At 31.7% G+C, this 144,179-nt stretch overlaps 9 protein-coding genes and 1 pseudogene across 24 annotated transcripts; 3 read left to right on the top strand and 7 right to left on the bottom strand.

Annotated features, from left to right (window-relative positions):
* The first annotated feature begins 7,957 nt into the window (after positions 1-7,957).
* Positions 7,958-13,183, top strand: LOC133670504 (alkaline ceramidase-like). Of its 3 annotated transcripts, none has more exons than XR_009834101.1 (4): positions 7,958-8,114; positions 9,880-10,206; positions 11,642-12,225; positions 12,744-13,183. XR_009834101.1 is itself a non-coding variant. In XM_062091006.1 (3 exons), the coding sequence occupies exons 2-3, from the start codon at positions 9,956-9,958 to the stop codon at positions 12,153-12,155; spliced, it is 765 nt and encodes a 254-aa protein (XP_061946990.1). In that variant the 5' UTR covers positions 7,958-8,114; positions 9,880-9,955; the 3' UTR covers positions 12,156-12,497. The 3 variants fall into 3 exon arrangements, 1 of the variants encoding a protein (XP_061946990.1); XR_009834100.1 differs by having other exon boundaries at positions 12,692-13,183; XM_062091006.1 differs by lacking the exon at positions 12,744-13,183 and having other exon boundaries at positions 11,642-12,497.
* Positions 13,184-16,988: 3,805 nt separating this feature from the next.
* On the bottom strand, positions 16,989-20,884 carry LOC133670384 (actin-related protein 2/3 complex subunit 4). 2 transcript variants are annotated; one of them, XM_062090871.1, is made up of 8 exons: positions 20,692-20,881; positions 20,552-20,617; positions 20,412-20,464; positions 20,257-20,284; positions 20,070-20,144; positions 19,162-19,266; positions 18,264-18,353; positions 16,989-17,315 (listed from the first exon to the last, which is right to left on the bottom strand). In XM_062090871.1, exons 1-8 carry the CDS (start codon positions 20,692-20,694, stop codon positions 17,226-17,228), a joined length of 510 nt encoding a protein of 169 aa, XP_061946855.1. In that variant the 5' UTR covers positions 20,695-20,881; the 3' UTR covers positions 16,989-17,225. The 2 variants fall into 2 exon arrangements, with proteins under 2 accessions (XP_061946855.1, XP_061946856.1); XM_062090872.1 differs by lacking the exon at positions 18,264-18,353 and having other exon boundaries at positions 20,692-20,884.
* A 16,913-nt stretch (positions 20,885-37,797) lies between these two features.
* LOC133671542 (O-fucosyltransferase 1-like) lies at positions 37,798-42,384 on the top strand. 4 transcript variants are annotated; one of them, XM_062092315.1, is made up of 10 exons: positions 37,798-38,030; positions 38,121-38,277; positions 38,379-38,457; positions 38,554-38,624; positions 38,981-39,069; positions 39,537-39,660; positions 39,782-40,065; positions 40,841-40,970; positions 41,092-41,688; positions 42,008-42,384. In XM_062092315.1, the coding sequence occupies exons 1-10, from the start codon at positions 38,023-38,025 to the stop codon at positions 42,017-42,019; spliced, it is 1,551 nt and encodes a 516-aa protein (XP_061948299.1). In that variant the 5' UTR covers positions 37,798-38,022; the 3' UTR covers positions 42,020-42,384. The 4 variants fall into 4 exon arrangements, with proteins under 4 accessions (XP_061948299.1, XP_061948296.1, XP_061948297.1 ...); XM_062092312.1 differs by having other exon boundaries at positions 37,800-38,030; positions 41,092-41,806; XM_062092314.1 differs by having other exon boundaries at positions 37,801-38,030; positions 38,124-38,277; positions 41,092-41,806.
* Positions 42,385-42,993: 609 nt separating this feature from the next.
* On the bottom strand, positions 42,994-47,796 carry LOC133670424 (uncharacterized). Of its 5 annotated transcripts, none has more exons than XM_062090913.1 (9): positions 47,198-47,791; positions 47,020-47,112; positions 46,559-46,663; positions 45,981-46,133; positions 45,317-45,415; positions 45,090-45,251; positions 44,535-44,714; positions 44,081-44,146; positions 42,994-43,378 (listed from the first exon to the last, which is right to left on the bottom strand). In XM_062090913.1, the coding sequence occupies exons 1-9, from the start codon at positions 47,579-47,581 to the stop codon at positions 43,214-43,216; spliced, it is 1,407 nt and encodes a 468-aa protein (XP_061946897.1). In that variant the 5' UTR covers positions 47,582-47,791; the 3' UTR covers positions 42,994-43,213. The 5 variants fall into 5 exon arrangements, with proteins under 5 accessions (XP_061946897.1, XP_061946895.1, XP_061946896.1 ...); XM_062090911.1 differs by having other exon boundaries at positions 44,081-44,197; positions 47,198-47,785; XM_062090912.1 differs by having other exon boundaries at positions 44,081-44,197; positions 45,090-45,218; positions 47,198-47,784.
* A 7,704-nt stretch (positions 47,797-55,500) lies between these two features.
* LOC133671519 (pentatricopeptide repeat-containing protein At1g04840-like) lies at positions 55,501-61,718 on the bottom strand (annotated as a pseudogene).
* A 10,244-nt stretch (positions 61,719-71,962) lies between these two features.
* Positions 71,963-77,657, bottom strand: LOC133671708 (vicilin-like seed storage protein At2g18540). The gene is made up of 12 exons (XM_062092551.1): positions 77,283-77,657; positions 77,020-77,173; positions 76,655-76,750; positions 76,405-76,481; positions 76,186-76,265; positions 75,260-75,320; positions 74,591-74,658; positions 74,272-74,353; positions 73,854-73,937; positions 73,701-73,778; positions 72,627-72,746; positions 71,963-72,368 (listed from the first exon to the last, which is right to left on the bottom strand). The coding sequence occupies exons 1-12, from the start codon at positions 77,448-77,450 to the stop codon at positions 72,192-72,194; spliced, it is 1,245 nt and encodes a 414-aa protein (XP_061948535.1). The 5' UTR covers positions 77,451-77,657; the 3' UTR covers positions 71,963-72,191.
* A 4,038-nt stretch (positions 77,658-81,695) lies between these two features.
* On the top strand, positions 81,696-86,433 carry LOC133671666 (vacuolar protein sorting 38). Of its 5 annotated transcripts, none has more exons than XM_062092482.1 (6): positions 81,696-82,111; positions 82,353-82,559; positions 83,892-84,072; positions 84,779-84,927; positions 85,249-85,470; positions 85,863-86,078. In XM_062092482.1, exons 1-6 carry the CDS (start codon positions 81,917-81,919, stop codon positions 85,971-85,973), a joined length of 1,065 nt encoding a protein of 354 aa, XP_061948466.1. In that variant the 5' UTR covers positions 81,696-81,916; the 3' UTR covers positions 85,974-86,078. The 5 variants fall into 5 exon arrangements, with proteins under 5 accessions (XP_061948466.1, XP_061948467.1, XP_061948465.1 ...); XM_062092483.1 differs by lacking the exon at positions 85,863-86,078 and adding an exon at positions 86,153-86,433 and having other exon boundaries at positions 81,699-82,111; positions 84,830-84,927; XM_062092481.1 differs by lacking the exon at positions 85,863-86,078 and adding an exon at positions 86,153-86,433 and having other exon boundaries at positions 81,701-82,111.
* Positions 86,434-89,276: 2,843 nt separating this feature from the next.
* On the bottom strand, positions 89,277-109,793 carry LOC133671243 (probable helicase MAGATAMA 3). The gene is made up of 21 exons (XM_062091945.1): positions 109,641-109,793; positions 109,391-109,506; positions 109,147-109,300; positions 108,875-109,008; positions 108,520-108,732; positions 107,141-107,332; positions 106,424-106,459; positions 105,652-105,737; positions 102,593-102,643; positions 102,277-102,388; positions 102,094-102,199; positions 100,044-100,141; positions 94,184-94,288; positions 94,015-94,107; positions 93,273-93,326; positions 92,999-93,057; positions 92,816-92,900; positions 90,896-91,264; positions 90,375-90,497; positions 90,184-90,270; positions 89,277-89,963 (listed from the first exon to the last, which is right to left on the bottom strand). Exons 2-21 carry the CDS (start codon positions 109,496-109,498, stop codon positions 89,757-89,759), a joined length of 2,472 nt encoding a protein of 823 aa, XP_061947929.1. The 5' UTR covers positions 109,499-109,506; positions 109,641-109,793; the 3' UTR covers positions 89,277-89,756.
* Positions 109,794-111,970: 2,177 nt separating this feature from the next.
* Positions 111,971-113,459, bottom strand: LOC133670551 (paired amphipathic helix protein Sin3-like 2). The gene has a single exon (XM_062091063.1). It carries the CDS (start codon positions 113,421-113,423, stop codon positions 112,152-112,154), a length of 1,272 nt encoding a protein of 423 aa, XP_061947047.1. The 5' UTR covers positions 113,424-113,459; the 3' UTR covers positions 111,971-112,151.
* A 6,536-nt stretch (positions 113,460-119,995) lies between these two features.
* On the bottom strand, positions 119,996-122,891 carry LOC133671614 (F-box/LRR-repeat protein 12). Of its 2 annotated transcripts, XM_062092417.1 has the most exons (4): positions 122,735-122,891; positions 122,454-122,569; positions 121,926-122,001; positions 119,996-121,712 (listed from the first exon to the last, which is right to left on the bottom strand). In XM_062092417.1, exon 4 carries the CDS (start codon positions 121,581-121,583, stop codon positions 120,423-120,425), a length of 1,161 nt encoding a protein of 386 aa, XP_061948401.1. In that variant the 5' UTR covers positions 121,584-121,712; positions 121,926-122,001; positions 122,454-122,569; positions 122,735-122,891; the 3' UTR covers positions 119,996-120,422. The 2 variants fall into 2 exon arrangements, with proteins under 2 accessions (XP_061948401.1, XP_061948402.1); XM_062092418.1 differs by lacking the exons at positions 121,926-122,001; positions 122,454-122,569; positions 122,735-122,891 and adding an exon at positions 121,796-121,894.
* Positions 122,892-144,179: the final 21,288 nt, after the last annotated feature.

The raw sequence follows: 144,179 nt of genomic DNA, 5'->3' as shown, positions 1-144,179 counted from the left end.
CTATCTAAATTTTTACATTTCTAAATTACATAATTTATATAATTGAATAAGAAACCTCAAGTTATATTCAAGGGGAATTAGATGAAAAAAGAATTTTATAACCTAGAAAAAATAGAAAAAGACAAGACACACATGTCATATTTAATATTATTTAACTATAAAAACACATTCATAGTGGTATTTAATTTAATGTTCATAATCATCAATAATGCATAATAACACATTAATATGCATAAATAAATACATTGCATGCTTCAATTCTAATTATTGGCTTTGTGTAATTTTTAAAATAATATTTCTAAAACTTAGAAATATTAAATCAAATCAAATTAGATAATTTCCCAAACATAATAATTTTATTTAATAGATATTTAAAATTTAATAAGAAAATTAATCATATTAAAATTTTTCTTAAAATCATAAACTATTTTAGTATCAATTAAATATGATCTTTCGACTTAAAAACTCTATTTAGAAAAAATTATTATTCCAAAATATTTTAATTAAATTTTTTTATTAAATCCTAATTCAATTAGTATAACACAAAAATAAAATAAAAATGGATTAAACACTTCATTCAATCCTAATCTAATTAAAAAAAAATCAATTATGCAATTAATTTAATTTAGGGTTTTGATTTTAATATAATCAATATTTTATATGTGTAGGGATATAATCGTAATTATTCTCAAAATATCCTATTATAATAAGGTTTAATTTGTAAGGGTAAATTTATAATTTAATCCTCAAAAACCCTAAAATTAAATAAGGGTAGAATTATAATTTTGTTTCTCTTCTCCTTTCTTTTCTACTTATTGCTGATAATAAGCTCACTGCCCACAATTAGTGACAACAAAACAACAACGACATGCTATTGTTGTGTCACTTGTAGCGTAGAGCAACAACTCTATGCTACATCTGCCATTAGCACGAGGTTGTGCTGGTCTAACAGTGTATATGACATGGTCTAGCCAACAGTGAATGCTAGCAAAGGTTGTCAAAAATCTTTTTTTTACATTATATATATAATATAAATTCTGATTGTAAACTCAAATAGTAAAATTACAAATAAAATATTTTAATTAATTATATATTGATAATTTTAATCAAGTAGAAATAATAATATAACACAATAAAAATAAAAATAAAATAAATAATATAAATATCCAAACATCTTAAAATACATATTTCAAATAAAAATTTATATATAATTTAAATAACTTAAAAATACAATTATATCCATATAATTTTATTAACTAAAAATTAATTCTTACCAAATCTTCTCGGAGACCAAAGTCATGTGAAATTCAGATATAATAATAAGGTGAAAAAACCAATCATGACCAAATTCTTTAGACTATAATTAAAGAGGAAAAGTGAGAGGGGTAGAGATGGTAGTAACCCAGCACTATACAAGCGACTTGTCAAGAGGACGGTTACGAAGCCTCACAAGGGCTCCATGACCTTTTTCGAAGTTTTCCTCTCATACAAGACCAATATTTGGCAATCTCACTTGCATCTTTCCTACAGTTATTTTACAAGCACACTACACACCAAATACGATAAAGCATGGCCATAACTAAGCTACAGTCTTCTCTTAATCCCCTACGCACGCATATAGATCTACGATCTCTTTGATGCAATTATTTGTTATGATTAAACATGAACATATAGATCTATGATCTCTACTGCAGTTGTAGACATCAGTAGTCGAAAACAAAAGAGAAAATCACATGACATGCCTTTTCAACTGATCTGAAGCAAGAAGGCCAAGACAATGTGTCTGAATCTCAAACAATGGGAGTTATTGCTCTCCTCTTTGACTCCATCTCTTTCTCGCGATCTCTCAGTTTTTAGCAGCGGCAATAGCTTTGAAATGCGTGTAAGGCAATGGGGTTGAGAATTTGAGATTTGAGTAAAGGGAAAAGGGGAGATTGGAGGGTGGAGATTGTGGGTTGATTGCCAGGGAACTTAGGGACAATGACTCATGGAGTGACTCAGTCAGCAAAATTTTTAAGTTTGGTTAAACTCGTGAAATCATTCCGATTTTACCGAGTTTAACTGATTTTGATTGAGTTTGACTGAGTTTGATCAATTTCGGGTTTTTAACCTGATTTCACACGTTATATACATGTTGACTCATAAAATCATATAATTTTACAAGTCAACTCGTAATTTTAACAACATTGGTGCTAGCAAATCTAGCATCATTGTTGGTGGTGCAATAGCACCCCAAGTGGTGTACTTGGTAAGGTAGCTTTGATTGCTGCCTCTCACATAGCAACGAGCACCAGAAGACCTAGCGTTGCTACTGGTGGTGGTGCCACTTTTTTTTTCCATAAATCCTGTCAGATTTAGAAAATCTAGGCTAGTTCTGATAACCAGAATAGTAACCAAATTTTAAAACAAAAATCATAAGAGAAATATTTTTTGGGAAAATAATTTTTCACACAAATTTAATTCGCAATTAATATTAATAATAATTAGAACATGTAATTAACAATTCTAATTGTCTAATGATGGCTCCGTTATCATTGTTAAGTTTATTGAAACACTTAAATACAGTAAAAATGATAAATCTTAATTTGTTATGGCCTTATGGGAGTCATAAGATCCTTTTAGATAATCTAGGGTTGTTTAGGGTTTATATAAAAATTACCAAAAGATAAAATATCATTTTCAACTTCGAATAATTACTTCAAGGTTAAGTTGTCATAAACTATAAGTCGTTAAAATGTCCAACTTTTAAAATATCATAAACCCTTTTTAGAAGAGAGAGATTACTATTTCTTTGATTGCTAGGTTTTTTTTTTGTGTTTTTCAGATTTTTTATACTATATGTGTACTGTATAAAAAATAAAATGCATATTATTTTATTTATAGGAAAACCTGAAAACCCTATAAATAATAAAATAACAATTTATCCCTTAAATACTATTACATGTATTATTTCAGGATAATTTTAAAAATTTATTCAATTAAGTCCTTACTTAATTTTTTTTAGGTATAGAATTGTAATTCCTTATATAAATTACATTCTAGTTCTTAGTTTCTAAAACTTATTAGTCACACTTGATTAAGATTTGAAACTTTTTTGAAATCAATACTGTTTGAGAACAAATAAGACTTTTTTCCTAATTCATCTAGGATGATGAATTCTCTTTTGATTACTCAAATACCTTTACATATTTCATGTTATACTCAATATATGCATGTTTATTACCATTGACTAGGATAACATGATTAAAACGTAATATTTTCTATATAAGATAACTTATTAATTTCAACTCTAAGGATAACTTACACAACTATCACGTATGTTTTTTCATCGACGTATATGATCTCTCCACATAAAACTCTCATGTGGGTCAATTCAGTGTATATATCACCTGACAAACACTTACATATTAGTTCTAAGTATCCCTTATAACTCAACTTATGAGAATAACTACTTCATTTCATAAAGAAAAGAATATAATATGTATTAAACTCAACGACTCTAAGTAATGTATAGTCTTAATAGAGCATTGATTATGAACATTTATGAACAATACTTTGATGCAATATATATAAATCCTATAATTATAGTAACTTTATAATTTTATTTACAAAACATTTTTGTTATAAGAACTTTATCTTTACTTTATATTTATTAATCAAATATTTAATGAATATTAAAAATAAATAAATTTTTTTTAAAAATAAATATATTTATATGAATAAAATCAAAATAATAATCACATGTAATTAATCTTTTAACTCCCTGGCATATTCAATATCACCGACGCATGAACAAAATTTATGTTTTCTCTTTTGATAATTAGACATAAAATTTATGTTCGGGGCTAGAAGAAGTTTTGGAAAGATGCAATGATCCTTGGCAAACAAGGAGGGCAGCTACGCATGAAAAATGAAAAAAAAAAGATAATAATAATAATAATAATAATAATAATAATAATAATAATAATAATAAAAAAAAGATGCAATGATCCTTCAGCTTCTGCCCTGCTTCCAAAAAAATCACCCGAAAGCACTCACCACAGCCATTAACAAATAGTCTGGCTTTCTCCCTTCAAACTCCACATGTCCTCCCCATCGTTGATTCAGAATTTGCTTACATAATAATAATAATAATAATAATAATAATAATAATAATGTGTATGGCAATCTAAGGATGAAAATAAATGAAATGAAAATTTCTTTATTTGGTTGAAAAAAAGTGAAGGAAAATTAGGTATTCATTATTAGGATGTATAAATGGAAAAGTAAAGAAACACAAGTAATATTATACTTTCTTTTAATACATTATCTTTACACAATAATAATAATAATAATAAAAGTGTATTTTCAGTTTAATCTATTATCAATTTTATCAATTAAAAAAATGTGTATTTTCCCATTCATAAAAAGTCATCTATTATCAATTTTATCTATTAAAAAAATATGTATTTTCAGTTTAATCTAATTAATTATAATTTTAAAAAATTAAAAATTTATATAAACTTCCCTATATAAACTTTCTCTCATTACTTCTAATATCATCAGTTTTTGGATAATGATGAATTTGACCCTCTTTCTTTTTTTTTTGTCTGATGGAGGAAAGAAAAGCAAATTGAGCTAGATCTTCTTTATTGAAAATTTCAATTTAGTCCTTGTATTTCTAAATCTATTCATAATTAGGTCTATGATTTTGAATTTTGCTTTTTATCTTTTCGATTAAAGCGTGTTTGAGATTCTAGTTACGGTTGTTTTTTAAAGTGTTTTTCATTCCAAAACATATTAAAATAATATTTTTTTATTTTTAAAAAATTATTTTTGATATAAACACATTAAAATGATTTGAAAATATAAAAAACATATTAATTTAAAACAAAATAAAAAATATTTTTCAAAAACGTTTTAGACTCATAATTTTTACAGTTTTTCTAAAAAAACAGGAAATAAATGAAAAGTACTAGTTTAAGATTTTTATAAAAACAAAAATTTAATATGCATCTACTTCACACAAAAAGTCTGAACCATCTACGTTTACCTTTAAAATATCATTCTAGCTACCAAAAAAATAACTTTTATATTAATAAAATTCATAAGATTGTGTAATTAATTAAATTTAATTATCAAATAACATTAAAATAATATTGTAATATTTACATAATTATACTACATTCATCATGTATATCATACAACCTTATTTATTTCATCTCTTTATTTTATCAATTGAATCGCATTTATAAAAACATTTCTTCAATATTTATATAGATATCTATTATATTGGGGATGTAAAAAAAAGTGATTTTATAAAAACACAATTAAGACAAACTTCGAATATATGCCGGTAATCTTAATTTTTGCACACAGTATCATTTTTTTTTTGTACTATTTTAATTTCTTAATAAGGATTTTTTTTAAAATTACTTAACAAAAACATTGAGTTTTTTTATATATATAATCATTTTTTTATAAAACAAAAGATGCAAGTGAAAATATGGATATTATTTAAAAAAAATGAATAAAAGTTTTTAATTGAGAAGTTTTGAAAGCTTAAAGGTAAACATGTATAAAATATTATTTAATAATAAAATTAAAACTATATTTTATAGTTTGTTTGTATTTTTAAGATTTGTGGAAAAAGGTAATAATGATCGAATCAATCATAATCATAGACAAGGTTGTAGATTTTGTTCCGTTTTGATCGATATATATCATACCATTTTGAAAAACAGAATAAAATGTAAAAATTTTCATATCACTTAGAATATCAAGTATTATAGATTTCTCGTCTAAATTCTAATTGAGATGTTATGAGCTTACTTTATTTATTTCATTTTGGATAAAAATTTGATAAAACTAAAATGTGATTTTATTATCTAAAGAATAAAGTAAAAATACCATTGAATAATAATTAACTAGAGCTAGCACATCTTTAATTGTTGTAATTTTAGGATTCAACAAAGGTAAAATATTAATATTATCATATTAATAATAATATTGAAATTGATTATTATTATTATTATTATTTTTATTATTATTATTATTTTAAAATTAAATTTGTTGCTAATATATATGATTTATATTCATGTTTGTACTTTACAGAAATTAAAACACAACAAAAAATACTTTAAATTCTATTAGCATTTATAACATTGATTTTTATTGAATAAATAGATACGCAAAGAACATAAAATTCTTGATGGAAAGAATTTAAATTGGAAGACTATTGAGACATTATGATATACTTTGATTTTAGAGAGTGAAGAGATTTATTTTGATAATGATGATGAAATTAATAGAAATAATTATTTATTGAAATGTTTAATTGACGACTTTTTTTATATACCATCACAAAATCAAGATTTTTATTTATATGTTAATGATGTAGATGCTATTTGATTTATGCTTCTTTGTATTAAAACCTTTTATATTTTAAATATTTTTATATTTTATTTGTGTTGAATTACTTCAATTTATAGTTATTTTATTTTTATATTTGAATTAAAATTAAAATTATTAAATTCCTATTTTAAATCATATATATCACCAAATGAACAACAAATTAGTTCAAAATCAAAATTTATTGTTACATTCAAGGTTGTTAAAATTACGAGTTGACTCTTAAAATCTTACGATTTTACAAGTCAATATGTATCTAACGTGCCAAATCAGACTAAAAACTTGAAATTAGTAAAATCAGACTTAACTCGTGTAAAATCAATAAAATCAGTAAAATTGGTAAACTCGGTCCGATTTTACGAGTTTACTAAATTTGTGATATAAACCAATTCAGGTCCAAATTTAGCCTTAAAATATCTGCTAACTAATTTTACGAGATTAAACATATCTTTCAAACCATATATTGGATAAAGCTGGAATTTTACAAGAAAATATTATATACATGAAAATATATTGTGGAAAAGTTTTAGGTCAAATGGAGTTAGGGAACATAACTCCATTTCAGAGGGTCAAAGTTAGTAAACTAATATTGTCAAACAAGACCTTCTTATACTATTTGAGACATATCTAGAGCTATAAGTGAAATTTTACTTCGATTAAAGTTGGGATATAAACTAGACATTTAAAACTTTCCAACTATATATCATACGCCCAATTATTCATCCAAACAAGAGAGAACGGCATATTTGAAATCAAGACTCAGATCTGCCAATAATATACAAAAATTGAAGATTCGGGCTACATGAAAGAATTTTAACATAAAGACTTTATTTATTTATTTATTTATTTATTTTTAAATAATTATTTTTAATTTGAATTTTTTCTAGCGCATTAGACATTGTTAAAGAGTTATTTTATTATTGAATTTATGTTAGTTAATTACTAATTTAAACTCATTACCTTACAGCAAAAAAAAGGATTTATCAAGACTTATTGTGATACAACCAAGTTATCACTAGGTTTATATGTGCTTCCTAATTCCTATCTTTCAGTGATTTTTCTGTATTGAGAAATTTTATTCCGAGACTTTTTATTTCTCCATATAATTAATTTATTGATTCATACTATCTATTTTTCTTATTTGATTTAGATCACTTATTAATTATAATATTGTTGACTTATTTTATCAAATTTAAAGTTATTTAATTTCTATAATTATCAATATATAATTAGTTAAAAAAATTATTTATAAGTTTATAATTTTATGATTTGAGTTTACAATCCAAGTTTATATTATATTTTTCATATTATATTAAAAAAATTTTGTAATCTTGATTACATTAAAAAAAAAAAAAAACACCAAAGCAAGCTAAAATATTGTTTAGAAGTTTAATAGAAAATAAAATAGGGCAGCACGTATCCAACACGCGACGTCCAATGAGTCCAATTATTAGCGATCAATGAAAGGTGATAAAGTTCCTAGACCAAAGCAATCCGAACCGCTCACAAATCTAATCCAACGAATCCATTATCTTACACGTGTCCTTAAACACTCCCTTCAAAAAAAAAAAACCCTTCTCTCCACGCGCCCAGTCACTTTGTAAAGCCCTAAACCATTCCCGTACCGTTCCCGAATTGGCTTCTGCTCCGTTTTGCTGTTGCCCTTCCAATTATTCGAACAAGGAAGAGTCGTTGCAATATAGAACAGATCTGATTGCTACAAGGTTTGTTTTTCACTCAATTATTATTCTCACTTTCTCTTTTGCTTTAGCTATGTAATGTAGGCAAATTTTGATACTGATTATGCGACGTAGTATTTTCATTTTATGTTTTTTCTAATGTTTAGGGTTAGATGAGTGAGAATTATTTGAGAAATAACCAAATTTCGTGCATCGAGTCCCTAGTACATTGATTTTGGCAGAATGTATTGGACCATGCATTATTACCTAGTCTTGTTGATAAGTGAAACTAAATATAATCAAGTTAAAATTAAATAGATGAATGCTATGAAGATTAGTTTTTAGTAGTTCCATTTTTGTTATTATTATTATGTGCGTGTCAATGCCGTTCGATGCGTTTCTCAACTCAGGTGAATCTGCCCTTGTGTGTTGCAACTGTTTTGTTTTTGTTAAGTTTGCAATTTGTATGCAAATTTATTTTCTTGATAATCGATAGTTGTATTGCTCGCTATCATGTTTTGGAGCAATAAATGTACCGTTGAGAAGCCCGGTGGTAGTAAGTATGGTTATGCTTAAAAGGGATGGATACTGTTTAATGCTTTACTGAATTGATATTTGGACTTAGTTTAGATGGATTTATATTTCTTTTGTTTAATTCTAATTTAAGTAGACTTACCATGTAATCTGAGATCACACTTGGATGTTGATGTATTGGAAACCTTTAAATGTAGGAAACAGGAGTCCTGTCTACTAAACAGTGACCTGAAATTTTTCTTTCTTTTTCATGAACGCAAAAATTGTCCTGAGTTGCTAATTTCCACCATGGTAAATTGCTAAATAGCTCATTTGGTGACCAGTGCTTTATGAGTTATCTTACCTTTAGGACTTCAACGTGGTTATGAATGCTTTGAAGCTGCCTCTATACTTTGCAAGTTCTTGTTAGATGTTAGATATTTGATTCATTTCCATGTATTTGAATTGCTGTTGTCGTGAATGTCGATTTTGCCAAGAATTTAGAAAGCAAACTACCTTAGCGTTTCTGTCGTTGTATATTGATTAAATATCCACGTAATTATTCAAAATATGTCTGGTTATGGTGTATGAAGTCAGTATCAGCATCACTAAATAGGATGCTTTCTAGTTCTAGTACTATTACTTGGAGTGGCTTTGGATGCAGATCCCTATTAATGCAGGCTATTAAAAAGAGAAGTAGTAGTTTGCATGCAGTCAGAGAAGCTTCTAGATATAGAGAAAAAAAACATTGTTTTTTTCATCCCCTATAATGATTAATAATTGTTTCCCTAAACCGTGTTTTGATTATTTTAATAGCATCTGCCCCTGAAGATATTGTACTTAGTATTTCAGCTATGTATATTAATTAGAAAGAGGATCCACTATGCATACAGAGTGTCTGAACATGCGAGAGAAGCTCTATTTATGCTCTGATTCTACTTATATGCATACATATGCAAGTCGTTAAGGAAAATTCACTTTCTCCTCTTTCCCTTGTTGTGAATATAATTCCCTACATGCTTTTGTTTATTCTTAAATGTGCCAACTGCTTACATCTTAGTGGTAAATTTGCAACTGCGCTGCTACCTGCTACACTGTTCGGGCCTCAAAGTGAAACAAATGTATTTTTGCATTAGAGTAAACTGGTCAGATTGGGCACGCAATGAACAATTAGTTATGGGGGACAGGATCTATTACCTCCCTTTTCTTCTCTTTTCTCTCTGTCTTTCTCTCTCTCTTATTATTTATTTATTTTTCTAAGGTTCATTGTCTCATCTCTTATATCACAATAATGCAGGTTATGATCCCTTCAATATTCTAGCTGAAAGTGTATGAGTTGAATTATCATACACTTTGTGCATATACATTGAACAATGGCAGAAGGAATATCGAGCTTTTGGGGCCCTGTAACATCTGCAGAATGGTGTGAAAAAAATTATGTGTATTCATCTTATATTGCCGAGTTTTTTAACACCATATCAAATATCCCAGGCATTCTTTTGGCACTCGTTGGCCTTATAAATGCTTTCAGACAACGGTTCGAGAAGAGGTTTAGTATACTTCACATGTCTAATATGATACTTGCCATTGGAAGTATGTTATACCATGCCACTTTGCAACACATGTGAGTACTCTTCTCTATTCTCCTATCTTGTTCATCATCTTCTTCTCAACTGCTTCTCTAAAATGTGGACGGTTAGCAGCTCCTATATTTTGCCCATGGAACCTGTTATTGTGTAGGTAGAAGTGTGTGTGTATTTTCCTTTAGATGGATAAAATTCTTAAAAAGTTCTTGGTTTTGAATTTATGGCATACAATGCTGTAGGGGAGTGAGGGAAGGAAAGGAACACATACTTTGTTGATTTTTTTTATGGACTTTGTAGATTGACCAATCATTCATGCTTCTTGGTTTTGTATTGGGTTTCATCCCCTTAATTCCTTTAACTGATTTCTCAGACACAAACACACACAACCAAGGAAATTTCCATTCAAGAATATTCATATTAATGTAAAAGAGCCCTTGAGCTTTCCTAGCTTAAGCAAAAGAATAAGGAGGATCAATCAACCATTGACTTTTACCCTTGAAGTTCCTTTTGAAGTTCTCACTATATTGTTTCCATCAAGACTGTTTGTTTTATCAACAAACCCCCCCCCCCCCTCACTTTTCATTTTCCTTACCCATGCTTTGAGGCTTCTTTATTTGTTGAATGAAATTCAGATAAAAATCTTGTTCTTTAAGTACTTTGTATAATTAGAACTCCAACTTAGTGCTTCCCAATCCTGTCTTTTTTTCTCTTGTGAATGCCCTATTAGTTGATTGTTAAAAAAAAAAGAGAAGAAAAATACATCTCCAGCCTACCTCTTATTCAATCCCTATACTTACTAAGGGTATAATAGTGCTTGACCAGCAAACAACATGCTTTGGGCACAACAAGGAGCAAGTTGTGAACTCGGTATTGGAAATGGTTTTTAGATTGAGAAACATGGAAGTTGTAGATTCAGTATTCCAATGAGTGGATAGGACATTGTATTGTATGTGTGATGTGATTGGCTAGAATTCAATAGGGTGGTTCTTCAGATTGCAGCTAGATTTGATGAGGTGCTGGTGCTGATGATTTAAAGAAGTGTTCAATTCCATATCTTATTGCGGGATGATAGGGTTTATCGTCTGGAATGCATTGCCTCATCTTATTTTATTACCTTAATTGCCAATGAATGCCCCAGAATTGCAAAAACATTGAACTTCCTAATTTGTCCTGCATCTGCTTAAAAACAAATTTTATGTTATAAGAAAATTAGTTTATTGCATCTAGTCCCCTCAATTTCCACTGTCTCCGTCTCTTCTATTCATCTCTTCTATCCCGAGATAGTAACCAAGCGCTACCTTAGCAGGTTCAGTAATATGGTTTTTTAGTATTTATTCTCCTGTGGAAAAAGTTGGGACTCGAGACCTGTATTTTGATTTTTTGGATTTCATTTCCAAATCATGTGAACTTGTTTTGTTTGCTCGTTTATTCATTATGCTGATTAAGGTATTTGGTTCTTTTGATTATCTTCAGGCAGCAGCAAGGTGATGAAACACCGATGGTTTGGGAAATGCTGTTGTATATCTACATCCTTTACTCTCCAGATTGGCACTACCGAAGTACGATGCCCACCTTCTTGTTCTTTTATGGAGCTGCATTTGCAATTGTCCATGCATTGGTTCGTTTAAGAATTGGTTTCAAGGTACATTATGCGATACTTTGCCTTCTCTGTGTTCCCCGGATGTACAAGTACTACATCTACACAAAAGATGCATCTGCAAAGCGGCTTGCAAAATTATATTTGGCTACCATTTTCATGGGAAGTCTTTGTTGGCTTTTTGATCGCCTATTCTGCAACAACATTTCTCGGTGGCACTTCAACCCCGAGGGACATGCTTTATGGCATGTCTTGATGGGGTTCAATTCATATTTTGCAAACACTTTCCTGATGTTTTGTCGTGCTCAGCAGTTGGGTTGGAATCCAAAAGTTGCCCACTTCATGGGATTTTTCCCGTATGTGAAAATTGAAAAACCAAAAACCCAGTGACAGGCGCTGCAAAGCAAATGGCATCTTTCCCTTTTCACCTCGTTTGGAGGCAGATATATGGTTTTGGCAGGTTAACAAACAATAGCAAACACAATTCTTTTCTCCTGCATTTTCTAAATGGTTGTAAATGATAGCTGAACATTTTGACATCATTAGTTGGATTGTTCCATTTTGGTTGATTTAAGTTGTATAATTAGTGCTTTTGCCCTGAAGAAAATGTGCGTGGAGGGTACCCTATTATTTTCCTGCATGACAAAGGTTTTCATTCTGTTTAGCCAAAAAAATGTAAATTGCCATATTTATTATCCTCCCTTTAATCCTAGTCTGCGAACATTCTGATTATGAGAAGTTTCTGGAAAGATCAGTTGCCAAATTCATTAATGTGCTGCATTTTTTTGCATGCGCACTGTAAACACCAGACGTTCTTTCAATTGAATTAAAATTCCTCATGTTCTTCACGTTTCTTGGAAATAGTTTTCATTTTTTATTAGACTATATATATTTTTATCTTTCACGTATTTTGGAAGTGTTTTCAGTTTTTATTAGAAGATGCTTCCGTGGATGAACGTCACATATAATATAATGCAGCATGAAAGTTTACGCCATAAGCCAACTGTTAGGGGGTCAAACATGCCAAAGATGCACCGAGGGACGCAATGGGCAGCGGCAGCCTACCTGACGGTGGCAAATTTGATTGGCAGCGTGTAACGGCTGTGAGTAGTGGGTTAGCGTCAGTTTGGACTTGGGAACAATCCGAGACATGCAGCATGGCAGGGTAGTGGGTGGAAGACCGACAGAAGTTGCAACCATTGGGCAGTTATCAACAATTAATTGTTTTGGAAAAAAAATTTTCTGGACTTGTCTTGATCTTTTTGAGGTAGTTTTTATTGTAACTTCTGTATAGATTATCTATAAATACGCCATAAAGGTTGTGTAGCAAGCAGATTCTATTGCATTGCACACGCAAGAGAAACTTTTGTTTTTTTCCCTTGTTAAAGAGTTAATAGAGGTTGGGTTTTTGCTAGTAATTCTTGTGTAGTATTTTGATTTATTTACTTGTGTAATTCCGCTTGAATGAAACAAAGAAGAGGATAAAACCTATTTTGGTGAATGAAACATCTAATTGGAAGCAAACACAAGTAAAATCTACTGCACTGTAGATTTTAAAGGATTTTTTTATTAATAGTTCATGTAAATTACTGTTAAAGATTGGATATTTAGATAACTTGTAATTTACAATAACTCAGTCTTAAAAATATTAATCAAACCTTCAAAATAAAATTTGATTTTTAAGCAATCTTTATCCAAATTCTAAATGACCCTTTATCGTTTTAATTGCATTTAAAAGTTTTGAGAAACCTAACAGTTTTATTATATTAATTAATTAACATCAACATCGGAATTAATCTTCCAAAATAATTGTCACTTAATAGATATTCCACTTTGATTAGTACTAATTTTTTTTTAATTTTGTTCTTTTTTTTTAATTTGATCTTTTTAAAGTCTATTTTCATGAGATAAAGTTTTCAATTAAATTAGAAAGACAAGATTTAAAGTGAGAGGATCACAATGTAAAATGCAAAGAAAAACATGCCCAATCTCAAAGTGCTTAAAATTTTTATTTTGATTCAAAAATTTATTTTATTTATTTTTTAATTTATAAGTTAAAAAGAGGTGAGATAAACTCGAAAGTTGTCATTTAATCACAATCCAACTATAGAAAAGAATGATTTTTCTATTAATGAGTTTTTTTTTTCTCGAGAGGAGTTCAATGAATATAATTTCTTCCTCTAAACATGACAATAAAAGTAAATTAGGTTCAGTTTTTATTTTAATGATTTGTTTGATTTTTATTTTTGTGTAATTTTAGGGTTGTTGAGTGGTTTATATAGGTTTTTATGGTGTTTTTTTCAGAAGTTTCTAGGTGGAAATTGAAAAAAAAAAAATTAGAGCAAAATCCTCCTTGATTTTTCAACTACCACTATGGTGCCCCGATTCTACATAGTAGCCCAATAGGTGATAAGTCACTTGCAATATAATAATAATAATAATAATAATAATAATAATAAAAAGTTAAGATGATTGAGGGAAAAAAAGCTTAGGTGTTCTAGGGTTTTATTTATTAAGACCAAGCACGTGGACTTAACATATTTTGTTTTTTTTATTATTTCTTAAATTAATTAAGAATATATTTTAACTATTATTTTATTATATACCATTCATTTTTTGCTTTGTTTTTTAATTAGAGTATAATAAACTTTTTATAATGTTAGCAAAAACAATTTTATATCCCATCAATATTCTTAAAAAACATTATTTGGTTGCTTTTCTAATGGTGTATATTTTTAGTGTAATACAATCAAATATAAATTATTTTAGAAAAATAATTTTATTGGACGTAGTCAAGTCTATGACTAAAGTTACGGGTTTAATAATTTAACTCAGATTGGTTTAAGTCAATTGAAAATATCATTATCTTAATACTTAAAAAGAAATTACTTCATGTATATTAAATTTTAAGTTTATAATCAAAATTTTATTTGCAAATAAAAAATACATTAACAATGTTTGTACTTTTTTATATGTTAAAAAATATAGATGTTGTTAATATATTTTTTAATTTTTATCTCACTCGTAACCAAACGCAAACTAATTGCTTTATATATATATAAACATCCATTTATATATTTTTTTATTAATTATTAAATCCTTAATATAATGCTAACATTATAACATGTATTAATAGTAATATGTAAATCTCACTCTACATCTAATTAAGAAAGGGATGTTCTAAAACATTATTATAGTCCTAAAAATTAGATCACAGATTATTTTTCCATCTATACATCACTCTGTAAAACTTTAAAAGCCATTAACTAAAGTTCCCCTGGATACACTGCACTCTGTAAACGAGAATAATATTTTTATCATCTTGGTAGAACTCACTTTGCAGTAAGATTTTTTGGTATTTTTGAATTGACAGAGGATAAGAATTATATTTTATTTTAAATTAAATAGTAAAGTGGTATAAATATCCTTAAGAGTCATAAATTATTGGATATTGAGGGGTAAATTCATATTTTTCATTAAAAAATACATAGTAAAATAACATGTTGCTTTTAGGACAAAAACAATTGTCTGCTGAGGGTCTTTTAGTTTTTTTCTTATATATAAATATGGTAAAAATACCTCCTTATCCTTAAAGTTCGACTTTTTATACATTGGCTCAGAAGGTGTTTTTATCATTGTGCTATTAGTTTTTTTTGTTGTTATTGGATAAAATGGATAAAGTGAAGAGCAGTTCTATTTTTTAATAAAATAAAAGTATTTTAAAAAATCATAAGCGTGTATTAGGCACACGTCAACTGTTATATTGTCTTTAAACAGCGCGTGTAGCTAATTCCGGTAACCAAAACCATCATTTTGGGGCGACTTTTAGATTTATCTTGGCATCTCCTCCATGTAGAGGTGGCGCATGCATCGAACGGACCTTCAGTTTAGCTCCAATAGCCATTTTGTTTTTTTTCCTCTCTCTCTCCCTCAATGTTTGTGCCCTGCCTTGTAATTTTTCAAATCAACCCCTCAACTTTCTTTTCAAGTTATTCCCTAATCGTTTGGTTAATATTTGTTTTATTTAACTAATTTATGGAATTACAAATTTATTTCAATATCATCTTATTTTTTTTTAAATTTGATTTTCATTCTTTTAGTTGCTATATATGTCATTTGAGAAAAAAATTATAATTTTTTGTTTACATTTTACCCTTCATCATTTTTTTTAATCAAATTTTATCCTTATTTTTTTTCTTCACCATATTATTTAGGTTGGTATTGTTTTTACTCAATCTCATCCTTCAATATTTAGTTAGTTTAGATTTGAGCTTCTTAATTAAATTCATATTTGAGATTTCATGGGTTGTAGTTTGAAAAATTAATCCAACTTTAGGAAGTTTATCCGAGGTGCTGTGATTATTTTTATCATTCTTTTAAGCTATTTTTTTAATTTTATTGGAGATTAAGCTTTTTTTATTTACTTGCTTTGTTTTATCCTTTTTTGGTTAATATTTATTTTATTTAAACTAATTTATGGAATTAGAAATTTATTTCAATTTCATCTTCATTTGATTTTTTTTTTCATTTCTTAAAATTGGTTCTTATTCTTTTAGTTGTTATATATGTCATTTGAGGAAAAAAATTTAATTTTTTGTTTGCATTCCACCCTTCATCATTTTTTTTCCTATCAGATTTTATTCCTATTTTTTTTCTTTGCCAAATTGTTTAGATTGATATTTTTTTTTTACTTAATCTCATCCTTCAATATTTAGTTAGTTTAGATTTGAGCTTCTTGTTTGGAATTTCATAGGTTGTAATTTGAAAAATTAATTAGCTTTAAGAGGTTCATCTAAGGGGCTCTGATTGTTTTTATCATTCTTTTAAGCTATTTTTTTAAAATTGATTGGAGATTATGTTTTGTTTATTTATTTGTTTTGTTTTATCATTCTTGAATTAAATAAAATTAATTAAATGAATGAATATAGACTAATTCTCCATCATGTTTTGTTCAATTTTCTTTTCTGAGCATTGCTCTAACAAATACAACTTGTTTCAATAGAGTCATGCATCCTTTTACGATGAAATTTGAACCATTTCAGCGAACTCTTTTAGTCACGAGTAATATTCATAATAGAGTGACGATAGATCTTCAACAATCTTTTCTTCATTTCCTTATAAGTATGATATTGTTAACTTATTTTTCTTTTAGTTAATTATTGTCATGTGCTTTTTTACTGTTCATCTTCTATAGTTGCTAATCTATACAGGAACAAGAACACATGAATTGTGACTTTCGATCATTGATTGATTGGCCTGTCTTTCAAACTAGGGGGAAAGATGGTTTATCAATATGACTCAAGTTGAGGATGGAAAATTACATCTCACACCACGACAATTTTACAAGACATTAAAACGAATGACTGGAGGAAGCAGGCATGCTAAATACACTAACCCAAAAACAGTCTCAGGCTGTGTCACGGGCATTCAATGTTTGGATAAATAGCACTGGCATCATAATTAAATAAATTGCTTCAGAAACTCTGTAGCAACCAGCCTCCCTCGTGTGTTCACAGACATTTTCAATTCACTTATCTCCTTCTCAATATCCTGCAATTGGAGAACAAAGTGTGTGATCGAGAAAGCTTCCAATTTTAAAATACTGTTGAACCATTTGTGCAACAAGAATAGATAGGAAGCAAAAATAAACAGGTAAGAAGTTATATGCTCAGAACCCCACATAAACAAAATAAATTAAAACTGAAAATAAAGACCTAAACTGGGGCGGATGCATGAAAGGTAAATCATGTAACCGCGCAAGGAGTAAAGTTTAAGCCAACTTTCCTTTCATAATAAAACTAGATAATCACATCTTCCCATCCAGGTGCTGTTAATCTTGACAACATGTAAAACCATCACAAAGTACACCATGGAATGGCCATATGCATGTGACCAGCCATAATTTTCACCTTCATTTTCCCCCATATGGAGAATCCATTAAATCAGTTCAAAGTTGAGAGAGCAAACCATATACAGTCTTTATCATGAACAAGTTTCTAGAGCTATAGAATTATTTCATAATTAAAAACGTCGAAGTTCTCCTAATGACTTGTTCATCTGAAACTGAACAACGATGAAGCACATAACTAAAACTAATGGGTTGATGAGGAAAGGATGGTCTGCTAAGGAAACTTAATCCCAATTTAGCATATTTGAAGTAGTGGATGAAGGAACACCTGATTTAAAACACTGTGTACCAAATTTGAAATACTTAAAATCAATTTAGTATGTCAATAAAAGCATTGTTCACAATGACAACGTAATGTAAAGGTTGAAACAATCTTTCTTTCCTGTTCAATTCTCCTCCCTTCAGAGAGTTAAAAAAACTCAGGACATGGACGAGTAGTCTAAATATAACACTTAGCCTTATGGTTGAGTTTCACAATGTGTATAATCAAATAGCAGGTGATACCTGGGAGAACAACATCAAAACCATATTCTAGAAGGAAATCTAATTAGAAAAGATCAAGCAAGTGGCAAGGAATGGTTAAATCTTACTTCCATGAATTGCACAATAAAATCGATGAGTTTGTGTTTCTGCATCTCCTCACAGTGGAAGTTTGTGATTAGAAAGCTAATGTCATAACCCTGATAAGTAAGGCATCATTATAACATATCATCATAAGAATGCTATCAACATGATATAGCAAATGTCTGTCAGCAATTTGTAAATTAATTCAGAGATATAAGCTGAAACTTTATATGACAGGCGCATGATCAGATTACTATTTACTGAATTAAAAATAATATTAAACAGAATATGTTTGAAAATTCAATTCAGCCAGTAAACAGGGTTCATTGATATGATTAAAAGTAATTAGACCAGGATATAAATTGCATTTTGAAAATAAAAATAATCAATAAATCCACATGTGCATCCAAAATTCATTGTAAATGCTTAATATAAAAGAATCTTTCACCAACACTTGACCACATAGACTTCATAATCCATTACAATAAAAAACATTTAAAATTCTATTCATAGAGAGAACTGAAGAGACAAACTTTTTTGTATAATATTGCATTGAGATCAAATTATGTTATCATATCCCTTATTTGCAAATTCTCTGTTACTTATTGAAACAGAGGACCCAACTTGCTGAGCAGCAAAGTGCTTGTGTATTATGGAGAAAGACTTGAACCAGTATTCCAATTTGGCTTGACCAGCTTAATGTTCTTCTAAGAAAAGGAAAAACTACGCTAATCTGAATCCGGACAATGTTATTTTTCATCCAAGAAAAGGCACAAGTTTTCCTGCAACTCAAGGTATGCCAACCTTGTGACTATATAAAGTCCTAGCAACTCCAAAAACAAAAATTCACATAAACAATCAACAGTTGATTTTGTTAAGCAAAATGAAGCACTTTTCAGCTCATTCATATGAGACAACACATACCTGTACAGGCTTTCGTCTCAACACTTGAAATGCTTCTGCCCTCATTGATAAAAATCTAAGAAATTTTTTAGTTAGTATGTTTTCAAGCTCATCTGCCTGCTTTACCTGTACAAGAGGAAATAAATATGCATATAAGGAAAAAATTTGAGAATAGGAACTGGATGCAATTTATGCTGTGTCATGTTAATAAATAAACACAAGAAATCCAAATGAAAAAAGAGAAACAACACCAAAGGAAAAAGAAGAAGAGAACATAGTATCTTTGGTCTCAAAAAGCTAACATGAACAGAATGAGTATGACTAAGTTTAGCAGCAAAATCAACTTATCTTTGAAGTTTTGCCGCTATTCATATACTGTATAACTATGCGCCTGACTGTTATTCTAGGATGAGTACTTCAATGATTCTGCTTTAGCAGCTTAGACTATTAGAACCCACACCAAATTATTAAGCCTACATGCCTGACACTTCTTCAATAATCTTCATGGGATCCCTGAACCATGCTGCATATGTAATTTATAAACTAGATTTGACGAACACAGGGAAAGAAATAGGAGGACAGAAGTTTCTAAAACACAATCTTTTATAGGTGAATTGGAAAACTCTCTGCAGCAGCAAAATGGAATGTTTCCCTTTGATCAAACCATGACATATTCAACACCAAACAATATCCATTAAAACTTATAGATGTGCAATCCCGAAAATGACACAACATACCAACTAGCCTATTAGAAAGAATTAAAAGATTAAAAAGTAGCCCACAAGCAACCATTTTCATATGTTACGAGTAACCAAAATGAGCGGAAAAACATTGTTCACAATGACACATACTGTTCTATAAGAAAGTCCTATTTTCACTATGCAGCTCTGCCAGGCACATTAATCTAAAAGTTGAGATGAACACTTCACCTTGAGGCTAATACGCAATGAATTAATAGATGTTTCTATTAAGCACTTTTCAGCCTCATTTCTACATATCAAAATCTGCAATAGCATCATCATCACATGCAATCAAGTTAGATATCCATCAGCACAACAACTACAACAAAACATTTCTTCATAATTAAAATTTAGCATCAACCAAAATGATCCTTACAGAATTTAGCAAAAGTTCCGGGCTCGTCCTGCAAGACATAAACAAAAGATCACAACATTCCTCAAGATACTGCACAAGCAAGCTCAAAATGCAGGAAACAATTATGAATAATATTATAACTTATTTTCCTTTTTAATATAAAATGGAAAACATACTTCATTTCGACCTCTGGTTTGTTATGCCTTTCAACTTCTTGACAAGGGAAGTTCTGCAAAGCAGTTTCGAAAATCAATAAATTTAAAAAGTTGAAAAAAAAAATTAAGGAAGGGATTAAATTTTATAATGCAAGCATTACCTGCAGGCACAAGGATGCCTCTAAAGTATTCCGTATACATGTTAAATACAAGCGCAATGAAGTTGCCTGCAAAATAATAACGAAATTAGAATCAAATTAATGAGTAAGATCACAGAGGAAAGAAAGAGATTAGGGCTTACCATTTAGCCAGAGCTCTGGATTTGAGATTGATTGTGTCGAAACTGCAACGTTTTATACGATTTCGATTTTTTGGATTGCGAAGAATTGTTGCTGTTGGTGCTGTGGGTTTGGAGGTGGAGTGGGAGGTGGGTGTGATTTGACTTGGTGGAAGTTTTGATGGGTTTTGTTTGTTGCTTCTGGTGGCAGATTACGCCTTGCACTTACGTGGAAAAAAATAAGAGAGAGTCGAACTACACGTCGTTTAACTTTACTTATGGCATGACTGTGGTTTTATTTTTATTTTTCTTCCTTTTTTAATGGGCTAAATTGACCCAATTTCTCTTAAACTTAGAGTGGAATTATAATAGTAATGATGGTTTAAAGTATATTTTATTTATAAATATATTAAAATAAAAAAATTATTTTTAACATCAGCATATTAAAATAATCTGAAAATATAAAAAAATTATTTTAAACAAAAAAAATAAAATTCAAAATTTGAGGGAATGCGGTTTGCACCGTGTTCCCAAACACACTCTTAGTCCTTGCACTCTCAATCCTACATTATCTGACGAGCAACAAATTAGAGATACCAAGAAAGATAATATTATCTCAAAAGAAATGATGTTTGGGAAAATAGTTTTTGCATGGTGTTGGTGTAGACGAAGAGAAAGAGATGATGGTGCTTTGTGATGGTTTTGCTTAGGAGTGAGGAGAGGGATTTCACCGAGGAAAGAAAAAAGGGTTAATGATATTGTTGTGGGTTCTATGGTGGGCTGGTTGAGTTTCAGTTGGTGGTCATTCGTCAGGAAAGATAAAGAACAAGAATAAGAAAAGGGAAGGGTCGTTGATGATGAGTTGAGGGAGAGAGGTTCAATGGTGGTAGCCAATGAGGTTAGAGATATGGTCCATGGATGATGAAAGGGAGAAAATAGAAAGAAAGGAAAATTGAGATTTTTTTTTCAAATTTTAAAAATATTATATTTAAAAATAAACTTTATTTTTCATATTTTTTTTGTTTTTTTCTAGAAAAAAATGAAATAATACTTCATCACTGAATAACCTTAAGGATTTTATATTTTTTTCATTAAAATGCATGGAAATACTCGAATTTCAAATTATCCAAAATTGACACAACGTATAACATAGATAAAAGCTAGGGTTCTCAATCCTTAAGGTTACAACCCTAAACATTATAGAAAAATAGAAAAAATATTTGATATTTTATTAAAAGTCTAAATAATTTGAATCTCTTCAAAATAAACTATACTTCTCTATTTATATTAGTTTTAGGTCTAAAATTTTTTATAGAAAGTTTCCTAATTAAAACTAAAATTCTTTATAGAAAATGATTCCTAATTAAAACTTATATAATTAATAAAATCCGTCTAGCATTAGGATTCCTAACTAATAAAATATTAATTAAATTAATAGTCATAAGCTAAATAAAAAACAAATAATTCAAATTCAGAATTAACTAAGATAACAACAACTTTAGGCTTAATATCAAATACTTTTGACTTTCTTTATGAACTTCTTTTCAAGCTTGATCTTGTCTATCTAATTCATAAATGTAGCTGTAACACATTTCACACTAGTCCCCTTTACTTGTAAAAGACTCAACCTCAAGCCACCTCTAAGCTTTGATATAAAGGATTACCATCATAGAAATGAGAAATTTTTGACATATTAAAAGTTCTACAAATCTCATATTATCAAGTAAATAACATAAGCATTGTCACTGATTTTTTTTCAAAATGGTGTAAAGACCATATTTCTTTTGTTATAGCTTGTTATATGACCCTGCCAGAAATCACTCTTTGCGAATGAGCACCATCACCTTATCTCCTTCCTTATACACTTTAGAAAGGTGGTGTATGCCGATAGCTTTCTTGTATCTAGTATTGGTCTTCATCAACTTCTACTTCTCATCCTCCATAATAGCTTGTGCATCCATAGTCATCTTTTTGGCAACCATATTAAACCCAACACCCTTCTAACCTGGCACAAGATCTAACACATGCTTAGGACACTATAGATATATAATCTCATATAGTGATTTATCCATAGCACTATTGTATGCAAAATTATACTTATGAAAAGGCACAATCCTATTGTTTTGGCTTGTAACCACAAATGCTCCTTATCAAGTTTTCAAGTGTCCGACTCAACAACTTTGTTTACCTAACTATCTATGAATGAGCTATACTACTAAACTGTAATGAAAAATCATAAAATTTTCAAAACTTATATAAAAATGACTAGGAAACTTATTGTTCTGGTAAGAAGTTATGGTTTTTAGCACTCCATATAAATGAACCACTTTTCAACAAAAAAAAAAGCTGAGCAATAACAGACATATCATTCATCTTTTTTTAAGAAATAAAATGTCTCATCTTTGAGAACTTGTCAACTATAACAAATATAGAATCTATTTCCTTTTGTGTACATAATAATCCAAGTACAAAGTCTATAAAAAAGTATTCACGAGTATTTTTAGAAATAGATAAAGACATTTATAGACATGTATTATGTGATTTCTCATTAGCAGTTTGACATGTAATATTTTTGCACAATCTTACCATTATCTTGTTTTAAGTGAGGCCAATAATACATGTCAACAATAACATTAATAGTCCTTTTCTCTCCAAGTGACTAACAAAACCTCCTCCATACAAATCATGAATAACCTTCTCTTGTAATGAAGACCGGGGAAAACAAAATTGATTTCCCATCATAAAAAATCCATCGTGAATGTAAAAATCATCAATGGGTAGATTCTGACATTTCTTCCAAACCTCATTGAAATCTTCATCTTACTCATACAACTTTTTCAAGCAATCAAACCCAATGATATCACCTTTTAAGGTAATCAACAAGGTTGCTCTCCTACTTAAAGCATCAATAACTTTATTTTGAATTCTAGCCTTATATGCAATTGTGATTGGGAACCACTATAAGTCAGTGACCTATCGAGCATGCATTTTATTACGAATTCTTCTCTGATTATGTAAAAATCTTAGCACTTCATAATCATAATACAACACAAACTCCTTACAAATCAGATAATGCTCCTACTTCTTAATAGTCTAAAAAACTACATAGAAATTTTTATCATATGTGGACCATTATAACTTCACATCACTCAACTTCCCACTAAAAGAATTCCACGGGCCTCTTTAATTATAAAAGAACTCCATCAATCCTAATACTACAAGCATTACATTCTATGATGCAACCATATTATTTGATAGTTTTACCCATATTTACTTAGTGTTTTGCCTATGTTTTATACACAAAATGCCTTGATATTCTTTGTTTTATGTTTTGAAGGTACTTTTGGATGAAAGATTCAAAAAGAAGTAAATTGGAGATAATTGATAGATTTGACCTCCAGTCAATGTTTTGTGCAGAACTTGAGCTCTAGAGGTTGAAACGAAGTGATTCCAATGGAATTAGAAAGCTAACATCCATACCTTTCTATACATAGAAGGCAAGAAAAATAAAAAGAGAAAGAGCATGGAAATCATAACCTTCAAAGTCAAATATCATATTCTGTCAGTGTTAACCTTCGGCCATTTCGACTTGAATATTTTGAGCTACAAAAGTCCATTTGATGCAAACTTAATTTTTTTGGATTTCTGACTTAAAAAGACCTCTCAACCTACCAAATTTCAGCAGAAAAAGAGCTCATTTAAGAGACATGATTTTTCTAATATGATATATGAATTCTGTCAGCAGACAAGTTTTGTGAAGAAACAAGCCTAAAGTACTTCTCAAAGCATCAAAATCGTCATCCAAGTCTTTATTTCGGCAATTTAGCTCCTCTAAGTCAAAATTAAAAGCTTGAAGATTTTATGTAAGGCTATTTCTCTTTTTTTAGGTAAAATAGTTATTTAAAGGCTTAAATGTAAATTGCCTACTTAGAAAAAGATTATTTTGTAGAAAAGGGATTAGAGTTTCCTTGGATATAAAAAGAAAGAGAGGAAGGCCAGCTAAGAGAAAAAAACACCCCTTTCCTTTGAAAAACCCAAAATCATGTTTTCTTCCTTCTTTTTGATTAATTGTTCAGTCTTTTTCTTGATTGCAAGAACACGGAAACTTTCGGATTTCAAGAACTGTGAAATTTATTTTACCTTTTCTTTTCAGTTTATATGATGAATATATTTGTTTTCCTATACTTATTTTTCCTATGATTGTTTATTTTAAATAGCTAAAGCAGTTATTATTGTAGGCAATTAGTTGCTAAGTTTGATATCAAAACTGGAGTTGTAGTGTATGAACTTGTGAAGCAATTGAGTTTAATAATTGTGGCGAATCTATGTTATTAACCTTAGGGAGAACATTCAAACAAATAAAACATGAACTGCAGACAATCATGTTGTCAAGATTAATCAATTTATTCAGCTCTTAATGTTGTCATTCAATTAAATTACTAGTGCAGAAACTATGGTCATTTGATGGTTATGTTTAGTTATATGGTGGATCCGTTAATTAACTAATGTTAAGAAAGGATAAATATTCAGAATATAAAATTGATGTATCATTTCAGTGATCAATTCTGATTTCCGTAGGTGGATCTTTACTTAAAACCAAGGTTTGTTCTCTTGATAATTTTCTGATTTTATTTAATTTTGCTTGATAGTTTTATGTTTATTTTTGCTTTAGCCTAGATAATCTCTAACCCCATCTCCCAAATTGCATATCATATAGCATAAAAATCTAAACCAGACTTTTCTCGTGGAATCGATTCCTTGCTTGCTTTATATTATCTTGTGTGTTGTGTTTTAAACTAGAGTAATTAATTTGTGCAACCACGACATCGCAACAAATTTTGGCTCAAAAAGTTTATTAAAATCTAGAAATGCCTAGATTGAAGCATTACTTGATTTTTCTTTGATTGAAATAAAGCTTTTTTCTGCCTTTTCTCCCCCAATCAAACTTTCCATTTCTTTATGCATTGAATAATGGGTGCAATAATATTATTGAAATTACATATGAATCTTTAATAAAAAGTAGCAATCCATGAAAACTATGCACTTCACTAACTATTTTAGAGGTTGGCCAATGTCTAATGGCTCGAACTTTCTCCTCATCAACATGCATATCATCTACACTAATAACAAAGCTTAAAAATAGTAGCTTATCAGTCATAAAACTATAATTCTTTAGAATCATATACAACTTATTTTTCAATAACACCTCAAACACCTCTCTCAAGTGCCTTAAGTGATTAACCTTATATCTACTATAAATCAGAATATTATCAAAATAAATAACCATAAATTTATATATAAAAGGACATAAAACTTGATTCATCACCTTCATAAAAGTATTTGGTGTGTTAGACAACCTAGAAGTCATAAACAACCACTTGTTTAACCCATCATTTTTCTTGAAAATTGTCTTCCATTTATCACTTAGTTAAATTCAAATCTAATGATAACCACTCCTCAAGTTAATATTCGTAAAGATTGATATCCTATGTAACTGATCAAACATGTCATCTAACTGAGATATCAAAAACTTATATCCTAAGGCTATCTTATTAATGGCACGACCGTCTACACATATGTGCCATCTACCATCCTTATTTGAAGTCAATAATAATGGAACTGTATAAAAACTTAAGCTTTCCTGAATTTATCCCTTTCTCAAAAGCTCTTCTACCTATTTCTTCAATATTTTACCTTTGTTATGACTCATTTGATAATATAACAGGTTTGAAAGGCTAGCTCCCTATACTAAATCAATCTGATATTGAATATCTCTCACTAATGACAATTCATTAGGTAGAATCTCCTCAAACTTGGTAAGGCTTAATTGCTTTAGGAATATATGCTCTTCAATATTATGCTTGTTCATCTACTAATACCTTCATAACCAATGCATGAATCTACTTAATTTCTTATATCTTTGCTTGCATCTCAAGTTTTGAACTGGTTATTGTAAGAAAAATCATCTCAAGCTTTAAGGTTTGATTCTCCTTTCGAAGGCACAATATTATAATTCACACCATTTTTCCAATCAAAGGCACAATAGTATAATTCACACCAAATTATCTATACCCAGGTGTTTAGCATCCACATCATATTACATAGGCCTATTAAAGATCAAATTATATGCATTTATATCTACCACATCACAACACATCTCATCCATATACTTTCCAATGAAAAAAGATATCTTACAACGTTGGTTTATCCTTATCTCTCTTACTGATTTAGTCAACCCAATCTTGTAAGGTTCAGGTTAAGGTTTTAATAGTAATTTCATTTTATCAACAATATATTTACCATTTATATTTTCACATCTTGCACTATTAATAATTAAGTCAAACAAATTTTTATTTATGGTACAATATGTATTAAATAACTTGTTTTGTTGTGAATCATTAGCAATATTTGGTGTTAATAGAATCTTCATAACTACATAGTCTTGTCTTTCATCAACATTATCCTTATACAAATCTTTTTTATTGCCCCCATTAGGTTCACATAACTTGCCCTCATCATTGGAAGGTTCTAGACCATATTACCCTTCAATTAGATTGAGCAATTTTTATCTCTTATAATCACTAAAATGGTGTCCTGGTTCTTTATATTTAAAACAATTGGCTATAATTAACTTGACATAGGAGTTATTCACTTTGTTCATTTCACTTTATTTTCGTGAGAAAGCCTTGTCAGGTCTAGTAATATCTGGCATTACCATAGTTGACCTTGATTGTTGTACTGTTTCCTTCTTATCAGTAAGATTGAATCTGCTTATCTCTTTATACAGCTTCCTAGAAGGATCAAATTTATCAAACTATTACAATTACCAACCCTTTTTTTATTTGTAAAATTATAATTGAAATGGATTCTCCTCGTCTACTTAGGTTCGACCAAACGATTAACAATCACGTGTCAATACATAACCACTACTATTAGTATGTCACTTCACTAGTAATACAACCATAAATCACACTTCACATTAGCGTATTATTGCTTCTTATTACATTACAAACATGTTATTTAAAACATATTTTATACCACTCTACATGTAAATTTTATCAAAATAATTTAATGCATATTTTTTTACACATATTATTAAAAATCTTCAAATGTATAATACATCTGTTGTCAAGTAGCTTCTATTCATCTTTAATTTCATATCCACTACTTCCTCTAACAAACCTAACAAGACATCAAGCAAGACCATTCCCAAGCTAGTCCTTTACTTATTGATCGCCCATAATAGTCCCTTACTACGTTACACTCAACTATCCCAAAACAACCTTATATTATACTACTCTTAGTTATCCAAAAACAGCTTTGCACTTAATCCCTTATTTCTTATAAATTGGCCATTATATTATAACATCATTTTTCTCATTATAGAGGTCATCTTCCTCATTATAGAGGATATCTTTTTTTTTTTTAATCTCTATTTGAATTTTGCTTGGTCATCTACCCTCCCAAGCATTCTTCTTAGGTGATATAATCTTTATTTTTATCATTTACAATGATTAGACATTTATCAGTTCAATTTCATTAATTTAGCAATCATTACCATAAACTCAATTTCATAACCTTTATTTTTATATCAACAATTTGATTTCACCTAAATATTTTCATTCATAATCTGATAAGTTAGTCATATAGATATTATCAACTCCACTCAGGGCAACTAGTCAAATCACATATCCCAGTCATTAATTATGGTAATACATCTAACTCCACTCAGAGCAGTTAGTCAAATCACATATCCTGATCATCAGTCACACTAATACCTCTAGCTCCACTCATGACAGCTAGTTAAATCTAATTTCTTGGTCATTAGACAAACTAACACGTTTAGCATAACTCTGAGTATTTGATCAAATAAAATCTCGATCATCTGACAATCTAATACCTCTAGCTCCACTTAAAGCAACAAGTCAAATCACATATCCTGATCATCAGATGAATATACATCTCTAGCTCCACTCAGGCAGCTAGGCAAACATTTATCTTGGTCATCAGATAATCAGATGCCACTAGCTCTTTTCAGGCAACTAGTCAAACTAATATTTTTTTGACATTATCATATATATATGCATGCATTCACATTTAAAAGAATCTGCAGTTATGGAAACTTAAGAACTCTAAACAGAAAAAGATGCAAGGCACCTACCTTAAGCTTACGCACAAACTACTACTTGTTGTTGTTGTCCTGTCCTAACAGCCTTTTCTGTACTAACAAAAATAAAATCATCATAAACACTTCAATCATTGTTAGAATTTCATTCCAAAATTTTAATTAATCCATGTTTTCTAATTAATAACAAGGAAATCTTAAATTTTCCCACATACTCATATTTTTATGACCATATTTTTCCTTAAAGATTCACATGCTTAAATCCTCAATTTAATAACAATTTTGAAAGAATTATAAAACAAGTTTCTTGATCCTTCCACCTATATATGAATTTTTTTTTCTAAATGGACTTTCTTGAACAACCTTGTGTTGTCTTTTGTTTCCCCCTTTGACATCTCTTTTATTATTATTATTATTATTATTATTATTATTATTATTATTATTACATTTAGACACAATTCAACACAAGTTTACATGCTTACTGCATCATTCAACAAGTCCACTCCTTTCTTCTTATTTTAGCTGAACCTCAAAGGTAGTCTTTCCTTGAGTTTTCATTTGAATTCCTTACTAAATTAACCATACTACACATCACATAACCTTATCTTAACTTAATTACCTTATCAAATTAAGATAACCATTTTGTTTCATATATTATTAGTTAAAGTCGAATCTATTTTTAAAAAGAACATAGGCTCTTTTCATAGTTAGTCATTAAACATACAAAAACAACTCATTTTAATCCAAATGACTCAACCATTAAACCAACCAGTCTATTCCCAATTCATTAGTGTAGGCAAAATCATTCAATCAAAGAACATGAGTTTTCTTTTAAGTGTTTGTATGATTAATTTTCTTGCCTAACCATTAAACACATTTTTATAACACATTCAAACACAATTTTCATATGAAGTTAAACTAGTGATTTCAATTCCTTACACATTAGCTTGGCCGAAACTTTTATTTATAAAAGGTACGTATTTTCTTTAATTTCTTTGTGTTAATTTCACATTGCTACTTGTTATACATTTTAATTAACACATTTAATTTCAATTTATCATACCATTAAACAACATAATCTCATTTTTCTTTCCTTAGCCTAAGTCGAAAGTCCCATATAATGGAACTATGGTTCTCCTTCAAATTTTCTTTTCAATTTTTGAATATCCATTCATTTTGTACCTAGCCCAACACAATTTAGTCCAAATTTCATAACTATTCAATCAAGCACATCCTTTATCCTTTATCCCCTGTTAGCCCGAACACAATCATATATTAAGATGTAAGGTTTCTTCAATCTCTCATGTAATTAACTACATACCCATACTTTAAATGCTTCCAATAACAACAATTAAACATGAATTTCATATCAATTTAAATAATCCAATTCATTCTTTCCTCCTGATCCCAAACCGATATATTAAATAATAAAGCCATGAATTTTTCTTCATTTTTCATGCAAAACAACTCTTACTTATACTTCACATATCTCAATTAAACATAATTGAACACAATTTTCATGTCAATTAAATCAACAATTTCAATATTTTTTTTCCTAGTAATGGTCAAACTATACTTATAAAAGGAAGGGATGAATTTTCTCTAGATTTCTATAAATGGAATATTGCCTATTCATTTTTCACATAAAAGAATATAATTCTACCCAAATTACATGAAAATTAAATCAAACAAACCCATTACTCCCACTTAAGCCTAGGCTTAAACTCACATAAATAGTAGGGGTAAGTTTTTCTTTAAATTTTGTGTAATTAATTCATTACTCAATCATTCTTCATATTTATATACACCATTCCATTACAAAAACATCAAATTAAACAACCTAACATCATAAACCAAATTCTACATAACACTAACACATTCATTATTTCACACAACACAAAACTATCTCAATTAATCATTTTGTAGGAGATCCTTACCTTCAAAAGATGATGAATCAAAGGGAAAATGCAAAAGAAAACCAAATTCTCTCCACTCTTTTCTTTCACCCTTCTATCCTCTTTAAAACCCTAACTTCCAAGCTTTTAATCCCCTTCCCAACACTTGAAATCCTTTGATAAATCCCTAAAAACTCCATTTGATCACTTTAATCTACTCTTTTATGGTGTTTTTAAGTGGAAGAATTAAGAAAACTCAAGCAAATTTCATCTCCTCTCTTATTTATGGCATACAACCATTTTAGCTTTTAAAGGAAGTTAATTGGCCTAATTTCATGGCTAATTACCATAATGCCTTTATGTTTAGTTTAGGTGTTTTTCGGTTAATCCAAATATCCTATCTTGGCCCATTTTTAAAACATATCATATATAAAAGTCTTAAATTCATAAAACTTTATTTTCTCATTATTTAACATCATTTTATTTTATTTCTTAATTAGCTCATTTTCACTATCGGGGTAATTTTTTCTAGCGTTTCACTCACACTGTAAAATTTTAATCGGGGACTTACAACCTAAAAACCTTATCTCATTTCATTTTTAATGTCAAAAGTAAATATTTAATATTTGGAATTCCCATTCCAATTATTCACCTCCCTTCCTATTTTACTTTTCATTATTCAGTTAACATGGTGAGATTCCCTGTCAGGGTTTACTAACAATGATGGCCTTACAGACCCTAAAAAGCATATACAAAATGTTAGAAACATCCTGAATCTAATGACAACAAATAATGACACCATGTGCAAGACTTTCCCTATAACTTTTCATGGATTTGCTACAATGTGCTATCATAGCCTTAAACCTGACTTCATTTTAGATCTTCATGATCTCCATATGAAGTTCATCTCTTATTTTAGCCCCAATATTCCTACCAAAAAGAGCATCATAAAGCTCTTTTCCATCACACAATAAGATTATAAAAGCATAAGGGCATATCTTTAGAGGTTCAATGAGGAAATGTTAAGCATGGAGAATCTGTTTGAACCTATCACCACTTAAGCCCTGATCAATGAAGTCTATAACTATTCCTTATAGGCTCCTTGAAAAAACATCTTTAACATCAAACACATGATGAAAAATAATATTAGGATGGAAGAATCTAGCATGACTAGACAAAGTTATTTATGCTTTCACACACAATAAGAGTCTTCACCATGTCATCAATCTCCAATAGAAGCATTCAAAAAAGGCACAAAAGATCACATTTATGATTGCCTGACATTCCCTAAACTTATGACCACACCTCTTATAACGACATGTGTTGAGGTATTGGTTGCCATAAAGAGAAAAGACTTCCTACAATACCTACCTCTAATAAAAAGTGGTTTAAACATAAAAAATCCTAACAAATTTTATATTTTTTACCATGATCATAGACATGACACAAAAAAGTGTCATCCACTCACAAAAGAGATAAAAAGATTGATCTTTAAAGGATACCTTCAAGAATTTATAAAGGATGAAATACTATATGATCAAATTAGAAAAACTTCTTATAATACACACCTCAAATAAGATAAATCCCAAAGATTATATATTTATCATATTTTGATTTTTTTTAAATAGTGCATCTTCATATCTCCAAACATGAATTGTTTCCATGAAATTTCCATGGAAAAATATCCATTGAATCTTCATTGTATCCTCAGGTCCATGTGACCAACCATCTTCAGGCCCCGTGACCAACTGTCTTTAGGTCCCTATCATTATTTGTCTTCAAGTACTATGAAAAATCTTCTCTAAAAGACAAAAATCTTTCACTAATTTTTTAAAAAATAACAAATATTTAAAGGCATGCCTATAAAGGCAATGTTTTTGTTCATGGATAAATGTAAACTTTTATGATGTAAATACTTTCTCCCTCTCTTTAGTTGGTTAAAGTCTTTTAACCATATATGTTTATAAGAATTTGGGTGGCAAATGGTGATACAAAAAAAAAAAAGGTGCAACCTTGATCTCAAATGTATGTAGCTCGTATAAAAGTTGCATATATAACCCACATCGAAGCTTGTGCTACCTTGGTTTGGGCTATCATGTATAACCTTGGCGGACTGAGCTACCATATAGCTTGGTTAGACTGATTTCTTTAGCCCAACCAAGCCATCATATAACTCAATTGGGTCGATTTGCAGAGCCTAACAAGCTTATCACCCTTTCTCTCTCCCTTTCATTTCAAAGGCATGTTCTAGAAATTTTTTTAAGGAGACTATATATTCTCAGGTTTAACTAAAAAGAAGGAGGAATTTTTTTCATTTGAACAATACTAAAAAACACTTTAGCTATCTCTCGATCTATTTTTTTACAATATATTTTCCTAATAAAACCCTAAATTAACTTACACATCATAGGGTTATTTTGAAGGTAACATCCATTGTCCAACCTTTATTTTATATGTGAAGAAAGCCCAGGTCTAATGAAGTTTTCTCAACTTTATCATACATATATTGATTTACACTATTAAAATGAGGAAACTTTTTTTTTTTTATCTTAGCTACGATTTTGAAGTCATGTGAGGAACTGCTAGAAAATTTATTAAAGAACATGATTAATGGGCATAATTGAAGTCAAATTAAAAATGGGATCTACTCATTTTTCAAGTTAAAAATTATTGAAATTTAATCTTCAGTATAAGCTCTTTAACATAGAACATTAACATGATTTAAATAAATTATGGGTAATTGAGAAACTTATCTTAAATAACTCTTAGTTGTTATGTTTTTGTGAAACTTAAAACTCTCTAAAAGAACTATTTCCTACATAGAAAAAGTAACAAAACTTTCTTAGTGTTTATAAAATAGAACGTTAAAATTAAGCTCAAATGACACTCAAGCTTTTTAAGGGGAGAGGTTTTAAGTAAAGTAAGTTTTGAGCTTAAATTCACACATATACATGTATGTAGGCTCGACCTAGCCTCTAGGTTTAAGTTTATTATAAAATAATATTTTAGGCCATAAAAGATTATTTTTACCAATTAAAATTTAGAATTAGGCGTGGTTTATGAAGAATTATTTCTTCTAGCCTATGGGTTTGTCTGGTCTATGAATGGAAAAATCTTATTAGTTTTTGCAAAACTTTGTCAAGGTTACATGAACATATGTTTTAGCTCAAAAGTCACATGATTTAAATTAAAAAATGTTCATGTTTAATTATGGTTTATTATGGTCAATCAAAGCTATTAGTGGGGGATGTCCATAATCTTTTGGCCTCTAAAGTTCTCTTCAAAAGAAGCTAACGAAGAGTTTCTAAGGTTGGTTAGTTTTGCAGAATTTGACATTCTTTTTTACCTTATTTTCCAACATTGTTTTTTGGTTTTAAACCTTTTTTTCTCTTAAAATTTATAATAATCTAGAGCTTAGGTTTAATCCTTGTAAATGGATCATTAAGCAATATTTCATTGGTTTATTGGACCTTGTTTAAGAGTGAACTTAAACAAGGTGGTATTGTTTGAATTATAGGAGACTTATTGAAAAAATCCCCATTACACTAAGTAAATAGCAATAAAAACTTAAGAATAAAAAGATTGATATTTGATAACAACAACGCTTGAATCAATTTTAAAGTACTTCAATAAATAAGTACTCTTTTAGTTCTTATTTAATTTAATATATTAGAATGCATGTTAGGATTGTGATTATACTATTCATGCAAGATTATATATATGTTTAGTAGCATGCTAGTCCTTTTGTCATGATAACAAATTTACCATGACAGAATAAATTGCATGATTATAAACTAAATAATCAAGTTTGGTGCTTCTGATAAAATGACCCAGATCATGAGTTTTATAATCTAACACGAGTTGACATCTTTTTTCACTTATTTTATTTTTTTGATCTCATTACTTAACAATGATTTTTTTTTTTACAAAATAGGCTTCATGTTTTTTTTTATGTTTTCATTTCTATCAGGTTATCTCGATCTTATTATCTAACCCATGAGTTTGGCGGGTTAACTTAGGTGGGCTTGCGTCTTTTTTTGGCTTTTAATTACTCTTTCTTCTTTTAAATCCTTTTATATAGTTGATTTTTTTTATTTCATCATTCAATATTTGGTTTGATAAGAATTGGGCTTTGAGATTTTGCCATATTTAGCATTTTTAGTCAAATAGCTCAAGTCATGAGTTTTATGAGCTAATGATGGTTTTTTAAAAAACTAGGTTTCGTTATTTTCTTCATTTTCCTTTCTATCAAGTTACTCAATCTCATAACTTGACTTGTGGGTGTGATGGATTTACTCGAGTGAGTTTGAGCTTCTTTTTTTTGCGTATAATTGTTAATTTTTCTTTTTCTTTTGTATAATTATTTTTTTATTTGATCCTTCAATATTTGATTAGCTGAAAATTATTTTTTAAGGTTTTTCAAATTTAGCACTTTTGGTCAAATGTCACTACTTTAATAGGTTAACACGAGTTGACATCATTTTTTTTGTTGCAAATTGAACTTTTTGATTGAATCTGGGTTTAAAATTTCATGGGTTACGATCTTGAAAGATTAAATTAGAGTTGCCTTTTTAATGTTTATAAAATTAATTGAACTTATTAAACCCAGCCGACTTAATGACCTGAATCTCGAATTTCTTTAACTTGTTTAGAAATCCTAACGTTGCCTTAACTTTATTCTTCTTACATCTAAAAACATTTGGCCTAGCTCATGACGTTGCTCCAATCATTGATAACATTTACTCGAGCCATTTTTTTTGTACTTTTTTTTAAATATTTTTTGCTTTCAGCCTTCGATATTTTTTTCATTATAATTGAGTTTTTTTTTTATGTAGGTTCCATGATTTTATCATAATCTCACACTCCAAATCATGAGTTTCATAAATTAACCATTGTTGGCCCATATTGATCTAATGTGTTGCCTTCTCAATATATTTTTTTGAAAAAAAATATCATTCATTATGTCACCATTTAAGTATTTTAAAAGTGTTTTCGATTATTATGCATCAAGATTTGGACTTTCTAATGTCTTAATATCATTTTAGTCTAAAAAAATGAATCGACCCAAGACATAGTACGAACTAAAAAGCTAGTTCAATGTAATATTATTCACAATCACCATTAAGCATCCAAAACATCAAAACAACACAATTTAACCAAACAATCAAGATGAACTTACAAAATTTACTAAATTAACAATTTGATTAATTCTAACAAAATTCATAAGTATGTTAAACTCCCTTAATTTATTTTTCAAGCATGTCACTTTCATATAAAAAAACACAACACATGATTCATTTCAACAATTTTGCATAGACTTTGAACATTTTTCAACTGCTATACATTGATGGCCACTAAGCTAAGAACCCATGTTTTTCTTTTAATCTTACTTCCTCACATCTCTTGTTTTTATTAATTACATTGATTAACCCTTGACTTTATTTTTATTAACGTTTTCACATTAATATTTTCTAAATCTCATAACCACACTTTCCAATAACATATATACACAACATGTATTTCATAAATCCAACTAAAAACCTTACCTTAAATACAATCACTTAAACCCTCACATTACATTAACATTCAATATCATATAATTTACACAAAGTATTCATTTCTCTCTCAACCCTATGGTCGGCCATTTGACAAGCATTATGCCCAAGTTTTATTTCAATTTTTTTTCTTTGAATTCACCTTTAATATCACTCCATTCATGCCAATTTAATCACATTTAAAACTATCAACATTTTCCCCATTTTTTTTTATAAACCCTAGATGTTGAAATTAGGGATTTCTTTCCTCACCCACAACCAAACTAAAAAAAAATGAATTTAATTGGAAGAAAATCCTATACCTTAGCTAAAATGACTCAAATGAATGAGTTTTTGCAATCAATTCTAAGTATCATCACCTTCTCTTAAAAAATTCAATCTTTCTCTCACTAAAAGGCACCCTCCCAACCTCTTTAAAATATCTAATTTAGAGAGAAATATGAGAGAATTAAGAAAAGAGAGAAGGATTTTAGTGTTCTCTCCTTTCTTATATAGTTGACATGTTTTTCTTATAAAGAGGGAGGACGACTTTATAGTTGGCAGGTTAACATAAGATTTACATCGACAATCAGTATTTTCACACACAAATTTATACTTCATTTCATCTAGGATCTTTAGCTAAATAACCAAGGACTTTCATTACCTGTCAAAAAAATTTTCTTTTAAATTTTTTATTATTTCTCAATAAGGGATTTACATGATTTATCATGGGATAGACATTTCATGTATTAATTTATTGCTTTATTTTGTTTGAGATTTAAGCTAATTTATTGGGGATTTCACCCTTAAACATAAAAGGTTTCCTTTTAATTTATTGTTTTTCAGTTGAGGACTACTATATTTAACAATGGTTTACGATTCTGGACCGAGGGTATATGTTTTTTATTTCACCTTTCATTGAAATGTTATTTTTTTTTATTTTGTTTGTATTTCATATTTGATCTTTGTTTTTTTGATTTTTTTTGTTTTAATTTTTTTTGTAAAATGTAAGATTTATTTGAATTTTACCCTTAAATTAAACAATGTTATTTTTCCTCTTATTTTATTTTTGTTTAACATTTGGTCTTTATTTTTTTAGAATAATATTTTTTGTTTTGGGATGTTTTGTCAAATTGATATATTTGTTTTTCAATTTTGTCCTCCAATTAGGAATTGAGAGGAGTTGTTTTTTTTTTGTTAGATTACATTGTGTTCATAACCCAAATCATGTATTTAAAAGGTTAACCCGGGTCATATCAACTTCTTTTTTTATACTATTTATTTTTTTAATTTTATTTTTTAACACTTTAGATTTGTGAAGTTGTTATTCATGTTTTTTTTTTAATTTTATTTTTACGGAGTTATTCTAATTTCTTAACTTTGATTGTAAGTTTATTCTAATTTTATTTTATTTTTGGTATTTGTTCGTTTTAATTTTTTTTTGTTCTATTTTTCTTCCTGCAACGCTCGATTGGATTGAAATGTAACATTCTTTACTAATAAAAAAAAAAACCAAGAGAGGCATTATGATATATATATTTTAAATCAGTCCCTCCATCGGGAAATTACTAGATCTTTTCGAACAAGGAAAGTGATTAATTGAGAAATTACTTGTAAATAAAGGATTTAAATTCAAACCAAGCTCACACGTATATCAAAGAAACACTACAATCTACATCTGCTCTGCTCTCTTAAGCCATCACTGGACTACGTCCTTTTTCTTCTTCCGCATTTCTCTTATAATAATTATAAATAATTAAAAAAAACCATCTGATCTGCAATTATTCTTTCAATCCAATCGATGAGGAGGTAAATTACATGCACATCAAACAGACCTCAATCACTCAATCAATCTATTTTTTTTTAATTTTAATTTAATTCTGAATTTAAATATGCAAGAAGATTAGGTCACCAAAGGCAGCACGGGAAGCAAGGAGGAGGAGGAGGATTATTAGCCAAACTATCGATTGCAGTCCTTTTTCTCTTGATCTGCTCTCTTTCTTTACTCTCCGCTCCATTTACTCCTAACACTAACGGATCCACCGCACCATCTCAGGTTCCTTCCTTACCTCATTTTTCTATTTATTTTGGATACTTAATTCTGAGCTTGATATGTTTATTTATTTTTTGGTATTTGATTTTTTTTTTGAGGAGCAGATAAATGTAGAAGAGCTATGGAAAAGTGCGAATTCGGGTGGGTGGAAGCCGTCATCGGCTCCACGATCTAAGTGGCCACGTATGTGTTCTTCATTTTATCAAAATACCATTTTCTATAGTAATGATGTGAGTTTGTGTTGAAGAAATGTTTTTCTCTTTTATTTTGTGGCTGCAGCTCCTCCAAAGGAGACCAATGGGTATCTCCGTGTTCGTTGTAATGGCGGTTTGAATCAGCAAAGAAGCGCGGTTTGTAATCCGTTCTTGCATAACTCTCTTAACTTGTAGTAGTAATGTTATATTTTCATACATATCTTCCAAGCATTTTTATTTTATTTTTATTGAAAATGTAAATTGGGTGCGTAAGCTTGACGGAATCTACTTCCATGGTTGTTCAGTGTATTGGGAAATGGAAGGAAAATATATTTTCTTTGATTACAAGAGGGAGAGTGTGTGTGTTTTTTTGTATATATATAACTATGATAGATTTTTAAAAAATATACACGAGTAGAATGTAGCCAAGTTAGGTATTATATGATGGTGATACCTGGTGTAATGGATTTATTTTAAATGAATTAATATATACTACCTTGGATGTTATATAGATTTGTAATGCTGTTCTTGCTGCAAGAATCATGAACGCTACACTTGTTTTGCCTGAGTTGGATGCAAACTCCTTCTGGCATGATGACAGGTATGTGTTTTTAGTGCATCCATTCTTGAATTCATTTATATTGGGTAACTATTTGTTGCTTATTTCTAGCATTTTGGAAACATTTTGTGTTGAATCTGTTAAATGTGATCATTAAAGAAAGAATATTGAAGGGACCTGTTAGTGTTATTTTTTCGCTAGTTAATCTTGATTACTTTTTTCCCCCCTACTCTGGCATCGCCTTTGTAAGTTGTATAGTCCTCTGCAGGGTTGACATTTCTTCCTTACTTTGTAGTGTTGTAGTAATGACCTCTATGATGTTGAACATTTAAGATGCTGCGGCTTGAGCTTCTTCTAAAATGCCATCATTCTTATACCTTTTAACAGGACTCACAAAGTGATTTTTCTGCTGATTCAATTTATCAACTTTTTGAGACATATTACGTTGTTGAGTGTATAATTTTCGGAATTGTGATTGAATTGTTACATGTTATCTTTACCATGTACAGTGGATTTCATGGCCTCTATGATGTTGAGCATTTTATCCAATCACTGAGATTTGATGTACAAATTGTGGAAAGAATTCCAGAAATTCATAAAAATGGGAAAACCAAGAAGATTAAAGCTTTTCAGGTAAATGTAGTAACATGTCATTCCGTTTCATCTGTGAAATTTTGTGCTTAGGCCATTTTAAGTCATTGGGTCCTGAAAATATTAACATTTTTGTCATCCTTAATTTTCTCCCTTGCCTCAGCTGCGCCCCCCTAGAGATGCTCCTATTAGTTGGTATACAACTGATGCTCTGAAGAAAATGAAGGAACATGGAGCCATTTATCTAAGTCCATTTTCACATCGTTTAGCTGAAGAAATTGACAACCCTGAGTATCAACGGTTAAGGTGCAGGGTTAACTATCATGCTCTAAGATTTAAACCGCATATTATGAAGTTAAGCGAGTCAATAGTTGATAAGCTACGCTCACAAGGTCACTTCATGGCAATACACCTCCGTTTTGAGATGGACATGCTGTCATTTGCTGGGTAAGCACTTAGCTATTTACTTTACAGTAGCTGTTGACATAATCAGTGCTGGCATGTATTTTTAGAAGGGACTGGCCTACATACACAAATTTCACTATCCTGTAATTTAAAGAGTATTTTCTCTTAGCAGTTATAGGGAAGATTTATAGGGGCATTAGTATTATTTTCTCCTAGTAAACAAGTGCATCTAGACATGCTTGTGCTGTATTTTTAGTGAATTGTGGAGTGCACTCTGAAGATGATTTTTTTCTGCTTACCAGATAACTGAACTTGGATACATGGATGAAAAAATTGAAGTGTGCAGATACCTGACAATTTTCCTGGAATTCTGTAACTGCTAATAGAAAGGACCTTCTGTAGTTTTCCTTTCAATTTGTGATTGTTTTCCATCGAAGTGGGCTTTTTGGTGTTTCTTGCGTTGACATATTTGTTTAGTCTGTGCCCGTGGATTTTTATGTGGCGATTCTAATCTTTCTTCATGAACTATTCTTACAACCCAGTCATGGTTTTGATCAACCAGCATCTACTCCCATGGTGTTTGTAGAGTTTTATACCTTTTGTGAGCCATTCTACTGATTTAGATATAGTTCTGTGTTCATCTACATGGAAACTCTACTTTTGTATATCTTAAAGATCTTTCCTTTTCACATTTTCAAGACTTTAACTGTCTGCTTTGGGTTGGGATTCATAGAATTAATTGGAAGACATTCCAAATATGAAAAACATAATGATGTCATTCTGAATTCTGATTACCCTGGATATGAATGACGTGCAGGTGCTTTGATATATTTACCCCTGCAGAACAAAAAATATTGAAAAAGTATCGGAAGGAAAATTTTGCTGATAAAACACTCATTTATAAAGAAAGAAGGGCCATTGGAAAATGTCCACTAACTCCAGAAGAGGTGATCTTTTGTTTGAATGCCCATGCATTTGTCTGTCAGTTGGTTATCAACTCTACCAGCATTGAACTTACTACCACATATGAAGAATTAATACTATTGTTATGCCTCTTACTTGCTGTAGGTTGGTCTTATCTTACGTGCTATGGGGTTCAACAATTCCACCAGGATATACCTAGCAGCTGGCGAACTGTTTGGTGGAGAGCGGTTTATGACACCATTTAGGGCCCTATTCCCTCGCCTTGAGAATCACAGTTCTGTTGATGCCAGTGAGGAGCTGGCTACGAACTCTCAGGGATTGATAGGATCTGCTGTGGATTACATGGTTTGTCTTCTTGCTGACATATTTATGCCAACTTATGATGGACCAAGCAACTTTGCCAACAATCTCCTGGGTCACCGTCTGTATTATGGCTTTCGAACAAATATTAGACCTGACAGGAAAGGCCTTGCCCCAGTTTTTATTGCTCGAGAGAACGGAAGGACAGCTGGTTTTGAAGAAGCTGTTAGGCATGTTATGCTCAAAACAAACTTTGGTGGCCCCCACAAACGGATCTCACCAGAGTCATTTTATACAAATTCTTGGCCGGAATGTTTTTGTCAAATGGAAACACAGAATCCTGCTCATAAATGCCCATCAGAGAATGTCATGCAAAATTTGCACAGCCAATTAGTGACTGAAAACATCGACATGGAACAATACAACCGATCAGATTCAACAGTATCCTTGGCAGAAAGATAGGAGTTGTCTTGTATATTTTTAGTAGTTATTTACTCTTTCCCTAGTACTGTACTACAAATTGGAGCTAGGGGTCCAGCAACTATATTGAGTCTTTCAGGTAATTTTATATCTTAGATTATTATCTATCTGTTACCTTGAAGTGTCGCAATTAATTGTTGTGCTTCATCTCATATCTTCTATCTATGAGATTACTTCTTGCATGAGAAAAGTGGATGCTGATTCGTTTCATTTGAGTTTTTCATTCTTATTATCTTGTATATAGATGTCTCCCCTTTCATCCTATATTTCATGATCTCAGGATATCAGATGATAGCTGATTCTTGGCTCCACTCTTCCCAGAGATCAGCATACCAATCCATGTAAAATCTATTGGATGCTGCAGGTTCATGCTACTCAGGTTTAAATGACAATGATTCATTACAGGGAGGAAGAAGGCACATTATCTACAAATATACTAGTCAAGTACATGAATCTGATTGATTTTTGCAGCTTGTATTCATTTACACTTGCTAATACACTGGAAGACGTCGGATTCAATGGACAACATTTTCCTTGCTGTGAGTAATTACGGGCGATCTAGCCATAGCGAAATAAGTTTTCCTTGGATTTGCATATTTATTGTGTGAAAAACGATCTAGAGTTTCAAGTCCATGCAAGATAATCTCTTTTTTTTTTCGTACTTGTTAATTTAGTTTCCTTCCTAAACTAGAAATCAGATCTGATAACTCTTTGATCTACAAGAATTGAGCTTTTCTTGGACTTGGATTAGATGAGTTAGATGCTATTCTTTATGCTTCTTAAACATTCCAAGCTTTTCTAGATCCATCTTACTCTATATACTCGGTACAAGTCTATTTAATACCTCTTTTAAGTTTTTTTATTCTAGCTCCATTTGATACCTCCAATGAGTTCTTAGCATGACTAAGCTTGGCAAGTCCTCAATATCCATGCTCTTGTGAACAAAAAGGTAATGAATGCTCAGTGCAAAGCGAGACGTAGTGAATTCAAGCTTAACATATCCGAAGCAATCTCTCTTACAAAAAGCATATTTTTTTAATATATAAAAAAGATTGCGTTACTAAGGTTTTGTTCATGTGATTATTTGCCTACAAAAAAGGGTGATGGGTAAATATTGAGGCTTGCCTAGACGGTGAAAAATGGATGCCCAGTTACAGGTTAGTTCAAGCCACGCTCTTCAGTTTCCTTAATTAGCACAGTAAAAACAATAAACAGCATGCAGCTAGCCAACAGCATATTTACCATCCTGTAAACGACAGCATCTCGATCATCCTGTAACTGACATTTCTGTATTTAATCGAAAGAATACATGACCTACAGAAAACCGAATTCAGAAACATAGCTCTCTACCACCACCATGACAAATCTAAGAGACAAAGGAGCATCTCCTTATCAGTTACCTGTTACCTTCAACCAACATTTATTTACAAACACTAAATTCTCAAACAAAAACGAGGAAGGGCAAAAATTAAGTGTCTAAAAATAATTAGTGTGGCGGTTGACCACGCAACTTGTTTGCGACATAGAGCAAATGACTAATGTTTGTTGGGGGGTAGTTCTGAAGCAGCTTGAGAATAGAAGTGAAATCCCCAGCTAGTAGACGCCTCCGAACAAGAATCAGCATTGCACAACATACCCTAAGCAAAGTTTCCTGCAAATGTAAAAGTGTTAATTAGCTGCAGTGCACAACATACCCTAAGCAAAGTTTCCTGCAAATGTAAAAGTGTTAATTAGCTGTTTTGACCAAGTAACGGGACAGGGGAAATGATGCACATTGTGTTCCACTACATAATTGGTCAAAATAAACATTCAAGCAAGTTGTTCCACTAACGTACATTCGACATCTAACATATGCAAGACCACTGCTTCTAATTAACCATCTCAGTCGGACTTCATCGTATAAACTGATCATGACACCATAGTTTTAGTCAAGGCTCTGCAATCAATGATGAATTTCCACATCTCTCGCTTATGTCTTGTAATAACTAACCTCTTCAACATTAAGTCTTTAGAATCATTAAAGTCCAATATTGGAGTCTAGGCTTGTAGCCAATAGGTGGAGCCATAATGGTACCATTGTTCTAGAAGTATGTCATCCTACAGCATTTTCAGTCTTTCATCACCACAAAAATTTCAGCAAAATTTGAATGTACCACAGAAGGCCCTGAGCTATCCCAGCCATGGATATAAAAATGTTCCTCAAAGTACTCGACTGGATTAACCCTACAGGAAGATAGAGGTCTAGAGAGCTTGCTTCTTCAAACCTACAATTTGGTCCTTAGGAGGTGGCACCCTTGTTCTATTTATTAAAAACCACATTTAAAGAAAAGAATAGAGAGGAAATGAATTTTACCTGAGGACCCTCAGGGTCACTTAGAAGCGTGTCCCAAATGTGAATACTATCTGCGAAATCGAACTCCTGAGTCAAGAGGAGAGTAATCCACCGAAATGAATAAAACTGGGGGTTGACCTGTTATGTATTTTTTTAAAGAAAAAAGCAAGCAAATTTCAGAAGAATGACTTGCCCAAAAAATAGACCCTGCAGTGAAATGCCTCATAACTAATCTATAGTAAAAAAAAAATGTTGCTTAATGTTTAAATTTATGAAACCTGATGCGAGTTATAAGCACAAACCCAACTTCTACCATTTCAAAAGGCTGCCTGGAACCCATGTCACTTGTTTTCATTCTTATATATCAAACTATTGTTTCATATTTCTAGTAGAATACAAAATCCATATGTGACAAACCATGCCTTGATACATTGCAACTGAAATATAAATACGTAACTTTGTGATAGTGTCTTACTTTGGTCGTGACCTCAAGATGACGCCAAAGTTCTTCATCATGCTCCTTCAAAAGATGCGACAATCTTGTAATAGTTGAACGAATTCCCACAACACTGTTGTCAAGTTGCTGACAGAAATGATCCCGGAATCCACTCAATAACTCGACAAAGCAGAAAAATGTGTCTGCTTCTGCACAGGCCTGCATAACTTAAATAAAAGAAATGATAAATAAAATGAAACCCGAAAAGGATAATTGAAACAAGACATTAACACCAAATCACAGGATCAATGATGACAGTGGATGAGATGCATGCTCCCACAATTATTGCAATGCAACTGTCTTCTAAAAATTCATTGGTGGATCAAGATTATGCCACTGCATAGAGATGAAAGTGTACATAGAATTGATGAAAGTGTTGTTGATGTATTATATTATGCATCTCCAAATAACACTGGCATTTCATGTATTAAATCATGGAGACTTTCTATCATTCACCATTTCCACTGAAGTGTACATAGAATTGGATAATGAAATATTATTCTAACAAAAAAGAAAGCAATAGCACGCACTTACCTCCATTTCCTCATCAGGGTCATTTTTGAATACGTAAAATAGAGGTGCCAAAATTTCGTTCATCCCTTGAACATATCGTATTCCCGGATTTAACTTTGCAAATACAATCAGTATGTTTCTCAAAGCCTCCTGAACATTATAGGCATGAATAGGTTGGCACAACTGCATTTAAGTTAATACCAAATATCAGGAAGAAAAGCGAAGAAAAAAAAAAAACAAGAGCACACCTGATTGGATTTTGCAAATGATGAGTCTCCAGAAAAGAAGTGCATGTCCGGGTGAGTGCGTTTCACATCTCGATCAATCTGCTCTATAATCTCTGAGTCCTACAAAATGCCAAGGTTGGAGATGCATATGTTAGACATATGGTGCAAATATTAGTATATTGTTTCGCAAAAGCACATGGTGTTGAAATATCACTTCAAGCAGACAAAAATATCATGGAAATGGGCAACGAGCTATTATCCTGATGCATATCAGGTCGTACGCACACACTTCATACTTGCAAAACCAAACCGTATCAACAAGGGGCATTCTCTATATGTGAACACTAGCTGTCATGATGTGGAACGGTACTAAATCATATTCCCAGGACATCTCAAAGAATAACAGGCAAGGCATCATTTACTTTACTTTCGTATTTGTTTTAACATTTTTTTTGTTCAAAGTTCAAAACAAAGACCTTTCGAGTACAAACCCAATACTTCCACTTATTTCATTTTCCCTTCTCAAAGTTCCTGAAAAAGGCTCCATACTGATGCAGATTCTTTAACAGAACTGCACCAGCTAATCCATGAGAAAAGTTACAATAACTAATCCAATAAAGGCACGATAGAACAGAAAATATCCAATGTCTAAAGCATTTGTGCCATGAAGCAGTTGGTTTCATACCTGAAAGAATTTATTCCAAATGCTGCTCTTCCCAAGGCTCAAAGGATGCTCCCCATGAGTTATCTTTGATCTTGAGAGCACATAACGGCTTTCAGATTTTGCATCATCATTGTCAAAACCCATCGTTTTCTCCAACCTCCTTGTTATTTCTGACTAACTAGCCACAAAAAAATTCAGAATACCAGAACCTTTGACAAGAATTAGAACATTAAACTGAAGGCAGCAGCACATCCTTATTCTGAAAAAAGACTTCACCGGTCCATTAGCTCACAATCTTACTTATAACAACCCAAGTTAATCTAGCTCAATTCATGAAAACATACATCTAGGATGGAATTTAACTTATTTTTGCAACCTCTTCACAATGTTAACAATTTCCAATGCTGTCAAAGTTGTGAGAACTTTCCAAAAATCCATTATATAAGAATGCTAACACCATAAAAAATCATGAATAAAAAACCAGCAACAGATTGGATAACAAACACACCACACTATGTTTTATAACCTTTATGATCGTTTTATTTCCCCAATAAATTATTGACCAAATAAGGCATTAAAATTTCTGCTATTTGACTTACAGGATTCATCAAAAGCTCCTCTTTAAATCGCTTGTACTGAGATCTCTTCTTAGCCAATTCAGACGACCAAAGCGAACGATCAGGTGGTAAATACCCCAACAAGAGCTGCCATACACAATCAGTAAGCTTAAATTCAGACTTAGCCCACTAACCCAAATCAGCATGCAAGACACTCGCTCCATTCAACAAGAGGAACGAGAGTACGTTACTTCAACAGCTCCTCAGCATAAAAAAATCACTTCTCTTGAAACCCAAAATCTCTAAATTTCTAAATTTACAAACCCAAGTAATCATAAGCTTGAAATACCAAAATTTCAAGATTGACCCATTACTCAAGACACTGCATTTATCTCATAACTACTCGAAGAGAATTAAAATCCAGTTTTCTTGAAAACGAAAAATCTCTAATTTCTTTCAATTCTCTCAACAACCAAATTTTTTTTTAATTTAATTTAACTCACCTTCCAAACCGTGGAACGAATACCAGCACTATCAGGTATCCCTTGAGAAGCTATCCTCCTTAATTCCCCCATATTTATCACCTTCCTTGATAACTACATCAGCAAAACAACGCAGCTTTAAATAGAAACTCAAAAATTTAAAAGGGGAGGGGAGGAAGGAAGAAAAACTTGAACTAACCTCGGTCAAAAGAAGAGCCTGATTTGAAATATCCTCCGCAGAGCTCTCAGTATTATCAGCTTTTCGATTATCTATTTTATTATTACTAATAGAATTATTACTATTATTATTACTGATGTTGTCGTTAACGATGCTGCTTTTTGAGTGCTTATCTTCTTTAATGTCAGGTTTTCGCGGATGATAATTATGATGATGACGAGGCGGATGCTGTTGTTCGTCTCTGGTGGCGGCAGGAGGTAGCGGTGGATCGATTGGGGGTGAGGCGGAGGTGGATGAGTGGTGGTCGAAGTGATTGGTGTCGGAGTAGGAGAAGGAGGTGGTGGTGGTGGAGGAGGAGGACCAGAGAGAGCTGTTGAGCCAATCTGGTACCTTTTTCTTCACCATTTTAATTCCAAAGGGGGAGTTTTTTTAGAATTCTTTCTAATTTTTAATCTTTAGATCGATTGTAGTTTCTTCGTTTCCATTCGAGGAAGGAAGGAAGGAAGGAAGAGGGTGAAACGGGTGGTTCTTGAGTGACAGAGGGCTTAGGGGAAGACTCGTGAAGGAGCAATCGGACAAGACCAGTTAGCTTCATGCTATTTTTTCTTTAGGAAGATAAAATGAAGGGATAAATAACTACAAATCAGACCCCAATCTATAATGGATTTCACACTTCAGTTATGGAACTTTTTGGAAAAAGCCTTGCCCTATTATAAGCTGGGGTCTGCTATATAGTCTTCTAAGAAAAGACAATGGAATCAATTTTGATTTATATCATTATATTATATTTATATAAAACACTATGGCACACTGTATTTTTTTAATAATTCATTTTGTGTTCAAAGTTTTTTTTTTGGGTGATTTAATTCTAATTGAAATTCAATTGTTTTTAATTTCTTAGGCAAGGTTGGAATTGGAAAAAGAAGGACCAAAATAAAAGGATATCAAACATGGGTGGCATGCCAAAGATTTTATTAAAAAACACTTAGATCCTTAAACTTTAAAAATAACACAAATTATACATTTAGGTTCTTTTATTTAAAAAAAAAAACAATTTTGGTGCAAAAGCTTATTTATATTATTTTTCAATTCCTGGTTAGAGAGGAGTCATTGGATTTCAGCAATGAGAGAGAAAGTCATCGTTCAAGTCATTTTTAACCATCAAAATGAGTTTTTTTTTGTTTCATAGGTTCCATGAGATAAGAGAAGCTTGATGGTGGTTGCTTAAAGTCTCAATATTGCTTGAAAAAATTATATTTGTGTTTGTTTTTAATAAAAAGGCTTAAAATGACATAGTTTCGGACTTTTTAAATAAAAATAATAATCAAATATGGGTTAACACATGTTAAACCCAAATATCTAAAAAACAAAAGTTAAATATTTTGTTCAATTGTGTATTTTTTTTAAATAAACAAATTATTGCATTTTATGTCACAACTGTGAAATGCTAGATGTTACTAGATTTGTAGGCTCGATACACCGCTTGCGACAACAATTTTTTTTTATTGATAAAACAAAGATGCTCAAGAAACGAAAAGGTGTTTAAAAGAAATAAAAAAGCAGGACTCAGGGGGTAAACCCCCACATAAACATCAGACCGAACGTAGTAAGATCCTAGTAAGTAATGAAAGCTTGAAATGAAAATAAATGGATACATGATGGAAATAATAAGAGTGATGTGTAATGAAGGGGATGATCTCCATGAATAAATTTAAAGGTATTAATAAAGTTAAAAGCAGAATTATGAGTTTCGGGTTCAAAAGTAAATAGTGTATTACTTATCATTTTAAGTAGTTACATGGATAATGAGTTGAATGAATACTTTTATTTAAAATTAACTAAGTTAATATGTGCATGTTTTATATCCATCTCGTCTACCAATGCAATAACAGTAAAGCAATTGAGTCTTTGTAGTTAAACTACTTAAGTAAAGTTTAGTTATATGATTTATTCTGTAATGAATTGAAATATAAGTGTAATTACATCTTTTGGAATTTTATCTATTAGTAAGTTATATTTTGTTTGTGTGTGTATATTACAACAATATAAGGGTACTATATATACAATATTGTATATAAATGAAGTATAAAATGGTGAGGTTGACAATGAATGATTATGGATTTAGAGTAGTCCCCAAGGTTACTTATATGGTGATCAATGGATTGCATATGTAATATCCCACATCGACGGGTAAGGAAGTGATAGCTGGCCTTATCAAGAGTGCTGGTGCTAACTTGTTATATGCATTTTGAGGCGTCAAGCTCAGAAGTAGGCTCGTGTCATCAGGAACAAAACCATGAGGATGGTAAGGCCCAAAGCGGACAATATATGGCAAGTTGGGTCGGGCTGTTACATTTGGTATCAGAGCCGACCTCATTGGTTGTCCGGTTGTGTCGACAGGGTCGTCGGGCTCCTTAAAGGGGTGGATTGTAATATCTCATATCGGCTGGTGAGGGAGTAGTAGCTGACCTTATTAAGAGTGTTGATACTAACTTGTCATACGTGTTTTGGAGCATCAGGCTCAAAAGTGAGCTCGCGTCACCAGGAACAAAATCGTAAGGGCGGTAAGGCACATAACGGACATTACATGGAAAGTTGGGTCGGGCTATTACAGCTTAAAAGTATGAGGATGAGTGATTTTCTAGTAGGATTATGGATAAGAACATGTTTGCGATATGTTTATAGAAATGATGAGTTGTTTGTGTGACTTAAAACCCTAGTCATGAGTCTTGAATTAACCCTATGGAAAGAAAAATCTAAAAAATAACGAAGCAAAATTATAAATCAATAAAATATCGAATGATGAAATTGATAAAAAAAAATTAAAGAGGAAAAAAATGGGGGCCATATTTGACATAAAAAAAAAACTAAAACAAAATGCTTAAGGATGAAATTAAAAAAAGTTATAAAAATTAAAAAAAAAAAGCCAATAACAATTAAAAGAATGAGGATCAAATTTGATATAAAAATCCAATTAAACCAAATAATGAGGGATGAAATTGAATTAAAAAAAACAATAAAACAAATAGAAATCCAAAAAATGAGGATCAAATTGCATATAAAAAAACAAATGGCAGGACACCCTTGAATTTTTTCAATGAGAAGAGAGAAAAAAGGGGAATGAGAAGGAGAAGGAGAAGAAAAAAAGTACATTGGAGCCCAATCGCTCCTCCTTTGTAAACACATGTCTAACAATCAAAAAGAGAATATCGAGACACTTCTAATGTCGTCGTGAAACACAGTGTTTGAACACCGATTTAAGTCATATGTGCTGCTTAAAAGGCATAGACGTTGCCCATATGCAAGCTTGTGTGGCAACACGCTAGCCACCTTGTCTAAAATATGGCAATAGTAAAAAAAAGAAACCAAGACAAAAGGACCAAAACACCCCTAGCCATCAATTCAAAAAAAAATAATCTAAGGAATAAATGTGTCATTTTACTATTTTAAATAATGGGAAAAGTTAAAAAAAAACACCTACATTACAATTCAATTAATTATGCTTTAAAGGATAGTTAAGATATTTTACCATGATAAATGCTAAATGCTTTGCGTATATTTTTTCCAATTACTAATTATTTAGAATTTGGTGTGTGTGTGTGTGTGTGTGTGTGTGAACAATATGTATTAATTAACTATGTTAAGTAAACAATTAATCTATTTTTATATTTTTTAATTCATTATCAATTATCTATGTACATACAAATTTGTATACATTAATTTATAGAAATTACAACTCGGCAATAAAATTGATAAAATATAAAACAAACCCGTTAAACAAACCATTATTTATATCATCACAACACACCTAAGTCAGTAATTCGACTTAAGTTTCAACAATTTATAAAAAAATATAATTTTATAAAATCTCAAATAAACCATAACATGTACAAAATCATGTATCTATACAACAAGTTTGTTTGAGAAAAAATAATAAAACAAGTAAACACCCACACAAAATACATCTACTATAAAAATATGCAATAAAAAAATTAACATTTTAAAATTGTGTTTAAATAAATAAAATGGTAGATCTGCTTGCTAAAAATGGAAAATCCATAATAAAGTGTTGTTGTGACTGGAAAGGTCGAGGAAGGATGAGTTGTGTTGAGATGGGGGGATGTTTGCTAGTTGCAGATTGGTGGGGGGGTTGTTTAGTTGTAGAAGGGAAGAAGGAGAAATAGGGGAGGAGAGGGTTAACGACCAAGTTATATATTAACTCTTACCGATGGAATTACCAACATAATGTTTCTGTTTGTCAATTCATTGGCAATTCTGTTGGTATAAGTGACATGTCACTACATGGTTTTCCCTGTTTGAATGCAACTGCAATTCCTTCGGTAAAAATGTCCACAAAAAACTACACCTCATTTTACTTTTTAGTTGTAGAAGGGAAGAAGGAGAAATAGGGGAGGAGAGGGTTAACGACCAAGTTATATATTAACTCTTACCGATGGAATTGCCAACATAATGTTTCTGTTTGTCAATTCATTGGCAATTCTGTTGGTATAAGTGACATGTCACTACATGGTTTTCCCTGTTTGAATGCAACTGCAATTCCTTCGGTAAAAATGTCCACAAAAAACTACACCTCATTTTACTTTTTGGTTTTTTTTTAAATTCTTTTTATTTCATCTGGGATTCTGTCGGTATTTACCAACAGAAATACCGATGGTAAATACCGATAGAGTTAGCAATGTAATCAATTTGGTCGATAAATATCACTCCAAAATACCGATGAATTTTTTTCGTTGGTGATTTTGTTTGTATTCATAGATTTTTTTTTGGGTTTTGTTTAGTTGTAGAAGGGAGGAAGGAGAAATAGAGGAGGAGAGGGTCGATGACCAAGTCATATATTAACTCTTACCGATGGAATTACCAACAGAATGTTTCTGTCTGTCAATCTGTTGGCAATTCTATCAGTATAAATGACACATCACTGCATGGTTTTCCTTGTTTGAATGCAATTGTAATTTTGTCGGTAAAAGCGTCTGTAAAAAATTACACGCCATTTTACTTTTTGGTTTTTTTTTTAATTTCTTTTATTTCATCTGGGATTCTGTCGGTATTTACCAACAGAAATACCGATGGAGTTAGCAATGGATCAATTTGGTTGGTAAATATCACCTTAAAATACCGATGAATTTTTTTTATCGGTGATTTCGTTTGTATTCGTAGATTTTTTGGGGGGGTTTTGTTTAGTTGTAGAGGGGAAAAAGGAGAAATAGAGGAGGAGAGGGTGACGACCAAGTCATATATTAACTCTTACCGATGGAATTATCAACAAAATGTTTGTCTATCAATCCGTTAGCAATTTTGTCGGTATAAATGACATGTCACTGCATGGTTTTCCCTGCTTGAATGCAACTATAATTCCATCGGTAAAAGCGTCCACAAAAAAATACATATCATTGTACTTTTTGATTTTTTAAAATTTCTTTTATTCCATCTGGGATTCTCTCGGTATTTACCAGTAGAAATATTCTGTTGGTAAATATCAATGGAGTTAGTGATGGAATCAATTTGGTCGGTAAATATCACCCTAAAATACAGATGGATTTTTTCGACAATGATTTTTTTTGTATTTGTAGATTTTTTGGTGGTGTTAGTCATTATCAAATTGACTAGTGATAAATAAGTCTTTTTTCATTTAAAATGCACCATGAAAAGATCAAAATACCATTAGAAGCAAGAGATTTAAAATTGGCTTTGAAGGGTAATTTTGTATCTTCACAATGTTTTTTTCATTATTATCAGTTTAGCTGAAGAGTAATTTGATATTTGATGAAATATATATATAAAAAAGTATAGTAAAATGACCAAAATACCTTTAAAAGCAAAAATTTTAAAACTTGTGTCAAATGGCTTTTTCATCTTTTTTTAATGGTTTTTTTTTTGTTATTATCAGGTCAACTTTAGGACAACTTGGTATTTGATCATGTGTGTGTGCACGCGTGTGTGAGTGTATAAAGGTTGGGGCACGTGTGACGTACTCGCTTACATCTAAGAGGTGCTTGTGTCATTCGAGTTGCACATGCAGAGCCTTTCGATGCTCAAAAATTATATTTTGTTGTGTCTTTTTTAGCATCGTCGTGTTTTTTTCCTGGTAGTGTGGTATGTGACGATGTTGATGGTATGGTTTGTCGTTATTTTTTTCCTGGTAGTGTGGTACGTGACGATGTTGGTGGTATGGTTTATCGTTGATGAATCTTTTTTTTCTCTCTTTTCTCTCTCCTCTCCTGAAAATTATAATTTGACTCTCTTTATTGTTTGTATTTCAACTTTAGACCTTATTCTTTTTATTTTTAATTTTTATTCTTGGTCCGTTTGTAGAAATTTTATTTTTTCAGTTTCATCCTTCAATCCCAATTTGCTAAAAATATGTTTTTCAATTTAATCCTCATTCTTTTAATTATTGTTTTGGGACCTTTTGTTAATTGATTTTTCTTTTCAATTTCACCCTTCAATTAAAATTTTATTTTTATTTTTTATTTCAATTTTAATCCTTATTCTTTTGAATTTTTTTTTTGTGTGCTTTTGTTCAATTAATTTTTCTTTTCAATGTCACGCTTCAATAAAAAATAAAATTTATTTTGTGTTTCAATTTTTTTCTCATTCTTTTAATTGTCATTTTTTGTTTTCAAACCTTTTGTATATTTGATATTATTTTTTCCAAGTTAATCCTTCAATATTTAATTGATTAGAAATTAGGCTTAATGATTTTTCTAAATAGGGTGCTTCTGGACTAATGTTACAGGTCACAGGTTTGAAAAATTAATACATGTTAATGTCGTTTGTTTTTTCACATATTTTCTTTTCAGTGTTATGATTTTTTACATTTTCTTTTCTATTGGATTTTCGATCTTATGATATAGATTGTGGATTTGATGGGTTAACTTAGATTGACTCGTCTTTTATTCTCCGAGTTACAAGTTTATCATGCTAACTCGGATTTACTCAAGCTGGTCTTTTTTATCCTTTTTTAATCTAATTTTATCTTTTTATATTTAGTGGGCTGAGAACATTTTTGTTCTTTTTTTACAAAAATGTTTTTTTCCCCAAAGTTATCTTTATAATTTTTTTTAAAAATTTGATCTATTTATTATCATTACCTATTTTTTTATCTTTTAATTAAAATAAAATCAATTTATTTTACCCTACTCAAGTTATATATATAAAACACGATTAAGCTACCTAAACATAATTTTTAACGCGAAAAAAAAAAAAAGAGCCCCGGCGAAGTGGATTCTACATTGTTAGATTTCCTAGATTTTTAGAACATGCAGCTTATCAATCATTATGGTAGTAGTCAGCTACTCCTACATTGTCAGGAGGCATCACTATGATATTTGTTTTACGATATGTGGTAAAAATCAGAATTGGTCAGCGAAATTAGGAGAAACCCTAGTTGCATGCATGACCCTGGTAAAAATGCTATCACAACAGGAAAATGGATAGATTTTGAAAGTAAATCAGAAGCAAAAATAAATAAATAAATAACATCCTTATAATCATTAGCACATGATAGTCTTATGTTCGCTGTGTGATAGCATAGCATGACCCCATGATTCAAAACACATTCGGTTTTTAGCTTTTTCTTTCTTTTTTTACAACTTTTCTAGGGTCCATGTGTTTTGCATAATTGCAATTTTCCCAAAGACACAAGTGGGGTGGCGCCATGATCTTGATTTATGCATGGATTCAAGCAAATGATAGATGCATGGTAGTTTAAGGTTCTGGGCTGCCTCTTTTTCAAGTCTTAAATCATGTGAGATTCAAAAGCAGGTGTGTCCTTTTGGTCTTTAATTCCTCTCCCACGTTATCATGCTGTAAAGGGAGACGCTCAGAATCTGCTCATCATGTCTTTAACTTCAAAATGATTTCCTTTTTCCTTTTAGTTTTGTTTTCTTTGAATACGTTTTTGATCAGTATGTTAGAAACATAGCGTTATCAGTAGCATACTGTGCACAAAAGAAGAGCATGACAGTAATCGGCAACACTTGAACCATAATGCTAATTAGTTTAAAAGTCTGAGAGCTATTGACGGGAGACAATCTGTTGTTCTTGGCTTCTAATATGGGCAGGTAATAGAGTAATTAATAATAATGTTAAATATCAGAAGATACATGTTCTTTCAGATTGCCTTTTTTTTTTTTTATACAGTGGAAAACTAAAGGGATCAAACAAGGGGAGAAAAACCACCACCACCTTAAGAATTTAACGACACTACTCATGCCTTGGGGTAGGGTGTCCGATGCTATTATCCACTCCTGTTGCATGGAACTAAGCTTGGCCAAATAATCCTCTTACAGCATTCCTTCAAGCCGAATTCCTCAATCAAGTTGCAGCAGAACCTTGACATCCAGAATATTTGCATGGAGATGAGAGGTTAAATTATCATGCACCTGAATACTTTGGACAACTTCTTTCAAGATTGATTACAGAAATGAAATCCCGTTCCAACTGTAATCCTCACTGCTCCTGCCACTATTTGCTCCAATTTCAGATGTGTTGCTTTTGCATCCTTGCGAGTATGATCACCAGATACAAAACGATGCACTTGACCCTCCACCTCAACGTAACTCCATCCAGGATCTTTGTGAACACCTCTATTCTGCATAAGAACTCTAATTCTCTCCACGTCTTCCCATCAGCCTACTGCAGCATAGGCATTTGACAAGAAGACGTAGCTCCAAATACTCTGTGTAGCTGTTCAAGCTCCAGGAGCTCTTCTGAGGCTGATTCTGCCATGTTGGTCTTCTTGCGAGCCCTACAAGCACAAAAGAGTGCTCTCCGTGTCACAAAATAAGGATCCGTTGGCATGGATTCATTGAATCTGAGGGCTTCTTTAAGCTGACCAGCCCTGCATAGCATATCAATAAAATGCAGTAATCAAACTCCATGCTGTAGAAGAAGTTAATGTTAGTGAATATGTCTTTTTGGCTAATTGGTTGGTTATGTTGGTTTATATGTTTTATAACTAATCAGTTGATTATATTTGATATTAATTTTATTCATGCAAATATATTTAATTTTTAATAAAGAATTTATTTATTTTTAATATTAATCAAATATTTGATTAATGAATCTAGATTTGACAAAGTAGACATACGTTATAGTATAATATTTAAATCGAAATATTATTAATAAAGGGATAATAATTACAATAAGAAACTAGTCATTGAAAAGTTAAGTTAAATCACTTATGATTTTTCTAATATTTAGAGAATCTGACAGATTGCTAGACATTGTACTTGATATTCAAATATAAATTAATTAAATGTTGAATTGATAATAAATAAATTTATTTAATTCTATTTTATATGAAATTGTGGTTTATATTTAGGTCAACTTATTAGGGAACCAAATGAGTCACACACATAAGAATTATTGGTCAGAAATTAAATCGAGATGATTAATCAAGTGTGTCTTGATTGTAAATAAGTTTTAGAAATTGAGAACTAAAATGTAATTTATATAGGGAATTATAATTTTAGGCCTAGAAAAATTAAGTAGAAACTTGATTGAATAAATTTCTAAAATTATCCTGAAATAATATCATGTGATATTATTCAGAGGATAAATTGATATTTAACCATTTATAGGGTTTTTAGATTTTTCTAAAAATAGAATGTTATATCTCTTATTTTATGCATAGTAAATGGTATAATACAAAATACCCAAAAAACCAAAAAGAAAAGAGATAGTACTAAAAAAACATAGCAATATCTCTCTCCTAAAAGCATTTAGGATATTTTTCACTAGTGGATCATGTGGATTACCGTTGGAGGTCAGATACTTGAACAATTTATGTTTACGATAACCCAACCTTAAAGCAATTATTCAAAGCAAAAAAGAACATCCGATTTTTAGGTAATTTTTGTATAAATCCTAAACAACTCTAGATTTATTTAATAAGATATTGAGACTCCAAATTATTTTCTAAATTTACAATTTTTGATGCGTATATGTGTTTTGGAAAACCCAATAGGTTACATATAATACTGATTTTATTCATGTAAAATATATTTATTATTAATAAAGACTTTCTATATCTTTAATATTTATTTATATTTGATTAATGAATCTAATGTTTGGTTAATGAATTTAGAGTAAATATAACATCTATGAGACAAAAATACTATGTAAATGAAGTTATAAAGTTGTTATAATTATAATATTCCTATTCCATCAAAGTATTGTTCATAAATATTCTTGGTTAATGTTTTATTAAAACTGAAAATTAATTAGAGCTATTGAGAATGATACATATTAAGTTCTTTCCTTTATGAAAAGAAGTAGTTGCTATCATAAGCTGAGGTATGAGAGATACCTAAAACTAATATGTAGGTGCTTGTTAGATGACATGTATACTAAACTGACCCACATGAGAATTTCATATGAAAATATTATCTATGTCTATGGAAAGGTTCATTTAATAGTTGTGTAAGTGATTCTTAAACTTGAAATCATTAAGTTATCTTATATAAGGAGTGTTATGATTTGATCTTAATTACATGATATCCTAATCAAGGGTAACAAATGAGAATATATTAAGTATAATATAAACTATATGAAGGTATTTGAGTAATAAAGAGAGGATTCATCACTCTAGGTGAATTAAAAAATATATTTTATATGTTCTCAAATAATATTGATTGTGAAATCATTAGCCAATATGGAAGAAGATTTGAAAAAAATTATAGGTCTTATCCAAAAAATCAATGACTATAGAATTGAGAACAAAAATGATTTAACAAAGCAAATATACTACATGCTATAATATCTAAATAAAAATATTATTCATAAAAGAATAATAATTATACTGAGAAACTAGCCACTGAAAGATTAAGTCAAACCACCTATGATTTTCCATATATTTAGAGGATCATGCTTCAAATATAAATCAATCAATTATTAAATTGATAACAAATTAAATTGTTTAATTTAATTAATCATATTTTATTTAGGATTGTGATTTCTCTATGGATCAACTTATTAGGGAACCTAATGTGACATACATACAAGAACCATTGGTCAGAAATTAAAATGGGATGACTAAACAATTATGACTACATTGTAAATAAGTTCTAGAAATTGAAAACTAGAATGTAATTAATATAAAGGGTTACAATTCTAGACTTTGGAAAAAATCAAGTAGGGATTTGATTAAATATATTTCTAAAATTATCCTAAAATAATATATGAGATATTATTTAAGAAAAATTGATATTTTGTCAATTAAATAAAATGATATGCCTCTTATTTATATACAATAAATACAACAAAGAAAAACTATGTTAGTTACGTAAACACCTGAAACACAAAAGAAAAAATATAGTATTAAATGGTATAACAATCCCTCTATTCTAAAAGGATTTAGAAGATTTCTTACTAGTGGTTCATGTGGAATATCATTAGAAGTCGAACAAGTAGGCATCTTATGGTTTGTGATAACCGAACATTAAAGCAATTATTCAAAGTAGAAAAGAACATTTGATCTTCAAGTAGTCTTTGTATAAACTCTAAATAACTCTAGATCTATCTAATTAGATCCTTGAGAATTTAAAAAAGTTTAAATTTATTGTTTCCATTAGGTATATATCTTTCAAGAAACCTAATAGTTAAGTCCAATATCTACTTGGCCAGAATGCTAGCAAGCAATTAATAAGGTGAGAAATACAACCTCATCTGGCTTTATACATGCAAATATGACAAGATTAAGTTTATTTAAGAATTGTAAAACAATTGAACAAGATTAGAATAAAAAAAAACTTCAAGGAATTACACCAAAAGAAAAGTCACACATGAAAAAATCATATGTTTAAAGCATGTAATTGCATGTTCAGAATGTTTATGGATTGCCCAACCTTATATCATAATAGTCCAAATAAAAATACCCTCATGTTTTGTCTCTCCAAACACCTCATACACAGACTCAATATTCCTATATTTGGCATACATATCCACCAAGGCAATCCCAAGAGCTCTAGTCACCTGGAAACCATTATCTCTAATATATTTATGCATTCGCAATCCAGTTTCAAGGGCATTAATCTTTTCATAAGCAGAAAAAGCAGAAATGATGGTGAAAACATTCAGCCTTACCCCTTTTCTAACATTTTAAAAAACATGGACAATGTCTTTTCATAGTCTTCATTCCAGGAAAACCCATCAACTAATATTATCCAAAAACCACATTTCTTTTTTACATTTAATCAAAAAGCTCCATAGCTCAATCTAATTCCTTATTTTTCAAAAACCCATCAATTAAAGTACTCTAAGAAACAATATCCTTCTACAGGATAACTTTAAAAACATTAGACATCTTCTTTATATTCGTAGCCTTACTACACCTATTCATTAACACATTCCACATCAAGTTGCTCCCACTAAAAAATCTCTCAAGATTCTCATCAAACTGTTTGAAATTTAACCCTTATTACTTAATTTATATATACATATTGATGATGTTTTAAAATTCAATGTTTTCAGAAATGAGGTTTTTAAATGGTTGGATAGTGGATAATCACACGTTCACGTCAATATCCCTTCTTCAGAGCTCACAAAGTAGATGGTTTATAGTAGAAGAATTAAAACTTGCAAAACAGTCCATTTTAATGGGGTTTAGGAATCTATATGTACTTAGACTCAGTATGTAGTTGAACTCAAGGATGTTGAGTATGACGGATTGCTAGACTCACGTTTATTTGGGCTCAGCACGTAGCTGAACCTAAGAACATTAGGTATGGTAGCTCGCCAGACTTATATACACTTAATCTTAGCAAACCCAAGGATATTGAGTTTGGAACCTCACCAGACTCATATGTACTTGGGTTTAGTATATAGTTGGACCCAAGGATGCTTGGTCTGGCAATTCACTAAACCCATATATACTTGGGCTTAACATCATCTAAACCTGAGGATATTGAGCTTGGAAACAAGCTAGACCCAAATCATTTGGGTTTGATATTCTATCAAACCTACAAATGTTGGATTATCACCCTGCCTTTAGCCCTTTTAAATATGGACTTATGCTTCAATTTTAAAAACACGTTAATCCATCACATATCAACCAAAAAATCCCTAAAAAATTAATCGAATTCGATTCCACACCTTAAAACTATACAATGAAAAGCCATACCAAACTCTTTCAAAATCAAACCCGTCATAAATTTAAGCATAAATCGATAGGTAAGCCAACCAAGCTTAATGTTTGAAGTTAAAATTAGCCTAAAATGAAAAATGGCTATGTAAAAAGTGAGAATTTATGGTAAGCTCAAGAACTAATGCATTGAATGCAAACAAGTTCTTAAGGTTGTCATAACCCAATTCTGGGTTATTTCTCAAAAATCATTTTTTTAAAATAAAAATTAAAAAAGAAAGAAAATAAAAGCTGGTAATGTGGAGAAAGCAAGTCGGGGAATTAAGCTGCAATTTCAGAGGAAATTCAAGGTCTAATTATACCCTATTATGCTAAAACATGGAGAAAAAAATGCAAATTAAAGGTCAAATTAAATTATTATTGGACGAATTTACATAAAAATTAAGTCCAAAAACATAGTTAAATTTTTAATATGCCAATTTGATTTAATCATGGGCCAAATTAAATTTTAATTATGTTTAAGAATTAATTTTGGTCGAATTGAAGGATATAATTAAGTGTAAGGACTTAAATATACTTTAAATGGGTCAAATTAATTTTATTTGGAGCTTGATTGGTGAAAAATTAAGTTTAGAAGCCTAATTTAGGTTTAATTGAGAAGATTAGAATTTTAAGAGATCAAATTTAATTTTTACTAAGTTAATTAATTGAAATCAGGGATCAAATTGTAAGAAAATTAAAGTTTTGGTGTTAATTAGGGGTTAAATTGTATAAAACCGAGACCAAGGACCACAGTGCAAAAGACGTGTAAATTTATGGTTCTAATTCAAGTTCAGCATTGGCTAAATTGCACTAAATCAAAAGTATAGGGTCAATTAGAGGTGCAATTAAATCAAATTTAAAGAGGAAGGACTGAATTGAACTTTGGTCAAAAATAGAACTCTGGTACTGTTCATCTTATTCTTCAATTTTCTATGAAATGACAACTCAGGAAAGCTACTTTGCAAGTGTATTTAATGCATCTAACGTCAATCAAATTTAACAAATCTTGCACGCAAATGATCCTTTGCAATTTCTTTACAGCCCCATATGGCCCGTTCAGGCTTAATGACAACCCATCGACGTCGGTGCCGACCTAAATAGGCCATCTCAATAAGCCTTTTTCTTGCAGATTTGACAACTCAGGATGCTTACTTTTAATCAACGGTTGGGATCCTTCCCAACTGAATCAAGGGCTGAAATTTTTCTCATTGTAGACAAGACTGCCCTCTTCCACCGCCTATAAATAGAGGTGGATTTCAGGGCCTGAAGGAGAAGAAAATCAGATCCAAAGTTAGCCAAAAAACCAGCCATTTTCCCCACTTCTGCAATTTCTCTCTCTTTCCTCTCCCTCCCTCTCTCTCCACCGTGGCCTTCGGCCACTACCATTCCTACCATCGTCGTTTCATCATCGTCTCCACTACCAGCGGTCGCCTGAACTCCTCACCAACTGTCCACCAAGTAGCCACCGTGGCTCTCTCTCTCTCTCCCCTCTACAAACCTTTTTCTTCTTCCTCCATCAGCTGAACCCAGCCATCATTCCCTCAGCCAATGCCTCCTGAGCCACCGGTTGAATCACCTCATCACGCCCGAGACCCCCACGCCAGACAACTTTCTCCTCTTTGCTTCGCCTCTTTATTCCTCCTCGTGGCTGTTGCATGCAAAATTCATTTCTGCAAACAATGACTAATTAATTAGCCTATGGTTTGGGTCGGGTGTATGGCCCAGCCCAAGTGGCTGGGTCTGGCCTGACCCAAAAAAAAAAGAAAAAAGATTACATTGGCTCGAAATTAGGCTAACCATTTTTAGATTGAGATCGGCCCAACTTTGTTTTTGGGTTGAGTTCGGCCCAGCCCATATATTTGGTAATATAATAATAATAATAATAATAATAATAATATTTAAAAACAAAAAAAATTCAAAAATCATTTTAAAAAAATTGTGATTTTCTTAAATATTTTTCTACTAATTTTGCATAATATCATGTTGTATATTTACACTGTAAAATACAAATCCGGTATTAAAATACTTGGTTTTTTCCGAAATATTTCAAAAAAAATCAAAACATTTTAAAAAAAACAAAAAAATCTTAGAAAACTTTTAAATTAATTTCCCTTTTCAATCACAAAAAAAATATTTTGTTTTCATACATACGGCTAAATTCTAAAAATTTACAAGTATATTTTCATTAAAAAATTGCATATTTCTCATGTTTTGAAAATCTAAAAAAATAGATATCATAATCGGTTTGTGATCATCAATCAGGGTGTGGCCAAAATATCAAAAACCCTTTTCCAATTTCTTTTTAGGATCCAGATATAGACTTTAATATTTGTGGAGTGTAAAATTACACTATAAAGTACACCCTCAGATATTAAAGATACAAGGTGTAAATAAATACGATACTAAAATTTAGAATTTAAAATGGTTAAGATTTAACATAAAAAGATAGAGACTTTTTCAAGATGAGAGATCTATCTTGAACCTTAGAAAAGACCAACGAATAGAAACTCGACTTAGAAAAGAACAATCAAACAATAATGCAGCTTACCTTAGGTAGGGTGCACTAGGGGTGATGCATCTTTTCCTTGCACAACCAGTCCCTTACCTAGACTTTCGTAGACCATAGGTTCCTAGTGACCATAATACTAGGTGGCGACTCCTAAACATTAACTATAATTTTATGATTAAATCCAAAAACCCTTCCCAACACACCACACCTCATCAGGAGGCACGACAATAGCCGCCGTTGTCGCTAGACAAACATCGTGGCGTGACCCCACGATAGAGGTTATGGTGGTTAAAGACTATGAGCAAGAAATTGATGGATTTGTGCAAAGATAAGGAGGAGATTAGTAAACCCTCGGAAACTTGAAAATAAAATAAGTAGAAAATAAGTATATATATATATATATATTCTAGGATAAGGAAAATGGTCTTGAGGAGGTAGTGGAATAACTAATATGTTCCATGCAATGATGAAATAAAAAAATTCAAATTTTGGTATAAAATTACCCATCGACCAATTTTATTTTATCAAGCACAACTCTTAACTCGACAATCGAATCGGGCTAAAATTTTATGAGGAATCTCCTAACACATTTTCTATTTTAGATTAAGATTTTAAGGCAATCGAAGTTCAGGAAGGCTATACGAGAATGTCAATAGTCAAACAAAAAAATACAAAAAATGAAATATGAACTCATTAAATGTTATTTTCATAAATATGTTGTATGAGCTAAAAATTCCAGTAGCTTTTTCTTCTTAAGCAACTGGCTAGCAACTTTAAAGAGATAGGATGAGTTCTCTTTAAAAAATCTCATTGTTACTTTGTCTTGAAAGCTTGAAAGAATGATAATTAGTAACCTTTATGTGGAGAAATCATCTAATTGGAAATTTTGGGAGATTGAGAGCTTAAGAGTGGTGGGAGACTTGAGAGAAAATTTATCTTTTTGGGAAGAGAATGATGAAATGCATAAGGATTTCTACAAGAACTCATAGAGTTAAGTTTGATTGGCTAAGGTAAAGCATAAATCATCTACTTATTTCATTTATAATCTTGTGTGGTAGAGGGAGAAAGAAAATCTTAAATTTAGGAATTATCAGGTTTATATGAGTTTAGAGGATGAGTGTTGTTTAGTTTTATTTTTTATTAAATCATATGAGATAGGTGTAAATTAAAAGGAAAAGGGGAAATAAAACCTAAGAATTTCTTACCTTGTTTGGCTAGCCATGTGAGGTTTTGGTGAGGGATAGAAATTTTATGTAAATTGTATGATTTACCATATGTTCTTGTGATGTGTAAGTTATATGATTAAATTTAAGTAGAGTTTTGGTGAAAGTGTAAAGTATATGTTGTGTAAAGTTTGTGTTATGTTAAAAATAAATATGTTTAAAATGTAAGAATGACATTTTCCTTAAGAATTAGTGTGAAATTGTATAGATAAAAAAAAATATTACTATAAATAAAGGTGTGGTTTGTAATATATAAACTTAGGAGTATATTGTGATAATGAGAAATGGATGAAATTGAGAAAAAGCTTTAGAATTTAAAAGATTTAGGAGTATTGCTTCACTAATAGATGTGTATATGTGGGAATTAAGTTATAGGCCAAGTTGTTAGTTTGATAGTTGTGTTATAATCTTGGTTGGACTCTTAAGTTTATATTACGAAGGAGGTCAATATGTTGAAAGTGTATGAATAAATGTAAGGGTGTGATTAAAAATGTTGTTTAGCCATTGTAGTTTTGACTTTGAAAAATTGTTAGAATATGGGATAATAGCAATTAAACTATTATTGAAGTTTTAATTTAAACAATGTGATGCTAAATATGAAAAAACGTGAGTTACCTTGTAATAAAATTTTTAATTTAAGTGCTTGTAAATATAAAGATAGACCTTGCAAAAGATAAAAATAAAATTGTATATTAATAAATGATATTATAATGATACAGGGGAAGTTCTAGAATAGGAGCTCAAAGTAGATGAGTTGCACCTACCAAAGAAGCAAGTAAGCTTTCGAATCTTAATCTATTTATCTTTTTATTAAATATTTCAATTGTGCATCTTGGATTTAATTGTTTGGTAGTTATGATATCCACACAACATAACATGACATGTATCATTGTTTATTATATTAATGTAAAATAATAGCTTTTATATATGTGTGTATGTGTATTTTAGTAGAATTCCCTATTAAATTTTAATATTTTAGTTTTTTAATAGCCCATTTTCTGTAAATAAAACCCAACACGTTGCAACCTTAAGCATGTCTTAGTTCATTTAATTATTTTTCAATCTTAATCATTAACATCACATCATTATATCATCACCCTAAATCATTATATCCTTTATCAATTTATTTTCTTGCTCCTCAAAGTAAATTACATTAGCATAAAATATATGTAAAAGATAACTTAAAACACTAACCTAAATGATACAAAAGATTAAATACAAGTGGTTAGTCACAAAATGATTAATTACAAGCATACAGTTCCTTATATAAAAGCAAAATACATACAAATAATAATATACCTAACAAAATAGAAACTCTAAAGTCTATGATTATTGTGCCCTACGGGGTGGGAGGAACTTATAAAACATATAAAATATAATAATAAGTTAAGGATAACATTTATTCATAGAAAAATCATTAGGCTCATCTTAGACAATTCAACATCCCCTTTTTACCATACATATTATATGGTATTCTCAATTTAGTCTTTTTCTTTTATCTTTCTTTCAACACACACATGGTCACATATTATTTATTTCTTATATGTTCATTCAAACCTTATTCATTCATTACATTGTTTTAACTAGAATATTTCCTCCTTTCTTTCCTCATTTATGTACACATGGATTAATAAGTTTTTATTATTTTAAACAATAATTCACATTTATCGATCTATATCCATAATAGATTTCTTTTAACTACTAGTTCTCGTTCACGACGATAGACCCCATATTCATTAGTCTTCATCCACAATGACAAACTTCACAGTCATTAGCCTTCATCAATGATGATATATTTCACATTCATTAGTTTTCTTTTCTCATTTGTTTCATCTTAAATACATATTTGGTATTTAGTTTCTTGTTTCATTATTGTATCGCAACCTAAATCATATATACATTTTTGCAAGAAAATAAAGAAATAATTCTTTTAAAAAGAAAGGGTACTTAAGTACCTACCTATACCTCCTACATATTATACTTCTTTAGCTGTAAAAGATATCGTTCCTGGTATCTCTTCTACTTTCATAAAAGAGACCATTATCAGTATCTCAACAATCTCATTAATTTCATATTTCTTTAACTAACTTTTTATTTGATTCTCTACACATTTTTCAATTCTCAATAACATATACTCATTTAATTACATTATAAATGTCCTAACTAATCATTTACTCTTCCAATGAAACATTTGTATTTTTAATTTGTTTTACATAACATTCTACTTCTAACTTATCTTACGTAATATGTATACTTTAAAATTCAATTTCTATTTATCAAGTTAAATTTTTCATTAACTTGTTCTTTATCCTCATAATTTTTATATTCCATACTTAGCAAACTTAGCCTTCAAAATTTTAATTTACAATAATTTCCTTACTTGGTTGGCCTTATAAACCTTATATCCTTTTTATTTAAATTCAAAATTTTAATTCTCACACTCATTACCACAACCATTTCACACTAAAAAATATAATTCTTAATCATAATCACATATATCTTCATAATCCTTCTCACTAACAAGTTTCAATTACACTAACATATAGTTACAACTAATTAAATTTACTAAATTCATTCCAATTCACTATAAAATACATCAACACATCAATTACATACAGTTCACAAACATTCATTTAATTTCTACATCCTCCATTTTCATTCAATTGTTGGCAGGCCACTAACCCCTTCAAAAACACAAATCTTTTTTTATTATTATTGTTTTTCATCATCCATAATCTATACTATCATAATGGCATCAAACCACTATAATTTCACATTTTCCCCAAATCTCTCTTTAGAACCCTAATTTAAAAAACTAAAAATTATGTCTCAATTCCATTTCTTTCCATTTAAACTTGTTCAAATACAATTAGAACTTCTTACCTGGCACTAAAACAAACTTTGAATGCTAGCTAGTATAAGTTTTTCCACTCCTTTAACTTTTTTTCTTCCTTGTCATGAGCTGCCTTGTTTCTCCCTCTCTTTTTTTCTCACTTAATTTTCCTCTTAATTCCATGCTTGATGCCTCACATTTCCTAACTCATGAATTTAGCCTAAGTTTTGCCTTTTCTCTTTAATTGTTTTGATAGTTTTGCTCTTCCCTTTCTTTTCTTTGTTTGTCTTTTTTTTTCCTTCAACTTATTAGGCACTTTAAAGAGGAAGAAGAAGCTTATTTTTTAAAAAAAATTGCCTAATGATCATTTTGCCCTTAATAAATCCTTTATAATTCTATTTAGTTTTCATCATTTTTCTCGCAGCCCTTCCAAACTCCAATCATCTTGAAATTTTACGCAACTATAAAATAATATGTTTTAAGGTTCCTTATAGATAGAATAAAACTATCTAACTAGCAATTTTGCACTAAAAATCTGAATTTCTTGTTTAATCCTTTTATATAGTGTATTTAATTTTTCCCCCATTAATTCTTAAGACCATTTTCTTATTCCAAAATATTTTATTACACTTCTTCACTTTTAAGCTCAATTATGACTTATTTCTGATTCTCTACACCGTTATCAATTTTAACCAAGATTTTGCACTAATATGTCGTTGTTGTTGTTCCTTTATGTTTTATTCATTTCTTCTTCTTCTTCTTTCGAGGTTTACAGTAGTGATGTAATGTAATAAAGTATCTTGGGTTCAATTGCTTTATGGTGATGTAATATGATAAAGAATGAAAGAGAAAGAAATTGTAGAAATGAATTGGAAGTTAGGATAAGTTGATTGATTAGTCATCCAAGTAGTGGAGACTAATGATACCGAATGTATTGGTATCGATATTGATTAATCCTTCCTATAGGTAAAGGCTAATGAAACTAGTGAAACAGATGTTGACATTGATTGATTAGTCATATAAGTAATGGAGACTAATGATATCGAATGTGTCGGTTTCAGCTTTGATTAGTCCTTTCTATGGGTTAAGGGTAATGACATTAGTGAAACTAACGTCGACATTGATTGATTAGTTATTCAAGTAGTGGAGAATAATGATACTGAATGTATTGGTATCAACATGGCTTAGTCCTTCAAGTGAGGGCTAATGACATTAGTGAAACTAACGTCGGCATTGATTGATTAGTCGTCTAAATAGTGGAGATTATTGATACCGAATGTATTGGTATCAGTATTGATTAGTCCTTCCTATAGGTGAAAGATAATGATATCATTGACATTGATATCGATAGGGTGTTTTGTCTACAAAAGTGGACGGTGAAAGTTAAAGTATAAGAAAAGGGATTTGGAGGAAAATGAGAGTAGAGTTTGTATTTTTAATCTTGTGGTTATATATGTGGATGTATAATGATAATAATGTATTGAGATAATTGTAGTTTTATTAATGGTATCCTTGAATAAATGTGTAAAATTATTAAGGCAAATACAACTTTTTCTAAATTTATATGTTTAGATTTCGGGTTCTTCTCACGTTCATCTGGTGTTGTAGGCTACTTTTATTCTTACTTAATTTAGGTATATTATTATGCTTATATAGGATAAGTGTTCCTTTTGCTTTGTACTCAAGTCTTAATATTTCAGTTTATTATGTAACTTATAAGTTGAATTTATTTTGTGGTATGTATATAGATATAAATATGCTAGGCACGCTAAAACTAATTTTTGGGAATATAAATTTAAGTGTATAATGGTATGTTTTAAAACTAACATATAGTTACAACTAATTAAATTTACTAAATTCATTTTAATTCACTATAAAATACATGAATACACATCAATTACACACAATTCACAAACATTCATTTGATTTCTACATCCCCTATTTTTATTTAATTATTGGCTGGTCGTTAACCCCTTTATAAACACAAATCTTTTTTTTTTATTTTTCATATTTTGCATCATTCATAATCTATACTATCCTAATTGCATCAAACAATAATTTCACATTTTCCCCAAATCTCTCCTTATAACCGTAATTCAAAAATCTAAAAATTATGCATCAATTCCATTTCTTTTCATTTAAACTTATTCAAATACAATTAGAACTTCTTACCCGACACTAAAACAAACTTTGAATGCTAACCACTAAAAGTTTTTCCACTCCTGTATTTTTTTTCTACCTTGACGTGAGTTGCCTTGTATCTCCCTCTCTTTTTTCCTCACTTAGTTTTCCTTTTAATTCCTTGCTTGATGGGTTGGTTGATGCCTCACACTTCCTAACTCATGAATTTAGCCTAGTTTTTGCCTTTTTTTTCTTTAATTTTTTTTTGATAGTTTTGCTCTTCCCTTTCTTTTCTGTTTTTCTTCAGGTTATTAGGTAGCTTTAAAGAGGAGGAAGAGGTTTATTTTTTGAATTGTTTGTCCAATGACCATTTTACCCTTAATCGGTCCTTTATAATTCTATTTGGTTGTCATCATTTTTCTCATAGCCCTCTCAAACTCCAATCTTCTTGAAATTTTACCCAATTATAAAATAATATGTTTTAAGGTTTCTCGTAAAATCTTAGCCTGGTCAGATAGTCAAATTAAAAGTTATGTTTGATAGCGTAAAACTATCCTACTAGCAATTTTGCACTAGAAATCCGAATTTCTTGTTTCATCCTCCTATATATTGTATTAAAAAAAAATTTTCCATTAGTTCTTAAGACCATTTTCTTATTTCAAGATATTTTATTATACTTCTTCACTCTTAAGCTCAATTACAGCTTATTTCCGGTTCTTCACACCGTTATCGATTTTAACCAAGATTTTCACCAATATATTGTTGTTGTTGTTCCTTTATTTTTTATTCATTTATTCTCGTTTTTTTTAGGTTTACAATAGTGATGTAATGTAATAAAGTATCTTGGGTTCAATTGCTTTAAGGTGATGTAATGTGATAAAGAATAAAAGAGAAAAAAATTGTAGAAATGAATTGGAAGGTTGGATGAGTTGATTAATTAGTCGTCCAATTAATTGAGACTGATGATACCGAATGTATCGGTATCGATATTGATTAGTCCTTCCTATAGGTGAAGGCTAATGAAACTAGTGAAATAGATGTTGGCATTGATCGATTAGTCATCCAAGTAAGATAGACTAATGATATTGAATGTGTCAGTATCGGCTTTGAGTAATCTTTCCTATAGGTGAAGGGTAATGACATTAGTGAAACTGATATCGACATTGATTGATTAATCATTTAGATGGTGGAGGGAGATTAATGGTATCGAATGTATCGATACTAGCATAGATTAGTCCTTATTATGGGTGAAGGCTAATGACTTCAATGAAACTAATATCGGCATTGATTGATTAGTCGTTCAGATAGTGGAGACTATTGATACTAAATGTATTGGTATCGATATTGATTAGTCCTTTTTATGGGTGAAGGATAACAATATCATTGACATTGATATCGGTAGGGTGTTTTGTCCACGGAAGTGGAGGGCAAAAGTTAAAGTATAAGAAATGAGATTTAGAGGAAAATGAGAGTAAAGTTTGTATTTTTAATCTTGTGGTAATATATGTACATGTATAATGATAATAATGTATTGAGATAATTGTAGTTTTGTTAATGGTATCCTTGAATAAATGTGTAAAATTATTAAGGCAAATATAACTTTTTCTAAATTTATATCCTTGAATAAATTTTTAAACTTATTAAGGCTTTGTCAATCTAAGCTAATGCTTTTTAGATTGAAAAGCATGTAAGTGTTGTTTGTTTAAGTTGTTGAAATAAAGTTTAAGTTTAGACAAATTAATTTTTTTGGGTGAAATTTTGTTTCAACCATATATACAAATACTTGTGTAAAATAATGATTTTTTAACCCAAAAAACAAAAGCAACAAAACTTGGATAAATGAGCTTTAAATTTAGCCACACTCAATGCTCGAGTTATGTGTTAGAAGGGTTGATCTAAATTAACCTTGTCATTCAAAACAACATAGTTTTGATTTTTTTTAAAAAAAAAATGATGTTTTGAAAAAAAAAAATTTCTCAAAAAATATATCAAACTAAATGTTGATCAAGTTAACTCATTGAAACGTCCAATTTAACTAGATAAATTTCTACCTAAATTTTTTTAAAATCTTACTTGAGCTAGGTCTTAGATTTATCAGATTTCAGGTGGAATCACTCTTAATAACACTTAGATTTCATTTCTACTGAAATTAGGAAGGAACTGGAGGGTAATGGCCTAACGTATCATCGATTAGTTATTGTGGGAAGCTTTGCTAAGCTTGTAAGAAGTTAAAAAGGGGATTTATATAGAAATTTTTCTCACGAGTAAATAATGGAATGTTAATTTATGAAAAGGGGTGACACTTGGTTTCATAAGTAAAGACATTTGATCTGCCACTTGTAAGTTAAGTGTCTGGATGTGGATCCTAATATCAATATATCCATCAATATTATCTCCGTGTCAATATATCCAAACCCAACTCGGTCTAATTTTTGGGTTTAAATATGCTTTTGTAATTGTATTAACTCAGTCTAATTTTAGGTTTATTCGGTTTAAATATGCCTTTGTAATTGTATTAATTTTCTGACTTGCGCTTTTTGCTCTTTTTTTCTGCTCTAAAGTGACCTGTTTTTAATTGGCTTCGTAAATTTCGGAGGTAAATTTTATTGATTTGGGAAAAAGGAAAAGCCTGCTACAAAGCCCTATTCCGCGGCCCCCAATTCTGTTTATCGGCAACATTTTGCTTATTTCTCTTTATCTACGAACTCCCTGACTGCCAACCAGGTTTGCAAGATTGCATTAGAATCAGCTTCCTAATGTAGCAGGGTTTTCAATTTTTCGCCTTCGCCGCAGCCTTGCAGACCGGCCCTAGTTCATGACTATAGCAGTAAGGGCAGCAGCATGGAGCTTAGATGCCATGACTGGCTACCAGTCGCTTTTTCAGCAGGAACCTGGCTGGAGCCGCCCTTTCTGGGGGGATAGACGGTAATCAAAGAACCAAAATAAGACACTGTTCGGAGGAATAACCTGCTTGAAATTTGAAAACATGGAAATAAACATATAATTGTCATCGGAGAAATAGGTATGAAGGACATCCAGCTCCAATAGGTCAAGGAGAGATCAACCTGAACTGATGTACCGATTCATTGAAGGCCACTAAATGGTAACGAGACAACAGCGAGCTTAATCCACAACAGCATAACTTCTCCTCAGAAAATAAAAGTATAGTACAGTTTACTAGCTTAGAGGACTCCAAAGAACGGATTATTTATTGCAGAGGTCAGCTCAGATCCAGCTGAGTTCAATACTGCCATGTCCACCTTGTCCCTAGCAAGAAAAAAGAACTCTTCGCTTTCAATTTTCTCAAACCCACACAGCTCAAGAAACCTAATGCCTCCTTCGAGTGAACCAACTCTATCCTGTAAATGTAGAATGATGGAAAATAAAAGAAACATGAAAACAATTAGCCAAATACCTAAGAGTTCATACTCAATGTTGTAAAAGCCAAATTGTATGCAGAGAGTTGGACTGATCACATCAAATGATGCAATAATGCAACATGTGATAATAGGTGAAAACTATGATCAATCTGGTGGTGTGCAGCATTTGCAATTGGAGTTGGCATTAAATTGATACACATATTCCCTCAATAAAATTTAGCATAAGAAGTTGCATACCTGGAAGGTTTGATTATTGAGTCTTATTTTTCTGAACTTCTCCTCACCAGGGTTTTTGGCAACATTCCCCACGTAAGTTAGGAGAGTCTGGAATGCTCTCTTCACTTTAGCATCATCATCCTAGCCTCACAAAACCAAATGAAGTGAGGCTATAAAATCTAGTTTCTGGTGCTACACAACTTTAAAAGCATGAACGAGGAACAGTAATTAGGATTAATTTCTGGAGGGGATATAGAATTTGAACAATCGAAAAACACATGAATGCTTATATTTGAATGCATTGCCTTCTCATAAAAGAATATCTTGCAATCAATATCAGTAGATGTGAGAAGATTTTCGTTTTCATGAGTATGAACAAGTACATGCTAATGGGTAAACTGTTGGATGTGATATTTTATCCATGCAAATTATGGATGCAACTTTTTTGGCCAAGGAACCCATATCCGATCCACAGTTTAGAATTCACATTGCATCAATCTATTTATTTGTCTGTCTATACAAATGTGTACCGGTGAAAGTTCGAGCTGCATCTACAAAGGCCTAAGTTTTCACCAAGTGCCATAGCAAGTCTTCAGTTATCTTTCTGACACTTTATGATTCTTAATTAAATTTCACAATAAGCATTTAAATACCAGCAAGTTTAACACTTAAATCATCTCAAGTTACTCTGATTTCTATCTTTGTACATAACTTTTAGCTTTTAAAATTTATAATGCTAATCTTGTACACAGCATTGATAGATCTTTGGTCAGAGGAAATTCCTAAATTTGGTAGAAAATGTAATTTAGTATTCAATGTCCTCTTTCCTCTATCTAGTACTCTCCTATTATCCTCTTTCCCCTCTCATTCCTTCATGGTCAAATTTTATTTCAAACTAATTAACTTAACTTTCCAGGGTCAAATCCTCATGAACATAAAAGAATAACTGCAAAGGAGGGAGGATAAATGAAATTGAATTGAAAGATAAAGCAAAGCACACGTCATATATATATAAAACAAAACAAGACAGTTAACCTTTTATACTTAATGTTTCTGGACTGTGATGATGAAGATCAGAAGTAGACTTGTTTTTACCTTGTGGTTCTGCTTAAGAGATCGCAAGCATTCTCTCATTTGCTCTTGCTTTGTGGCAGGCCTAACAGGCAACATGCTCTGCAAAACATTCATAAAATATGTTAGTAACACAGAACAAATGACTTACATCAAGTCCATATTTATTCATCCAACCTTTTTCTCCTCCACAACAGGTGCAGAAGGTTTTACAGTTGCAGGATCTTCTGGTGGCAGTCCAAGCTTCCTTCTTCGTTCTGCCTGTGGAGCACCCAACTCCAGTCAGAAATAAACTAACAATGAATGGAATCATTCCAAATATAATTCGTATAACCAATGGGCCATGGTAAACTGGAACAGAAAAGAGAAATTTCAAAGATGCAACTCTATACCATCAACCAAATGAGATCTAGCATGTCTTGCCTTTATCCTTTCTATAATGCATAGAGATGTGCTCCTCTTTTTAAAAACATTTCAATTTTAATACATTAAAACCATATGCAAATCAAGGAAAACTAGAACAAACTTGCACAGATACTTTTAACTACTACTGAAATTTCGGGGAGAAAGAAAAATGGAATAGAACAGTGGTAACCTTGTCCTCTTCCAATTTCTGACGAATTTTTTCCCTGGCTCTCTTCTCTTCCTCTTTTTCTGCCTTCCGCAGGGCCATCAATCTGAGAGGGCAGAAAATCATTCAATTGTAGTAACAGGATAGGGCATTTTTTTGGTGCACAAAACCAAAAAAGAAAGATTACTAAAGAGCCCCAAAATGGTGCAACTTTGCAACCATGTACAAAAACAAAAATTTCATTTACAAGGGAATCTACAGAATCATGCCAGAAAGACACCCAATAACATATCAAACACAGTGCAGGTGCAGTGAAATGGAACAAAAATAGGCAAATACAAACCGCTTTCTTTCATTTTCTTCTTCAATTCGCTTTGCTTCCAGGAGTTCCTTGCCAATTCGAATCCTCTCCTAGAAAATTGATTTCCAAAAGCACGTTACAAAAATATAGCAGATAGATCAATCAAGTCAAGGGTTTACATACAAAGATAATACAGCACAAGGAATGGCTTACGACATTATTTAGAGATAGAATTCCCAAAAACTTTACTCCAAGAGGATTTTAACATGCACATGACTATATAAATAATTATTACTTGGCCTTAGGAAAAGCTTTGAAGAGAATAAATTCTCTGCAAATAAACAAACTATGCTTATCTCCATAGAAAATGCCGTTCACATTGCTAGCATTTTAATCTAACACATGCACTAATTGGGACCACATATCCTAAAAATGTTAGCAAGTATCAGAATGATGTGTCAAAGATTCCATGTTTGTAAGGCGAAAGTTGACTGAGAGTTACAGTGCAAGTTAGGGAAACTATAGGCACAACATGAGGTTCAAGGAAACTGCAAAACAATAATGCTCAAGTTTCACTATTCATAACCGCCGATGGAGACAGATGATGGCATGCTTTACAAAGGAATGGATAGATAACAATCACATACAAATGCATAACTTTGAGATTGCAAGTTGATACAAGAGAAAGTCATAAAGAAAATAAAGAAGCACCTTTTCCCTTTCTCTTTCCGCTGTCTTCTCTTCCTCCTCTTTCTTCTTGCGTGCACGCTCCCTGTTTCAAATTCGATAAATGTTGGTTGATCGGATGTTTCATTATAGTTTAAATTATTTACAACAAAGACAAACATGGGATAAATGAATGATAAACATACAAACATACACACAGTGGACCTAAAAGTCACCCAGAAAATTCAACGCTAGTTTTAGTCCTTGAAAAAAAAAAATAAAGGTACCTTCAGCAATCACATTATGCATCTTTCCTTCATGATGTTGAGAGAATAAATGATAAAAGAGAGAGAGAGAGAAGAGAAAACTAAATTTAATGTAAGCAAATATGACAATTAAGGCATCATAATTACATCACTTGAAATAGAAGCCAACACCAAGGACAACTGCATTCAGGGCATTAGTCCAAACAATCAACGTCTTGATTTATCAAAATAAGATAGATCCAATTAAGCAAACACCAGTTAGTAACCCAAGACCCACACAGAATCAGATTTGCTATATTTGAGAGACTCCAATTAGTTTCCAAAGTTTCAGATTTCCAATGCACCTGAAAATTCTAGGTGCTTTTTGTCACCCCTCATACAAACTACTTCTAAAAGCTTCTCTTTTTTTACTGAAATTAAGCAGATTTAACCAATAAAATCAAAGGTTGAATGAGAAACAAAAACTGCATTGCAAGGCCAGGGTCAAACAAAAAGCAAGCAATCAAAAAAAGACAAGTTTTAAACTGATAGCCTACCCTGAACCCAACTCATTCTTTAACTGGGCCAAGGTTCAGTAACCTGCTGCAGCAGGTACAGACAAAAAACAGTATCCAGATTATCTACAAAAGCTTTGACTACTGGCCAATTAGCAACTGCAAAAAATGAAGATCGTGAAGCTTAGATATGCATTTTAATGCACCATACCTCAGTTCTTGTGCTTTTTGCTTCACTTCTTCTGGGGTCAAAGAAGGTTTAGAAGCCTCAGCATTGGAGTTGACAGGTACCTGAGCAGACAAGCAGGTCAGTAAATCAGATTAAACAAACAATTAAAGAAATGAAGAAACTTATTTTCAAATCGGCAAAGAAAAAAAAATAACAGTAAGATGCACATATGCCAAAGGGAAAAAAAAACATATAACACACCATGGGCATTTCATCTATGTCTGGGTCATTCTCATGCTCAACTACCCAATTTACCGCAGCCTCAAGACCGGCATTTCCTGAAAGAAAAGAAAAGACAACGCTCAGAAAATTGCAAATGCTATGTGATTTGCTTATAATCAATATGAAGACACAGAGGCCAAAAATAATATGATAAGCCTCAAAGATGCCCGATGACATGGAATTCTAACGTCTGATAAGCAGATGTAAATATGACAATAGATAACATCACCAGAATAATGAAGTGCCCTGGTTGCCCTTGCTGTTGGGAAACCCATTGCTTCCAGTTCCTCAAGGATTTTTTTGTCAACCTCTGGAGCAACCATTTCTAGAGAACAAATAGCAACTGTATTAATTACATTAACTTTCAATGATCAATCTCAAGAAGTAAACAAAAATATTACAAATAAAAAGATTTTGACAAGTGCTGACACCCTATCCAAAAAAAAAAAGCAATTCAAAGAACAGGTACTGATATAGCGATGGAGTGCTAAAACAATAGGCATGATGATTTCCAAAGCTTGCAATTAAAATCTCATAGCAGAACCCTGACAGCAAAAGTGCTCTAAAAGAGGTTTTCATCGACAGTAATAGTACCTTCAGGCCGGGTACTAGTGCTTGCATCAGCAGCAGGCTCATTAGCATCCATTGGCGTCGCCTTCGGAACCTCTAAGCTTATCGGTTCTGCAGCCTCGGCGGTCTTATCCGTAAACTCAGAGTGACCTGTTCTCTTGGTGTGCAAATCGCTTTCCTTCATCACAAAATGAAACCAATAATTACAAAAAAAAAATATCCACAATTGAAGAAACGACAGTTATGGAAAGACAAAACGACGAGATAGAAATGGAGGATTTGTTTACTGTTTTGGAACGGCAGGGTTTGTCGCAAGTGGCGCAGACAAGATTGAGAACGGCTTCAGTGGATTCAGAGAAATTGGAGTGAGAGGTCAGCTCGGCGTGATCTTGTGCCTCTTGTACGGACCTCAATGAAGCCCCGCAGTCCCCGCACTTCAGTGACAATCCCGCCATTGATTTTGATTTTGATTGATGGGCAATCGATCAGAAAGAGAGAGACGGTGGCTCTGTCATGTGAAATTGAGTTTCTTTCCGGTTGTGTTTTTTATTTTGTGTCGCCTTTTTTATCTTTCTTTTAATTTAACCCTTTGCTTGCTGGTGAGGGAAGGAAGGTGAAGGCAGTGTTTCTCAGCTTCTCCGTTATATTCCGGAACGATAATGAAGTTTACTTGTTGTTGTTTATTTAAAAATATATTAAAATAATATTTTTTAAATATTTTAAAAAAATTAATATTAATATATCAAAATATTTAAAAATACTAAAAAAATATTAATTTAAACAAATTAAATTTTTTAAAAAATATTTTTAAATACCAAAACAAAAACTACAAAAAATATAATAGGATCTAAGATATGCAGATAAAGAAGGACCATACCTTATATTAAATAAAAAATAATAAATTAAAAGATAATATTTTATAATTAGAAGTGAAAATCGCCACGTAATCAGCATAAAATCTTGAACAAAATAAAAAATAAATTTGCCCAAAAAATATTGACGGTAAAAAATTTAACAGGAAGAAATGAATGGCATTATTGTAAATAGAAAGAATTGAAGTTTTCTTCTTCTCCTTCATCTCTTTCATTTCACTCAATCTATATTCCATGGAAAGCGTGAGCCAAGTAATTCCTACCAAAGAAACCAAACCAAATTAGAAAACTTTACAGAGAGATAGAGAGAGGTTGGGAGTTTGGGGGATAGAGAGAGAAAGGTTACTAATTTCAATTAAAAAAAAAAAAGGAACTTCTTGGAATTTATTGCAAAATGCTTGGTAAATTGGGTTAATTAGTAGTAGTAAGATGTTTATTTTCAATTAAATTCATTTTTTCTTCTTATTTTTGGTGGGGCATTGAAATTCCTCAACTGTGAAATTATAGGGTTTATGTGTTTGTGAATGAAAATATTAATTTGTGTAATCCCCAGCTAATTATGGTCAAGATAACATGATTAAGGATTAAATTAAAGAAATTAAGGTTAATCATGGGGTAATATAAAAAAAATATAAAAATATATTTAAGTTACAAATTGATACTATAAAAAAAGGATGATGATATATTTTAATAATTATAAAATACTTTTTAGTGTTTGATTTAAAGATATTTTCGATGACTGCATACACTTGTAGAGAGAAAAGAAAAAAAAAAGTGAAAAAAAAGTGAGATACAAACCTTAAAATTCTGAAAAATCTCAACAATGTCACTATCAATTAAGTAATACTCTAAAAGGCGTCGGAAAACTATTGTAGTTTTTCCATGCCTTTCACTTTCTCATTTTTAATATATTATATTATTATAATTATTATGTTATAATAATTATTATATTATATTATAATATATACTAAAAATTAAATGAAACGCTAAATTGTTTTTTTATTAATTTTTTTTAATGAATTTTTTTTATCCCGGGTTTGATGGGTTAGTATGATTTGACGAGTTAACCCGGATGTTTTTTAATTAATTTTTTTTATTTAGTTTAGTTTGTTAATGTTAAATTTCTTTATATTTAATTATCAGATTTTCATAACACGTATCCCGAACTTGACAGGTTAACTTGGTTTGACGGGTTTACCGAGTTAATTTTGGATAAACCTGTCAATTATTTTTTTCTATTTAGTTATTAAACTTTCATGACGTGAATCTCATGTTTGACGAGTTAACCTGGTTCGAAGGGTTAACCCAGTTAATTCAGATTTTTTTTCTTTTTTTTATTAGTTTTTTTCTTCATGTTGGTTTTTTTTCCTTTGTTTTTTTCTTTTTAATTAATCTATTTAATTATCACACTTTTATGACACGATCTTATAGCCAGACCCACATCCAATGCTCTAGGGTCCGGTGTTGCAGTCAGACTCACTTAAACTTAAGTCATGCAAGTTTAATGTTATTATTAATATTATAAATAGTATTCTTGGGTCAAGTGTTGCAGCTAGACCCAAGGTTTTTGGATATATTTTTGCAGAAAGACCTAACACTCTTAGATTTTAGTATTTTTTTTATATTTTCTATGCAAGAAAAAAAAATTAACCCGTGGCATATGCCTTTGTTTTTTTTTCCTTTTCCTTTTTCTTTTTAAGCCTTTTACTTTGAATAGCACGATGCAATCCACAGTGAAAAACTTATGTATTTAGTTTTAATCTTTTTCTTTTTCTTTTTCTTCATTAGTTTTTTCCTCATGTAGGTATTTTTCTCCTTGCTTTTTCCTTTTAAATTAATCTTTTTTAAAAAAAATTTAGTTCATTAATATTAATTTTTTTTATTTAGTTATCACACTTTCATGACATGAATCCTAAGTTTGATGGGTTAACCTGATTTAGCGAGTTAACCCAATTGATTCAGTTTTTTTTTTCTCATCCGTTTTTTTTCTTCTGTTGGTTTTTTTTCCTTTATTTTTTTAATTAATCTTTTTAATTATCACACTTTTATGACATGACCTTGCAGTCAGATCTACATCCAATACTATTAGGTTTGGTATTCCAGTCAAACCCGCTTAAAACTTGGATCATGCAAGTTTAATGTTATTATTAATATTATAAATATTACTTTTAGGTCAGATATTACAACTATACCCAAGACTTTTGGGTATAGTTTTGCAGAAAGACCTAACACTTTTAAATTTTAAAATTTTTTGATTTTTTTTATATAAAAAAAATTAACCCGCAGCATCGCGCCGGTCATATATCTAGCAAACCTCTAAAATTTGTGAAATCTTAGAAATGTCATCTCCCCGAGTGAAAGGAAAATATTAGTTTAATGGCTGTCATGAGCAGATAATAAAAAAGAGAAATGGGGAAAGAAAAAAAAAGACATTGTGTGCATGCATCTACGTCTCCATAGTCCATAGAGTAGAGGAAAGAAAACGAGGTGGATTGAACTGCATAATCCACAATGGATCTCTATAAATTTTATTGGATAAATTGTTTTTTGAATATATATATATATATATATATATAGGCTTTTTCAATGTATTGTTTTTTTTAAAATTTAATTATAAATATCTAATTATTACTATTATTATCATTATCATTACTATTACTATTATTATTATTGTTGTTGAAAAAACAAAAACCATAAATTTAATTTGAAGGATAAAATTGAAAACTATATAAACTTTGACAAAATAACTAAAAAAACAAAAAATTAAAAGAAGAAAAACCAAATTGAAATCTTTATTATTATTAAAAAAACTAAAATCATAAAATTGATTTGAAAGATAAAAGTGAAAGCATAAAAACTTTGACAAAAGAAAATGAACAAAATAAAAAATCAAATGTAGAAGGACCAAACTGAAAAATATTATATATATAAATTATAATTGAAAGATTAAATTGAAAAAATAATAAACTTTAACACAAGGGAAAATAACAAAAATAAACAATCAAAATTAAAAGGATTGCATCTGAAAAGACAATAAAAATAGGGACCATAATGCATCTTTCCGTGTAGGAGAGAGAATTAAAAGGGAAAAAAAGGAAGGATAACCGAAGATAAATCAATCACCTTTAGATAACACACACCGCCCATAAAAATAGAGGACGCAACAGAGAACAAAGTGAGACCACATAATAAAATTTTCAACCACCAGAAGATGCCGCACGCGCTGCCCAAAGTGCACAACGTCTCTTACACACTAGTAACTTTTTGAATAAAAGTATTGATTAAATGTAAAATTACTTCATCACCCTTAACCAATCCAGTAATTACAAAAAAAAAAACCTTGAGGAAAAGACGTCAATACCCCTTTATACACAACTTATTTTTTTTTACTCCAATGACAATTGTACTACACAATTAAAAAGAAAAATATTAGAACACACTTGTCAAGCAATGTTAGTTTTTTTTTATTTTAGGGGTATTTTAGTTATTTTACGTTACATTAAAAGATAAATCGATGAAAACACCTCCCAAAAAAAAATCAGTAATGACAAATAAATAATATAAAAAGACCAGGACATTGTGTGCATGCATCTACGTCTCCACAGAGTCGAGGAAAGAAAACGAGGTGGATTGAACTGCAGAATCCACGATGGATCCCTGTAAATTTTATTGGATAAATTGTTTTTTGAAAAAAAAATATATATATATATATATATATATATATATATATATATAGAGAGAGGACGAAATTGCCTCTTAATCTTAACCAGAAAAAGCAACTTCTAACTACCAGTCGCCCGGTCCTCCACCTGTCATCTTTAAAACGCGTAAAAAAGGCAAAGGTAAAAATCAGAAACAACAAGAACTCTCGCTCTTCTTCTCCCCCCCCTCCGAATTTTCCCGAGAAAATCAGATATACCCCAACCCAAGAGTCCAAGACAACAGCACTCATGATCCCCAAACCCTAATTACGCCTCTGACTACGATGATGCCAATCCATGACCTCTTATCATTAACTTCCAGAATTACTTTCTCAATCTCAGTTATAAATGGAACCAGACCGCATCCTCTCTCCAGACCCATCCACATCAAAATCAAAACCAACCGAATCGGAGAAAGAAAAATTCATCGAATGGGAAGATTACGAGCACGAAGTTGCAAGATTATGGAGTCTCTCTTCTTCTCTCAACGAATCTAAACAAAAGAAGCAAAATTTTGAACAGAAACTTCGCTCCCTTATTCAAGTAAGCCTTTGATTTTTATCGTCTTCTCCATAGATTGATTGATTAATTATAGTTTTTTTTAACTTTTTTCTTGGATTATTTTAGCGTTCTTGCATGAAATTAAAGAATCAATGCATGCATTTAATTAGTTAATTAATTATTCAGTTTGTCTATTTTAATGCTTTTTAATTAAATTGGAGAAATGGATATATAAATCTTATTGATTAGCCCGCGTATTAGCGGGCCTCAATGTGGTGGGCAGGTGAAGGAGGAGGCTTTAAGTAGATTGAATAAATTGGAGGAGATGAAGGAAAGGGTGGAGGCTAGGAAATTGGTGATAGAAAGAATTAAAGGGCAATCTAAGGTTGCGGCGGAGAATTCGACAAAAGAAGAGGAGAGGCTTAGTTCGGAAGTTCGATCATTATTAGTTGCTGGCACCGCGCTTTCTGTGGCTAGTAAGCAATTGCAGGTAATTGAAATTTATATTTGATAATGTTAGAGGAGTTTTCTTTGTGTTTTTGGTAAATGTAGTCAAAAGTTTATGATTGATCACATTATCTGTCAATGTTTATATTGTTTTGAGCTTGTTGCATGTTGTGAGTGATGCATGCACCATATAAATAGGATGATGGACGGACTTTGTGAAATTCTAGTGTATCAGAAACTGAGGAAAGGGCCTTCTCTTGGTTGTTGACTGAAGAAATTTCATAGACATGAAACTGTGTGTTTGGTCCCTGATTAACGCTACAACGCAATATCCCTAAGGTCATGATTTAAAATGCTAGTGATGCTTGGGAGAGTATTGAAGGGGCACAACTTAGTTTCTCAATTGGTAGAAATGTTTTCTTTCGTATTATGATAAGCAAGTTTGGCATGTATGGCAGTAGTGCACCGGCTCCAGTGCAGATAATATTTTATTATTTTAGGGTGTTACTGATCATAGGCAGCTGATTTATTATTTTTATTGTTTTGATTTCATAAGAGGGTTAGTATCAGATCCCAAATGAGTGCGAGAGTCTGTAATTGCATAATATCTCAGGCATATGTACGCAGTCTTAGCAAATCTGATGCGCTGAAAATGCTATTAAGAGGCGTGCTGCTTATGCACATTTGTTTCCTATTCATAATATCTTATTTCTTGCCTCCTTTGAGGGTCAATCTACAGCAGGTTTTTCATGTTTATCTTTGTGTTCTATGTGGTGTGATATTGTGAGTATTGCTGAGAACTGATAGAAACATGATTGCTCTGAGGTTCACACCAAATTCAATGGGATGCATTATGTGGAAAGTTTAATTTATTTGCAATCCTTTGTTCATTATCAAATAAAATATGCAATATCATGAACATTAAACTTGTATGAAAAGATAAAGATGATTTAATGGTGCCCAAAAAGTTGTCTTCCAGGCACTATGGAGTTGGACATTTAATGTTCCAAAAATGTCCTCACATGTTGAAGCTTATCTTTGTGCATTTTATTATTTCCTTCCGCTATTACTTTGAAGGGTCCAGTCTTGGTCATATGAGGTTTATGCTGTACATCTTCTGGTCTTCGTTTTTATTCTTTGTTATTGTAATTGGAGATGTTATTTTGTATTCAATTTTTGTATTATCAGTAATTTTGGTTTGTTGCATGTTGTCTTTACATTTCCTAATTTATCCAGGAGCTCAAATCTGTCCTTTTAGTGCAATCAGCTCTGTTGAATAAATTTTTTTTTGTCTTTCGGCTTAGTAGAGGGTCAGGGTTTTTTTTTTTATATAAATACTGGTAATATTGAATGTTTGATCGTACTCATGTCAAAGGATTCAAGAAGGTCACTTGCCGGAGAAAGGGGATATGTTCGCCTCACAAAGTTGCAGAAGAAGCTAAGACTGAGACAACAATTTATGATATCACAAGTTTCATTGCTTTATCCTATTAAGATATCAGCTGGACCTTCAGAGGAGCAGGAACTTGAATCTTTCCCAAGCAGTAGTAAATCAGGTAACGTGGACCTGATTTGACACTAAACGAAACACCATGACTCACCATGACTTTAAGTTTTAAACAACAGCTGCAATAAAGCAGGCTGTTGATCTATCTTATAACTTTCTCTCTTTTGGTGGTTCTGACGGATACCTTTTTGCGAACCATTATGTCCACAATCTTTAGTTGTTTAGATATTATGAACATATCTTGTTGGATCTGCTATTGGTTGTTGTTTCCAAGACTTTTGAAGCTAGGGTTTCAGATGTTAAAATATGGAATGTTTTTAAGGGTTGCCAACTGAATCAATGTGTGTGAACAGTTGTGTAAATTACTTTTAACTTTAAACAGTTCATGATTAAACCGTTATTGGGATCTTCTGGGTCTGGACGAGTCTGAAAAATAGCTCAGAAGTCAATCACTACTCTTGGTTTGACTTCTTTAGTAATTCTACTTATATTAATTAAAAAAAATCAAGACTTTCTTGCATCATTTTTGTACCCAGCTAATATTAACTATCTACTGGTTTTCTTTATTTTCAAAGCATTTATATATGTATCACTAGTTCTGAAGCCATGCTATGTGTAAGGTATATGCTTTCATATGATTCATGGTAATTTCAAATTTAAAGATAGTAACTTATCTTAAAATTGTGTTGCCTTAATAAGTGAAAGCAGGTCTAAGTGCTTTTTTAGTTGCTTATTAATTTTCTTTTCTCTATCAGGGAACTATGTTGGTTCTAAACCCGTTAATCAAGGATCCTTGACAATTTTAGGTCTGAATTTGACGATGGCTCCCTTTACAAAGATGAGTTTTTTCACTGACAAGAAGGAGGTTCAGAGGTCTGCTAGTGCCCTCGGACACGTTGCTCATGTGTGTTATTTCTCTTTGCTCAACTATTACATTTGTTGCTAGGATTATTCTGTTGCACCTATCATGTGCCATTAACTTTCTAGGTTTCTAGCGCTGATGCGTTATCAACTTCATCTGTGAGAACTATTTAAAAAGTGTGCCAGATGAGATCATATATCTGCAATGAGAACTATTATAGCATGAAACTGCATTTTCAGGGATTTTTTTTAAATAGCTGTATTGGTACTTTCCTGGTCAACAATTAAAACGTGCTTTATTTCTGACGGTTCCCTTGCAGGCTGTTTCACTTATTGCCTCCTACACTCCTTTTCTCTCTTGCAGGCTGTTTCACTTATTGCCTCGTACTTAGAAGTTCCTTTGCGTTACTCTTTACGTTTGGGTGGTTCCAATTCCTATATTATTGATTGTGCACCTTCAGTAGAGTCATCTGATTTGTTGTCAAGTACAATGTTGACTGCAAATACAAAACCTGTTGAATTTCCCCTCTTTTTAGAAGGTCAAGATACCACGCGAGCAGCATATGCTGTATTCCTTTTAAACAAGGTAAATTATCATAAATTATCATTTCTGCCCTTCTTCTCCATGTTCAGAGGTCATGTCTAATATTATAATGTACTCAATCAAAATATTTTAATTCCCAGTTTTTATCTGCCCTGCTTGGATTTTCTGTTTTGAAAAGCCAAGATTGAATTTCTTTCATGTTCATGAAACTGTATCATTATGAAGGTTTCTTGCTTATTGCTGTATCTCTAGCTTGTTGGCCTTAACATACACTATGCTTTTCATCCTCTGTTGATCATTTCTCTTCATTGGTGCTGGCACCAACTGGAGAAGAAGAGGGGGATGTTACTAACTTCTTGGTTTGTGTTGAGCCAGTTGTTATCTTCAATTTTGTTTCATTCTATTGATCTTAATTCAAGGAATTCTCTTGGCAGGTCTTTGAACTCCATGAACATCATTCCCTTTTCCTTCCTGGCAAATTTTTTTGTTTTCTCATTTTCTCGTTATTGTTTTTGGTTTCTTGCGAGGGAGAGAATTCGTGTTAGACTTTGGTTCTCAAACTATTATGTATTCTCATCTTTTATTCATTATTTTGGCTTGATTTGTTAGGTGGCATTCGTGAGGAGTTCCTCTAGATGCATAGCACATTACGATCCAGTTGAATTCTTAGCATTATTTTTATATGTCTTCTCCTAATGACGTTAAAATTCCCATTTGGTTGTAGGATCTGGAGCAGCTTTTAAATTACATTGGTGTTAGAAGTTTAGGACCACGGCATGTATTGGCTAATTTGAAGGAGCTTACAAGGACAATTCAGTCAGCAGAATTCTTAGACTCATGATCCGATCTCCCAATCTTGACTTTAAAGTTAGTGCTTCTTTTGTAAATGGATACCTGTATTCTTACATAGGTGCGAGTTTTTGATGCAGCACCATGTCATAGATCTTCATCTATTACCACTTTTTATTGATAAAAGCATGGTCAATATGGATTCTTTTTCTAGGAGTCATACAATCTTCTTACACTTTGCCGAGTTATAGCTTCTAAAAAAAAATGAAACAACTCTCCTACTTATAAGTGGGTTACCTTTTTTTTTTTATTAAACACCTGTCGTTTTATGCTAAGAATTCAATTAAAGAGAGAATTTCTGTTCCGAATGAATACTGCTGTCTGCACAACTGAAGCTTTCATTCTTCTGTTTTGGAGTTCTGAGGAATATTTTGCCATCAAGTAAAATATCACGCATAATGGGAGTTATTGTCTCTTTGGACATTCTGGTGGAGGTACGCCAAAACTTAACTGATGGGATCAGCAATCATAGAGTTGATTAGCTTTTTCTTGGCAAGGAGTTGGTTTCTCAGTACTGCTTTTCTGTTCCACCAAAGCTTTGAAGAATAACAAGCCTTCATGTTGGAGTTGTGGGGTGGGCATATCCACTGATGCCAAAACTGTAAAAGCCAGCTTTGAATGGGGGATGCTGTCCTCATTGTCATAGCTGTCCTCATTGTCATAATTATTGTTGTTAAAATTACGAGTTGATTCTTAAAATCTTATAATTTTATAAGTCAACATGTATATAACGTGTTAAATCGGGTTAAAACTTGAAATCGGTCAAACTCAGTTAAAATCAGTAAAATCAAATTGATTTTACGAGTTTGACCGATTTCCCGTAAAAGTTAAAAAATTTATTGCCTCCTTGCCCGAGTCATTTGACACTCCACTACATAGTCTCCACTCATCATTAAAGGATCTTGGGTATGGAGAAGCTTTATACTGTATTTTAGGCTGGAAATGCATGATCGGAGGATTGAAATCATGAGGAATTAAAAGAGTAAAATAAGAGATAAAAATACTTATACAGAAAGAAATACTATGTTTTAGACTAATCATTTGTTAACTACAAAGAGAGACGACAAAGACTTAAAGAGAACTTAAAATACATGTCTTGCTTGGTGGGATATTTAGACATTATTTCTAAGACTTGTTATTAACATAAAAAAGATGGAAGGTGAGGTGGCATGAGATTAAATTGATGTTATTTTGTACGTTTTTGTTCTCGTTGTCATGGGTTCACTGTATTGTTCTCTGTTAATTTTTTTTGAAGTTGTTGATATACCTTAGAATGTTGTATCATCTCACTAGTTGCCTGCAATGTATTTCAAGACCTATCCTCTAGAAAATGTTCTGAAACTCTATCAATAAAACATAGTTGTTCAATCTTTTTCTTCTTCATATTTTTAAGTTATTTAAACCATGTATGAATTTTTATTTGAATTATGTAGTTTAAGGTGTTTGGATATTTGTATTGTTTATTTCACTTTTATTTTAATTGTGTTATATTATTATTAACTACTTGACTGAAATTATCAATATATAATTAGTTAAAATATTTTTTTTGTGATTTTATAATTTTACAATTCGAGTTTACGATCCGGGTTTATATTGTATATTTCATATTGTGTTAAAAAAATATTTTTGACAACCTTGATCATAGTATACGATGTTTTCAGACAAAAAAATAATTTTTTTTTGGTAAAAGAAAATTTTAAAAAGAAAAGCAGAGATGTCATGTCAAGAAGCAAGATTCCAGTCAAAATTGGTCTAAACTGTCAAATTGAAGTGGGAATTTTGATAGTAAAATAATGAATTTGACATTGATAAACTTATGGTGCAATGGGATTTGATTCCTTTTCTTCGGGTGTAGAACGACTCAATTGATTTTCTGCATGAAATTCGATTCAATGGTCACGAGGGAGAATAAAATAATAACAGAATTATTGCTTTCTATCCTCATTAGCTATATATTGGGAGTGAGAAGAGGCAACGATAGGGAGAAGAGAACGACAGGGAGGTAATTTTCTTAGCTTTGCTTGCTTAGAAATGTGGCATAGGTGACATCATATAGTAGAGGTGAAAAAAATAAACTGAGAAAACAAAAAAAAAACAAAAAAAATTGAACTATGAAAAAAATATTAATTAAACCAATTAAAATATTTTAAAAAATATTCAGTTTGATTCGGTTTCTGTTTCATAAATCTGAAACGGAAAAACTTCAACCAAACCAAACTTGGTTTAGTTAAAAATAAACCGAACCGAACCGAAACCAATCCCATCAGAAAGTTAAAAAAAAACCCAAAAAACAATATAGTTTTTGGTTTTTAATATAAAATAACCGAAACTAAACCGAACCAAACCGAATTGAAACCAGTCGGTTGGAACCAATTTTGGTTCGGTTTTGGTTTTATTTTTTATATTTTACAAAATTTCAATATGGTTGTTTCTATAAATAAAACCTGAACCAAACAAGAAATAATAACCCCTACTATACAAGGACTGAACATGTCTTGAAACTGCAATTCTTTCTTTTACTATACACACATTGAACCTCGTTCTATGAAAATATGCAACGAAATTCTTACACTCTTGACTTCCATTTTGTATCTCCTGACAATGAGATATTTTCCACCCGTTCCATGCCCCCCCTAGCTTTCATTAATCACATACATAATAATAACTTTAGATGATGTGGTGTTTGAGAGTGCGATGTTATTGCTTTTTTCTTTTCTTTTTTTATATACAAATTATTTAATAAATAAAACAACACCATCAAAAGCAAGTTTTATATTTTTTTTCCTCGCATTTTCATATGGGATAAAAATCAAAGCATGAGAGTTAAAAGACACATTGGAGTTTTGATGACGATACCTCAGCTATCAGCACTGTTGAGAAGATATCGTTCAGAAGAATCAGTAGACACCAAGAAAGGCTATTGAAGGATGATTGAGTGGGCCACAAGCAGTGATGTTTCTCCTTCTCAGATAGAATGAGAGCACAGCATTATGGATGATAGCACAAAAACCACGGTATAGATTGGTCATGCAACTTCAGTTGGGAAATCAAATATTTGTTTGTAAATATTTAGAGTTTCTTTTACTAAAATCAAAAAACCCTCTTCTTGGGAATGAAACAATATTTTGAAGTCTATCCTTTCCATTTATGTAGTTCCTCAGCACTCAGCAGCATCAGACAACAATAGCTCTTCTCGGGTATCAATCGACATACTTGCATCTCATAAATAACTGCTAAAGAGCTCTTGCGTGACTGACAGAATGCATGCCACTGGATAAATTGGCAATGACCGGTTAGAATGAATACTTGCGCGGTTGCCACATTATCTTCACCGCTAGTCGCCATCTCAATCGAAGTACTCATCAGCATCCTTCTGTTTCTTTTTACAGCACCCTCCATTTAGAGGATCTCAGGAATATCAATTGGCTAAAACTAAAAGCATATAGAGTGGATCCATCGACATAAGGAGCCAGTTTACATCAGTCCTCATCATAGCCACCTCCATCCATTTCACCATCTTCTAAGTCATTGTCCTCTGCTTGTTCTTCATCAGCATGTTCCCGATGCACATCCATGAGCTCATTAATCTCCATGTCCTCTGTGTCAAGTCCATCTGGTAGTGATCTCTCCACCTTCATGGAGTTGAGATTTGAGTCACTGAAAAATGAAGAGTACGGCTTCGAGACCTACAAGAGTAAGACTAGCTTTGTTAGCTGGACCTACAGGCCAAAGTAATTTTGCCATCAGAAATATTTCAAATTTCATAATTTGTTGACTGTCAAACTGTCAAAAAAAAAAAAAGGAAAAGGAAAAGAACCCACATGAATGAAAGAAGGAAACACTAGGAGAAAAGGAAAAGAGATTTAAAAAAACAAGGGAAAATAATAGAAACAAATGGGTGTCCACCTTGAATAGAACATTTCTCTTCTCGGCACTTTCCACAAGGTTGTTCCAATGCTCATCATTCCTCAAAGTTGATGCTGACCCTACGACCTAAAACACAAATCAATGCTTAGGTTGTATGAGAAGGTGAACAAAGAAATTTATCAATACATCCCTTGAAATAACAAGACTACTATATTGGACAAATACCCTACCAGGACAGCAGACTTAGCGCGAGTGATACCAACGTTCATTCGCCGGGCATCAGATACAAACCCAATCCTTCTATCATCATTTGACCTAACACATGAGAATATTGCGACATCCTTTTCTCGACCCTGGCAAGTGAAGGTGTTTCACATTTATGAGTTAGTCTTGTATTATTTTGTAGAATTCATTATTTGTTTCTTTCAAGTGATATTTGGGTTAACCAGACCAAATATTGGTCCTTCCACTGAGCCATTATAGTTACTACCAGTTCAGGGCTGAATATCGTGATCAGAATTTTTAAGTGCTCTTCTAAAGTTCCAGTAAAAGAATGCATAGTGTTGACTATAGATACATCTCTGCAAAAGTACATCTCTCTTTTTGCAGAGAACATAAATAGTCAACATGCCTGCCAGATAAAAGATTACGCAGTTCCATCTAGCAAATAAATAAAAACTAGAAATTGATGATAACATACGACCATTCAGAGACCAAATCAATAGCTTTATTAGTGGACAAACCTATTTACCTGGAAACCATCAACAGTTTGAATATCCACAAATTTTTTGGACTCCTGCCCAAAAGCATCCCGAAATCGATCCTGGAAAAGCTTGACTTGGTGTCTATAGGGTGATATAATTGCAAACTGTGAGCTCGACCTAAGCTCTGGATACATGGTCACCAGTTTATGATACAGGAGTAGCACAAATTCAACTTCATCAACATTCACCCAGGACCCACTTCCAGAAGGCTGAGATTCTTTCCCTTCATGTACATCAAAGAAGCAAAACGGACCAAAGCAGTGATACTGATGCCAATCACGTGTTGTCCTTCTCTCAAGATCATCTGCATCCTGCAGTGCCTCGGCATAAAATTCACTTGAAGGAAAGCTCCTTATCTGTTGGGCAACATGTAAATGGAGTCAGATAGCTGATACACCTTTTCTTGTGAAAAAAATTAAATTAGAGGGAAGAGAATACAGATCATAGTTTTAAATCACGGATGCGGTTGCAATCGTAATTGTGGATTGTTGCCTATCACATGCATAAAATAATGGTCGAGGACAATGTTGTAATGAATGCATCAGCAACTCTTAATAAAATAATATTCACATACTTTTTGAAGTTCTATCAAATAAACATGATAATAACGCTTCTAATAATTCCATTTTTTTTTATAATACACTTCTAATGTATTATCAAAAATAAAAAGTATATTTTAACTAATAATTTAATATCATATAAAAAATTGTAATGTATTATAACTTAAAATTCATGTTACCAATACAAAATAAAGTATTTTAAAGTATATACTTTAACTGTTAAACTAAAATGATAAGACATGTGCCAAACACAAATATGTAAAATAAATAAATAAAGTTGAGTTAAAAATGACCTCAATTAGTTGTATTCAAGAGTGCATCTCTTACAAGCACATAATTCACCTTTTGAATTGACTTGGTAAAATAATCAAAAGGAAGTCTGTGATTGAGTGAAAATGGTGGAGAGTAGAATTAAAAGACAAAGATGAGCCTAGAGAGAGGAGAAAAAAGATAATTGAGTATGAGCGTAGCATACTAATAGTACATCCATAGAAGTTGGAATTGCTTCTTTTGTGTAGCATCTTGAAAATAAGCACAAACGGAAGTCAAGAACTGAAAACTATCAAGGCTCTTTTTTGAAAATAACAGACGTTATCTTCAAAATAACAGCCATATGACCGTTACAGTTACACAACACAATTTGACTGATAAATGCCATTACACCCTCAATAACAGTAAAAAAAAATAAAAAGAAAAAAGAAACGCCACTATTTGAATCCATTAAATAACTCACATTACAGCATATAACAACCTTTATTCAAAACTATGATACAGATTACAACATGAATAACACAACACCTCTGGTACGATGTTGATAGATAGCGTCCTATACCATGTCAACAAGTCGATTTGGGTGGTTTAGATTCTACAAAGACTGGATTCTTCTCTTAACATGTTTTTGAAATAGGGAACAATTGGACAGTAGAAAAACATTATGTGAAAAATCATATATCTATCTTAGTGTGCAATAAATTTAAGTTGAACGAAATTAAGTGCATGAAAAAATTTCACACAATTAAATCAATTAATGAACAATAGCATCACAAGTTTAAAAAATTTCTCAATAACAGACTTCATAGTACTTGCCATGAACTAATGAGGTCAAAGTCTAAAAAGAAATGCCACCATGCTTGGCTTAAAGCTTATATTAATTACTCTGACAACATTTAAAACAGATCCAGCCAAACATGTTCAGTTTATCAAAGTTGAGTAAAAGATGCTAATTAGCATTCTTTCCAGTGGTGGTTTGATAATGAACTTTGATTTTAAAAATCTGATACGTTGCAATTGTTATCATAACCATAAAACTTAAGTTCTTCACAGCATTTATTGAGATTCTCAACTGACCTCTGGATGCATACGATACTGCATCTTCAGCATATTTACTGGATAACCAGCTCTTTGAAACCTTTCAAACAAACTCGTGCCATAGCTTTAATTTTAAAAATGAGAGAGAGATTAAATATTTTAATCCAATTATCAATGTTAATGCAATGATATTAAACAATAACAGAGAGAATATATCACTACCCAAATTTCCCAGCAGTGGGAGAAATTACAGTGGCTGGGAGTTGAACTGGATCACCAACCTGAAACAAAAAGTTAAGTGAGTCTGACAGCTATTCATAACACTCTTCCCTATTTTCTAAAGCAAAAGCAGGATACTATCAGAACTGTCAAATTGTCCAATAATCGCTTAATATTGGTATGGATTTTAGAAACCTGCAATATGTTATAGCACAATGAATCACGCATGAAGATATCAAGTCAAACTAAAATCACAAAGGTGATGTCAGAAAAATACCAGAAATACTTGTTTGCATCCATTGACCAATGGCACAAGAGTTGCTGGTTCAACCTGTTCAAGGGTAATATCACAAACCCAAGTGAGTTACAACTGCATCTCAATATCTCACCAGTAACAAAAAAAAATATTGCAAGATGATTATAAACTGGGAAAAGCTATCTTTTGAGCAACAGAAGCACGGACTAGCACGTACGCTGTAAAGCAGCACACATGTGAAGTATAATTGATGGTGCCACATATCAAAATGAATGAACTTGAATACTACAGTCAACTAGTCAACCCACACCTTCATGCTTATGTTATTTTCAACGCATCTAATTTCATGAAATGCGGTGTCATGCTTGAGATATCAATTGCCATGTGCAACATAAGTTTCTACCTACCTAACAGATTACCCATCCTAGCATTTTGTCTATGCTATGGATGCATCATATGATTGTGTGTTAACACAATTACTTCAACACCCTTTAATTCAAAAGTTCGTAACATTCACAAGAAAATCCAAGTAATAACTCATTGATCTTGATATCATTGTTTAAAAAAGGAACACCACAAGTAACATTTCTAACACAAGATGAGTCTTGAACCAGCTGGTCACCACTTACTTGAATATCTTTTTACATTTCCATTAAATCTGAGAGCTTCCGTGCATTTAATTTTTGTGAATTCAATTCATAGCAGTCTTAAAGGCACCCACTGCATATGACTAACAAGAATGAAGGAGATGATGAACACTTACAGCTTGGGCAGCTTCATCTATAATAACAACATCGAAACCATGGTTCAATTTACTAAAAAGTGCCGAACCACTGAAGCTGAGGGTGGAAAAGACCTGCCAATACAGAAAAATTACTAAGGGAGTTTACATGATGCTAGATTCCACTTTCAAGACAGTTGGATTTACATACAATTACAGATTCCTCTAGAATAGCAGCACGGATACTGTCAGTATCCCCTCCTGCAGTTCTATGTTTCTGTTTATCAGAAGCTGATTCACCTTGTTTTTGTTTCACCTGAAGGAGAAATCAGTCATATCAACCTTCAAAATAACACACAGTAGAAGTATCTAGCAGTGACATGCTGTATCAAGAATATAGAGTTTTGACAGACCTTTTTCTTGCCAACGTGAGTTCTTAAACTTCATGGATTACTTATATGATATGTAGATCATATGACATGAATAATGAAATGCAATTTGTTTTTCCTTGGAAATAGGTGAGGCACTGTGCATATGATATGCTGTATCAAGAATATAAAGTTTTGCATGGACCTTTTTCTTGCAAATTTGAGTTCTTAAACTTCATGGATTATTATTTGATATGTAGATCACACGACATATAAACAATGAAGTGCAATTTGTTTTTCTATTCAATAGGTGGTCCACCATGACAAGATAATACAATTTTCACTAAGAGAGTTACAATATATATATATACATCAAGAAGTATCAAATCCCTGAATTCTAGGATTGAATAAACATAATCAGATCCTGTAAAATACTAGGCCTAGACAATAATTGAAATCTTTAGAGAGAATCAAGGGATATACAGCTATGACAGAAATTAAACAAGGAAAGAAGAATATAGTGACAGCTATGAAAGAAATAGAATAGGAAAAGGAGAATATACTGACAGCTACAAAAGACAGCTATTAAAAGAAAAGGAGAATATATTGACATCCCCCCTCAAATTGATGCGGGTAAGTCGAACAACATCAATTTGCTATTGAGAAACTTATGTCGTTGGCGTGTCAAGGCTTTTGTAAAGGCATCAGCTATTTGAAGATCAGTATTGAGATGAGGAAGAGTGATAACACCCCTAGTAAAGGCCTCCCGAATATAATGACAGTCCACCTCTATGTGCTTGGTGCGTTCATGGTAGACTGGATTTGCAGCGATTTGAATAGCACTAGTATTATCACCATGAAGTGGAGTAGGAGCAGTTTGGGGAAACCCAAGTTCAGAAATAAGACCACGTAACCACACAATTTCAGAACAAGCTGCAGACATGGCGCGATACTCAGCCTCGGTAGAAGATTTAGAGACACAATCCTGCTTCTTACACTTCCAAGAGATCAAGGCATCTCCAAGAAAAATGCACCAGCCTGTGAGAGACTTCCTAGTATCCGGGCAGCCAGCCCAATCCGCATCACTATAGGAAGTCAAGGTAAGAGTAGAATGTTTAGGAAAAAACAACCCACGAGTAGGGGAACCAATTAAGTATCTAATAAGACGACGAACTGCAGCAAGATGAAGATGTCGAGGTGCCTGCATAAATTTGCTAACTATATGGACAGCATAGGAGATATCAGGCCTGGTAATTGTTAGGTAGATAAGACTACCAACAAGTTGCCTATATAAAAAAGGATCAGGCAAAAGCTCGCCTTCATCTTTTCGGTATTTCACATTCACCTCCATTGGTGTATCAACAGCAGTAGCATCCTTTAAACCAGCTAGCTCAATGAGATCCTGAATATATTTATGTTGATTTAAGAACAAACCATGATCTCTAGAGTGAACTTCCAGCCCCAAAAAATATGTGAGATGTCCAAGATCTTTCATTTGAAATGTACTATGCAACATATGTTGAAGCTTGGTGATCAAACCAATGTCATTACCAGTGAGGATAATATCATCGACATAGACTAAGAGAAATACCATACCAGTGGTGGTCTTGTAAAAGAAAAGTGATGAATCATATTGACTTTGTGTGAAGGAGAAGGTGAGAAGAGTGTTGTGAAACTTCTCAAACCAGGCTCGAGGTGCCTGTTTCAACCCATACAAAGAGCGTCTTAGTTTGCAAACATCATTAGAAGCCTTTGTGGACATACCAGGTGGAAGTTGCATATAAATCTCTTCCTTAAGATCCCCATGCAAGAAGGCATTTGTGACATCCATCTGATATAAAGGCCAAGCTTTAGAGGCTGCAATAGCAAGAAGTGTTCTCACCGTAGTCATCTTAGCAACGGGTGCAAATGTTTCTTCATAGTCGAAGCCATATTGTTGTTTATTGCCAAGAGCAACCAATCTAGCTTTGTATCTATCCAAAGATCCATCAGACTTGAGTTTCACAGTATAAACCCACTTGCTACCAATGGGCTTGACATGTGGAGGACAAGAGATAATATCCCAAGTATGATTGGCCTTAAGTGCGTGAAGTTCTGCCTCCATTGCTTGTTTCCAGCACTCATGTTTGCTAGCCTGTTTATAACAAGTGGGAATGGAAATAGAAGACAAAGTAGTAGACATAGCCACAGGAGTGGAAAAACCATACCTGTCAGGAGGTTTGTGAGGTCTAGAGCTTCTACGAAGAGGAAGGGGATCATAGGAAATGGGCAGAACAGGATCAGATGTTGCAGGAAGATGTGAAGGAACCTCAGTGAGACCTAGAGAAGGAGCAGAAGCAGGAGTGCGTCTATGATAAACATAACCAGGTTTAAACCTTTGTACTGGTGCTGGCGACTCAGGAAAAGATGGTAAAACAGATAGAGAAGGAAGTACTGAAGGCTGTTGGGTGCAAAAGAAAGGCTGATTTTCAAAAAATATGACATTCCTAGAGACACGAGTTCGACGTGCATGTGGATCATAACAAAGAAATCCTTTTTGGGTGACAGCATAGCCTAAGAAAGCACACTTGACAGATTGGGCAGTAAGTTTATTTCTCTCATGTGCAGGAAGGTGAACAAAACAAACACATCCAAAAATATGAAGATTGGAATAATTTGGTGCATGTCCAAACAAACGAACGTAGGGAGAATCATTGTTTAAGTGGGGAGATGGTAAGCGATTAATCAAATAAACAGCAGTACACAAAGCTTCACACCAAAAATGAGAAGGAACACATGACTCAAGGAGAAGAGTTCGAACAATATCAAGAAGATGACGATTCTTTCTTTCAGCCACACCATTTTGTTGTGGGGTGAAAGGACAAGAACGTTGTGATATGATCCCATGACTTTGAAGAAAAAATTGAAATTCATTTGACATATATTCACCACTTGAATCAGATTGCAGAATTTTGATTTTGGCAGAAAATTGTGTCTCAACTAAGGCAAGAAAGACTTTAAACACAGAGAAGACCTCACTTTTAGATCGAAGAAAATATACCCAAGTAAAACGAGTGAAATCATCTATAAATGTAACAAAGTATCTGTAATGTTCATGAGAAATGACAGGTGCAATACCCCATACATCAGTATGCACGATCTCAAAAGGTTTGGTGGTGCGGGTTTTATGCAATGGAAAAGGAAGTGTTTTGCTTTTACCAAGTTTGCAAGATGCACAATCAACAATATCATTATTAGAAGAAGTCAAATTTTTATTTCCTAGCAAACCAGATTTAAACAAGACTCGAAGTACATGAGAATTAGGATGTCCTAAACGTCTATGCCACACCTGATTATCACATTGAACAGCATTACATGCAACATAATTTGACATAGGAGAGGGAGATAGAAGCAAGGGAAATAGGCGTCCCACTTTAGGTCCCTTCACGATCATCTTCCCGGACACTTGATCCTGCACAAAACAACCAGATTTGGAAAAATGAACATCACAATTGTTGTCAACTAATTGGCCAACAGATATAAGATTAGTGGACAACTTAGGAGACACAAAGACAGTATTCAGAAGGGCTGAAATATCACCAACAGCTGTGATAGACAAGGGATTACCATCGGCAGTACGAATATGAAGATTGCCTTTATATTTTTGAACATTATTTAAAGGTAAGGCAGTGTTGGTCATGTGATTGGAAGCAGCTGAATCAAAATACCAAGGCTTAGGAATAGAATTTCGGTTACCTGAAAGGCCTAAAGCAGAAAGGGCAGAAACTATCATTTGTTGGACCATTTCAGGGGTAATAGAGGACTGACCAGGACTAGGAGTATTTGAGGAACCAACCGAAACATTATAGGCAGTTTCAGATTTCTTTGGAGGCCGGATGGAGCAGTCTTTGATGATATGCCCTGTTTTCTTACAATAGTTGCAGAATTTTTTAGTACAAGTAGTGGCAATGTGCCCAAATCCTTTGCAGCTATAACACTGGACATTTGACATATTTCTACCTCCTTTAGACCTCCCTTGAGCAGTGTATGCAACAGGAATTGGAGTGGAATTTTGAGCTTTTTGCTCCAAGACAGCCTGTGTAATGATCCGTTGTTCTTCCCTGAGAAGCTCTCCTACACAGATATCCAAGAAAGGAACTGGTTCTCTATTCATCAGGTTGGACCTGATTGCTTCAAATTCCCCCCTTAACTTCATTAAAAACTGATCACGCTTGCTGGTCTCATGCACACTTTGAATAGCAATAAGTCCTTCAAGAGGTACACTTGCATACACAATGTCTGTGTATTCAGCCCAAAGATTTACAAAGGAAGAGTAAAACTCTTGTATTGACATGCTGCCTTGACTGAGTTGACCCAACTCGAGTTCCAATTGGAACCTTCGTGCTGTATTGCTTTGGTTGTAAACTTTCTTCAGGTAATCCCACATTTCTCTAGAGGTTTTGTAAGGCTTGAGATTGAGAAGCATGGAGTGTTCCATACTTCCAAGGATCCAAGACATAATCTGAGCATCCTTCACCTCCCATTTCACATATTTCTCCTGTTCCTGCTCACTGTCAGGTGCAGGAACTGTCCCAGAAATATGACCCCATAATTCCTTTCCCTTGACAAAAATCTGAAACTGGAAAGCCCAGGCAGAATAGTTCTTTCCAGTGAATCGAACAAGAAAATGTTCAGATCGTTCTAGAGACATGATTTAACTAGAAACAAGAACCAAGAGATCAAGTCCAAGAAAAACAGAATAGAAGAACCAGACAAGGAACTAGACACAAGATGAATTGATTTCAGAATTTTGGCTCTGATACCATGACAAGATAATACAAGAGAAATTCTGAAATGTTTTCTGTATTTTTCACTAAGAGAGTTACAATATATATATATACATCAAGAAGTATCAAATCCCTGAATTCTAGGATTGAATAAACATAATCAGATCCTGTAAAATACTAGGCCTAGACAATAATTGAAATCTTTAGAGAGAATCAAGGGATATACAGCTATGACAGAAATTAAACAAGGAAAGAAGAATATAGTGACAGCTATGAAAGAAATAGAATAGGAAAAGGAGAATATACTGACAGCTACAAAAGACAGCTATTAAAAGAAAAGGAGAATATATTGACACACCATTGATGCATACATTGATAGACTTTTATAATTTATCCACCAAATTGTAAGAGAAAAGGTAAACCAAATATAATGATTAATAGTTCATCATCAGGAATTGGAAGGTATTATATTGATTTAATCACATTAATAATCCCAATATTTGGCAAACATATAATTCCCACTTACTATCCTTTTATGATTTCATAGTTCGTTGACTTTATGAATTAGCTTTGGTTTCACTGCATTGGTTGATTCAACGAATCAACCAAGTATTTGAAAATATCTTGTAACTAGATTAAATCATCCCAAAAATTTGTTCTGGAATAATGGATTAGCAAAAGGTTCTATTGAAATCCTAGTAACTTCCTCTTTCAAATGCACACAAAATCCTTTGTTTGGCAATCTAATTGAAGACATCTAGATATTGCAAAATTGTGGGAGAACCAGTACTAACAAAAACAAGAATAGCAACAAAGTTCTTCATTATGCAATCCAAATAAAGGACACCAGGATAATTGTAACACCATGCGCGAATAAATAGTAAAAAAAATAAGAATTGCGACAATAACAAGTGTTTGTTATTAGGCCAAGACATACAAGGTTATCCATGCAGACTGACTGGACAGAATGATGAGCTTTAAGACCAATCCGCACAATTTTAGGATTATATGAACGGACATTTTCATCATGAACACCTGCAAAAAAACAAAAAGAACAGTTTGTTTTAGCATGACAATCAAAGAGTTGAATATAATTTGTACATGCGCGCGCGCACACGGAGCATTATCCTATCCACAACCTTCATTTCTCAGATTAGGGTATGTGCATGGATCTAGGTGTCAGGCATATCAAATTTACATTTTAGGATAACATACTCTGCCTGAAAGTACCCACATTTTGGAAGAGGATAAGAGGGATGCACAGCATCTGCACAGAAAAACTAAACAAGGAGCCACAGTTTATTTACAACGCCTATTCCTAATAATATTTCATCATCTTAATTCATGATGATCAATGGTATACTTCAAAAAGATCATTTCACAATCACATCCCAAATCTCTCACATCAAACTTTTGGCTCAACCTTTCAAGAACAAAGGGCTAGTGACTCCGAAGATGCTAGGTGCTTAGTTCCCACACTAACACAGATCCCATATGTCCTCTGTCAGTATCAGTTTCCCAGGTGTAGATGCAAAGTGCAAGCAACAGATTCAACAACCCATCCATCAATTACACGCAATCCTTGAAAATTGTAGCATTTCTCTAAACATAAATACAGTAGATGACATCTATAACACCTGATTTCTACAAAGAATCTTTCCCTCCAAATACTCAAAAGGAAACTCAATAGATTAGCCATCCTACTTGAATTACCCATTAAGAAGATGGAAACCATCAACAAATTTGACACCAAACATGGAATCACCCATGAACCCCTTTCAGTAGCAAATAATCCATCCTACAGTCATTCCCCACTACTGAGTACAGTAAGAAATGATGGCTCTGAAACCCTCACTTTGATAGCACATTAAAGAAATATTAGGATACTAGTCATTGAGCACATCCAGTTGAAAAACTATTAGAACAAATGGGAAGTAATTAATCAAAGCTTCTCAGGCAGTCAGATACATAAACATGGACAGATCAGACATAGCATTCTTTCTTCAGAAGTAAAGAAGAATAATGAACTTGGCATCAGCAGTTTATGTTGGGTATTGGGAACCACGCTAATCACCAGGTGGCTCCAGAACAGAATAATGATGACCAGAGACCAGCTGGAAGAAGAATAATTTAACTACCAAGTTGCGGGATACTTTTCAGAACAGCTATAGGCTAGTTTTGACTTTTTCCTCATAGAATAGAGCTTTTGGCATTTTGGAATATGAAGTACGAAAAAGTGATGTTAAGATGGTTGTGCGAGGAAAAGAGTAATAAAAATGAAAATGAATACAGGGGATGATACTATCTAAGGCTTACTTTTTGCCTTCTACATATTGAAGATTGAATTGAATGGCCAACAATAAACAGAATCAATCTTGAGCTGGACAAGTAGAAAACTTAGTTTCTTATTATCAAAAAAAAAAAAAAAGTTGGTTTCTTAAGAACCAACAGAGAACATAGCCTTGGATAAAAGGTGGAATGGAGGAAAAGTTTGAGGGGCAACCCCAACTTGTTTAAGACAATTTCCTCTGGTTAATTCAATGAAAACACTAAAATTCCATCATTGGTTTAAAAGTCTAAGATAATGAAACAAGATTTAATTTTATCAGTCCTGCATCATTAATAATTTGTTTTTATTTTCTAACTTAGGATCCAGTGTATCCAGGAAGGAACTGCTACCACACTTAACTTCCTTTACAAGATAATGAAATAGGAAAACATTATTGTCCCTGCATCACTAATATTTTTATTCAGGATCCAGTGTATCCAATACGTAACGACTACCACACTCAACTTCCTTTACAATCACATGAACCTTGGCCAAGTCCTACATTGCCTTGATGTCTTCATAAATCAATGGAGCAAATGAAAGAATGATAAAATTCAAAATGGACAGAACAAAAAACCCGAACATCACCAATAATTGTGTCATGCCAAAAGGAAGCAAACATAATGAAATACAGACTTGCAAGTGTGGAAACACATACCTGTCTTGAGAAGGCGCAACACTATTTCATCTAGAGCAGAGTTTGATGGGGCACATACCAACACACGTACATGATATTTGCGACTGGAAGCAATGACTTCTGGTTTCTGCAGAGCTTAAGTTTAAATTTAGAACGTGCAGATCTTACAAGAACATAATTGTACAATGTGAAAATTCAACTTACAAAATCATTTCCACTGGTAGGGAAAAAACCATCATCGCCATCTTTAGGCATGTTCTTATCTCTCGGATTGTTACCAGTCCACCATGGAGAAGCTCGTGCCCAATGATTGTACCTGCAAATTATACAACTTTCATGGTTCAGTAGGAATAAAAAGTTGTCTTTCTCATTCTATTGAGCTTTTAAAAATCCAATAAGTTCAAAATAAAATGGACTACAAGACTGTTAAACTCAAGAAAAAAAATAATTAATACACTGCAAGACAGTTAAAAGGTATGCAGATCGCATGTGTAAAACTAAGAAAACAACTGGCACATACTTTTCTTGAATTGGTAGTTCTGACCCTCGTTTAGTTTCATGCAACCCAGCCCTGCATAAGAGAATAACAAAGTAAACTTATATTTCCATAAGCAAAAGAATCTTTTACCAGATAGAGAACCATGGGGTACCATACCCGTCATATAGAACATAACATCAATGCATACGAAAAACACAATGAAATTATCTCGCATCATCTACACCGTCAACACTCCCAAGTATATTTTGTTTTTCTATTGACAATTAAAATAAGGATGACTCATCTCCTGCAATCACACTTTTGTTAATTTTTTCAACAACAAAACACCAAAAACAATCATCAACTGACTTGCAAATTTCATTTCTCTCAAAAGGCATTCCAATCTTAGTGAGCCATATCATCCGAATACCATCAAATGCAAAATCAGTAATTGAAGGCATCCTAGCAACTCACTCGCAAAAAAGGCTTCATATAGAAATTAAAAACAACTTTTATAGTTTTGATTCTCTATCACGATCCCATCAATTCTGCTTTGCTTATGAAATAGTGTTTCCTATGATAATGTGCTGTTTTCTGCAATAAATCTAGTTTCTGTTGCCTACTTTAAGGCTGATAGCAAGAGATTTCTTTCTCCAGGCAGGTATGAATCCATACATCATAAAATTGTGGTTGAGGTGGGGGGCTAGAATGTGCGGTTTTGGTTCTGAGGGGGGCATTTTGTAAGAGTATCTTTAAAAATTTTATACATTCAAAGATGATTTATGGGAGCTAGGACCATTCCTGGATTTGTTTCTATCTTCAAAAGATCTCCAATTCAAAAACTTGAAACAACCTTTTACCACTTCTCACTAAGGCCACTCAAACTTCACTTTGATTGAGTAAACTCATTTCAGTTATGCACTTCCCTTTACCTAACTCCTGAAAGCTTCCAACTTTGAAGCTAGATGTTGTTCCTCCTTCACAGATATCACAAAGTGATAGAACATGTAATCATCGCTGAACCTTGACCAATTGTTTCTAAGGTAAAAACAGCAAAGGAAGACCCAAAAAAGCATATATGTTCAAAAAGTAAAGGAAGTGCCTTATGAACAATCTTCCATCCAAAAAGGTACAAGTGCCATGAATCTCTATGTGAAACTCAGACCATCCCATCTTTGATCAAGTTCACCAGGCGCAACACAGAATAAACCTCTAGAAGGCTGCTCTATCAGATCATAAACATGAAAAAAAAACAACAACAACACAAACCATTTCAATTTTTTAGTCCCCAAAACCAAAATTTGGCTAAAGGTACCTAAAGTAATAGTCAAAGTGCCATTGGTCCCAGAAAAAAAAAACCCATGCCACTAGTAGCTAGACAAATTGTTTGATTTGATTTAGGACACCAGTAAATTTGAATAACAAAAGCAGGATACGTGAGTGTCACGCGTTTTCCACTCTACTTTTCCTCCCACAAGTATTATAAAATGATAAGAAAAATGAAAACAAAGATGAAAGGGACTTAATTTTTTTGTTTAATGAAAAAAATAAAATAAAAGTTTTGACTGATAGCTAATACACCCACTACATCACTCCAAGGCCAAACACTGAGCATAGGCAGGTTAAGAATTTAAAATCATTTGGGAAATACAAACAATAGGCAGCATACAAGGACAATGGGAAGTTCAGAAAAGAATAGTCCATAAAAGAGGATCCCAACAAGGTGTTTGATGTAATTTTTGGAAAGTAGGAGATGGATGCTTGAACTTGTCAACACATAAAATTTGAGATTTTAAAACAGGAAGAAATACAAATTTTAACAACCTTAGAATCTCCATTATATTTACCGTTAACTGAACTTTTAAACAAGGGAATGCCAAAAGGAGAAACTCATATTTTAATGAAGCACATTATCTTTCAAGACAAAAGATTTTTCACTTTTCCTTTTAGAGTTCAACGGGTTCAGAATTCAAAAGGGCTAAAGAAAGACAAAGCCAGTAATATGCATGCTGCAACGGATAACTAACAATGATAGAGTGATTAGTTCAAATAAACTATAGAGAGACAACAATCCTTTAAAGACTAAGCAAATGCTCTAAACAGAAAAATGGTCCTGTTCCTTCTCTGGCAAGCCATAGTTTTCCTAAAAATTGATGAGACTTGTCCTTTCCGTCTTACAACTCAATTTCATCTAAATTTTACCAAAAATAACATAAACATAATCATAAGACCTCCATAAACCAACTTCAACCACAAAATCCATTGTAATTAAGTACTAAGCAACAAAAATTAAGCCTAATATCACCAACCATTTGTAACGTTCGCCCATCAATCTATCTTTTCCAGTAAAATCGATACTCAAAAATCCATAACCAATTAAATTGTGATGTTAAAAGTCCGATCCATAGTCGTTTGCAGCTATTACCTCAACTCTCTCTCTCTCCTCCTCCCTAACAGAACTTTCTCTCTCCAAAAGGCTATAGAATTGGGAACTTGATTAATACTTTCATGTGGTCTCACTTTTTCGTTTATCTTTTTCTTTCATTTTGTATTTTCATCAAATAAAATAAATTAAAACTTTTCCCCTTTTTTAGAGAACATTTGATTTTCACATGACCAGCTTCGATTAACAATTGAGTGGAACCCTAGTTGGATTCAATGGTAGATTAAATCAAATCAAACAACTTGTGAAGGAATCACTAGAGTAATTTGTTTTGTTTACGAACAACTAATGGCATTTTGACCTGATAGTTCAGGAGGTTGGGTACCTTTCATCCCAAAAATTTAGCACATTTGACCATTCTTCATCTCCATGATACCCCAATTAGTTTGAGCAGCATCCCTCCCACAACACCCTTTATCAGTCAAAAACATCACAACCATTATTCTTCAATCTCCATGAACTTCTATTCACCCCTAAATAAACATTGACGAACCATAAGGTAAATGCAAATGGCAGATCGGTTGCATTACAAATTGCTCAAGACAACAGCAAATGGTTAAAACCTAAAATTGATGCCAAAATTATATAATTTATTAAAAATGAGAAGCAAATGATTAAAAGATCCATAAAAGCAAATACAAGTCAGAAAAATTCTCACATGGTGTGCACTCTTGTTGGAGTTGCATGCAAAATTGCACTAAGAAGAGCGAGGATAGTTTGTGTCTTCCCGGTTCCAGGAGGACCCTAGAAAAACATAAATGACTCACAAAGGTTATATAAATATGTAATGAAAGGAATTGTAATTATAATGCCTTCGAGTTTATGACGGAATACGATAAGATTTTCCATACATTAAGTGCAAGTACTTATTAAAGATGACTTTTTACAAATATATAGTACTCTAAAATAACATGGTACTTTCATCACACTTTATTGTTAGTAATTATGGCAATTATAGTGAAATTAGTTAAATTACAAAATGATAAGATTAACTTCCACAGCACAATAAGTAAACAGACTTAATAGTTTGTAATGTTATGAATTGAATGGTATTCTATTCCTTTTTCAAGGAATAATACTTATTGAATTGCAGTTGTATAATATCATTCAACATGCAGCACAATTACATAGTGATGAAATGTTTTTTTTTTCAGCAAAATAAGTAAACCCACTAAAATTTTGTAACTTGAAGTAGCTATAATCACAACCTTCTAGTAATCATAGAAAAGTCCCAATGTCAAATTGTAACTAGCATCGATACTTGATAAAATCCATGTGACTTCAACATGATATTATATTTTATCGAATAACTCCTAACATAGAAGTTCAATATAGTTGGTAAATTGAATGGCTGCCACTATTTTAAGCAACCATAAGATGAAGAAAGGAAAGGGATCAGAATAAACACACAAAAGAGAGACAAATCAGACCTGTATCAAGACAAAGGCTTTGCGCAATAGACCAGCCTGCAGGAAAAAAAAAAGTTACTTTAAATGAATAGATAGATAGATATGTATCTTTTGGAGGGGAAAAAATCAAGTACCTTAATGCTCATATTTTAACCATTAAAACATAAGTAGTGGGATCCAATATCCTTAGAATATCATTAAAAGGATTAGTTATCAGCTCATGTCAAAGAGCTTTGCGCTATGATTTTGTTTCCTGTGTTATTTTACAGTTGCTGCCAAAATATAGGTGTTTTGTCATAGAAATCTGAAATGCAAAGCTGTTTGTGAGAAGATTTGTATCTTCTTCATCATGTTCTCTTTTAGTTGATTTGTATTTAGAGAAATGAAAGAGTATTTAAAGAGCACAAAAATTCTAGGAATGATATATCTCTGCACAGACTTTTTTATAGTTTTGGAACATACAAAGCACTGAATTCACGTTATATTAATGAGCCACTCATTGAACATAAAAGGTGTTCAGCTGTTTCTAGTTTTGTTTGTGTGCTTTCAATGTGTTCAGCTGTTTCTAGTTTTATTTGTGTGCTTTCAATGTACATGACATGGTGCATCACACGTTAGAGAGAAAAGGATTGAAAAAAGTATTTTCTAAAATATACGCAATTTGTAGAATGAATTTACTTGTAACTAGAGGGAGAAGAAGTAAAATTGATTGGCATTACAGTGTTAGCATAAACTCACATCTATTGCTTCCATTTGTGACTTATTAAGACTTCCTTGAAAATGTTCAGACAGAGGTTGGGAAACTTTCCATGCCTGGTCTTCAGAACTGGAACTTTTATCAGCAGCTGTTAGTATTAAATCCTTGAAAGGAAGAGAGCCAATTGACCGCAAAGCAAAGTATTCACGAGAGATCGTTGATAGGCTGCATATCTGCAGAATGTAAAGCATGCATTAGAGAACCTAATACAATTATGATAACAAATAACTTCAAAGCTGTTGTTTCCATTTAGTGTACCACACTTTATACATGGATTGCTATGTTTAGGAAGAAAATCCTCACAGCTGGGACAGAACGATAGGGAAAGAAAAGGAAAAAGAAACATATTAGCATTGACCTATACGTGAATCCAGCAGCTTGATGCAATATGATACTAAAGCACGATTCTACACAATCAAGAATGGTGAAATTACTAACTTTATTCTACAGTAAAAGTGGGCATGGATGTGTATCAAATCAACTGTTCAACAATTAAACTCAATTAAATTCTGAATTCAACAAAAAACCATTTGATAGTAAAGCTATATATCAAATGTTATTTCAACACACATATCTATAACATTAAGCCCGGCATAAGTCCCTAAATTTACTTAACCCAAAGCTTACCAAAGAGCAAACCAACCATCAATGTCAGAAATCAAATAAATTAGGAGGCAATCTGTTCTCTTTTTCTTTCTTTGGTTTTTTCCACTTATTGATGGTAATACACTTTGAAACAAGCCAACTACATGTATATAGCTCTATGCATAAACATGTACATGCAGTTACTTAAACAAGAGATATGGAATGTCCTCCTATTACAAGCAAACCAATGAACAAGAGAAATAAAAAAAATGAATTCTAACTTCTTGTCTTAAAATTTAATAATGATGAATGAAGGTCAATATGTGAAATTCTAGAAACATGCATTGAAACTTTCAATTGCCAGGAGGAGGATTAAACAATTACACAAGCAGTTAAACTGGTGCCCACAAATTGGATTTATACAGCAAGAACAACAAAGCCACAACACCAAACTAGTTGGGGCTGGCTATATTGATCCTTTCACACCATTTCACATGATTAGCAGCTCTGGATTTATATTAAAAAAAAATCACCCAAGAAAATACCCATGTATTGTTCCATCACAAGCAAAACACACAAGCATCATATTTAAAAACTACATGTTTATTACTAACAAGCATTCATTTTTTTTTCTCTTTACCCAATCCTTCCACTTTGGTGGGTTATATTCAGTTGCAAAGAAGCATTATTTACTTTTAATGCACATATTTTTCTTAAATGAATGATTGCAGAGAAAATAGTAAATGCCACCAATCTGGTTATGGAAAAAGGTTACCTTTACACTAAACAAGCGTTTCTCATGCAGCAATCCAGGAGAAGTAATCAAACCGTGCATCTTCAACAGTCTTGTACGAGATTCAATAACATCTGTATTTAAATTCATGACCTCCCCAGCTAAAAACATTCTAAGTCTAAGAAGGTTATGTTGGCGTTGCTCAACCAAGGCAAATGCGTAGACCTGGGGGAATTTTCCACCACCCTCTTTAAACTGCAACAAGCAACAATCTACAGTCATAACTGAGCCTAGCATGGCATAACCGTCCATGAGCAAGTCACATTCTTGCATATAAAAGGAAATCAATGATAATAAAAGGTGTAAGAAACTGTCAATTGGCTGCTAATTAAAATACCTGATCTTCTGAAAGCAGCAAAAGATCATTTTGTACTATTTTCTCGCCTTCATCATCTCCATAAGTAACTGAAGGTAAAAGAAATCCCTCTGACTCATTGCATTCCACTACAAGTCTCAGAACCCATTCTGTCACTGCAGCACCCCAATACATTATGTAAAATCATCGCTTTAAGTTTGATTTTAGCACTATTGAAACAAGGTAGGCACTAACAAACATCAAATAATTGAAAAAAGGCCAAATTTTCCAAATAACAGGAAGAAAACAAAAACCTTCTTCGTCATCCTTCTTTTGAATAATCTGAGCTTTAACTTCTTCAAATAAAAGGGGCTCGAAAGTCGCAAGATAATCATCAACATCTTTGTACGTATTCTTTACTTGTCTTAAACCCGAACCACCTCCCTTGCCACGCTCTTTTTTCTGTTTCTGCTTTCAAAAAGAAGAAAATAAGAAAACTCCTTACTTAAAACATATGCATTCATGGAATCATTACAGATTGAAGTGAAAGAGAAATACAGCAGCTTCTGTGAGGAGACCAAAATAGTCCCAGCCGAGAATAATTTTGCAAAAACGAACAAAGGATGCTTCTTCTTCTTCCCGAAGCCTATCTTTATCCACTGCCATCTTTTATCCTGACAGACATTCAATATCATAAAACCCATATTCAATTCATCCATTCAAGACTTTGACACAAACTCTTCTTATCCATGAATGAAAATCCAATGAAAAGGGACCTCAAATAAATAAATAAGCAAAAATTCCCTACCCTTTACAGAGGAAAAGGAAGAAGAATGGGCTGCCGGTGGCGCAACTCGCCGGCCACGAGGGTTCTGCGAAAGGGAATGAGTGAGAGAGGGAGAGGGAGAGGGAGAGGGAGAGGGTTTAACAAAGGCAAAAAACCTAAATATTTTCCTATATTTCTGTTACTTATTTTTTCACCCCTATAGTTTTTACATTTGACAATTAAACCTTATACATAAAGTATTTTTTAACTTTCTACCGCTAAACAATCTTGGAATTAACTTTTACGCCCTTAATTACTCTTCCAATACTTCAAGCTAGTTTTTTTGCCCGTGTGATATTGGGGTATAGTTTTAAAAATTAATTTTTATTTAGTTTTATTATAAAGAAAATAGATATTTTTCAAAGAAAGAAAACTAATTAAATTCTAAAAAAAATTATTAATATATTTTTGTAAGCATGTTTTTTTAATAAAAAAATTAAAAGCCAAAAAAATAAATATTTATAAGAATTTAAATCATTTGAATTAAACAAGAAAAAATGTATCTTTTCAATCAAAACTCTCTTTTCTTATTCATTTAATTCATTTTTATTTTTATAAAAATATGATTTTATGAAGATCATTGCTTTTAAAATAGAAATTTATCATAATTTAAAAAAAAGTTTAATAAAAAAATAAAAATAAACCATGACTCATAGTTTATATATGCTAAGAGAAAAATTAAAAGAAACAATTAATATGAAAAAAATATGTGAGAAATTATAATAAAAAAAATTTACTCTCATTTAATATTTATGAGCATATTTTTTTATAAATCTTGCAAATTAGGTTCATGTATAATTCATAAATTTATTATAAAAAATATATTTTTATTTAAAAATATGACAAATTTAGATAATATTTAAAATATCATTTTATTTATAATGATTTAAAAAAAACACTTAGAAATAAAGGGATAATATAAAATGAGGTCAAGTGTGGATTGCCCCCACACTTGGCCTAGAAAAAGAGCTCATGTCTAGGTAGATTACGTTTAGCCATCTATGGCTAGAAAGTTGAGGTTTTAGATTTTTAGACCTAAATCATTTAATTTCCAAACTTATTATAATTTAAAAATAACTTAAAAAATTCTAGAAACTCAAGTAAATTCAACTCTAGAACAAGTTTAGATTTATTTTTTTAATAAGATAAAAACTTTAAACAATCTCTATAAATTTTTGTTCTTTAAAACCAGCTTATTGATATTAAGATTAATTTTTATTATTGGAATATAATTCATCAAATATTTGTTCTCTTTTTTTTTCCAGCGATTTTTTTAATTTTTATTCTTATTTTTTAAAAAAAATATAGAAATTTTTTTTTCATGAAATTGATGTTTAATTCACAAATGAAACACTCTTAAAAAACCTTACGCATGCAATAGAATGTAAATAAAAGTGATTTATAATATATAAATCGATGCAAACATCAATGGTGATGATGGAATAGCAAAGAAATAATGTACAAGGACTAAACAAACCATTGTAGAATAAACAATGCTATCCACCATGCTTTAAAACAGAACCCATAGTAAAATTGAATTATGTTTTAGTTTTTTTTTTTTTTATGTAATTTGCCTTGACCTATAATTAACCCAATTTAAAATAAAAATTACACAAAATAAAAAGATAAAATTAAAATAAAATTAAAGTTCTAATAGAGGTCAAAACATCTTTTTTATAATATCTTTTTTCACGAGAAAGTGATTAAAAAATATAATAACTATTATGATTTAAAATGTTTTTTATTTATAAATATATTAAAATAATATTATGTTTTATATTTTAAAAATAATTTTTTATATTAGTACATTAAAATAATAAAATTATAAAACAAATTAATTTAAAAAAAATATAATTTTAACTACGTTTCCGGACACTAAATTTTACTAATCTAAATATTATCTCTATCCTTTTAGTTCAACCCCTGGAAGTCATTGTAGATTAAATAGATTTTATTGGTATTTATACTAATTCAATTTTTTTTTTTTGGTATTTATATTATCATTTTATCGACAATAATTTTTTATATTTGTAAATTTAATGATAATGACACATGTTAATATAGATTTTATTTATATTCGTAGATTTTATGATAGTGACACATGCATGGATAACCCATAAATATATATTTACAATTACTTAAAAATATATGGATAACACAGCAAGTACATTACAATTACTTAAAAATATATGGATAGTTGAGCCAAATCAATCGCAATTTATTGTTTAGAAATGAAGGTGCAAAGAGGCCCAGATGAACAGGCGAACGCTACAAAGATAGCAGAGCACTAGAGAAACACCACAGCTAAAAACAGAAGGAAAAAAGTTCAATACAGAGTAGCTTCTTGCACTGCAAATCTCCATAGAAGCACAGAAAATACTTGCTAATCAAGATTCTTAAAAGTGATCCCTACATATCAACTTTGATCAGAACCACATAACTCAAAAGCAAATTACAAACAGCTACACTGGCTCCTTGTCATCGCCCTGAAGATCAGCAGTGTCGAAGGCCAAGTGCTTTGTGATAGTTTCTAGCATATACTTCAATCCAGCTACTCCTTAGACTGTCGCGATATTCAGTCAGCTCTGCTATTTTCTGTTGCAAGCGCGTTCTTAAGATGGGCAGTGCGTGCTGTGTATCTTTATGGAACATGTCAAGAACCTCAACTCCCTGATCACCATATAAGCGATCGATACACCTCTGGAAGCTAATTGGACTCCCGTTTTTCTCTTCATTTTGGACAGTGACTCCTCCCAGTTCCTCTGCGTATTTATCAGCTGATTTAAACCATTCCAATAACATGTTCAGCTCAAATTGTTCATCTTCACATTCAAACAGGTTGTTTTCGTACTGATTTAGACGCCTGTTCTTAAAGGAGTTGCCCCGCAGTCTTGAAGACACGGATATTACCTCATCATTCAGTACTTGGGATTTATGTCTCTTCGTCTGGTTCCTATGTTCTTCAGGGAGGATTAGATATCCAGGAGTGCACTTTGCACACGTAGAGAGATCAAGTTCTTCAATCGGTTTATTCCCACGCCTCTCCCTCCTTTTGTTCTTCTCTTTGCATCCCCTTACTTCAAGTACACCTAAACTCTCACAATTCTTCCTGAATTGAAGGAACTCGCCCATCAGATCAGGATAATTTCCTATCAAACTGGAAACCATATCTTCTAATTCTGCCCTTTCAACTTTTCCCTTGCTGTAAGCAAAGAAAAGCTTTAAGAATTTCTTGTAACTCACCTCACAAGAAAGACTCTTCTTAACGTTCTCTAAGAAGCCAATTCCTTCTCCAATCTGTTCTGAGACACTTCCAGATCCATTTGCCTTGACAAATTTTCTTTCTTGATCAGTCTTTGGGCAAACTTTCCTTTTTTCAGGAGTCCTTTTCTGCTGCTCATCAACCCTACTTTTGGTGAGGTCTGAAGATTGCAAATCTGGAAGGCGATATGTCAATGGCTTTGCTTCAGTAATTGCCATAAATTTAAGAAACTCTTCTTGCAAATCAGGATGGCCTTCTGTTAGGCCGAGACCAGAATCGCAGACGTCAACCCAGTTCCTAGACCCTTTCTTATAAAACCTGAAAATTTTCAAGAATTCTTCGTAGTCGTCCGCACCACACTTGATCCTCAGCTTGTTTACAAAATCCGTGGCCTCTCGAAATCCGTTTGTCTTACTTGCCGTGTCTGCAACTGTTTCCTCCTTCTCCCCATCATTAAGGCTACAGCCACTTTCTTCAGACTCGTCTGCCCTAACAATTTCCATTTCGCAATCTTCAATATTTTCAGGACTGCTTTTCTCTTGTTCATCAACCTCACTGTTGGTGAGGTCTGCAGATTGCAAATCTGGAAGATGATAGGCCAGCGGTTTTGCTTCAAAAAGTGGCATGAATCTACGAACGTCCTCTAGCAAACCAGGACGGCCTTCGGTTAGCTTAAGAGAAAAATCGTAGGCATCAACCAACACCCTAGACCCTTCCTTGAACAAGTTCAAATTCTCCTCATAACCATCCTCGCCACATTCGATCCTCGGCTTGTTTAGAGAATCCATAGCATCTGGAAATCCGCTTTTCTTACTCTCCTCAGTTTCCTTCTTCTCCACATCATCAAGGCTGATTTGATGGCAAGGCGGCATTAATGAGTTGTACCCATCAATCAAGTCATTACAACCTCCAAGGATTGCCTTAATTCGTTCTTGGAAATCTTGAGGCGTCCCTGCCACTGCACCATCACGCGCAGCTTCTGAAATGATGGCATCTTCCGCGATCCTGATAAGGCTGCGGATTTTTTTCTCAGGCTGGTCATGTTGAAACCGGGCTTTCACTTTCTTGACATAGTTTATGAAAGGGTCAACTTCTTCCGGAGGTTGCTGAGAGAACATGAAATGGATATAATCTTCACTGTAATCTCCGCATCTCTTCATCTCTCTTAGGCTTTAGAGAGGAAGAGAGAAATAAAACAAATTAACAAGTAACTGAGATAGACTGCACGTAGTTCTTGGCGAAAGATTCTATATAGTAGTCATTAATCCTTTTCCTCAACGTTTTAGGATGCTTGTGAAAATTAAAAGTTAGAAGTATATGATCACAAATCCTTTTCCAAGTAGGATTTAAAGCAGACTTAAATTCTATGTAAAGAGATAAATCATAGGCGAATTCGGATTTGGCTATTAACCCTTTGGTCTTTCCGATTAGGGATCATCATCTCTAGGTTCTGCCACTGTTATCATTTAGTTCCTCATTGAAGCTGCTATTTCTTGGCAATTTTGAAGCTGACGGGAATTTTAATTGTGTGTTTTCGATGCTTATGATATATGAATATATTGCCAGGGGATGTTAATTGTGTTTAAATGTAAATCCGATCATCCTCAATCTGATCTAATATACTGAAAAATGGTGCTATAATATCATATAAACTTTACTATTATTTAAAATAATCACAACTTAAAAGCATTTATGCTCTTCAATTTCTTACATGTAATTAGCCCCGGTTTAAAATTAGTAAACTAATGTTAAATGGGGAGATTCTCGGTAAAAAAATAATAAATTAAGAGAAAAAAATTATATAATTTGGGATGAAAATTTTTATCAAATCAATTTCGGTTTAGAGTAGATAAAGTAATAAAACGGTATTCGACAATCCAAGAAAGGAAAGAATCACGTAAACTTTCAATGGATAAAAAAGACTATTTAAAGGAAATCTTTATTGATTTGAGGTGAAAATATTTAGAAGTAAATAAAAATAAAAATAAAAATAAAATGTGGTTCAAAATAATCTAATTTATAATTTTACGCATGAATATCGCCAGTATAAGCTTCACATACAATCACACATTTTGTAACCAAAAATTGTGAAAACCCTGAAAAAAACCACTACCAGAAATTCACTTAATACTAACAGAATTATCAACGGAATAATTCTGTCGGTAAATTACGGTGATAATTACCGACGAACACTATTCTGTCTGTAATTCAATCGGTATATACCGACGTAATTACAGACAGAATATTAAGAATTAAAAAAAAAGGTTCACTGACGTGGAACTTTTTGTAGGCAATTTTCCCGACGAAATCACCGAGGGATTCAAACCCGGATCTCCGTATAGTGATGTGACCAATTCTCTGTCAGAATTGCCGATGGAATCACCGACATAATGAGTCCGTCGGTGATTCCCTTGGAAAAAGTTAATATATCACTATTCTGCCAACCCTCCCCTCTCTTATTTCTCCTTCTTCTTTCCCATCCCAACTCTCCCCTTCTAAACTTCAAACAACCACCCCAAGTAATAATAGAGAATGAAAAAAATATATATGGATGAGTTTTGATTGAAATATTACATGAGGAAATTCAAAAGTGACATTGACAAGTTGTAAATAAAATTAAGAATGTCAAAATAAACAAACAATAGTAATTGGGTTGAAAACAACACTTTAGGTGATTAAATGAATATACCAAATTAGTTGATTAAAAAAAGATTTATAGATTTGAAAATATATGAAGCAAATGATAAATTGAGGTAATGACCCTAAATGTTAAAGTTGTTATGATGGAATGATGAAATCAATGATTAATAAGCCAAGATGTAATCACGAGTAAATAAAAAGGAAATGAAATCTAAATTATTTTGGACTATAAACTAAAAGTATTTGTAATGATTTTATAGAAGTAATCGAATTAAAAATATAAGAGATAATTGTAAGGAAATTCATGCCATCGACATGAAATTTGATGAAAGAATACTTGTGTTATATTATTAGAGTTAATAAAGTGATCAATTGAAATTGATATTTGTATTATGAAAATCTTATTTTATGTTCCTTTATGCTTAACATGTATTTTTTTTTTATGTATCTAAGGTATCCTAAGATCATGTTCAGATCTTCAAAGATTATTTTATTTTAAGGAAAAAGTCTATAAAATTAGTTAATATTATAAAATAAATTATTGTATGTCTATTACGCCAACAATGAGGTATAGAATGTAAATATAATGAGAAGGAGGATGAATACATTGTTATGAAAATTAAATATTCTAGAAGATGCTGTAAAGTTTATTATCTTGTATTTAATATTTTCTCTTTATTATGTGTTGATAAAAATAGTAAGTAGTAAGCTCAAAACTTTCTCTTATATATATATATATATATATATATATATATATATATATATATATATATATATATATATATATATATCTGAAAAATAACAAATTTCTAAAATGACATGTTATCATGAATGATGATGATGGTTCTTGTCAAGATATCATTGTTTTCTTATCTAGTGGCAAAACAAGAAATATTTGTTATGGCCACATTTTTTTTCATAGTATCACAACAGGGCATATCAATGTATCTTTATTTGAAAATATGTGTTTTTTTTATCTTTTTAATTGTTATGTATATATATATATATATATATATATATATATATATATATATACATATGATAAAATATTTCCTATTGTTTTTTCAAAAACTTAAATATGCAAGAAAAGATACAAACAAAAATGCAAGTTTGATTTGTGTACAAGAGCTATTATGATCAGGTGATTAGGTTTCAATTTATTTTTCAAAGTCATTGAGTAAAACATTTAACTAAAGTAGAATAGAAGAAAAATATATCAATAATTTAATTCCTAAAATACCAAAAAAATAAATGAAAATTCATCAAAGCATTAAAAATTGTATGATAAATAGAATAAATAGAAATCGCTCTGAAACATGCATATCATCCATTGTTTTGTTTTCAATACCCCTGTATATCTATATATATATATATTTTATTGATTGGTGTGGTGTAATTGGTTTGGTTTACATAAACCACGTTTTAAAAATAATTAAAACAGTATTTTTTTTATTTTCTTGCTTTATAATTGTTTTATAATTTCTAACTTGAATAATTATGTTTTTTATTAAAAAAAATAAAATAAAAATAAAAAATCAGGTTATGACACATAACTTGCCATGATATCTCCTGTAACAAGGGGTAAGGATTCATAGAAATCAATTGACTGCTTAAAATTTTTGATATGCTAAATGTCAAGTATAAAAGGCAAGATGTTAGAGAATTTATAAGGTTTCTTAAAATTTATGACATGTTGAATGTCAATTAGAGGAGGTAAAGAATTAACGAGTTTATAGTGATAATTTTCTTAAAACTTTTCCAACACTGCACTTATTTCTTTATGTAATTTTATTAGAGAGTCTCCTGAAATTTCTTCTACAACTAAAAAAGACTCAATATAGTCTTCATTATCCTCATTTTCAAACTCTTTTGAATTTATTATGTTAACCATCGTTACCTTTTTAAATGGTTTCACTAGGGAGTTTTTTTTAAATTACATTTTCAACTAAAGTACTAAACCACACATAATAGTCTCTTCATTAATGATCTCATTCTCAAACTCATTATGTTGTTGTTATCCTTTCATATTCTTCTTTTTATTGTTCTTATTGATAGGTCTTGATGGTAATCCAACAAGATGGATTTTTCTACCGTTGAAAATGAAAAAAACATGAATTTGATCGACTAGAAATGATGGTATCTAAATTATATATCAATGACCTACTCAAAATGACATGTTCTACATCAATTGAAATCACATCACATAAAATCTCATCATGATAGTCTGGAAATTTAATAGGAAACAAACATCTTTCATTGACTATTATAAAAGTATTATTAATACATGACACATTATATGACTTAAGATGAAGAATATATTTTAGGCCTAAATGAGCTACTATATAAAACTTTTATTATCAATAATTATCTTGCAACTTTTATTTGCACACTTAATATAAGTGTGAAAATAGCAGTTCTTCTCTAATCATCAGTTTCTTAGATTGTATCAAGGCATATCTAATTATATCCAACCTAGTTATCCCAAACTATATGGTGTTTTGCTCATTAATGGGTCTAAGACATCATTCAAGGTCGAGTCCATGGTAGTTGTAAAGTAAAAACACATAAAATAAATAAATAAAAAACTTATTCTATTTTTTTTAATTGTGGATATCAATCAAGACTAGAATACACAATGAAAATTCTAAGCATGCATTGCATACTTGGTGTACATAAAACATAAACTGGAGACAAAATATTGAGTAAGTTTGCTTATTCGATGTCACAATTCTTAAGATAAAATTTAACTAAGACAAGAATGTTGACACTACTAGGTGTTGGGATGACTGAATTTATGAGTTTGGAGGGAAAATTTTTGACAAAATAGGAGTGGGGGATTTGTTGTTTATGTTGTGAAAAAAAAGAGAGATTGTTGTCAGTTATAACACTTTTAAAATTATTGTTGAAGTTTTTGATGAAAAATAACAAAACATTTCCATTAATATTTTTGTCAAAGTATAATGATGTCTCATATACATTGTGGACAAAATTACCAACATGATAATTATTGATTTCGCTAACTATGTTGGTAATTTTCAATGGAAAATACCTGCTACTACTTCTATCAGACATTACCATTGAAAAATATCATTACTTTTTGCCAATTTTATGGCAGTGGCTGTTGTTGAATTTCAATATGTGAGGCATTTTGTTCAAGCTTTAATTGGACTTAATGACACTTGTGTTTATGACAATTGTTGTATGTAAGATGGATATTCGATTCATAGACATGGATAAGTTACAAATGTACTAAGAGAACGTGAATCTTATTGATACCATCCATCCCACAAGACAAAAACTCGAATTATCACAACATGCAATTCATCAAAAGATCCACTGGTTAGCCTCTAAATTTACTAACGCTGTTTCTCATTTGAAAACCCAAATCCAAACTCTGCAAAATCGAAGTTGGGTACTTTATAGAACAACATCCATTGTGAACAGGTTGATGAATGCATTGAAGAAGAAACTGGATTAAACTTGTTAGAGCAGACGAAGATCGTGCTGGCAAAAGAAGAACATGATTCTGCGGATGAAGAAGTTAGAGCAACGGGTCTCATACAAAAAGATTGTGAAGTTTTACAAACTAATTAAAGATTCTATCTTGGAGGAGTTTACATTATTGACTTTGTTTGTCCTTTCGAATTCAGTATTGTAGTTAAGAAGTCTGTCTTATTACCAACACATAAAAGGTATGAAGTCCTTTCAAATTTGAGATCAAGTGTCTTTTTCAATTAAATTAAAAAAATATTTAAAAATATAATAACAATTGCTTCTTACTATATTTCTCATATAATATCTTTTTATTTTTAAAAATTATTTGAAACATCAATATATTAATATTATATTAAAACATAAAAAAAATTAATTTCAAACTAATAAAAAATTCAATTTTTTTTTAAAATATTTTAAAAACATAAAAATAAACAAATTATAAAAAAATGGAGAATAAGGAGAAATAATGAAATTAATATTTATTTATTTATAAGTTTTAATATAGTATGACTATTTTATATTTACGTGATTTTGTACCTCTATCCTCCATCCCATCAATCCTCGTGTTTTGTTGTTTTTAGCTCTCTTGTCCTACATCACCTGTCGCTTTATGATTTGCTTGTTTTCCTGACAACAAAATTAATGCTAACTTCTTATAAACCTTAAATGTTTTATAGGCTAGATCGAACTTTTTCACATGTGCAAGTGCTCCGAGACTCTGTGGAGCATTTGAAGCTTAAAAACTCCAATGTTTGTGTCGTATACCTACTTGACTCACAGGTCAGTTCTCCTTTATCGCTGTACATTTCCATGCACCAGTCTTATCATCTGACTAAATGCTATAAACCCTCTCCATACCTTGCAGGCTTGCATGGATTTTATGACTTGGATACCTAGACCTCCGCCTCGTACTCCATTTCATGACTTGCAAAACTATGCATTTTCTGTCGAAAATATAAGCTGCCTTGGATGATTTTACTATGTTTTTGACAATGAACATAAGACTTAAAATGTTATATATATAAAAAAAAGCGAATACAAATACCAGACGAGCTGTTCTCCTTCCTCCCGCTGCCAAGGGACACAAACATATGCGTGTGACAGTTCTTGTTTTCGCTTGAACTCATTCTCTAAAAGAACTGCAAGTCACCACAGAAGGAGCACATTGATATTCTCTGTCGTTAACAACCGAATACTACTACAAGATGTTTGCAGCAAAACGATGTTAAAGCCCATCATAACTAAAGCAAACTTTTGGACCCAATCGGAAAACTCTTCCTAGTTAACAACTGGCATGCATCACGGGATATTTTCTGAGTTCTTGGTTTCTGTCAGAGGGTTCGAATGATTTTTTTCACCGCCGTCTTCTAATTACTAGGCCCGAGATACATTATCTCTTTTTGACTGATCTCAACATTACCTCTACATAATTTAAACAACTCTATTGCGGTAGCAGATAATTTCCAAGTGCGTCCAATGTACAAAACCAAGAGCCCTTTGCACCCCTCTCTCAAAGCTTGCAACCCAAGATCACACAGATTTCGACAACGATTGACATGAAGTTTCTCCAATTTATTGCAATTGATCCCAATAGATTGCCATCCTGCAATCCTGACCCCATGACACAATGCCACATTCCATTCTTGAAGCAATGGGCACCCCCTTGCTATTGCCGCAATGGACTCATCACCAACTGTCCTGCACAGCCAAAGATTGAGAATCTTAAGCCTTGTGGCAAAACCTGCACCTATCACTGCCAATGTGTCTCCACGAAACCACCCGTTTACATGAGAAACACTCAAATACTCAAGACCACCTCCACTTACAATCCCCATAATGCCTTCTGGCTCAAGTTTACAAGAATCAGCATCTATATGAGTTAAAGTTGGTGAACACCCTTTAAACCCTGTACCATTCACTCCGCTGCAATGTGATATCTTAACTGCCTCCAGATGACAGCAAGATTGAGAAAGAGCTCTCAGCCCACCGTCAGAAACAAGTGAGCAGTATGAGAGATTTATGTGCTTCAAGGCTGAGCAACCATTAGCTAAAGTTTCTAACCCAGCATCAGTAATATTGCATCGATATAAGCTAATAGCCTCTAGGGAGGAGCAACCAGCGGCAACCAGTGAAAGTCCATTGTCAGTGATTCCAAAACAACAGTCCAGATTAAGATGAAGCAGCTTTGAAGGATAGGATTGCAAAAAGGTTAAGCATGAATCAGGCAGCTCCGAGCAACCAGAAAGGGACAAATAGTGTAAATGCTGAAAACGGGTGAGCATCCTATGGAGATGATAGGCACTAACAACAAGCCCCCTTTGAGATAACGAAGAAGCGTTGGGGAGGGCCAATGAACTATGAAATTGTAAGGACCGACGATGTGTGTTTTGAATATTAAGCCAGCGATGACAAGTCAAACCAAACGATTCATGATCAGAGCTACAGACAAGAAACTGAAAAACAATAGACAGGCAATCATCGGGTAGGAGCATGATAGAGGTAAGAGTATAACTCAAAGGTTCTTCCATGATAACTTTGTTAGAACTCTTCTGAAGGCTGTGGAACCCCGATCTTTACGGTATCTTTTTTATAAGCTGAGCTAGATGAGTTGGGAGATTCAAAACAACATAGAGCAGGTGAATCGCCATGTCCATAGCCTACATGAACCCCACATTTACGATAAAGAAGTTACTTTTTGAACGATAATGACCCGGGACACAAGAAGATAGGAGATATAAACCTTCTATCTAGATTCTTGAAATCAGGTGAATTGACTAAGATCAACAGAAGAAAGGAGATATAAACCTTCTATCTAGATTCTTGAAATCAGGTGAATTGACTAAGATCAACAGAAGAAAGGAGATATAAACCTTCTATCTAGATTCTTGAAATCAGGTGATTCGATTAGAAGATGTTAAATTCAAGGGGTATCCACAAGAGCCACAGCTGCAAAGGAGTAAAACCAGTAAGCTGGAATGGAGAAAAACCATCAATAAAAGCATCATTAAGAGAAACATAAAGATCATTAAGAATTTGCGTTTGCTGTGGCTACAACCCTCCGCAGAACAAAACACAAGAGCATTTGCTGTGGGTACAACCCTTCACAGTTATTTGCTTTTAGTGGTGGCCCCACCACTAAAAACAAAAACTCAAGCTTAGACAAACACAATTTAAATGCAATGTATAAACAAGCTTTCTAGTATCAATGATAGAAATTCCCACAACTTTCACAGGCTCAAGGTTAGTGATAAAAATGAACACCGAAGTTTAACAGCATCTCAGCTAGGAATTTCATCAGACACCTAATACCCAGAAAAAATAAATTTAACATTCATCCTTGAAATCACAGAATTGCAAATCCATTCCAAAGGGTGCGGCGCGTAGCCTTAAGAACTTACATAGAATCATGTCATTAATTGGAGGAGGTGCAGATACTGGCAGCATCTAAATTAGTTTGGGTGGTACTTGTGATGAAAACAGAAGTCTCCAATGATTTTGGTGCGAACATCAATCACTAGATCAGAAACCGCTCAATATCAAAAACAAGAACAAATACAAGAAAAAACCTAATTGTCAAAAAAAGAAGAAGCAAATGATTCGAACCCGAGCAGGTCACCAATAATCAAATAATTCGAAATAAAAGGAACACAAGTTTCTAACAAAATTATAGAAAAATTACCGAGCGATTTGAAAGCCTGGTAACTGAGAAGACAGGATGACTTGTTGACATAAGTAAAAACAGATACAAGAAAAGATCTGAAATGATTGAAAAAGATATCCTGCCCTGATCCGAATAAAGAGTGCAGCCAAGTCAGGAAGGTAGATAATTTCTCCTCCCCTTTTATTTAATTAATAGATAGGTGGCCCACAGCGAGTTTATCATTTTTTTCGTTGTAAAATAATATCAAGTCGAAGCAGATTGTTTTTAAGCCGCTCCATTCAAGTTATTATGTTTGTTGGTGTGATTATGATTATTTTTTAAAGTGTGTTTTATGTTAAAATATATTTAAATAATATTTTTTAATTTTTTAAAATTATTTTTGAGATTAATACATCAAAACGATTCAAAACATACAAAAAAAATAAATTATAACAAAAAAATTAAATTTTTTGGGAACGCGGTTTGCACCGCGTTCCCAAATGATCTTTTAAACTCTCCGGTCAATATTTTTTTTTTATCGCATCGGCCACTGAAATGGCTTTGAATTCAAAATAAAGTCAGTGCTCTATCTTTGATTCACAAAATAAGGAAAATAACATTAAAAATAGTAGTATTTTACTTTCACCAAAACTCTCACTTATCCTACACCTCTTAAGTTATTTCACAAAGTTGGACTAGAGTTAAGCTCAACAGGGTCTTCTTTCCGTGCTGATTCTGCCAAGTTCATTCCCTTGACTATAGTTTCATTGGATAGTAGACACGAACAATGAAAATCTTATTAATCTATTCATGCATGTCACTAATTAGATGACGAGACATTTGGCTACCTTAAAAGAGTCATAGTTACTCCCGCTGTTTACTAGTACTTGGTTGAATTTCTTCACTTTGACATTCAGAGCATTGAATAGAAATCACTGTAACAACTTGGCTTTTCAAAGCCAAAACAACAATAATAATTTTTTAAAAAACATGCTATCATTCCAGGAATTGATAAACCGATTTTCACTCATTTTCAAGGTACAATCCATACACAAAAATCAATCAATATTTCATTAAAAGCGATTCTTACACATACACATAATATTACGTTTGTTTGATTATAAGTTCACATTATAATATACATACATAATCATAAGTTTGTATTCTTGTGCTATTAATAGAAATCACGCATTTAAACAAAAGTATCGAATAACAGTTATACATTTAATACACTTTGTTCATACAAAATACATCGTAATTTGAAATGCAAAGATTCTTTATAAAAGTAGGTTCCATGTAATAGGGTTCACGCTTTTATAATTATTTACTTGATATACAAAAATATTAAAAATCAATGAAAAAAAAGGGTTGACTTAAAATTGATGAATCTATTGAATTCATGATTCAAGATATAATATCGGGATAACTCAATAAAAAAAAAGTAAATAAAATCAAAATACCAATTTCCAAAAAAAAATTACAAAACAAAATTTCTTCAAATATATATTGCCTCATTTTAAATGCTAGGGGATGCAATAAAAAAAATTTAATTTTTTTTAAAATAAGATTCAAGCCAATAATTTTTTTTCATCATAGAAAAGATATAAAGACGATGCAAACTCTGTAAACCCATATTAAACTTTCAAGCCCGCAATCAATTAAATTATTTACTCAGGCTCAACTTAGGAGCTTAACACCTAAAAAAATAAATGTTGGAGGATGAAATTAATTAAATCAATTCAATTTAAAAACAAAATTCCTTTAGAAGAGCTAAATTTAACAAAACAAAAAAACTAAAACCAAGGTGACCTATGTTATTTTCAAATTGACAAAAAAAATCTCATAGAAAACGAATAAAAAAATAACAGAATGGTAAAGGATGCAAAAAAAGCTTTAAAGAAAGAAAAAAAACACGAAAACCCATGTCCATGTCAATTTCATAAACCAAAGTCAATCTCTTAAACTCGTAAACCGTTAAATTCTAGACTCGAACTCAACTAAGAAACTAAACAAATGTCCAATTAAATATTGGATAATGAAAAAAAATCAATCTAAAAAAATCTTGCAAGTTCAAAAAAATACAATAATAAAAAAAAGATTAGATTTAATAGGAAAAAAAAGAATGATAAATTTGCTAAAAAAAATTGCAAAAACCATTAAGAAATAACAATTAAAAGAATGAAAATTAAATCTGATATGTGAAAATATTTATTGGGGTGAAATTGAAAACAAATCTTAATTCAATAAAGTATTCTTAATAAAAACAAATTGCAATAAAGAGAACAACAATGGAATTGAACAAACTCCTTAATTTCATAAATTATTTAAAATTTTAAAAATTATAATTAAAAGAATAAAGATGTAATTTTAAATACAACAAACCTTAGGGGTTGATTTGATTTTTTTTAAGGTCAACACGAAAATTGACTAATAGAGAGAGAAGAAGAAGAAAAAAAATAAAATATCACACCTGCCACTCCGGCCACCATCGAGTTAGACACACCGCTTATTCATGTAGGGGACACTGAGATGCTTGACCATCACGCACCCGGGATAACCCCACATAATGAAAGGTGGAAAAATGACAATACTTAAAGGTCAATAATTTAATGGAAAATGATATAATTGAATAAAAAATCAATTTTTAAAAAACTAAGTCAACTCATGTTAGCTCTACTAACTTACGATCCGAGATAGAGATGGGGATAACCCTACAAAAAGAAAAACAAAAGAAATCACAAAGCTCAAGGCCTAATAAGTCATTGTCAAATTATGAAAAAAAAAATTCTAAAAGGAATCTTTTTAAAAAATGACTAAACTCAAACCATGTAAATCATTGAAACTGGTAAACCGCATTATGAGACTGATAATACCATGTAAAAGGTAAACATGAAAAAATTACAAAGTAAAATTCTCAATTATAAAAAATCATAAAAAAATAAACAATGAGGACTAATTCTTGAACAAAATATAATTGAAAGAAACTAATCATTGATTAAATTGAAAACAAAATAAATAAAAAAAAGGATAGAAAAAAAGCAATAAAAAAATAAGGACCAAAATTAAAAAAAAATGAATTAAGATTCTAAAAGATAAAATAATAAAAAATTGAAATTGAAATTGAAATGGAGCATGAAAAAAAAAAGAGGACCAATTTTTTTTTTTAAAAAATAAATAGATTTTAAAAGAAAAATCCTCAAGGATAAAAAAAACAGCAATTAAAAGAATAAGGACTTTTGATATAAAAATTAAATCAAATTAAATACGAAGGGATGAAATTAAAAAAAAAAACTTTAAGAAACATTAAAATAAAAACATATAGAAATCAAAAGAATAAAGATCAAATCTTAAACAAATACAAAGTGGAGGGCATAACTGAATTTTTAAATGCTTGTCACGAATATCAAGGCATAGAAGAGAGAAAATTGGGGTAGGATAAAAAATCATCACCGATAAACTGTCGCCCACCTTACAAAATGCGTTGCCCAAACAACTGCGCCACAACCTTGTGCGTCAGATAAAATGACGATTTGGTTTTTTTAGCCATCGAAAGTGTCCTTACGTGCCTCCATACTAGCATAAGAACTTTGACGCGCTGATGTGAATGTGGCATGTGTCAATATATTTTAATGATTTATTAATATTTTAATAAGTTAAATTACAAAAAAGGGCCAATGACATATTATTACTATAAAAAAAACCAAGAGACAGACAAAAATGTCCTTTGAAATCTTTCTTAAAATTTTTAAAGTCAAAGGTTAAATGTGTAATTTTATTGCGCAAAAAAATGTTAAGACAAATAAACTCTTCTTTGCAAGGTTATTTTTTTAGCAAGCAAGGTATAAACGTTATTTTACTGTGTAAATAAAAAGAAAAAGACAAAAAACCCTTAATGAAAGACCTTTTTTTAAGATTTCAAAGGTAAAAGAGTATATTTACTATGCATTTTCAAAGTTGAACGACAAAATTATCCATGATCATTCTACAAATAACATTTGTATCCCATGAAAAAGATGATTTTACCCTTAATACTAAGACAATTGTTAAGAGCAATGACAGGAAAAATGATCATTCATTGCTTGAATCCACAATGATTCTCCTCATATACTATAGGAAAAAAATTGAGCTTTTATAGTTTTTTTGTAACTAGATTAGATATTTACACAATGCTACACAAGGATTAAAAAATTTTAAAACATAAAAAATTAGATCTTAAGAAATTCATTAATATTATTATTAAATTTAAAAATATAGTTATTTCGAATTGTTTTTCATCAACATAATTTTTTTTATTAATGTATATAAACCCTTAACCTAAATATTGGTAAAACAATATTAAATAAGGCAATTTCTCAATTGAAAAATAGTGAATTAAGAGTAAAATTTGTTATGATTTGGGATAAAAATCCCCATTAAATTAATTTAAATCTAGGATGCAATAAAATAATAAATCGGTAAGCGAAATGTTAGTCAGTGAAAAATTAATTAAAACCCCTAAACGATTAAAATAATTATTTAAGGAAAATGTTTTTTTTCCAATAAGAGAGAAAATCCTTAGAAAAATATAATGAAACTCCAAATAAATGAATGCATGAATTTACATGGGAATAATATTGACTATAGGTATAAGACTCATATTTAATCATCTAAATCTTAATGGAGAGTGATGAAGTTTACAAGGGAATCATTATGATTGGAAATGAAAAGTCTTGGTAAGTTGGTGTGAAAATCCTAAATAGATTAAAGAATAAATTTGTGCATGAAAATATCTACAATTAGGGTAAACTCGTGCTAAATGGAGAAAATTTAAATAAAAAAATTTCATAATAAGATTTAGAGAAATCTTTATTATGAATGGTAATGAAAAATTTCAGTAGGAAATTGAGATGAAATAATAAAAATTTCTAGTACGTAAAAAATAATAATGGATAAGGATTTGATAAAAATAACACATATACAATTAACGAGTGGTATTTTGGTAATTATAAGCAATCAACCTATTCCTTTTTATAGGGCCGGCTTTTAGTTTATCCATTAAAAAAAGGGAAGGAGAGTTCTTCATTTTTCTTTTTCTTCTCTTCATTATTTTGGGAGAGTTGGTTAAGGGATAAACAAAGTGTTGATACACAACATTGCAAGAAACTTATTTTTTCTGATATTGAAAAATAAACTATTTTGAAGGAAATAAAGATTTTATTAGAGTCGTCATTTAGTAATTTGAGGAAATTAGAAATTTTAAATTAGACACTAGTTCTAAAGATTCAGATATTAGGTTACTAATGATTAAGGGAAGGCATACACTATCTTTAAAACATCATTTCAAGTGAAAGGTTACCCTTACTTGTATTTTTTCTAATTTTATTCAAATGTTATAATATTCAGAGCTTATTTGCAATTTGTTTTTAAGGGTTTATATCAGTCTCTAAAAATAAGAGACACGTCAAAAAATGACATTAGTATTTAAAAATAGAAGATTCATCGAAATGTTGATGTTTAATCCTAAAAAGAAGAGTGACGTCCAAGTTGTAAAAAATAAGCATAATGCATATTTGCTTTTAAAATTTTAAATTGATCTTTTAAAAAAAAAAAAACAAAGACATGTAGACGAATAACATTTATCCCTCAAAAGAAAGATTATGTTGGAATAGCTATAAAATCATCATAACCCATATTTGAGAATTGGACTTTAGACCCGCACACAACGACTAGATAAATTGGGTGTTGGACCCACGTTGTCATTGTTTTTTATATTTATTTAAGTTATTTTACAAATTCAAGTATAAAAAGACAAATAAAATACCCTAAAGTCCCTAAAATTACTCAAGTGTCACTTTAAAGAAAAAAGACTGAAATACCTTTGAACTTCCTTGGAAACTATGAAAATATAGGGTGGTGCGTTTAGCTTACGAGTGGCCACTATTTGAGGGGTTGAATTTTTTGGCGGGATTTCAGGTCACAAATGGCAGATTCTGGTAGATCTCGATTAGCAAATTCTGATGGTGGTGGTGGTGTTGGCCATTGATGGTTGATGAGAAAGAATTGATGGTTTGAAGCTTTAGGTGGTAGAAGATGTATCAGCCTTTTTTTGGCGAGATACAACGTCAATGATGATGAAGTCAACCTGGGGTTTGCTCACAATAAGTAGAGGAGTCTTTATATGGTGGTTTCACGGTGAGAAATGACCTGAGTCGGGAGATTTGATGTGAGAGAGAGAGAGAGAGTCATCGATGAGGAGTGAGAGCCTCTAGGGTTTGCCACGGTATGAATGCGATCATGGTAATCTGGTGCACTTGGAGCTTGTGGACCGCTATATCACTTCTAGATAAATTGGGCGATGGAATTGATCACTCAATTGTGGTTGGGTTGATCTGAAAATTGATCTTATGATCCTGATTGATAGATATTTTTGCTTCAGTGTGATAAGATGCATTGTATGTTTGGTGTACCAGGTGACATGGCAAGATAGGATCAAATGATAGATTACTAAAAAGTTGTGATGGATTTGGGTTTTAATCCAGTGTGTAAACCCTATTAGACATATGAATGGTTTCCACTTTGTGCTTAGGATACACTATAAGAGACATGGAGTATCTTGAAGAAATTTTCATCCACACCAATTGTTCCATATATATATATGAGTAAAACCAAAAACTCAAATCAGTATTAGAAAAAACTCTTTTCAATTGTTAAAAATCAATTTTGATTGTTGAAAAATTAATTTCAAACACAGAAAAATATTTTTCAACTAGTATCAACCCATTTGGACTTGGTTTTGACCAAAAATAACAATTTTGACCCAAAATGGCTTGAAATTTATTTTGTTATCCCAGTCGACATGGTTTGACTTTTATTAACCTAGTGAACCCGCTTTTGACCAAAATATTTTTCAGGTGACGTGCCTAAATGTTGAAAAATATAAAGATTTTTTAGTTGGTTCAATTCTCACGGACGACCTACCCAGATGATAAACATGAAAGTGTTTTCAACATTGATCTTATTTTTGAAGTGACCTATCTGTTTGTGAAATAAGTAAAAGTGATTTCAACATTAGTTTTGTGAAATACATGAAAGTGATTCCAACATTAATCTTATTTCCAGATGACCAACCTGTTTATGAAATACATGAAAGTGATTTTAACATTGGTTATATAAAATACATGAAAGTGATTTCAATATTGGTTTTATTTCGCAGGCGACCAACATGTTTGTGAAATACATGAAAGTAATTTCAACATTGGTTTTGTTCTTAATAGCGACCTGCCTAGGTGAGAAATATAAGGATTTTTCAGGTTGGTCCCATTCTCATGAGTGACCTGCTTAACTGTTTTAGAAATGACTTACCTAGTTATCGTATATGGCTTGAAATGTCCTAATTGCATGGTTAAGTTGAAACTTCATGATGGTGAAGCTAGTTTCTTTTTTGTGATTACTTGGTTAATTTCCTTAGCTTTTTAGACAAAATAATCCTTTTTTCTAGAAAGTGGGGTACTGTTGCTTTCATAGTCGATGCAAGCTTCTGAAGGAAGTCATATATGTGCGATTGAGATTTGATTTGTACATGGATCCCAAAGATGATGAAAGCTTCTCAAGGAAATCCTACAAGTATTGTTAGGATTTGAGGTGTATGATGATCTCATATATGACAAAAGCTTCTAAAAAAAATTAGCTCATAAAGGATAATAACTTCTCAAAAAAGTTATACATATACGATTGAGATCTGAGCTTCTATTAAATGATGGCAGGAGTAATCCTTTATAAATCACACAACATTTGGTATAAGTCGTCACCAACATCCCAACTTCTTACATTTTCATTACTGCCAAAGGTATTAACTTTTAAAGCTTTAATCATGTCTTCCTCTTCTTCCAATGCTAACCCAAACCCGATCCCTGTAGGAGAGCCTATAGTTTAGTGTAGTACCCTTAAAATGAATGGTCTTCCAGTTATACTAGAGGGCATTGTAATGGGAAATGAATATATTGTAGTGCCCGTTGCTAGAGATATGGTTCTTCTCTGTAATAAAGCAATGATAGCGGTCAGGACTGATATTAAAGTGGTTAATCAGTCACTTGCTCTTAGTATCAGAGCCATTTCATCCCTGGTAAGTATGACAAAACATCTTTATGCTAAGAGACATGAGTTGAATGCTCAGATTCCTGACCTCTATCATAAAAAAAATGACTTCAAGAGGAGAACTAAGAATTAAATGTGCGTGTTGATATTTGAAGGGACTATATCAACATGCAACACCATGAGTTTGAGGAAGAGATGGAGCAGATTCATAAACAATTTAAGGAATTATGTTGCATGATTGATCATTACAATGGAAATGTCTTTAATCATTCTCATATTGTTTGACCTTTATACCTGTAAACCCTTTTTTTCATGAAAGAAAATCCATTTTTCTTTTGTCTTCATTTATGACCTTTTTCTTCGTAAAATTGCCATATTTGACATAAATTAGAAGAACTTTAATTCATCAGTCTCTTTGGATTTCATTGGGGATTTTTTTTGTGAAATTTCTGCAAAACAAATGTATAATGCTTGTGGGGTTAGATGACATGCAATGCATCTTATCTGGTTTTGAAATACAGACCCTATTCATCTTGTTTGAGGATCTTGATTTTTTGAATGTGATATTTTAATTCACACGGCCTTTAAATCTACTCGAGCTAATCCATGATGGTCATTTATCTAGGATAAGCTTTGTTTGGTTCCTAATGGTCACTACACCCTTCTCTACTGGTCACTTTGTTAAGAGCATTAGCTGCCCTTAACCAGACATTGTTCTACTTGCAACATTCCCACTAATTAGGATTCTTAACCAATTTATTTGGCCATTATATGAAGATTATCCTGCTTCACGAGGGATTTTCATAAATATTTTACCAAAATTTCTATATTTCTTTATTGGAGATGTATTTATTATTTTGTTGTCTAACATATCATATTATGAGAGTTAACAATCTCATTTCACAGATACTGTAAATCATATTGCTTCGTTTCTCATGTTGGAAGAAGTCTACAATTTTATCATATGTATTTTCCACCAGGAAAAAACTTTTCTTTGTTACATTAGAGATGTGTTGACTACTTTTCTACCTTCTAGGCAGAATTAACTACCTCATTTCATTTTCTCTTTTGCTTTTTGTTGTCATCAAAATCTCTGATTTTCTGACAATGTTTTTTAGTAAGTTTTTCATTGTTTTTTTTTCATACATTTATTTTTTGACAGAAAACCTTGTCAAAAAATGATTTTTCAAAAGATCTATTTTGTTCTTGAAAACCAAAACTCTCAATGTTTGTTTACTGACAATGTTCATTCAACTCTCTAAGGATTTATGTCAAATATTTTAGTAAAAGTAACCTTGGATGAATGTAAGTGATAAAATGACCTTCTACTTTGATTTTTAAAGTGTTTAAGCAATTGTTTGAATGTATTATAAAAGAAAAGAAACAATATGCCTTTTATTTTTCAAAAATAGTGAGTAGTTATTTGATATGCCACGATTCTTTATGGAAAAATGTCTCTTATATTTTAAGAATGTTGTTTATTGGTCCATGTTGCTTACTTGATTAAAATGGACTTCAAAGGCACATAATATAGGTTATGACTTAAGGCTATGAAAGAAAGAATACTTTATAAGATCAAAAGAGTGTTTTAGAGTTTAAAGACTATAGGTCACTGTTATCTTATCATAGTCTTTTCTTTTACTATCTTGACAATCAAAGGATACCAAATATTTTAAATTATAAACTTAATTTTTTTAATTTTTACTACCATATTTGTTGGGCATTCTTTCAATTGTTTGGAATTTTGCTGGATTCTTTGTTGTCAGATTTCATAAGCTCACATGCCTCCAAGACTATTTCCATAATCATTTCTCTCTCTTTGACCCTAATGTAAGGTGTGATTTTAATTAGGGTTCTTATGAAAAAAAGCTTTAAGTAGGCTTAGCTCAAATTAAGATTGCAAAGGGTAATTTTTAAGAAAGTGAAAGGAATATTATAGGTGGCATTTCCTCATTTTAAGCAAGATCAGTTAAAACCAAGAAACTTTGTCCACATCCAGAGTAATAGTTTGGATTTGCAAAAGACCATGTTTTGTAAGTTCATAACATGCGAATTTACTACCAACCATTATTCATATATATAAAATATAACTCCAAGATATAATTTTAAGTGATAGTTTTTATATTTTCATGTTTTGAATCGTTTGGTCATCTTTTCAAAATAGTTGTTTAGAACATTATTCCAAATAAATCACTGATTTATTTTCTTGAATTCACAAAAAAAAATTTCTTTTAAAATCTCATTTAAGAAAAAGAATTCTCATGTGAAAAAAAAATAGTTTGAAAAATTAAATTGTTAAACCATTAAGATCATGCATGGGTTCTTTGGCGATTTATATGCAAAGAGAATTTCCTAGCCAAAACTTCATTATTGATCTGAATTGGATGAACACATCATACATAATATTTTTTCATAGAATTAGAGTTTACTTGCCTAGGTAGATCATCTCCATCCATCTTGGTCAACAATAGAGCCCCTTAGAAGGATGCCTTCTTCACTACATATGGGCCCTCATAGTTTGGTGCTCACTTGTTTTAGTATTCACTTAGTAATGGTAAGATTTTTTCTTAGTATAAGATCCCATTCTTTGAGTTTTTTTTGTTAGACCTTCCAGTCATATGCTTTAGCTATTCTTTTTTGGTATAACTAGTGATGAAAAATTGTAGCGAACCTCTTCCCACTTATCATGTATAGTTGTTCATATCTCACTTTAGCCGATTCAACTTTTTCCAGTTCAGATTCTATCAGCACTCTCAAAGATGGAATTTTCACTTCCAAATACATTACTGCCTCTATCCTAAATACCAATGAGTAAGGTGTAGCTCCAGTAGATGTCATTACTATCATGTGATATGCATGAAAAGCAAAAGGAATCATATTATGAAAAGCAAAGTGACTACCTTCTTTTGGATAATGTTTTTGATATTCTTTTTTGTAGCCTTGACATCACCATTCATCTTTGGTTAGTAGAAAGACGAGTTTGAATGATTAATTTTTCACTTCGCACACAACTCTATGATTATCTTTTCATTAAAAGTTTAAGCATTGTTGGCCACTGTCTTCTTAAATGAACCATACTGATATATCAAATTTTCTCAATGAAACGTTTAACCACTTTGTTAGTCACATAAGCATAAGAGCTAGCTTCCACCCACTTTGTAAAGTAATAAATTGATGCCTATTGTTGGCCTTTAGGTTGATTGACTCAATCACATCTATTCCCCATATTACAAATGGTTGCGATGATGTCATATTAAGCAAAGAAGCTGGAAGTGCATTTATCTTATCATTATTTACTAGATATTTATGGCATTTTTTGACATAATCTATGCATCCTTTCTCTATAGTCAACCAGAAGTACTTAGATCATTGGATTTGTGTAACCATCATATACCCATTTATATGAATCACATAAATTTCTTGCAATACTACCTTGGCTTCGATTTCATCTAGACATCTCAGTAAAGTTCCATTGAATGACCTTTTATACAGGGTTTCTTCATTTAGATAAAATTGCATGGCTAACCTTCTTAAGGTATTCATATCTACTTTAGATGCCCCTAAAGGATACTTTTGATATTGGATAAACCAGTTGATATCAAAAAACCATAGGGTTCCAATCCATTTCTCCTTCAATTGAACAATAATAAGCTAGAAAATTTCTGATCTCAATACAAATTGGTTATATCCTGATTTTGTAATCAGTTTTGGCCATAAAAGCTAAAATTATCAATGCATCAGCAAATTAGTTTTTGTCTCTTTTTATGTGGGTAAAATCTATTTCGTCAAAACCCTTGGTCAGTTTAGAGAGATATTCTTGATAGGGTCTCAGTTTTTCTTTTCTTTTTTTGTCTACCATCCTCATTTCACTTGACATATTATCAACATTAAATCACCATAAACATCAAGCTTCTTTATTTTCATCTTTAAAACAACTTCTAATTCAAGGATACTAGCTTTATATTCAAGAGTATTGTTAGTACATTCAAACCTTAATTTGATTGAGATGGAATATTACTTCTTATTAGGCGAGATTATCACAACCTTTGCCCTATTGCCAGATACATTTATTGCATCATCAAAATATATGATCCAACAATAATTTTTCTCTTTTTCTTCTTTTACTATCATCACATCCTTATCCGGAAAGTTAAATTTTAAAGGCTCAAAATCTTTAATAACATTATTTGTTAAATGATTAGTAATTGCACTTCCTTTCACATATTTTCTTGTCTTGTATATAATGTCATACTCAACCAACATTATTTGTCTTCTTGCTATTCGGCTTGACATTTAGGGTTTCTCACGGATGTATTTAGGAGGATTTGTTTTTCAGATCAACTAGGTGGTATAATACAACATATATTTTTGAAGATGCTTCGTACTCTATACAATGACATAACACAGCTTCTTAATCATAGTATATATGGATTCATAATAGGTAAACTTCCTACTCAGATAATAGATAGGTTGCTCCTTTCTTCTAGACTCATCATGTTATCCCAACATATAACCCATTGCTACTATAATTACTGTCATACATATAATTAAAGGTATTTTAGGCACAAGTGGCACCAGCAAAGGTGAATTCTGTAAATATTATTTTATTTTATTAAAAGTCTCTTGACAATCTTCGTCCCATATACCATGATTATTTTTTCAAAGTAATTGGAAGATTGGCTCACAGGTTGTTATTAATTGAGATATGAACCAAGTGATGTAATTCAAACGTCCTAAGAAGCCTCATACTTTTTTTCTTGGTTTTAAAAACTGTCATAACCTGAATTGCTTTCACTTTATCAGAATCAACCTCTATTCCTTTATTGTTTATCATAAATTTTAACAACTTCCCAAACTTCACCCCAAGTAAACACTTTGTAGAATTCAACTTTAATTGATACTTCCTTAATCTATCAAATAACTTTCTTAGAATTTGGACATGATCTTCTTCTTTTTTAGACTTATCAATCATATCATCTACATACACTTCAATCTCTTTATATATCATATCATAGAAGAGTGTCACAATTGCCCTTTGATAAGTAGCTTTGATATTCTTCAACTCAAATGACATCACTTTGTAGCAGAATGTTTCCTATATGATAAAAGTGATCCTTTTCTTATCTTCTCTAGCCATCCTAATGTGGTTATACCCAAAGAATCCATCAATAAAGGAATAAGTTAAGCTTCTAGCAGCGTTGCCTATCAGGAAGTCTATATGAGGCAAAGGAAAATCATCATTTCAACTAACTTTGTTTAGATCTCTAAAGTCTACACATACTCTGATTTTATCATCCTTTTTTGGTACTACCACTGTATTAGATACCCATTGAGCGTATTTAACAACTTTTAGGAAACCAACATCCCATAACTTTTTTATATTTGCCTTAACCTTGAGTAAAATATCAGGGCGAGTTCTTTATAATTTTCTGTTTAACAAGTTTACACCCTTCTATAATATCAATGTCTAAACCAAGCATATCTGCATAAGACCGGGCAAATACATCCATATAATCTTGTAGGAGTGAGGTTTGACTACCTTTTTCTTTTGCAGTATTCAGAGTTCCTATCTTTAGCTTTTTTTAATCCTATTTGGTGCCTACATTTATCACCTTTAACTTTTTTTTATAGGTTTCCAAGTATGCTTAGATTGCTCTACTAGTCTAGGAAACTCTCTTATATAATCTTCTTTCCATTCTTCTTTTTCCATTGCAATCACATATTTATCATAGTTTGGCCATTCATTTCCAGTGCAATATGTTTGTGGATTTGTGGAGGATCCACTTTCAGAATTCCTAAAAGCAAAAAAGCATTTTTAGTGTAAGAGTATTGTAGATAAAAAAAAACAATTGTTGAAGAAAATGCATGATCGCATTAATATTTTAAAAGTTAGATCAATAATTAAGAAAATACCTCATTTTAAGCTAAGATTTCCAACTAGGTACAAACACACAAAGTAATTTACAATGCAAAGCCCAAAAAGCATATAAAAGCAAATATAAGTGGACATTTAATCATTACTTCTTTAAAACAACTAAGGCTTTTTCAATCTATCAATTCTAGAATACTTTATCAATTAAAAGCTTCTACATAAAGATTTTGGCTGGAGCTTTTTTTAAAGAGTGGACAGTTAATTGAGGCAACAATTCATCTTCTTTCATTGTTTTTGGCCTATTATTATAGTTCTTGCCCTTTTCTTCATCTTCCTCTACATTGTTGACATCCATGACAACAAGCTTTTATCCCAAGACTTCCATCGTGTTTTTAGGTTTTATTATATATCAGTCATCAACTTCCAACACCATCACCACCATTGGAATTTGCTCACATAGATCTACTAGAAGATGTAATTTGTTGCCCAAAACCTCACCAAAAAAATTCACCCCTCTAATAGTGGCTGCACGTGAGCTAGATGTACCACTAGGGCTATTTTCATAGTTTCTATGGAAGTTCAAGAGTATTTCGGTCTTTTTCCTATAAAGTGACACTAAAGTAATTTTAGGGACTTCTAGGTGTGTTTTATTTGTCTTTTTATACTTGTATTTGTATTTTATAAAATACCTGAAATAAATATAAAAAAAGAATGATAAGGTGGGTCCAATGCCTAATTTATCTCATTGTCGTGCGCGGGTCTAAAGTCTAATTCTCAAATATAGGTTATGCCTTGTTTTTAGCTATTACAACATCATCTTCCTTTTCAGGGATAAACGTTATTCGTTGACATGTTTTTTTTTTTCTAAAAAAGGATCGATGTCAAAATTTTAAAAACAAATATGGAATATGCCTCTTTTTTTTTGCAACTTGGACATAACTCTTCTTTTAGGGTCAAACATCAATATTTCGATGAGTCATATTTTTAGGGACTGATGTTATTTTTTGATGTTTCTATTTTTAGGGACTAGTGTTAACCCTAAAAAACAAATTGCAAATAAGCTTAAAATATTATAGTATTTGAATAAAATTAGAAAAAAAAACACAATTAAGGGCAACCTTTCACTTGAAAGGATGTTTTAAGGGTGGTGTCTACCTTTCCTTAATCATAATTAACTCAGTACCTAAATTTTTGAGACCACTGTCTAATTTGTGATTTCTTGTTCCCTCAAATTACTAGACAATGATTCTAATAAAATTTTTTTTCCCAAAATAATTTTTTAATATTGGAAAAAAATGTAGGTGTCCTGCGATGTTGTGTATCGATAGAATGACGACTCCAATAAGAACTTAGGGTTGAGCCTGATTACTTGTGTTTCTATTACAATTTATTTTGTTTCTGATTAGGTATTCATTTGCATTTTTTATTTTATGCAATTTAATTATACTATAAATCATTTCAATTTTTCAAATTGCATATGCATACATGTTATTTATTTGAGTTTTCACACACTTCATAGTGAACCTATAAAAGCTCTAGACCCGAGCTCATCCTTTCTAAGATTAGAAAATGAAGATTTAGGTGGCGAGTGTGATTTATGTCTACTAATGCTCATTTAGAATTCCTCTTAGATTGTAACTCACCCTATTCAACGAGTATCGTGAAGTTTGGTCTCATACTTAAGTTATATAAGGTTAAGAGGTCGGTTACCTTATAGGTAATTCAGGCAATTTGGGAACCAAAAAATATCTTTAAAGATAGATTAAACTAAGTCAAACCTTATGAGCTAGATCCTATCAATTAGGATATAACCTTTAGGACACAAACAAATGTCAAGGCATGAACATTCATTTTTATATAAATTTCATGTTCTCATTAAATCTCTACTAATCTTTAAAAGAAGTGTGAGATGGAAAAACCCATTACTATTATGGACTTTTTGACCAGATCAAAATTGAGCCAACATGATAAAGGGGATTATTTGCCATCAAAATTTGATTCTTAGTTGCCATAACATGTTAAATTAGATGATAGACCACTTTGGTACATGACAATTGTTAGATTGCTGTGAAAGGTAATCCTCTCATAACTATATCAATTTTCATAAACAATATGGGGACCTATCACATCTACTGAAAATTAGGATCCAAAATGCTTATTTTCAAGCCATGATAAGGTTTTGGAACCTAGAATACGGTGCTTCACTTTTAATATCGTAGATAAGACTCTTATTATCGAGGAGTATGATTCCCTATTAAATTGTTCCAAGTCAGAAAAGGTGTACTTCTACACACCTATAGAGCAAGCATCCTCTAACTTCGTTTGGATTACTTAGATAGACTGTTAGCTGGCAAAATCACATAAGACTAAATGAGGAAATAACTAAGGTTGGTTCTGGAACGTACTAAAGGCCATGTTCAATAAAATATTACATGATGAAAGCAATGAAATTCGATTGAGAATTTTGGCCTTAGGCCTATATCGTTTGGTTCTTTTCCCATCCATTGAGGGAATGATCGATTTTGAGGCTATTAATATGTTTAAAAATATGGTGACCCTTAAAATTAACCTTACTAGAACAATATTAGCAAAAACCTTCTCATCCTTGAAAATAATTTAGAAAAGTCAGAAAGGATCGTTTAAGATGTTGCTTGCATTTGTTGTTTGTTAAGAACATGAATCATATGGTTGGGTGAATGATTTCAGGTTTGATTTGTACCCTATGTCATCTTTATTCTAAGCTGGAGAATTTTGCAGAAAAAACTCTTAATAAAGTAGGAAGAATCATATAGGAATCAATGTTTTCAAGTTTAAGTAAATCTCAGTTTTATTAGAGAAGTTGATACTCTTATTTTAAATCTAATCTGGCATACCATGGTGAGTATCCATGAGTCTCGTTAATACGAGTCCGCTGCTATATTAGCTATTGTCCTAACATGGTTTTACGATAGTATAGATTTGAGTTTATTCTAAGAACACTACAAAACATAAAAAAAATAATTATTTTTCATTAAAAACACTTAAAAAATACATTGTAGCAAATAAAAAAACTATAAAAAGGGAAAAGAAAAGAAAAGAAAAGTAAAATATAAAAAGCACATACGTATTGTAAAAAAGTTAAAAGACTTCGAATGTCACTTTGGCTTAAATTCATTTGTATAAGTATTTTTCAACTGCAAAAACAAATTACATATAAAAACAATTTGATTTACTGCTACCATTAGAAAATTCACCTACTTTCATGTTTGTGTGTGTATATATATACTGTTTTCTCTATTTATCACTAAATTTCTGATATATATAAAAAAGTTATAGAACCATACAAATATAGGTGTCATAATATTAGCCATCATGCTTTATAATTGGGAAGGATTAATCAGTTTTTTGCAGATTAAATATATTTGCTAATTGTATTCAAATATAAATCTGATCATCTACATTTCAATACACTGAATAATAGTGCTAGAATATGATTACAAATTACTGAAATATTCTAGAGCTGAGATCACTTTTGCCTTGTTCAACTTTTTTTTTTCTTAAGAAAAGATATCAAGAAAAGATGCTGAGCAGACTTTGATCTGCATGCTAGAGTTAGAATTATGAACAGGGTTTCAATTTATTTCTCAAAGCCATTGAATTAAAAACTGAATAAAAATATAATATAATAAACGTAATTCCAAGAATATATACAAAAAATAAAAGCACTAATTAATAAATTATAAAAAATGAACATATTTTCTAGTTTTTTTATATAAAAAAGGAAATTTGAAAAAACAAAAAACGATGTTTTTTTTTTGTTAGTGAACACACCCATGATGTTTTACTCTTCTGATTTTTACTTAAATTCTGCTTCTATAGAATAAGAAAGAAAAACATAGAGAAGTTTAATCATTTGAGTTTTAATCGTAGAATTCTTCATATTCATGTTACAAAACTAATGATAAGATATTATAAATATATAGCCCGCATAATTATATTCATTAAATTTGATTTGATGATTTGATATGAAAAACTTAATATATAGAAATTAGTTAATTTAAATTGATTTTTTTAAATAAAAAATATTAATATATTAAAATTTGGCTAATCTGATTAAATTTTTTATTACTTGAACTTGTTTATGTAACCAAACTCAATCCATAACTATTTAGATTAACACAATGATCCAATAATTTAAATTTATTTTATGAAACAATTCAAAATAGCTCTTACAACTATAACTAAATATTACAAACCATTTAGTAGGTGATCAGTGATAAGAGTTTGAGATTAAGAAGTTTACTTTTCTTGTGGTTTTAGGTTTGAATTCTATGGTTGCTAATATGGCTTACATGGTCATTAACTTCAGGGCCCGTGGAATTAGTCGAGATATGCGTAAACTGATCCGAACACCTATATTAATAAAAAAAAAATTAAGTGTATAATTAAAAGAAAAGGAAAAGAAAGTAATAGGAAAATATGAAGAGCACAGGGCACAACCCTGCAGCACAACCGAGTTTAAAAGACTTCCATGCGTCAACTTTACCCTAAATTCACTTGTGTTCATCAAATGGTCCCATGCTTAAAGTAAAGGGTTCTGTACTGTCAGCACATCTTAGGAAACTCGAAGCAACTCAGAAGTTTAAGAAATCGTGGCTTACACCAGCATATACATTTTAAGGCAGACACGTCTGCTTGCTTCACGGCTACAATCAATGAGTTAACCGGCTTCCATCTATATATTTTCACTGTTTGGATTGTAGGAGAGGTGTGGTTTGTGGGTTTGAATGCCAAAATGTGGTGGTGGTGATCCGTAAACTACTAGAGCTCTAGCAGGACACTAACATGAACTCCTCTAATTCTGAATCTATAGAAGTCGAAGTGACCGGACAGGTTCTTAATTATATCTTCACTTGCTTGCTTTATTTTCTTTGAAAATTGGTCATTTATGGACTGACTTTTCTTACCGTGCTTGCAATATTTCTTTGTGTTTTTGTGTTTGAGCCAATGCATGTCCTCCAGGAAGAGGTGTAGCTGTTGGGGTTTGCCTAAACTGTGTTTTGCTAAATATTTCTATATATAATTAAAACATATTGTTAAAATGATTGAGATATTGGTATGTAAGGCAGCTTTCTATAGTAGAGAAGGTTTTGGTCTCAATCTTCAAAGAAAATGCAAAAGAAGTTTGGTTGCCACCCATCATCCCTTGCATTTCCCCATAGCAGCAGATCATGGTTACTTGCTATTCATTTATCAAATCCTCCTGTACAGGTACACTTCATTTATTGATGAGCTCTGATGCAGTTGAAGAACACCTTGGGGTTTTGGGCTGTTTATTATTGCTCCTTGATAGGATACGAGATATTGACAGATTATAATAGATTGCATAGCTATAATTTAGGCATTTGAATGTATCTCTTAGCTAACGTCTGGGCTATAATCTAGGCAAGTGATATGCTATTGTATAACTAATTGCAGATTTGCATGGCTTTATATAATAACTATAAATACACAGAATCCAACCTTAAAGGGTTGAGTCATTCTTCTACAATATTTTCTTTACTCTTTCATGGTATTAGAGCAAGACTGCGTATTCTCAAATTAATTCTCTTCTCACACAATGACCACTCCGACATCTTCTTCCTTTGTCTCTGTCGTCTCCTCCAATCTTTCCATCTCTCTTGCTGCTTTGACAAACAACTTTTTCACTCACCTCAATGCTAATAATTATTTGCTTTGGCGTGATCAAATCACTCCTCTCCTTATCTGCAATGACCTCTATGGTCATATTGATGGCACTAATCCGCCTCCTTCAAAAACCATCCTTATTGATGGCACTGCTTCTCCAAATCCAGAATATGCTCGCTGGTTCAAGATAGATTAACTTGTTGTAGGGGGTATTAAGAATACGCTTTCTTCAACCGCTTGTGCAGAGGTCCTCAGTAAAAAGTCGCCAAGGATGTTTGGGACACACTTGAAACACTCTTTCATCAACAGACTCTATCTCGTGCTGATATCTTGTATGACACTCTTCTTGACACTTACAAAAATGATATATCCATTGAAGCTTATCTTGCCAAAATTAAAGGTATAGTAGATCAACTTGCTGCCATTAACCAACTTGTTCCAGACAGTGAATTAGTTAAAAGAACCCTGCGTGGTCTTCCTCATACACTAGAATATCAGCCATTTGCTCAAGGCATCGCCAATCGGCATACTCCAATCTCCTTCACAGAGCTTCGTGCATGACTCCTTGTTCATGAACAAGAACTTAAACGTATTCGTGGATGTGCAACTCCACCGTTGGCTCCACTCTCACATCATGCTTTGGTCGCCCAACAACATTGTCAATCCTTTCGCAATACTAATCATGGCAATTTTCGTCGCCCAAATCGACCAAAGCAAGGTACTGTTTCTTAAAATTTTAGTGGTTCGTCTGCAAGCATACTTGGTCAGTATCCTACTCCTCCCTCTCCACCTCTTGCTGATTTCTCTAATAAGTCTTTCAGTAACAGTTTGCATCATGGTAAACATCGGTTCAATACTGGATACAATACTGACAATCGTTCTCAATTTGGTAGATCACGTTATCGTGGTCGCTGTCAAATATGCAAACAAGAGGGTCATTCTGCATCCAACTGCACTTATCATTATATTCGTCCTGAATCAAACAACACTGATAATATATCTACTTAGTTTGTTGGTATTCATGTCTCTGATTCACCAGCACCAACAGAGAATTCTCTTGATTGTGTATCGCCTCTCTGGCTTGGAGATACAGGTGCCACGAATCACATGGCATCTCATACTGATTTAATGCAATAGCCTCTTCCTTTCAATGGTACCTCAGATGTGTATGTTGGTAATGGTGACTCTCTTCGTATTTCACATGTTGGTAACTCTTCAATCAATCTAGGCACTACATCGCTTTCTTTGAATGATATTCTAGTGGTTCCACAATTAAAGGAAAATCTTGTCTCCATTGCTAAACTTACAAAAGATAACAACTATGTTTTCGCTTGTTTTCCATGGGGCTATGTTATCAAGGATTTAGCAACCGGAGTGATACTTTTGAAGGGGCCAGTTAAAGACAATCTCTATCCAATACCAGCTCATGCACTCTCTACTTCTCTTTGTAAATTTTCCTGCAATAACGCAACCTTTACTGCTCATCACACTGCTAAGGTTGCTCTGTGTTCAACATGGCACCGCCGGCTTGGACATCCTGGTTCAAAAATCCTGCAGCAGTTAGTTACTGATAAATTAATTTGTACTTCTGATAAATTTTCCTCTATAATGTTTTGTAATGCTTGTCAAGCTGGGAAAAGCAAACATTTACCCTTTCATTTATCCAGTAGAAATTCTACTCATGTTTTGGAATTGGTGCATTGTGATATTTCAGGTCCCTCTCCTACGGTTACTACATCTGGCTATCGCTATTACTTTATATTTGTTGATGATTATAGCAGATATTGTTGGCTTTATCCTATGAAGCGTCGCTCCGATAGTTTTGCCTGTTTCACCAGTTTTAAAAACATGGGTGAAAATCAATTTAATCAA

The sequence above is a fragment of the Populus nigra genome, chromosome 13 (assembly GCF_951802175.1).
Source record: "Populus nigra chromosome 13, ddPopNigr1.1, whole genome shotgun sequence".
Classification (NCBI taxonomy): Eukaryota; Viridiplantae; Streptophyta; class Magnoliopsida; order Malpighiales; family Salicaceae; genus Populus; species Populus nigra.
The sequence above is the reverse complement of the archived record's forward strand: the minus strand, read 5'-3'. Positions and strand labels throughout refer to the sequence as shown.

What these genes read in the sequence shown, in the direction of transcription:
- LOC133670504 (XM_062091006.1), top strand. Translation starts at nt 9,956, where the DNA reads ATGGCAGAAGGAATATCGAGCTTTTGGGGCCCTGTAACATCTGCAGAA. An exon ending in CATGCCACTTTGCAACACAT is followed by an intron (nt 10,207 to 11,641) that starts GTGAGTACTCTT and finishes GATTATCTTCAG; the next exon opens with GCAGCAGCAAGGTGATGAAA.
- LOC133670384 (XM_062090871.1), bottom strand. An exon ending in AAACCAGAGGTCGAAATGAA is followed by an intron (nt 20,285 to 20,411) that starts GTATGTTTTCCA and finishes TATGTCTTGCAG; the next exon opens with GACGAGCCCGGAACTTTTGC. An exon ending in CATTGCGTATTAGCCTCAAG is followed by an intron (nt 19,267 to 20,069) that starts GTGAAGTGTTCA and finishes CCTCTTGTACAG; the next exon opens with GTAAAGCAGGCAGATGAGCT.
- LOC133671542 (XM_062092312.1), top strand. An exon ending in TCCACGATCTAAGTGGCCAC is followed by an intron (nt 38,458 to 38,553) that starts GTATGTGTTCTT and finishes TTGTGGCTGCAG; the next exon opens with CTCCTCCAAAGGAGACCAAT. An exon ending in TGAATCAGCAAAGAAGCGCG is followed by an intron (nt 38,625 to 38,980) that starts GTTTGTAATCCG and finishes GATGTTATATAG; the next exon opens with ATTTGTAATGCTGTTCTTGC.
- LOC133670424 (XM_062090911.1), bottom strand. Translation starts at nt 47,581, where the DNA reads ATGGTGAAGAAAAAGGTACCAGATTGGCTCAACAGCTCTCTCTGGTCC. An exon ending in AGGCTCTTCTTTTGACCGAG is followed by an intron (nt 47,113 to 47,197) that starts GTTAGTTCAAGT and finishes TTGCTGATGTAG; the next exon opens with TTATCAAGGAAGGTGATAAA. An exon ending in ATCTTGAGGTCACGACCAAA is followed by an intron (nt 44,198 to 44,534) that starts GTAAGACACTAT and finishes AATACATAACAG; the next exon opens with GTCAACCCCCAGTTTTATTC.
- LOC133671708 (XM_062092551.1), bottom strand. Translation starts at nt 77,450, where the DNA reads ATGGCGGGATTGTCACTGAAGTGCGGGGACTGCGGGGCTTCATTGAGG. An exon ending in CACTAGTACCCGGCCTGAAG is followed by an intron (nt 76,751 to 77,019) that starts GTACTATTACTG and finishes TTTGTTCTCTAG; the next exon opens with AAATGGTTGCTCCAGAGGTT. An exon ending in ACATAGATGAAATGCCCATG is followed by an intron (nt 76,266 to 76,404) that starts GTGTGTTATATG and finishes TTGTCTGCTCAG; the next exon opens with GTACCTGTCAACTCCAATGC.
- LOC133671666 (XM_062092481.1), top strand. Translation starts at nt 81,917, where the DNA reads ATGGAACCAGACCGCATCCTCTCTCCAGACCCATCCACATCAAAATCA. An exon ending in AACTTCGCTCCCTTATTCAA is followed by an intron (nt 82,112 to 82,352) that starts GTAAGCCTTTGA and finishes TGTGGTGGGCAG; the next exon opens with GTGAAGGAGGAGGCTTTAAG. An exon ending in CCCTCGGACACGTTGCTCAT is followed by an intron (nt 84,928 to 85,248) that starts GTGTGTTATTTC and finishes TCTCTCTTGCAG; the next exon opens with GCTGTTTCACTTATTGCCTC.
- LOC133671243 (XM_062091945.1), bottom strand. Translation starts at nt 109,498, where the DNA reads ATGGCAGTGGATAAAGATAGGCTTCGGGAAGAAGAAGAAGCATCCTTT. An exon ending in CACAAATGGAAGCAATAGAT is followed by an intron (nt 106,460 to 107,140) that starts GTGAGTTTATGC and finishes TTTTTCCTGCAG; the next exon opens with GCTGGTCTATTGCGCAAAGC. An exon ending in TAGATGAAGCTGCCCAAGCT is followed by an intron (nt 93,327 to 94,014) that starts GTAAGTGTTCAT and finishes ACCCTTGAACAG; the next exon opens with GTTGAACCAGCAACTCTTGT.
- LOC133670551 (XM_062091063.1), bottom strand. Translation starts at nt 113,423, where the DNA reads ATGGAAATTGTTAGGGCAGACGAGTCTGAAGAAAGTGGCTGTAGCCTT.
- LOC133671614 (XM_062092417.1), bottom strand. Translation starts at nt 121,583, where the DNA reads ATGGAAGAACCTTTGAGTTATACTCTTACCTCTATCATGCTCCTACCC.